Consider the following 133,543-nt stretch of genomic DNA (forward strand, 5'->3'; position numbering starts at 1 on the left):
AGCCTACACCGCAATGTTGTGACGTGAATATTCGCCCCAGTGGTAGCCATTAACTCGCGGGTTAAGTCGACAGCAGTTAGTCTAGGATTTAATTTACTTTTCCTGACAATTAAACGATCATCTGCAGGTGAAGGCTACCTTTTCCGGCCACAGTTTCCTTTTTTCTGGGGTGTGATGGATCCAGTCTTCCTGTATCGTTTTATGATTGAATTAACAGTAGCCAAACCGATGCGACAGTCTGCAGCAATTTGCCTCTGTGTCATAGAAGAATGCTCTGCTAATGTTATAATTTTAGACCGTTTTTGTGGAGTTGTACCCATTTGTGAAGACGACAGAATGTACAAAGGATTGCAGTATTAAGTCTTCAACACAACTGAAATGCTTATAAGTACAAAACGACAGGCAGCAAAATGTCACATATTATAAAATAATAATGACAGACCTTCAACAATGGAATTACACGTACTACAGATGTCAATTAAAGCGGTATGAGCAGCTGTGAGGCCAACAATGACAGTAAATGTAAAAATATGTCCTGTTCGGATTAATTTGCACGCTAGTGTACAACCCAAAAACCAAAACTCAACACACTAGAACAATACGAAATATACAGACACACTAAAACACACCCTAATCAAATTGTCAACACACAGATCAATTTTAGAACACACTCACTATTTGACTCCACTTTTCAACACGCAAACACACCCCTACAACAGGCAGCGATATCTAGATGACGCCATGATCTAATAGGCTCTGATGATGGTGTACAGTATACACCGAAACAGCTGTAATACACACGTGCTTATATAATTAACACTAGTAAGTTTGCCATTTTATCAATCATTTGTGTTTAAATGTTAAAAGTAGTGTAGGCAAGAATGAAGATGGAACATTCACTTGTAATTTTAATAGCCACTCGATCGTATACAGTGAGTAGGAGGTCTTCTAATGTATTTGAAACACACGAACAGAGACTGAGGGTTTTTTTTTTTCGAAAGTGACAGCTTATCGAGCAGGGAAGGTATTCTGGATGGATTGAGGATATCAGAAATTGGCAATGAACAGTTTATGTAATAGGAATTTACGAGTCATTTTGACGGTTATATTTATTTTGTATATTTTACTATACACAACGTTTATGTTTTCAATTTTCTTCCGTTCGAACCATTTCCAGTTCTCCATTACTCTCTTACTCCTTCTCAGAAGTTTATCTTGATACTCGGAAGTGTTGTTTCTCTCTTTTACAGCTTATTTCAGTATAAAACGAAGAACATTCCTCGAGAACAAGAAACGGGAAATGTTTTCATTTCTGTTTTGAAACGAATTTACATTCGCTGCATTTGTAGCTTTAACAATATCGAGGAAAAGTAGTCTGAAAATTAGTGGGCAACATTGCTTGTTTAGGTATAACTTGTTTGCTACTATATCATGCTTTCTTACTTGAAAGAATTTTCAATTCAATAGTGTTCATTGATATTCATTGAATAGATATTATTTTGTGGGAAAAATGCTGTCATGCGTTGCAATGTATTCGCATTTGTGAATAGTTATTTTGTACAACGGTCGATCATGAATATGGAATATGGTTGGAAGCTAGTGTACAAGTATTCTATGAAATATTGATTCGATAACCACTAGGGCAGTAGAAGATTATACTTTCGCTCTAGCGTATTGCACTACAGATCCTTTCCACGAAACGTGTTTCTATAGCAACTGATTTAGGCATTAATTTAAATAAAACGACAAATAAGTTTGGGTGTATGTAACATGCATTCTCGCAGATGACGAAATTTGGTGAGGGGAGAATGATAATACAGGATGCTATTTCGTGGTAATTTTGTCTTATTTAGAACAACACTATATTACAAACATATGTATTATGTAATGGGAAAGAACAACATAATATGTGTATAATGGAAGTCCAGTGATGACAACGTATTATTTTAGAGTGAGATTTCGGATAGAGAAATCTCTCATAATTTTAAATGATTTTGGGCATAGATATGTAAAATGGTTTTCGAAGATCACTAGAATGAAATTACATCTTACTCTTGATTAATTTCCGTGTTTATTGTTTTAATTCACCTTAAAAAATTTGACTAATTCCTTATTCCGAAGTTCAACTGCAATAAAATGTGATACATTCATATATTTCTAGGCTTGTTCTGTTGCGAAGTTTGAAGAATTCATATTGGATTCAGATGAATTGATATGGGCATGTTATGACTTATATAGATGGAATTATTGGGGATCATCAGTGTGGTTTCAGGCGTAATAGATCGACTATTGATCAGATTTTTTGTATTCGACAGATATTGGAGAAAAAATGGGAGTATAAGGGTACAGTACATCAGTTATTCATAGATTTCAAAAAGGCGTATGACTCGGTTAAGAGAGAAGTTTTATATAATATTCTTATCGAATTTGGTATTCCCAAGAAACTAGTTCGATTAATTACAATGTGTCTTAGTGAAACTTACAGCAGAGTCCGTATAGGCCAGTTTCTATCTGATGCTTTTCCAATTCACTGCGGGCTAAAGCAGGGAGAAGCACTATCACCTTTACTTTTTAACTTCGCTCTAGAATATGCCATTAGGAAATTTCAGGGTAACACAGAGGGTTTGGAATTGAACGGGTTACATCAGCTTATTGTCTATGCAGATCACGTGAATATGTTAGGAGAAAATCCACAAACGATTAGGGAAAACGCGGAAATTCTACTTGAAGCAAGTAAAGAGATAGGGTTGGAAGTAAATCCCAAAAAGAGTAAGTATATGATTGTCTCGTGATCAGAATATTGTACGAAATGGAACTATAAAAGTTGGAGATTTATACTTCGAAGAGGTGGAAAAATTAAAATATCTTGGAGCAACAGTAACAAATATAAATGATACTCGGGAGGAAATTAAACGCAGAATAAATATGGGAAATGCGTGTTATTATTCGGTTGAGAAGCTTTTGTCATCCAGTCTGCTGTCAAAAAATCTGAAAGTTATAATTTATAAAACAATTATATAACCGGTTGTTCTGTATGGCTGTGAAACTTGAACTCTCACTTTGAGAGAGGAACAGAGATAGAGGGTTTTCGAGAATAAGGTTCTTAGGAATATATTTGGGGGTGAAAGGGATGACGTTACAGGAGAATGGAGAAAGTTTCACATCGCAGAACTGCACGCATTGTATTCTTCACCTGATATAATTAGGAACATTAAATCCAGACGTTTGAGATGGGCAGGGTATGTAGCACGTATGGGCGAATCCAGAAATGCATATAGAGTGTTAGTTGGGAGGCCGGCGGGAAAAAGACGTTTAGGGAGGCCGAGACGTAGATGGGAAGATAATATTAAAATGGATTTGAGGGAGGTGGGATATGATGGTAGAGACTGGATTAATCTTGCTCAGGATAGGGATCAATGGCGGGCTTATGTGAGGGCGGCAATGAACCTCCGGGTCCCTTGAAAGCCAGTAAGTAAGTAAGTAAGTAATGGCGGTTCTCTATCTTTCACGTTTATTCTTTCTATGATGGCTGTAGAATATGAGATGCCATTCTTCTGTTTTCTCGAATTGTAAGATTTTTTTGACTCTCATTTGTCTTCTTTATTTGCTTGTAATGTGGTTATATAGCCGTGATATAATGGCTCGCTCAGTCCTGTGGGAACCAGTCTTATCTTTGTTCAACTGTTTAATTACTATTCTTCAGAATCGTAGAGAATAATTGTCTAGCTATTGGCCGAGGTTTTGAAGCAGTAGGCTTTACATTGGTACTACACTGTTCAGACTTAGGACTATTGAAATTATTCGTGATATCGAATATATTTTGTGCTGTACATTTCCATACCTTGGGTTACTGTAATATTTTTTATCAACTCTGTATATTAATTTATTATGTTGAATTGACAATATTCCTTTCAAATTCATTCTTCTTCACACGTTTTTCTAATTGTTTATTTTACGACACTTTATCAGCCGCTACGGTTATCTAGCGTCCGGGTGAGAAGAAGGTGATAATGCCTGCGAAATAATCCGGGAGGCTTGGTAAATTGCGCCAACCGGGATTTGAACCGAGACCCGCTCGTTTCACGGTCAGACATGTTATCCGTTACTCCACAGCGGTGGGCTACACTTTTTTAACAGTTATAAATCTGCATTATTGATTACACTCCCTTAACACTACATGATCACTGATGAACTGTTAAGGGGAGAGGATGGTATTTTTTAAAACTTTTTTCCTATTTGGTGTAAAATATTAATTTTTTTGTATGTGGAGAGCTCATAGCTGTGGCAATTCAACCAAATAAAAATATTTGAAAAAAAAAATTATTTGGGGGCCCGAATTTGAAAAAAATATACCCAATGCAGGATTGTACTAAAACCGATATATCTAAACCGTTTTTAAAGATAGTTCAAACAGTTTCTTGCAATGTATTTGGAAAAGCATGTTCTACAAACTGTCTGTAACAGAATTTTGATATTAGTCCCTACGTTTGTAGAATAAACAATTAAAATTTAATAACAATTTTCTGATTTCCTTTCTTGCAAACAAATGGACGTATTTTTTAAATGAAATCAATTAACAAAATTCTGTTACAGAGAAAAGTTTCCTAATAGTCTAAAGACTGTGTGTTCTAAATTTCATGCATGTATCTTTAATAGTTCAGAAATTATATCCATTTTGTCTGGCAATGTAGCAAAAAAAAAATGAAGTTGCTGGAAACCGATAAAAGCGGGCGTGTGATTTAAAAATCCATAGCGCAGGAAGTTTAAAAATGACGTCTCAACATCCGATAAGGGCACAAATACCCACAAAATGTTATCCAATGCATTGCACACAAATGTTATGTTTTATTTAACGACGCTCGCAACTGCAGAGGTTATATCAGCGTCACCGGATGTGCCGGAATTTTGTCCCGCAGGAGTTCTTTTACATGCCAGTAAATCTACTGACATGAGCCTGTCGCATTTAAGCACACTTAAATGCCATCGACCTGGCCCGGGATCGAACCCGCAACCTTGGGCATAGAAGGCCAGCGCTATACAAACTCGCCAACCAGGTCGACATTTGCACACATATCAAAGAGTATTTTAAAGAAAATTTTTTTTTTTGAAAATTTAATTCACCGGAAACAACAATAAAAGTGGGCGAGTGATTTAAAAATCCATAACGCAGTAAGTTTAAATGACGTCTCAACATCCGATAAGGGCACAAATACCTACAAAATATTATGCTATGCATTCCACTCATATCAAAGGGTATTTTAAAGAAAAAAAATTCTTTTTGAAAATTTGATTTACCGGAACAACAATAAAAGTGGGCGAGTGATTTAAAAATCCATAACGCAGGAAGTTTAAAAATGGCGACTCAACATCCGATAAGGGCACAAATAGCCACAAAATATTATGCTATGCATTTCACACATCACAGAGTATTTTAAAGATTTTTTTTAATTTTCTCATTTTTCACCAAAAAATACCATCCTCTCTCCTTAAGTTATTTAAATTAATAATAATTAATAATTTATTTATTTAATCTGGCAGTGCTAAGGCCAGTAGGCCTTCTCTTCCGCCCAGCCAGACTCTAATTCTAATTAAATACATCAGCTTACATAGTTATTACATTAATATCTAGATCATAAAACAACATGAAAGTAAATAATGAAAATTGTATAACTAATGTTAGTGTGACAATAATAAACACTGGCAAGAAATAGTTATAATAATAATGATAATAATAATAATGATAATAATAATAATAATAATAATAATAATAATAATAATAATAATAGTAGGGTAATAATAATAATAGTAATAATAATAATGAGATAATTTAGATATTTATCTGTGATATATATAACCATTAAACATTGAGAAACCTGAAACAGCTATTATTGTTAACAAGAATTGTTAGAAAAATATTTCGTTCGTCTATTCTTAAATTGGTTTGATGTCTGACAGTCCCTGACATTACTCGGTAGGGAATTCCAAAGCCGAGGAACAGCCACAGTGAAAGAAGATGAATATGAGGATGTTCGGTGGGAGGGAATGGATAATATTGAGGAGTGTTGTGATCGTGTGTCTAGGTTATGATGGGTGGATAAATTTTGAAAACGAGACGCAAGATAGACAGGAGTGGAGAAATTCAATAAGTGAAAGAGAAGGGAAAGAGAGTGGATTTTCCTACGATTAAATTAAGGAGTTGATCAGTAATTATACAGGTATTAAGAGAGTGTAGTCAATAATGGACAACTAAGACGATACAAGTTAACCATACAGGACCACGCGGATCAAAGCTATAACGGCCACAACATAAATTTGAACAGGGTGCACAAAACAACAGACAACAAGGACGACAAAATCTACATAAGAAATACATCATACCCAACACAGAAAATAAAAAATACTGCAGAAAATGCCTACATACAAAACAACATCAAATGTCTACAATACATAAGAACCAACTTAACATCAACGCATACAAACTACATTTACAATTAGCACAAACAGCACACCCTTCTCAACGTGAAGAGGTTACAATTTATATAAACAGAATAATAACACAAACAAGCTAGAGAATCAAAAGAAGGCATGGAAACAAACTGGCAATGCTAAAACAGAAACAAAAACATACTACGAGAAATGTAAATTCCACCCGAGAATATTGAATACAACCAACATTATAGTCAACTACAATGAAACCAAACTACTTGAAAAAAGGCTAAAACATAACCTAAGATCTAAGATATAAAAACAGGAAAAGAAACACAAAGAATCATAAACACAGGAAGAGTAATACAATGCAAACCACAATACGTAAGAGAAGATATAATAAGAAGCAAACAAAATAAACAATAAAGAAACATGAACATAAAATAATACAGACCTAGAAACTAAACAAGATCAAAACCGAAGTTTTGTTAAAGCAGACAAAGAAAACTGTACAGTAATTATGAATATACTAGAAGACATGCACAATAAAATCGAAACTTTCTTCGAAGATAAAATCAAAAAAGTTAAAAATCCCACAACGTAATATTACCACATAGCAAAGTACACAATAAATCAAAGAAGCACATAAAACCAAACAACAAAAATAACAACAAAAATAATTTAAAGACGAAGCATCAAACTAAACGCACTACCTAAAATAAACAAAGACAACATACCAGTCAGACACTAGTAAACCAATGAAATGCACCAGCACACAAGTTAGCAATACTCATCGAGAAGTCGATCTGGTTGGCAAGTTGGTATAGCGCTGGACTTCTATGCCCAAGGTTGCGGGTTCGATCCCGGGCCAGGTCGATGGCCTTTAAGTGTGCTTAAATGCGACAGGCTCATGTCAGTAGATTTACTGGCATGTAAAAGAACTCCTGCGGGACAAAATTCCGGCACACCGGCGACGCTGATATAACCTCTGTAGTTGCGAGCGTCGTTAAATAAAACATAACATTTTTTTAACACATCGAGAATATGATACGGAAATTAATGTTTTCAGAAAAGAACTAAGACAGCCCAGCCACTAGACTTTACAGAGGGGCGATCAGAAGCAGGTGGAGAAACAGGGATGCGATGTAGGCAAACGGACGACAGTACCTGTGCGAAAATATGATTCAATATTGAAAGCTCTTTCGTCACTGGAAAACGTGAACATATTTCTGGAACGTACTATACTCACTAATTCAGTACTGCATACGCGGCCTCGGTTCTGTTGGAGAACGGTTTGAAGTTTAGTAGTAGAGGGGGTAGGAGTGAAGTACATTCAAAAACTCAGGTACAATAAAAATTGAAGTAAAAATAAAATGATGTCCCTGTATATATTATTTTGTGCGAAGTGGCAACGAAATGAATCAAATTATTTACACCGAAATTTAAGATTTCTATTCACTGATATTCTGTAACCTACCCTTTGCTTCTCTCCTGCTCAGTGTTCCCTTCCTTACTGCCGGTCATGTTGTATGACAACTGTTCTGCCACACTCTTTCATGACCGTCATCCTCTGTTCTGCTTCTATCCTATTCAGAAATTCCGTACCCAGCTCTGTTTCCCCCGTTTTTTCAGTACTGTCTGCACTGTCCTCACTTATAGTCTCCCTCTCTCCTGCTCTCTCCTAACGTGCCCTGTTGAATATTTGTCTTTACCCTGACATAACCTGTCTTCTCCGTTCCACTTCTTTTGTTTATTCATTTCCATTATTTTGTCTTCAATCTGTGTTAACGTTGAAATAATTAGTCAAATAAGAAAACTCAACTATGAAAATCGTATTCGCAAGCTTCTTGCCAAAGCAATCAGTGTATCCTAATAGACATTAAGTGGAAAGCTACAGATATGTCTTTCGTTGAAGTATGTGGAGTTTCTACCGTTTTGAACTTGTTACTTTGTTAACCGCACAATAGTAGACTGGAACAGCTTACCTGCGGCAATCTTTCAGGGTGGTCCTCTCAAAATCAATACATTTAAGGAAAGGTTCAGAAGATTAGACTGAAAATCTAATTGTAGGTTGAGTGTAATTATCTAAGTTGTGTCATGTAGTTAATTAAGTTGATATGTAATTAATTAAGATATGTAATTTAGTTGATATGTAAATGAATTAAGGTGATATGTAATTAATTAAGATGATATGTAATTAAGTTGATTTGTAATTAATTAAGGTGATATGTAATTACTTAAATTGGTAATAGTTGGGTGAAATAGAAGTACTTATATGTTAGATTTACTTTTGATTATTGTAGGCGTTATTATAGAATAGTTTTTATTTAGGCATAATTTTCGATAATCATTTAAAATGCAACCAAGACATTAATTACCTTTGTAATAAATTACGTAAAATAGTATATTATTTTGTTTTATTGAGGAATTACTTGTCAATAAGTTTATTACGTACAATATACTTAACTTTATTTCAATCGGTAATTATGTATGGAATTATAGGATGGGGTAGCTCATTTAAATCCAATTTTAATCCACTTTATTTATTACAGAAGAAAATAATTAAAATATGTCTTCATAAACCTATTGATTTTCCGTCTCGAAATTTGTTTTTAGACTTTAATGTACTTAACGTAAGACAAATTTATTATATTGTATTAATAAAATTCATACATAAAAATCGATTTCTGTATATATTATATTTTATGTTACAATTGTTAGCAAAATAATAAATAAATAAATAAATAAATAAATAAATAAATAAATAAATAAATAAATAAATAAATAAATAAATAAATTTATAGTCCTAGGTTTATTGCAGCTATTTATTTATAGTTAGAAATAAATTTGGGTTTATTTTATTTTATTTTTTTTTTATTTTTCTTTTATTGCTGTACTATTGTAGAGTTATAATGGTATGATTGCATATTATATATCACTGCCACCGGGTGTATACCCAATTGTAGTGTCAATAAATACATACATACATACATACATACATACATACATACATGCATACATTTTAGTCACACAGCCGTCTAATCGTCCCTGAATGACCTGTCTCGTTGAAAAATATCGTTAAATGGAGGACTGAAATTGCTAGTTGGCAGTGCCGTACAGTAGCCTACATTCTCACTGTCACCATATAGTGGGTTTTGAAGTACCTGTTGCAGTATGTTGCAACACCGCTAAAAAAACGCGGACTGTTGATGTTCCAATGGCCTGTTAGTACAATTCAATGACTTCCGTTACATTCTCATCTTCATGTTGGTCCCGGCCGGCGGGATAGATTAGTGGAGTGAATTGCCAGGCCACTCTTTGAATCGCCGATCAGTCCTTGTTTAAACGTGTAGTATCCGTTGAACTTTCGGAGTTTACACAAAATATAGTTTACATTTATTACATTTTCACTATACTTCTTCCTTCGTTTCTTCCTATTATTACAAAAAAATAACGGATATTGAGAAAGATGCACTATTCATGAAAAAGAACACTCGCGTTCAGTACCAAACTCTCAGGTTTAAATATTGGTACGTTGAAGTGAAATTTGTTGTGAGTAGTTTTAAGACAGGATTATTGAAGTATTTTCACACTTGGACAAACCACACCTTGCGTGGTAAAGGGGTTATTGTTTATAGTGATCTCCCCAAGGCTAACTCATGGGTAAGGGCCTATCTTCCTCAGAATGGACCAATGCTTTAAAAATGTCAAGCAATATTTCGGCGGTTCGAGCAATACCGGGCAGAATTCTAAGCATAACCCGCTGCCGTCATCCAGACTGTAGTGAGCTTGAAACACTTGGACACGTGCTTGGACAATGCCCTAAAGGCGAGCTGCTGATCAATGCTAGACATCATCGTGTACGACATGCTTTGGCGACATCGTTAAAAACTTTAAATTGGGAGATTCATGAGGAAGTACATTGTGTATCATCAGATGGTTCTTTTAGACGGGCAGACATTATTGCTATCAACGGACGCTTAAAACGGGCTCTTGTTCTTGACCCTACTATCTGTTTCGAAGGAAACCTAAATCAGGCCACCGAAGTTGATATTGAGAAGAAGTCCATATATGAACCTTGTCTGCCGTATCTTTCTTAAAAGTACAACGCCCCTCTTAAACAATGGTCCGTCATTGGTTTGCTGTTTGGCAGTAGAGGTTCTATTACAATATTCGCATGGAATTATCTTAAGGAACTTCACATTCCTTTTGATTATGTAATGTCTATTCTTGTAAATATTATCAAGGATTCTTTTCAAATATTACATCATCATCATTATCATCATCATCATCATCATCTCTATTTCAATTAATCCATTTATACAGAGACATCATTTTATTTTTACTAACATGTTTAATATTAACCTGGCTATACCTTTAGAGAACCGGAAGCACCGTTCGCTACATCCTTCCACGACTGGAGTTCGATGATACCGGCGTAAAACACAAACAAATCACTTTACTAGGTATAGTAGGGAAGAAAACTACTTCATCCATTTACGTAAACTAGGAAATATCGCGATTTTGAGTTCGATAATTTTCATTAGGTTTTTGTTTAATCAAAATGCAGTACTGTATTAACAATGAGTGTTTTTTCTCACGAACTGAGCTATTCATGCGAACATATTCATTATGCAGTGTATATTATACTGTCTACAGTACATTAGCATACAATATAGAGAATGAAGTTAAATTGAAAAATAATCATAATATGGATATTTAAACACATTTTTTAAAATAGTGGCCATTCATTTCGATAAAGGCTTCAGTTCTTTTGTGCATATTATCGCACTATAGACTATTGCATCTAATTCCAATTGCCAGTTTCGTCCTTCGTACTAGTAACTCATGTTGAAATAATTCTGTACCTACTCTACATACTGTAAATTCAATCTTCACTTCTGCCCGACCCGAAAATATAAAATTACTCAGACATGCTATCTACTGTCCGTCCAAGTGGTTATGCCGCAGGGTCGTAGAAAGGGGAGAAATCACGTGACAGTTAATTACTTAACGAGGCCCTTTTATTTAAGTTATTTTAAACAGTTGTATAATATTACGTAAACGTCCAATTCCTAACAGAAATTAATGTTTTCAGAAAAGAGCTAAGACAGCCCAGCTTTTACAGAGGGGCGTGCAGAAGCAGGTGGGGGAAATCGGGATGCGACGTAGGCAAACGGACATACCTGTGCGAAAATATGATTCAATATTGAAAGCTCTTTCGTCACTGGAAAACGCGAACATATTTCTGGAACGTACTATACTCAATAACTCAGTGCTGTTTACTATATACGGCCTTGATTCTGTCTGGAGGACAGTTGAAACTTCATTTGGAGAAAGGGTGGGAGTGAAGTACATTCAAAAACTCAGATACAATAAAAATTGAAGTAAAAATAAAATGATATCCTTGTATTTGTCTTCAACAATTAACGTTATTTTTTCTTTAATGTATCACATGACATTATATTGTACATGTTTATTGTATTGAGGACCCTTGTGGTCACTCAAATTCTTTGAGCTGATGTCTTTAATGAATAAATAAAAATAAAAAACTTATGAACTTCTTAGTCCGGCATACCATTCACAGGGACATTCAGCAATATAGAGGACAATACTTTACGTTCTGTACTCAAAACATGTAGGTTCCAAAACGAAAAAAAAATGATGTTCTATATATGTCATATTTCCTCTATTCTAACATGAAACTGTTAAACTCCTAGGCTTTTAGCTAGATACAACACATACAGCTTATGCATGAAGAATGATCATCTACCTATATTACTAAGCGTGGTAGGTAGTGTTCACACATTTACTTGAGGCTAGCTCATTTTGCTATCTTTGAAAGTATACATACTGTAGATTTGGTCTGCTATTTTTACCTGTACAGACCTAGAAGATATACTATTGTTGTAAAGGAAGACATTGGCAGTAACATATTTTAAGCTAGTAAAACATCCTCTCGAACTCTTGGTTCAAGAAGAAATTACAACCATCTTTATTCTTTCAAATCTTCTTATACATTAATAAAAACAGTGAAACGTACGATATTAGAAGTTAAGTGTATAATTATAACATAAGAAGGTACAGGGACATAATTTTATTTTTACTAACATTTCTAGTATTAACCTGACTATACCTTTGGATTAACAGTTGAAAACCGGAAACACAGTTTGTTACTCCCTTCCACGACTGGAGTTCGATGATACTGGAGTAAAATACAAACAAATCACTTTATTAGGTATAGGAAGGAAGAAAATTAGTCCGTCCATTTACGTAAACTAGGAAATATCGCGATTTTGAGTTTGATAATTTTCATTAGGTCTTTGTTTAATCAAAATACAATACTGTATTAACAATGAGTGTCTTTACTCACGAACTGAGCTGTCCATGCGGACGTATTCATTATGCAGTGTATATTATACTGTCTACAGCACATTAGCGTACACTATAGAGAATGAAGTTAAGCTGAAAAATAATCATAATATGGATATTTAAACACATTTTTGAAAATGGTGGCCGTTCATTTCGATACAGGCTTCAGTTCTTTTGTGCATATTATCGCACTATAGACTAATTTACGTAATTCCAATTACCAGGTTCGTACTTCGTACCAGTAACTCATGTTGAAATAATTCTATACCTACTCTATAAAAGAGACCTTACGTACTGTAAATTCAATCTTCACTTCTGCGCGATCTGAAAAGATAAAATTCCTCAGACATGCTGTCTACTGTCCGTCCAAGTGGTTACGTCGCAGGGTCGTAGAAAGGGAGGAAATCACGTGACAGTTAATTACTTAACGAGGCCCTTTCATTTAAGTTGTTTTAAAAATTGTATGGGTATAATATTACGTAGACCTCCAATTCATAACAGAAATTAATGTTCCCAGAAAAGAACTAAGACAGCCCAGCCACTAGCCTTTACAGAGAGGCGAATAGAAGCAGGGGGGGGGAACGGGATGCGACGTAAGCAAATGGAAAATGATACAACATTGAAAAAAATCTTTCGTCACTGGAAAACGCGAACATATTTTTGGAACGAAATGTTTACTGTGACCCTATGGCTACTATGACTGTATATGCGGTCTTGGATCTGTGTGGAGGACTTCATTAGTAGAAGGGGTGGGAGTGAAGTACATTAAAAAACTCAGGTACAATTAAAATTTAAGTAAAAATAAAATGACGTCCCTGTATTTTAAGCTAATGAAACATCCTCTCGAACTCTTCTTTCAAGAAGGAATTACAACCATCTTTATTCTTTCAAATATTATTATAACTTAATAAAAACAGTGAAATGTATGATATTAGAAGTTAAGTGTTTATTATAACATAAGAAGGTACAAGAATATTAACACACACTTGCAAAGTACAATCATTATATCATATAGTTGCTTTCCTCCCCTTTCTTACCCTTTCTACCTGTGCGGTCACGGCGTTCTAGTTACGCTCGGCTGCATCAACATTCATTCTCGGGGCGGAAGTCGATCATCCCCAATAGAAATGGAGTGAGGCTGACGTCATAGTTCCCCTACTTGCGAGTTCTGCAGACCTGGTGTAGGAGGACTTATCAGTTACAGAGCTTCAGAACTCGTTACAAAGTAAACCCTTTCACACTATTCAAGAATACTTCAATTTCAATTTTAAGTTTTGGTTATTGCGTTTTTCTGACGGTGCATAATATATTTACATAATTCAAGGCCAATGAAATGATTTTGAATTTGAAATCTTCGTGGCGGTCTTTCAACTTCGAAATTCAAGGTAGGCGAGAGTGGTTGACTGATTTGTCTATCAGGGACATTGCACGGACATGTCTGTTTTTATTTCGTCCTGGAGAAGACCGTGCACAAGGTCTGATTTCTCCTCTACAGGATTTGAAATAGCAGCGAACAGCGTGCGTGGCAACTGCAAATCATTGAGAGTGTGACACACCTGTGGGGATGTATAGAAGCGCCACTGGTCATGGTACATTTTGTTCTGTGTAACAGGACCTCTTCTGTTTGATCTTCCTAATTGTAAAGCGTTGCTGTAAGAGAAATTGAAAACTAAGTAGCTAGGTCTACTCAAGGAGAATAAACTGTAGGAAGACAGCAAAGGTGGTCATTTTTAAGGAAAAAAATGCTAAACATAGAAAGAAACTTACGATAAGTTGTATATACAAAGTTAAGTGTGCACAGCCAGCGTCTATAACCCGCTACACAAGTATCTTCTGTCTCTGAAAAAGAGGCACGATAAAGTTACAAGACCTCCCCATCGCACAGAAAATCAAAATTATTGAGTGTTGGAAAATTTGTATTTCTGTTCCTTTGGCCTAGACCTATTTGCTGTATTCAGATATGGTCTTACCTTTATTATTCCTTATATATATTATTTTACTGTACCGAAGTACATATGATATTTCCATGCAGATATTCTGCGTCATCATACGATGAAAGAGTAATGGAACGGAGAAAAATTCTCTCCGGCGCCGAGATTTGAACCCGGGTTTTCAGCTCTACGTGCTGATGCTTTATCCACTAAGCCACACCGGATACCACCCCGGCGTCGGACAGAATCGTCTCAGTTTTAAGTTCCAACTCTTGGATTCCCTCTAGTGGCCGCCCTCTGCACTACGTCATAGATGTCTATGAACGTAGGACTGAAGTCTACACATGTGCTGAGGTGCACTCGTTATGAGTGACTAGTTGGCCGGGATCCGACGGAATAAGCGCCGTCTTAAATCACGAAGTGATTTACGCATATCATAGGCTATATATTATTTTAATGTACCGAAGTACATATGATATTTCCATGCAGATATTCTACGTCATCATACGATGAAAGAGTAATGGAACGGAGAAAAATTCTCTCCGGCGCCGAGATTTGAACCCGGGTTTTCAGCTCTACGTGCTGATGCTTTATCCGCTAAGCCACACCGGATACCACCCCGGCGTCGGACAGAATCGTCTCAGTTTTAAGTTCCAACTCTTGGATTCCCTCTAGTGGCGGCCCTCTGCACTACGTTATTGATGTCTATGAACGTAGGACTGAAGTGCACACATGTGCTGAGGTGCACTCGTTATGAGTGACTAGTTGGCCGGGATCCGACGGAATAAGCGCCGTCTTAAATTACGATGGTATTTATGAGGAGAGATTTTTTAAAGGGTGAGGTACAGCTTACAGCAGTAAATTTTTTTTGGAAATATTCAACATTTTTTTCCTCCATTACTGTATCTTGTACAATAATGAAAATTGATATGTGTAAAATACTGTCCTTCTGCTAGACGAAAAAAATATCTTTACGATTAAAAAAAAATATTTATATATTTTTTTAAAGTTCAAATTTCATAGTGCAGTGATGAAGCGTTTCCCTCATAACTCATAAACTTGTTAACTTTTTCATGTTCTCTCTCTTTTATTTTATTGCTGAAACTCATGTTTACGATATCATGCTCTTTCAACTACATTCCTTAATTAACAATATATATTTTTTATTTTGTGTTAGATATTTGACCATTTTTGAAATGAATTTATTTGTTATGAGACAACCTATCAAAGGTAGAGAAGTGATTTTGCATCATATTATAGATATGAGATGCATAAATATATGCAAAAAATTTCATTACAGAATATTGTATACTTTTTGAGTTATGAGGGGAAACGCTTCATCACTTCACAGTGAACTTTGAATTTTGAAAAAAAAAAAATATATATATATATATATATATAAATCATTTTTTTCAATCGTAAAAATATGTTTATCATATAGCAGAAGAACAGTGTTTCACACGTACTAATTTTCATTATTGTACAAGATAGACTAATGGAGGAAAAAAATGATGAATATTTCCAAAATTGTACTCTTTTAAGCTGTACCTAACCCATTAAATTTACTCTTAACTGAATATAAGCATATAATTATGAAATTTATGTATGTTGATCAAAGTAAGACCCTTTTCAATTTAACATGCAAGAAATTAGAAAAAATAAACAAATACAACTTAACAGGTTTATACAGGGGCATCATTTCATTTTTACTTCAATTTTTATTGTACCTGAGTTTTTGAATGTACTTCACTCCCACCCCTTCTACTAAGGAAGTTCCAACTCCACACAGAACCAAGACCGCAGATAGTAAGCAGTACTGAGTTACTGAGTATAGTACGTTCCAGAAATATGTTCGCGTTTTCCAGTGACGAAAGAGCTTTCAATATTGAATCATATTTTCGCACAGGTACTGTCCGTTTGCCTACGTCGCATCCCGATTTCCCCCACCTGCTTCTGCTCGCCCCTCTGTAATAGCTGGGCTCTCTTAGCTCTTTTCTGAAAAAATTAATTTCTCTTAGGAATTGGAAGTTTATGTAATATAATACAGCTGTTTAATTTAACTTAAATAAAAGGGCCTCGTTAAGTAATTAACTGTCACGTGATTTCCTCCCTTTCTACAATCCTGCGGCATAACCACTTGGACGGACAGCAGATAGCATGTCTGAGTAATTTTATATTTTCGGGTCGGACAGAAGTGAAGATTGAATTCACAGTACGTAGAGTAGGTAGAGAATTATTTCAACATGAGTTACTAGTACGAAGGACGAAACTGGCAATTGGAATTAGATGCAATAGTCTATAGTGCGATAATATGCACAAAAGAACTGAAGCCTGTATCGAAATGAACGGCCACCATTTTCAAAATTGTGTATAAATATTCATATTATGATTATTTTTCAATTTAACTTCTTTCTCTATATTGTACGCTAATGTGCTGTAGACAGTATAATATACATTGCATAATGAATACGTTCGCATGGATAACTCAGTTCGTGAGTAAAAACACTTATTATTAATACAGTACTGTACTTTGATTAAAGAAAAACCTAATGAAAATTATCAAACTCAAAATCGCGATATTTCCTAGTTTACGTAAATGGATGAACTACTTTTCTTCCTTCCTATACCTAATAAAGTGATATGTTTGTATTTTACGCCAGTATCATCGAACTCCTGTCTTGGAGGGGGGAGCAAGCGGTGTTTCTGCTTCTCTAAAAGTATAGACAGGTTAATGTTAAAAATGTTAGTAAAAATAAAATGATGTCCCTGTACAAACCATCATGCAATAATTGTTACTACTTCTACATTGGACAGACTGGAAGATCATTTCAAACACGTTACAAGAAACTTATCACAGCCATAACCAAACCACACAACAATTCAACCTACGCAGAACACATCACAAACTCCAATCACAACTACAGCAACATAGACACTGACAGGAAAATACTACACATCCAGCCAAAAAACGAGAAACTTAAGACTTTAGAACGATTTGAAATTTATAAAGATAGAAAGAAGGGACATCACATCCTGAACACTTAAGTGAATTTCAAGCAATACACCCTTTTCGACACAATCTTGAACACACCTCACCACAACAGGAAACCAGAAGTTAGCGCGGAATCTTCACTAGGCTTCACTTTTATATTGTTTTATCGTCTAGATATTAATGTAATAACTATGTATACAATTGTATTCAATTAGAATTAGAGTCTGGCTGGGCGGAAGAGAAGGCCTACTGGCCTTAGCTCTGCCAGATTAAATAAATAAATAAATTATTATTAAATTACAATTAAGGATATCACATCAAATGTAGTCAGCCAGGTAAATTGCATAAGTTAACACCGTAAAGATATCGATATTTTTTCAGCCAATTTTAAAATATATCGATTAACTCACCTGTCGCATTGCACTTCTCGAGTTCTTCTATCAAATCATCTTCAAGTACTTCGATGCCTATTTTATCAAGAGCGAATCCCAATCCTGCTGCTAGAATTACGGAATTTATTTTGAAATGTGAAAACTGTTGGAAAGAAATGAAATAGTGCATTATTAGTAATGTGAACATTATGACATCTCTTCGGAAAACAAGAGGTTCGTTCCAACAGCAGTCAGGAACCGTCCGTAACCATCGTGAGCATGCGCAGTACAAAAAAAGCATTCCAACACAATCCGAACCAGTCCTGAACCGGAAACATGTACTGCAGTCGGGCGTTGCAACAAACTTTTGACACGGGTTCGGAACGGTCAGAAATAGTCCGCGGATTGAGGCATGTACGGAAGAGTACGCGAGACGCGCATGCGCATAAGATCACCAACGTCTCCTGGATACTGAAGAAAGACATGATCGACTGTTCACATCAGTGAGGTTAAAGATGAAAAGTGACAGTGCAGACGAATAATAAAACTAGAGATTTAATTTAAAGTTTCGCCAAAAAGAAAAGGAATGGAAATTATTTGGGTATTGAAATAGTTAATTACAATTTCAACATGCAGCTTTGATTAAAAGTATAATAAATAACGCACATACATTAATAAAAAGAACTATTTTTAGATGAGAGTCCCCAAATACACGACTTTGAATTATCGGAATTCCTGCCTTCCATATTTTTTGTCATCTTTTTATAGAAAATGATCGAAATTCTATTTTCTGCAATTAGAATTAGCTGCGAAACGATGCTAATTAAGCATCCCGTTCTTAGCAAAGATGATCACAGTTATAGCATCTCTGGATTTAGTACATAACGATCCGCGAAAGCGTTCCAACAGCGTCCAGTCCAGTTTCAATCCCATAGCAGATGCCCAACTAGCGCATGCGCATAAGATGGTACAGGAACCGTACATGAACTGATCCATGAACCGCTTGTTGGAACGAACCTAAGTACTACGTGTTCTGAAATTGAAAGAAAAAGGATTATAATCGGTATGATATATGTTAAGGTGGGGATTTCTATGTACAATTTAATACTGGCATTCCGTTTTTTATTATATCTTTAGTTCATAAAAATTCCATTCCTATCATCATCAACATTGATATATATATATATATATATATATATATATATATATATATTTGGAATGTAACAATAACTTGCAGTGGAAATTTACTATGGAAGGATTGTATCAAATCAATTGTGAAGTTTGTTAAAAATTGTGGCATTCCAAGTAATGTTTACTTACATTTGAAAATGATTATGTTGTCAAGTAGGAAAGAGCATTCGATATTACTGTGTTCTGGATTGAATTCTATAATATAAAATTAGAATAATTTAATCATGTTTCTCTATCAAAATACTAACTCATTGTATCGTTTAAGCTCATATTTCTTCCATCATAATTTTGATTTAGGTTAGGAACTACGTAGTATGATATTGAAAATGTATTGTTTATCTTTACAATTTTACATTTACGGTTTTAACTCGTATGATTTTAATTCCATTGCTAATAATCAATATCAAAATGTAAGTAAGTATATTGTAATAATGTAGATACACCTGAAATTGTAATTGCATTAGTATTTATTAATTTACTTACGGGATAGCGATATATCGATAATCGTTTCCATATATCGTTATAATTTCTGCAAAAAAAAAAATATATATATACAGGGTGTTTAAAAAATACTGGGCATAATTTCAGGTGTGTATTTCCCACATGTAGACAATCAAAATAGTTCATTACAACATGTGTCCGGAAATGCTTCATTTCCGAGTTATGGCCTTCACAACATTGAAATTCACCGGAACGTTTTTCTTTCCGCAGGTCGTTGTCATTACAGAAGATGTTCATTTTTTTTAGTAGGTTATTTTACGACGCTTTATCAACAGCTCATCATAGAACGTCTCTATACTCATCCTCCTACACTGTAGAAATACCTCGTCTCTGGAATTCGCTACCTAATGATGTCAAGGACTGCCGGACTTTATCACAATTCAAAATTAAATTGGAAAATTTTGTCTTGTTTAATGCTTTTTAGATATTGCTAGAAGTGTTGATTTGTGTTTTTTTTTACTCCAGATTAAAATCGCAAGTTTCTTGTTTATGTTAGTTAATTAGGATACAATTAATGATACTTAATCACTCATTTAAAGTTTGTGTGACTGCAACCTGTGTATATTTTTGTGTGACTTTACTTCGTTTATAGTGTTTTTTTTCCCTTTTTATTTCTGTTATTGTATTTGTATTCCTGGTGTTGTGGAAGAGAAGGCCTGATGACCTTAACTACACCAGAATAAATAAATAAATAAATAAATAAATAAATAAATAAATTTAACGTCTGAATGAGATGAAGGTGACAATGCCGGTGAAATGAGTCCGGGGTCCAGCACCGAAAATTACCCAACATTTGCTCATCTTGGGTTGAGGGAAAACCCCGGAAAAAACCTCAACCAGGTAACTTGCCCCGACCGGGAATCGAACCCGGGCCACCTGGTTTCGCGGCCAGATGCGCTGACCGTTACTCCACAGGTGTGGACCAGAAGATGTTCAAAATGTCCACCTGCTTGAATACAGACCTCACATCGATGTGTCATTGACCTGCGAACACGATCCCAAAATCCAGGAGTATTGCGTATGTCCTCAGAACATGCCACAATTCGATTCCGAAGGGATTCCAAATCAGGAACCGGAGACGAATAAACCAATGATTTTAAATGGCCCCACAAGTAGAAATCGAGAGGGTTCAGATCAAGTGAGCGTGGAGGCCAAGCAATTGGGCCACCTCTACCTATCCAACGATCAGGAAACCTTCGATCCAAGTAACGGCGAGCCGTACGACTGAAGTGTGCAGGAGCGCCATCATGCAAGAAGTGAATGTGTTGACGATTGATCAGTGGAGTGTCTTCTAAAACATGAGGTATGGTGTTTTCCAGGAAGTTTGTGTACGCCTGCCCCGTAAGTCTGTTTGATTTGAATACATGTCGCACAGTCTAACGCCTACACAACACTGAATGTAACCTTCGCCTCGGAATGAACTGTCAGAGTGCCCTCTTAATGTCTCCTTTGACGGCAACGACCTGCGGAAAGAAAAACGTTCCGGTGAATTTCAATGTTGTGAAGGCCATAACTCTTAAATAAAGCATTTCCGGACACATGTTGTAATGAACTATTTTGATTGTCTACATGTGGGAAATACATACCTGAAATTATGCCCCGTATTTTTTAAACACCCTGTATATATATATATAGATAGATAGATAGATAGATAGATAGATAGATAGATAGATAGATAGATAGATAGATAGATAGATAGATAGATAGATAGATAGATAGATAGATAGATAGATAGATAGATAGATAGATAGATAGATAGATAGATAGATAGATAGATAGATAGATAGATAGATAGATAGATAGATAGATAGATAGATAGATAGATAGATAGATAGATAGATAGATAGATAGATAGATAGATAGATAGATAGATAGATAGATAGATAGATAGATAGATAGATAGATAGATAGATAGATAGATAGATAGATAGATAGATAGATAGATAGATAGATAGATAGATAGATAGATAATCGATATTGGGTTTGCAATATATTGCAATATCAATTTTTAAACCATTTCCTCCATCCCTAATTTTGAATATTTGAGCCCTACTACTTCTTGATCTCACCCAAAACTTTATTTGCAGGAATTATCCCATCAAAAATATGGTGGTAATAATGTATTGTTTGAATAATATATCCAAAAATCTGCTAAATAAAAATACATTTTTTTCAGTAAAGGAATTACTTACATTAGCAAGATGCTGTAGCATACAAACGATGAAGCACTGAAACGGTAGGGAAAGATAATCATAGTATTAGTACTACAAATATTTACGATTTCTGGAACATGGAGTAACATAATGATCATGAAATACTAATCAGGGCTGTTATTAGACCATAAAGATTTAATTTTATAACATTATTATTGGCTATACTGATGGGCCAAAATTATGAACAACTCTCAATTCAAATACATCAAATTCGCAGACGAAACGCAGTAGTGTGTGGAAAAAAAATCAGATCGAAGGCAGAATTTGAGCATACTCAATGATTCCAATTTGTAACAATCTTTCAATTAACATTGCACCGAATTACATTTATTTTCCTGTTTGAAACTGGAGAGAAAATTAAATTGACATTTTATAAGGCAGACTCGGCTAATTTCGTGATACTTCGGTTTTGGTACTAAAATATGGTTCAAATTAAAAAAGATTGTTTAATGTGTATACATTATCAGATTTCAGGAAGTTACATGCCAGCTTTTTTACCCGAAGTAAATTAATACAATATTTACAAACAAACAATACAAATAAACAAAAAAAATAGTATTCAAGAATGGTTGGTATAATTTCGTGATAGTACAAGGGATTATCGTGTTAGTTCTTAAATTCAAAATATTTAGCTATATTCAGTAAAATTTTAAATTCCTCAGTCAGATTCCTAGCTACAACCCAAACAATTAAAGTCCTTTCGGTATTTTCAAAGGCCTTGACATATTTCATGAAACCACTGATCACATCTGACGCATCTTTCATCATGCTTGCCGTCCTCGAAATTTCCTGAGCAAAATTCGCACAAATTATTCGGCTTTTCTTTAAGCGGAAGTCTTCTTTGTTTGGCTTCTGAAGATGATGCTGTTTCGTTGTCTACCTCTTTTGACTCACTTGAGAGGCTGCTTTGATCCTTCTGCTCCTCTTCGAATTTGTCAAAAAAAGATGAGTTTTCTCTGCGGAAATTTTCCTTTGTAAGACACAATCAATTGCCTCTTTCATATCATTTACAATGTATTTTTTTTCAGTTTGATTATCTGTCACGTGAAACAATCACGACATGCACAATATATCAGAGATGTTATGAATACACACAAATATTTTTAAGCATTTGATATTTCTTCCGCCAGAAAGTGTTATAGCATAGAAAATGTTTAAAGAGGAAAACATGGCCTCGTGGAATGAAAAAAAAAAAACGCTAAGAAAGTAACCTCCCAAGATAAGGGTCTGTTATACAGGGACGTCATTTTATTTTTACTTCAATTTTTATTGTACCTGAGTTTTTGAATGTACTTCACTCCCACCCCTTCTACTAATGAAGTTCCACCGTCCTCCACACAGATCAAAGATCACATATACAGTCATAGTAGCCTTACGGTCATAGTAAACAGTTTGTTCCAAAAATATGTTCGCGTTTTCCAGTGACGAAAGTGCCTTCAATATTGAATCATATTCTCGCATAGGTACTGTCGTCCATTTGCCTACGTCGCATACCGGTTTCCCCCACCAGCTTTTATTCGCCAGCTAGTGGCTGGGCTGTCTTAGCTCTTTTCTGAGAAATTAATTGCTGTTAGGAATTGGACGTATACGTAATATTATAAAACTCTTTAAAATAACTTAAATAAAAGGGCCTCGTTAGGTAATTAACTGTCACGTGATTTCCTCCATTTCTACGACCCTACGACATAACCACTTGGACGGACGGTAGATAGCATGTCTGAGTAATTTTATCTTTTCGGATCGGACAGAAGTGAAGATTGAATTTACACTATGTAAGGTAATCTTTTATAGAATAGGTACAGAATTATTTCAACATGAGTTACTGTTACGAAGGACGAAACTGGTAATTGGAATTAGATACAATAGTCTATAGTGCGATATTATGCACATTAGAACTGAAGCCTGTATCGAAATGTACATCCACCATTTGCAAAAATGTGTTTAAATATCCATATTATGATTATTTTTCAATTTAACTTCATTCTCTATAGTGTAAGCTAATGTGCTGTAGTCAGTATAATATACACTGCATAATGAATACGTCCACATGGACAGCTCAGTTCGTGAGTAAAACACTCATTGTTAATACTGTACTGCATTTTGATTAAATAAAAGCCTAATGAAAATGATCAAACTCAAAAGCGCGATATTTCCTAGTTTACGTAAATGGATGAACTACTTTTATTCCCTCCTATACCTAGTAAAGTGATTTGTTTGTATATTACGACTGTATCATCGAACTCCAGTCGTGGAAGGGGGTAGCAAACGGCGTTGATCCAGAGGTATAGGCAAGTTAACATTAAATATGTTAGTAAAAATAAAATGATGTCCTTGTATAATCAATGTATTGACAGGCATGTATTTTTCACCAAAAAGCATACAATGTCAGTACTTACCATTGAGAACAATTCGGACCACAAAACATAGCAAAAAAACTCTTCTTTTAACACAGGAAATCGGATAGTGTATTCATTCACAAATTCAAAGCTATAGACCTCACAACTCTTCAAGTTGTTTCCAAAAATACACCGCTAACGTCACTGCAAGAATACTGTGAGCAAATTCATGTTATAGTACGTCTTGTGCCATATATACTATGCCATCAAAATTATATTTGTCGCTGGTAGGCCTATATTTTAATGGTAAATGTAAAAATAAATATCACAAAATTAGCCAAGTTTGCCCTAACACTTAGCCTATAGGAATGAGAATTAGGTTATTAAGCTGCAGTTTATATAACTTAAAATGATATGATGAAAGAGTAATGTAACGGAGAAAAATTCTGTCCGGCGCCGGGAATTGAACCCGGGTTTTCGTATGATGACGCAGAACATCTGCATGGAAATATCATATGTACTTCGGTACATTAAAATAATATATGATATGCGCAAATCACTTCGTGATTTAAGACGGCGCTTATTCCGTCGGATCCCGGCCAACTAGTCACTCATATCGAGTGCACCTCAGCACATTTGTGGACTTCGGTCCTGCGTTCATAGACATCTATGACGTAGTGCAGAGGGCGGCCACTAGAGGGAACCCAAGAGTTGGAGCTTAATCTGAGACGATTCTGTCCGACGTCGGAGTTGTATCCGGTGTGGCTTAGTGGATAAAGCATCAGCACGTAGAGCTGAAAACCCGGGTTCAATTCCCGGCGCCGGACAGAATTTTTCTCCGTTCCATTACTCTTTCATCGTATGATGGCGCAGAATATCTGCATGGAAATATCATATGTACTTCGGTACATTAAAATAATATTAAAATGATATGCTTGAGAACTCTTCCATTTTATTATTCCTTGTAATGTTTTACTTAGCCTTTCACATGTGAAGAGTTCGCGGGAAAAACGATGAATGTCACAGTTTTGTTAAGGTTGATGTCATTATCTAATTCAATGGATTACTACGAAATTTAATGTTGTTCTTATGAAAACTGGTAAAAAGGAGTATTATCACCACGAATACAGTAACCCTTTCCTTTATTTTCTATAGAAACAGCACTACAACTTGCGGTTATAGACTCGATTAGGTCATTATCTAATCCTTAACAGAAATGTGACATTCATCGTTTTCCCGCGAACTCTTCATGTCGTATTCTTACCATCTGGGAGTTGCTCCTTTGAAGTATATATGAGTTTATATTCACCTCAAGTTCTTCTGCTTCTTCTGCAAATATAAATTTTTCTTTGGTTTATGTTGCGTAAAAGTATTTATATTATGTGTATCAACTGCACTATGAACTTTATACTTCTCAAATTTGAATTAGTTGTCAATTATTTCATTACATTCTTTGTACAGTGGAACAGTGTATATATAGATCCACATACATACACTAAGTTATATACACACTATGGACAGTCTCAAACCTATCGTAAATTTCAATCAACAGTCTCTAATCTGAAGTGATCACTTTGCCGTTCAACATCTGAAGGGCTTGTAAAGACAGTTACGTGTTTACGTTATATCGTTGACCAAAGATTATCGTTTGGAGTAGCTATCAATGTTAGTGCAATTTTCAATGCATTATACTACAATATAGTTCTTGCTAAGGAAGTTCGTAATACTAAGTTTTCTTTTAGAAATTTTATACATCTTGATTACACAACTTTTAACACTGTATCACTTCGGAATATGTATGATAAGAATTTCTTGTGTTAAATTCTAACGTACCTTGTTTACATGTTTCGACCTATTTATGGGTCATCCTCAGAACTGGTCGTTGTTGGTCTTGTCGCCTCTTGTTTTGTTTCCTGTGAGGGAGCGTTCGTGTGTTATAGTGTAGAGTCAAAGAGTGTGTGTTCTGAAATTGAGTTGTGTGTTGAGAATTTCGTTGGTGTGTGTTTTCGTGTGTCTGTATATTTCATATTGTTCTAGTGTGTTTAGTTTCTGGCTTTTTGATTGGATGTGTAATATTTCCATGTCTGTGTTGATGTCTCTGTGTGTGTGGTTAGCATTTGTAATGTGTTCTGCATATGTGGAGGTGTTTTGTAATTTTGTTATGGCTGTGATGTGTTCTTTGTAACGTGTTTGAAATGATCTGCCTGTCTGTCCTATGTAGAAGTTGTTGCAGGTGTTACATTTGAGTTTGTATACGCCTGTGTGGATGTATTTGTTTGTTTGTGTTGTTTGTGTGTTGAGATGTTTTTGTAGAGAGTTATTTGTTCTGTATTCGATATGGTAATTTAATTTCTTGAATGAGGTTGCAATTTTGTGTGTTTTTGTTTTCGAATGTTAGTGTGATGTATTTTTTGTGTTCTTGTGTTTGTGTTGTATTCTTATTTTTTTGTGACTATGTTTTGTCTTGCGTATTATGTTGTCTATTATGTTAGGGTTGTATCCGTTTTCTTGTGCTATGTATTTGATTGTGTTTAGCTCTTCCTTGTAATTCTGTTGGTTCAGAAACTAAACACACTAGAACAATATGAAATATACAGACACACGAAAACACACCCCAACGAAATTCTCAACACACAACTCAATTTCAGAACACACACAATCTTAGATTCTACACTATACCACACGAACTCACCCTCACAGGAAACAGAACAACAGGTGCCAAGACCAACAACGACCAGTTCTGAGGATGAGTCATAAATAGGTCGAAACATGTAAACAAGGTACGATAGAATTTAACACAAGAAAGTCTTATCGTACATATTCCGAAGAAATACAAACTTTAATTAACGTAATGACCCAAGTTATTCATTCGCTGAAAAAAAAAAAAAAATAGTAATAGGTGGATACATGTTTGCGGGGTCGGTGTTAAACAAAAAATGCCCACAAACAGGCAGTTTTAAAGGGACATTTCTTACAACAATTGATAAAAAAGTAGTTCAGCAGATTGGCGCGCCTGCATTCTTTCCAGATCTGTAGGCCTACTAGCGTAAAACTTTTGATAGTCCATTTTGAATCTTGCGTACACTACTTTTAACACTTGAATATAATTAATTGATTAACTAGTGGACTTACTCGTGTTAATTATGTGAGATTTCTGCGGCTTACAGCTGTTTCGGTGCTTCACGCACTATCCTCAGAGCCTACTAGATCTCGACGTCATCTCGAACTTCTCTGCCTGTTATGTGGGTGTGTTTGATTATTGAAAGGTGTTGAAGAGTGGAATCAAATAGTGTGTGTGTGTGTTCTGAAATTGATCTCTCTTTTGAGAATTTAATCGGGGTGTGTTTTAGTGTGTTTGTATATTTCGTATTGTTCTAGTGTGTTGAGTTTTTTGTTCTTGGGTTGTATGTGTAGGATTTCCATGTCCGCATTTATGTTATTGTAAGTGTGGTTAGCATTGGTTATGTGATCGGCGTATGTAGATGTATTGTGTCCTCTGGTTATTGCTTTAATGTGTTCTTTGTAGCGTGTTTGGAATGATCTGCCTGTCTGTCCTATGTAGAACTTATCGCAACTATTACATGTGAGTTTGTATACGCCTGTGTGGTTGTATTTATTTGTTTGTGTTGTTTGTGTATTGAGATGTCTTTGTAGTGTGTTTTCTGTTCTGTATGCTATGTTGTATTTCTGCTTTATGAATGAAGATGCGATCTTATGTGTTCTTTTGTTTTCATATGTTAGTGTGATGTATTTCTTGTGTTCTTGTGTTTGTGTTGTGTGTTTGCGTGTTTTTGTGTTTGTTAAGTTTTTGTCTTCCTTATGATGTCTATTATGTTTGGGTTATAACCATTTTCTTGTGCTATGTATTTGATTGTGTTCACTTCTTCATTGTAGTGTTGTTGGCTCATGGGTATGTTGAATAATCTGTGTACCATTGTCCTGAATGCAGCATGTTTGTGTTGTATGGGGTGGTTAGATGTGTTGTGTATGTGTGTGTGGTGGTGGTGGTGGTTGGTTTTCTGTATATTTTGTAGGTGTGTTTGTTGTCAATTTTGTTATGGTGATGTCTAGGAACAACTCCATAAATTTCCTAGACATCGCAAATCCGATCAAATCTTACATAATTAACACGAATATGTCCGCTAGTTAATTAATTACTTTTGATAGATTTTGAATATAATTTCTTATTAGAGTTCTCCCTCTTTGAGAAACGGAATTTAGGATGTTCAAATGAAGTAGGCCTATGTGCCTATCTTTCAGAGATTAAAATTTGCTAAAAGTTTTGAAACAAGTATCAAGAGATGTTAACTTAACTTTTGATCTAATATGTTGTTGACAGTGACTGAAGAAACAAAATTCTTGTCCAAGTCCGATGTTAAAATGCTACAAACTCTTAAGTGTTAAAATCTGTTGAAAAAGGTGTTATAGGTTATGTTTACACATTTACTTACTCTGAGGTATGTTAGTGATTCTCGCACAATACAGCAGAGCACTGGGTTCTTCAGCTGATTTCTAAATCAATCACATAACATATTTTCATTAGTGTCACTAGCGAAAGGAGTTAGGCCTATTCATTAATATTTATTTGTGAATGTCTTTACTAGAATTAAATAATATCAGAAGTACCTCATTATACCGAAGACAAGTTTCATGCTCTCTGTTATCAAAAATTAGTTTGTTGTCGCGGAATTATGAAGAACCGAGTGCGTGCAAGAAGCTGCATAAGTAGCATCGATTTTCACCATGTTTCTTAACTAACGAAAATGAGCTTAAATATGAATTTTCATTAAGGTATATGTACACCTTTACATACAAAAAATTTTGTTTTGTATAATTTTGCTCTGTAAAATTTTTATACAATTGAGAATCGTATCAGAAAGAGAACAAAGTGAACAGATCCCTTGAAATTATGTCTGAATTGTTTTTAAAAATTCTTTGTTTATAATTTTGACATGCAACTTGAAACATGATAGCTCATGCAGCTTTTAAGATAGAGCCACAGTTTCTTCACTGTTTTATAGCTAAAACTATTCTTTAGTGCCTGACATAGAGCTATTTTTTTATTTTTATTTACATTAATTAAACATTACCATATATGTAACTTACAATAATATTTTATGTTGCATAAATCATGTAAAAAATCCATAGATAATTATTAATTATATTAATGTTATTTTACTCATTGTCAGGCACTGGGGGATATTTCAAGCTTCAAAATGACACCAATATCTTCTTGGTATCACCATATTTGACTGAGATATCATGTTTGAAAGAATTAAATAATCTAAAATTACTATTTACAGGAAATGAGCCACAAACTTTCAGAGCCTAGAACACTCCATGATCATATGTCACCCCTTAAGCAGCTTCATGTCGGTCCAGTTTCAGCTTCTTTCTGCCTCTCAAATACCTCCGCCTTGTTTTAACTTCAGGTGTTTTTTTGTCCCTATTTCCCTTGATGCAACAAATCCTGCGATGGTGTTTGTCCCAGGGTTTATGCCCATCCTCCTCAGAATTGTAATTTCTACTTTTGGACTCTTATTAAAATGACGTACAACATCACTGACACACAAATTTACAGTTTTATGACTAACAGTAAAAGATTATAAATTACTTCATTATGTAAAAGAGCTTTTTCAATCTAATAATCATGCCCAGATATCTATGTATCTATTTCGGGACTAGAAAGAAGTTTATTTTACAAGCATTGCTGGACGAGGGGATTGACTGCTACGAGGATCACTCCAAAAGTAATGCACTCCAAAAGTAAGTGACCGTGGCTGATGACGCAGCATTTTGGAAGATGGGACTTATCTGAAAAACTATAAGGCATAAATCGAAAATTCTTATATCAAATTAAAGAGGAGAAAATTCTCTATTAAAATAGTTATATTTGGAAAATTATAATTTTTCATCATTTTTTGCGTTTTGTGGGTGTACATATACTACCTTAAATTCAAACACCATGACGTGGAACGATTCCTTTCTTAGTTATGTGACGTTATATGTATATATAATACTTACTGTTGGATTTATTACAAACGCTGAAGTTGACAATAGAAACAAGATATATGTTTTGATATTCATGCTCTCTGTTGTATCTGTAAATCTCTAAAGATCTGGATCGTATATCAAACAAACGGAAATTCTGCGAAATTTATATAATAATTCAGCTATCGATGTATATATTTTTTTCACAAACAATAATTACTGTACATTTCTTATTGCTCATTTCTCTTTATAATTTCCGTACAGAATGAATGTTAGTTTGTAATATGGATACGTCCACTATGAAAATGGCTTTTTATGGCATAAATTACTATAATTAAATGTTCATTACTTCATATTGCAATCTCCACACTATCGTTATTTACGTAGCTAATTCCATGTAATCACAAAGCAAAGATAAAAATGTAGGAACTTTTGCAATATACTGAGAGGAAATTAATGTTGCATTATCAACTTCATTGCAAAGTAATTACCATAATCAAATGAACGTCGCTAGTTTGTTCGGCTCCGATAGTTGAGTTATGGTCTGCTATAATGGTAACGCGAAATACATCAGAAACAAGTATACACTAAATTAATCTGTATTTCAAGACGAACTTCTCTCTCTCTCTCTCTCTCTCTCTCTCTCTCTCTCTCTCTCTCTCTCTCTCTCTCTCTCTCTCCCATATTTTTAGGTGACTATGCCATTTCTTACAGCAGGCATGTCAATTGATGCCCACAGGAGCAAGCGCGCGCTTTAGAGGCCAGGAGAGCCTGAGCGCTTTACAGCGGAAAGGAAAGAGACAGACGAAAGAGGTAGCCTAGTATATGACGCTTGGTCGAGCTATATTCAGGGATGGCCAGCACTGATTCAATAGATATTTTTTTTATTTTATTGGATTATTTTACGACGCTGTTACGGTTATTTAGCGTCTGAATGATATGGAAGTGATAATGCCGGTGAAATGAGTTCGGTGTCCAGCACAGAAAGTTAACCAGCATTTGCTCGTATTGGGTTGAGGGAAAACCCCGGAAAAAACCTCAACCAGGTAACTTGCCCCGACCGGGATTCTAACCCTGGCCACCTGGTTTCGCAGCCAGACGCGCTGACCGTTACTCCACAGGTGTGGACTCAATAGATAAAGGGAAGAGAACTTATTAAAACTGTGTCCATGTTAATTTTTAGATTTGCCTGAGAAGTATAAGTGCATTATAAGAATGTAAGTTTTAATTTTAATGCTCATTTTTCACAAGTTTGATTTTTTTCTTTTCAAAATAAATATTTTCTCAACTTTTCGTGTAGAAAAGTGAAATTTTCAGGTATACGCCTATTTATTTAATAGCCTTACAGAATCTTTTCGTAAATCTAATGTACCGTATATACGTATTACTGAAGATAGTGTATTGAAAATTTTGAAAATATTCGCATGGAAATTGTTTGTAAGGAAATTAAGTAACAAAGCAACTACTATTACATCATAAGCAAAAGATACGTCCCATGTGTTGTAAAAATGTCAGCTCTATAGCTTCAGCAGATTTCGAGAAAATAATTTAATATTCTGATGATAGGAAGTTGCTCACAAATATCACCTTAAAAGCATAATGCGATAAGAGTTTTGTTATGTAATATTAGTTACACTTAAAACAGATACAGTACCTAGGTAACTTTGCTTTGTAGTGTAATATTGTTTTGATTAGTTTATTGATTACTTTTATAGGGTTAAAGGTACCATCAATGTAAATTCCAATTTATCATGTCATACTCAATCTCTTTTTTTGGAATATCACTTTCTTTATGAATGATGTGTTTCATCCACTTAATACAGTATAATATTATACTACTATGGAATTTAAGTGAATATTCCTTCTTAACTCTCTATTATGTTATTAAGACTTAAAACACAAGTGCAATATTAAGAAATCAGTGTTAGTACTTTTGTTTTACAGACAATATAGATAATATTAAACAGAAAGAAGCCATATAAAAATAAGGACATAAAATTTCACGTTCCGTTTGAAGTTTGTGCACCACTGTTTTCTTAATCCAACAGGCTGCTTATTCATATACACAACCCTTCCCCTTTCCATACTTAGCGCTTGCTGCCCACGCACGACGTCAAGGTCAGAAAAATGCGCTTGCTTTGACATCACAGCCTTACAGAGTAGCACACTTTATCCAAAAATTATTTTTCCCGGCATGCTCGACACTAATGTGGACATCACACCGGCCTTAAGAACCTCTTTTCTATTGGTTGTACATTTGTCATTCTTCATTCTCAATTTCCAAAATTCACGTTTATAATAATAATAATAATAATAATAATAATAATAATAATAATAATAATAATTTATTTAATCTGGCAGAGCTAAGGCCAGTAGGCCTTCTCTTCCGCCAAGCCAGACTCTAATTCTAATTGAATACAATTGCTTACATAGTTATTACATTAATATCTAGACCATAAAACAACATGAAAGTAAATAATGAAAGTTGGATAAGTAATGTTAGTGTGACAATAATAAACACTGGTAAGTAATAGTTCTAATAATAATAATAATAATAATAATAATAATAATAATAATAATAATGAGATAATTTAGATATTTATCTGTGATATATATAACCATTAAACATTGAGAAACCTGAAACAGCTATTATTGTTGACAAGAATTGTTAGAAAAATATCTCGTTAGCCTATTCTTAAATTGATTTGATGTCTGACAGTCCCTGACATTACTCGGTAGGGAATTCCAAAGTCGAGGAACAGCCACAGTGAAAGAAGATGAATATGAGGATGTTCGGTGGGAGGGAATGGATAATATTGAGGAGTGTTGTCATCGTGTGTCTAGGTTATGATGGGTGGATAAATTTTGAAAACGAGACGCAAGATAGACAGGAGTGGAGAAATGCAATAAGTGAAAGAGAAGGGAAAGACAGTGGATTTTCCTACGATCTTCTAGACGGACCCAGGACAACATTTCGAGGGATGGTGTTACGTGATCAGCCCGGCGAATATTGCAGACGAAACGGACGCACATATTATGAACACGTTGCAGTCTCTGCGCCGAAGTAACGCTTAGGTCAGTAAGCAGAATATCACAGTAATCGAAGTGGGGCATCACGAGTGTTTCCACTAACATTTTTTTTATTGAAAAGGGTAGAAAATTCTTCAATCGTCTAAACGAGTGGATTAATGACAATACCTTTTTGCAGGTTTCTGCAACTTGAATGTTCCAATTTAAACTTTTATCCATATAAATACCTAGATTCTTTACTGATTCACTGAACGGAATTTCGGTGCCGTGTATTTTAATCGGGGACAAATTTGGTATGGTAATAGTGCTTAACAAACGTGAATGACCCACAATGTGTTTCTACGCGAAGTTTAAACAATTATTGTGTTATACAAGTGTATTAGAGTTGGGGAGGCCGAGACGGGGTGGGAGGATAATATTAAAATATATTTGAGGGAGGTGGGATATGATTGTAGGGACTAGATTAATCTTGCTCAGGATAGGGACCGATGGCGGGCTTATGTGAGGGCGGCGATGAATCTCCGGGCTCCGTAAAAGTAATTTGTAAGTAACAAAGGACTAGGAAGTGATTATTTGCAAAGTATTTAATTGTAATTTTTTCTTTAATAAGATCAGAACATTTTCTTAATAAGTATGGCCTCTGTATTGTTTTTTATTTCGGACATTTCAATGCTTAAAACTGAGGTTTTAAAGGTGAAGAACTGGCTGCAACATCCATTTCCATGTTTTTGTTTTCTGCTTTTCCCTGTAAATTGTGATTTTTCAACTTCAGGTGCACTTTTCTCATCTCTTGTCTTGTATATACTCGTATATTTACTAGCATAATAGTGTAAGGGGAATTAAGTAGACTTAATGATTGTAAACACAACTTCAAAACGTGACGGCATTAATGGAATGGATAGTACACTAACGTTCAAAGATATCTCACCCTATTGGTGTAACTGTAGCTTCTTTAGTTATTGCTTCTATGAATGGCTGGCGAAGATGATAATCAGTGTCGCCAATAGTACGTAAATATACCCAAATTATAGAATTCAATTGAAACCCTCTTCGTTCAGGACTTCCAGCACTAATTTAGATTTTCGGTTGTGTTTATATAATCTGCAGTTGAGATCTCCAGCTATAATTATGGTTTCGTTTTCTGTCACTCTGGATATGGCTTTTGTTATGATTTCTATCGCGACTCCTGTTGATTTGTTTGGAGCAATGTATATTGCTATAGTTGTTAGCAGTGTGGTTTTTGTTATAATCACATTTTCGTCTTTGTACACCTGGAGTGACTAGTCTTTATAGAACAGGAGGGGTAACATTAGTAGCAAAAGAACTAGCTAGATATAGAATAGACTTTGTGGGAGTACAAGAGGTTAGGTTAGATGGGAATGGCATATCACAAATAGGAGATTACTTGTTGTATTATGGGGAAGGAAACAATAATCACCAATTAGGAACAGGATTCTTTGTACATAAAAGAATAAAATCAGCAGTAAAAAAGGTCGAATTTATCAGTGACAGGTTATCATATTTAGTACTTAAGGGTAGATGGTGCGACATCATGGTTAAAATGGAGAAAGTTACACAACACAGAACTGCACGCATTGTATTCTTCACCTGACATAATTAGGAACTTGAAATCCAGACGTTTGAGATGGGCAGGGCATGTAGCACGTATGGGCGAATCCAGAAATGCATATAGAGTGTTAGTTGGGATACCGGAGGGAAAAAGACCTTTAGGGAGGCCGAGACGTAGTTGGGAGGATAATATTAAAATGGATTTGAGGGAGGTGGGATATGATGATAGAGACTGGCTTAATCTTGCACAGGATAGGGACCGATGGCGGGCTTATGTGAGGGCGGCAATGAACCTTCGGGTTCCTTAAAAGCCATTTGTAAGTATGTTTGTTGTAAGTAAGTACACCTGGAGTAGTTTACTTGTTTTTGGTTTGAAGAAGCAGGATACTCCGCCTTCTGGTCTACCTTATGGCCAGACAAACTTTCTACGTAGAAGACATCAGACTCCAAATACTACTGCAATCGACACAGCCCTACAAAGACCTCCTGGAGAGAAGAGAAGACAAACGCCGTACGATAGACCCCGACTTGTACGCCACAGGTGCTATGGTAGACAGGAACTGGACTAAAGAAAATCAGACTCAAAGACATGCAATAACCCGCTTCGCGATACATGGTTTTCACCATAAGTTGTGCAAGACACAAAGTTACCGCGAACCGTGTGAAAGTTGTGTGTGTGAGTTGTGCAATTTAAAATGTGAAAGATACCATCTAACAAAGTGCAATAATAACGATAAGACGCTAAATGAACACGCAAAGAACTGACCTAAAACAAGATCTCAAATGCCTTATTATTATTATTATTATTATTATTATTATTATTATTATTATTATTATTATTATTATTATTATTATTATTATTATTATTATTATAGAATTCAATTCTTCATCCACTCCACTGATTGTAAAACAACACTGGGTTTAGCTGGGAATCGCTGATATTGGCAATTATGAGAATAATTTATGCTTAATCTACATAATCATTTTCCCTGACGTCGCCCTCGGTGGCGCTGGCCTTCTATGCTCGAGATTGCGGGTTCGATCCTGGCCGAGGTCGATGGCATTTAAGTGTGTTTAAATGCGACAGTAGATTTACTGGCATGTAAAATAACTCGTGCGGGACAAAAATTACGGCACACCGGCGACGCTGATATAACCTCTGCAGTTGCGAGCGTCGTTAAATAAACCGTAATTTAAATTTTTTCCCTGACACTTTTTTTAATTGCCCCAGTAATAGTGCCATCTATTGAGAACTAGGAAAACAGTTTCAAAATTTGTCAGTTTTTTGTATCTTTGGTTTTGACTTAACACGTGGGCAGAAAGTTCGCTTAGACGATCATAAAATCGTAGGTCAGATATCTTTGAATGACAGTGTACATGCTTAACTTGGGTTTGTGAATGATATGAAGGTAATTTAAATATTGTTTATTGTTTATTGTTAATAAAATAACATGGACAAAAATACAATCTTAGTTCTTCCCTGAAGGAGTAAAAAAACTCGTGTTCAGGGAGATATCTAAACACAAAGATAAACACAAACAAAGATAAATTACTTGACACAAACTGGATCAACAAAAAAAAATTACAGGAATAAATTACATTTAAAAATGCAATTTCAATTTAAACAATTTAAGGCATACAAATACATATACATATTAAATCAATATATATTCTTTAAAAACTAAATTCCTAACGCTATTTTTGAAATTTCTGATACTAAAATTTTCCAAATTTGGGTATTTATCAATTATTTTTTTGTATAACCTTGGACCAAAGTAGGTACCATGGCTCAGAGCTGTGCTTGTGAAACACTTTGGTTCCTCTAGTCGTATAAAATCAGATCTTTTAGCTCCATATTTATGATGATACAATTTGAATTTATTACGATTTTTATGTATGAAGATTAATAAGGCAATATAATAAATCTGTTTAATTTTCAAAACATTAAAATCAGTAAACAAAAGCTCGGATGAGTAATCAATTGGTTTATTAAGGCATATTTTAATTATTCTTTTCTGAATAAGTATTAGTGGAGTGAGATTAGAAATACATGCATGTCCCTACCCTTAAATTCCATACTGGAGAATGGATTGAAATAAAGCTAAATAAATGAGACGTAAAATATTAACTGGTAAATATGACCGAAGTATAACAAAGATATAAATAATAATATAAGTAATAAGTGTAAATGTTTACAGTAAACAGTAGGAGACAGCGATAGACATGATTAAGCTCTTGGTTCTCGCCATAATCTAGTTTCCCAGACTCTAAATTCGCGAGCTCAGAACGTTCTGTAGTAAGGCTACCAGAAGTCCCCGTTTCCCCGAGACAGTCTCCGAATTTTGTTTTCTGTCCCAAGAATGTCCTCGTATTTAAAAATTAGCCCCCAAATATCTCCGGATTTTAATTGCAAATTAATCTAATATATAAAAGTGAATGTGGGTATGTATGTATGTATGTATGTATGTATGTATGTATGTATGTATGTATGTATGTATGTATGTATGTATGTATGTATGTATGTATGTATGTATGTATGTATGTATGTATGTATGTATTTATGTATGTATGTATGTTCCCTGTAAAAATCTACACGCTTTGACCAATATGTACCAAAGTTTGCACATTTAACCTTCATAACCAGGAGAAGAACATAGGCTATATTAAAATTGTTAAAATGGACGATAAATTAATTAAAACAGTAAAAAATAAAAATAAATACGATCAAACATTCATGCATAATACTAAATGCAATCTTCTAAAGTCAATTGTTCTTTATTATTGTCTGTTGTATTCAACATCGACTTTCATGAGGCCATGGAAAAAGCAAAACGATATAAAACAACATTGTAGATACATCATGAAGGCCAAAATGTAGACATTTCATGCAATAAGTATCCTTATGCAGTCCAGAACCGTATTATGTACACTGGTCAAAAAAAGTTAAGCATATTTCCAGTTTACCCAATAATACCTGATATTTATGTTTCTTTAGGTTTTATGTGGCACGTGTTATGTTTACCAATTCAAACTCTTTCATTTGTTTTAGTCTGCATCACTAGGTAACGTCCAAATCACGGCTAGTAAAGAAAAGCCTGTAATTCGAGCAAAGTTCAGTCAGTGTCATTTTGCTTTATAGTGCTTCATAGTGCAGTAAACAAAGTCTGTAATTCGAGCAAAGTTCAATCAGTGTCGTTTTGCTTCATAGTGCTTCATAGTGCAGTACAATGGCTCGGAACACCCTTACAATGGCAGACCGCATCAAAATCATCACTTTGATGGAACAAAACATGAGACAAGTTGATGTTGCTAACATCCTTCATGTGAATCAGAGTATTGTCTCCAAACTGTGGAGAAAGTTCCAGGAAACCCAGTCAATAGCAGATCGACCTCGCGAAGGCCGTCCACGCAAAACAACACCAGGTCAGGACCGGTATGTAAGGTTATCTGCACGTAGGAACCCTATAGCCTCAGCTACAACTCTGCGCCATGACCTGCGCGAAGCCACTGGTGTTGTTGTAAGTAGCCAAACTGTGCGCAATAGACTTCATGACATAGGGTTGTATGCTCGAAGACCACTCAAGACTCCAGCACTCCGTCCGCATCACAGGGGTGCTCGTGCAAGATGGGCTAGAGCACATGAGAATTGGACACGAGACCATTGGACCAGAACTTTATTCTCAGATGAAGTGAGAATGGGCCTACACCCTGACAACAACTCTATTCGCGTATGGAGACGAACAGGGGAACGAAATCATCCCTCAATGACCGTGGAACGTCACCAACAGTTTGGTGGTTCAATCTTGTTTTGGGCAGGTGTCATGTTTGACCGCCGCACACCACTGGTTTCAATAGAGGGAAACATGACTGCTGCCGTGTATGAGAACAACATCCTCCAACCCATAGTAAGTGGTTTTGCAGAGACTGTAGGAGAAGGGTTCACTCTACAGGACGATAATGCTCGGCCTCATCGTGCTCATAGTGTGCAGCGGTATCTGGTAGAACATGGGATCCGAAGAATGGATTGGCCAGCATGCTCACCGGAAATGAACTGCATAGAGCATGCGTGGAGCTTTCTCAGGAGAGCCATTTCCAATCGTCCACATCACCCATTAACGATTCAAGAACTCAGGAATGCTGCCTTGGAAGAATGGGACAATTTGCCTCAGGAGAGCTTAGATGCGTTGGTACTGAGTATGCCCCGTCGCATACAAGAGTGCCTCAGGGTTCGTGGAGGACCAACACGTTATTAAACAGAGTACTGAAAGCACCATTTCCTTTTCTTTGATGATGTACGAATTTCAACTTCCCTTATCTTTTCCGTTGTTTCCAAACAATGCAACTTTTTCATTTCACATTGAGTCCATTGTTAACAAATAGTGTATTTCTAGTTTTAAGTTTATTCTGTGGAACCAAGAAACCCAATTATAATTTATCTATTTCATTTTAATTAATAAAAACAGTTATATGCCTAATTATGCTTAACATTTTTGACCAGTGTATTTCTCGAGACAGTTGTAGATAGTGAGTAGACTATGTTTTATCAAACTGAATTCTTAAATTCTTTGAAATCACAAGAATTGCCAACAGATAATTTAATACTTGATAATGAATCACCAATAGTATTATTGCGAAATATTGATCCACAAGAATTATGCAATGGAATAGGAATTGGTGTGAAAAAACTCATGACAAACGTAATCTTACAATTATTTTTTCTCTTCCTCTGTACAATGTCACATTTTTGGCGGGGAGGAAAGGAGACGGCAGAAAAATTAATGGTATTTAATACACTGACAACCACGACTAAGATAAAGCACTTGAAATTTAGCGGTAACTGACGGACAGAGATAAATAAACAAAAATAAATATATAAACTGAAAAAAAAGTTGAACGTCTTGCACATGATGAAATATTTTCTTTTCGGTGCCTGAACTACAATTGTTTTAAATTTAGTTAAACCTGACAGGCGTTTGGCTAAGGAGTATTAATTCATGTAAGTGAAGTTAAGTAAAGATTCATCTTTATGTGCGAGGAAAGCTTAGTAAAACAATTCGTTTTGGTTGTCTATAGTTGGGTTTCCGAAATTTCCGAAAATTTAACAACCAGTTCATTTGAAAACAGAAGTAGAAAGGAAAACCCGGGCAACGCCGGGTACTTTCAGCTAGTTTATTTATTTATTTATTTATTTATTTAAATTCAAATATACAGAATAAAGAAATATAATTACAAAAACAAACAAAGATAAATACAAATAAAATAATACAAGCAATATAAAAAGAAGATACAGTAGTATTAACAAAATTTGAGACCGAATGAGCAGCGCTCGTGCTCGGTCGCAGTTCAGATATAATATTAAAAATAAAAAATAATAATAATATAAATAAATAAGTAAAATAAAATAGGAACTAAAATATAATTACAGCGGCAATGGAATTAAGTATATACTATAATATTAATATAATTTTATTATCCTTGGATATTGCTGTGATAAATTTTACTATTGCAAGTTTGCCGCTCTTTTTATGATGCCATAATCAAAACTGAAGGTGAGAACGAAACTGCAGTCGAGTCTTCCAATGTTATCGAAGTTAATGAAAAGAACAACCCCAAGAAAGAAGAAAAATGTATTACTTACTTACAAATGGCTTTTAAGGAACCCAGAGGTTCATTGCCGCCCTCACATAAGCCCGCCATCAATCCCTATCCCGAGGAAGATTAATTCAGTCTTTACCATCATATCCACCTCCCTCAAATCTATTTTATATTACCTTCCCATCTACGTCTCGGCCTCCCCAAAAGATCTTTTTTCCCTCCGGCCTTCCAACTAACACTCTATATGCATTTCTGGATTCGCCTATAGTGCTACATGCCCTGCCCATCTCAAACGTCTGGATTTAATGTTCCTAATTATGTCAGGTGAAGAATACAATGCGTGCAGTTCTGTGTTGTGTAATTTTGTCCATTCTTCTGTAATTTCATCCCTTTTAGCCCCAAATATTTTTGTAAGCACTTTATTCTGGGACACCTTTAACCTCTGTTCCTCTTTCAAAGTGAGAGTCCAAGTTTCACAACCCTACAGAACAATCGGTACTCTGTTTTATAAATTCTAAATTCAGGTTTTTTGAAGAAAGATGTATATCACCATCAATTAAGGAACTTTTGTGAATTGTTAGAAGAAGTGGTTCTTATTTCACAACAAAATTCTCAAAACGTTGAGATAGTGCCGAGATCTAGTAGGCTCTGAAGATGGTGGCAAGTAGCACCGAAACAGCTGTAAGCCACACATGCTTACATAATTAACACAAGATCGCCATTTAATCAATTATTTATATTCAAATGTTAAAAGTAGTGTACGAAAGATTCAACATGGACAAAATTGTCAGTATCTCTCATGAATTTAGTAAAAATGCTGTTGAATATTCCAATGCCTGCTTTGTTTATTCACAAGATAAGAAATTGTCTATGAAATGTACTTATATTGCTAAGATCTCTACAAAAAAAGACAACAATTTGAAAAGACGGGTCCAAAGATATGGTAACAAAATATAAGTTTTCTGGGGGAATGCATTCTAGGGTAGAAAGTATAGCAGAAAAAGAAGAAGAAGAAGAAAAGATGTTGTAATTACATAATAGATGGTTTTGTAAGTTAAGATATTACGACTACGTGTAATATTGTATTTACCGGTACTGCTATTTTTATTTTGTGATTTTCTTTATTTCAAAGCGAAATCAAAACAATTTTGTTGTTATTTAAAGTTTACTTTGTTCGTTCAAAGACAATTAAGAGTGACTGATGCAGACAAACAAATTTCCGTAAGCGGCTAATACAGCGCCAGGAGATATGCTTTTAAGAAGAGATTGAATTAAAGTAGACGGAAAGTATAAACAACTTTCACTCCATTCTCTGTAGTCAATCCCTAAAGTGGAATCCACTTTCATAAGAAGAAATTAACATTACCTCATTTCCTTTGGTTAGCAAACAAACTGCGAAACACTGAGAACAGAGGAAAACAGATTAAACTTGGAGGCTTTAATCCATACAGCAACTAACTGAACACAAAGACGTCTTAAAAATATACATGTTAAATTATATAACTCACTTTTTGATCGTTAATGAACCTTTCTTCGATCGATGTTGTGTTGATATCAAGGACACATTCTTCTGCACCGATATTAGAATGGTTCTGGATTAATCTCTAGTGAAATAGTGTCAACAAATATTCATTTAATAAATTCCAGATGTCAGATTACACCCATGTTCTTGAAAAGAGTTAATTGAGCATTTATTTGCTGTGTCATTCACAGGCCCACTAAATCCTCGCAGGCAAGATGGTAAATGTCTCGTGCTAATATTTCCAAAAAATGGATCGGAACTTTATTGCAGGATTGCTCACAAGTCATATTTAGAAGAAATCAGAGCAAATTCTGTGACGATATAATGACAACAATATGTCGATCTTCATTTGTGTAATTTTTTATAACGGTTCTATAATTGGTTATTAAAAACTTTTAAGACTTACTAAAAACAAGTCACTAATATACATATTAATGACATAGCCTATTGATGATATGTAACTCAGACCTTTAGGGATTATGTAAGTAGACGTAGAGAATATCTTAAATTAGATCTTCATTTCCATAATTTACTGAGTGACGGCTGTATAATATATGCAGTATATGTTACTGAAAACTACAAACCTTACGTAAGTTAAAATGATTCTTATTGAAAATGATATATTTTTATAGTTATTAATCAAGTGGTGTGGGACTTTTTCATATGTTTAATGGCGGTGTGGTGTGGATATTTATATCCGTCATTCTCTCCAGTATTGTCTGGAGAGAGTGCAAAAATTACAGTTCCTAAGGAAAGACCAAAAGTTACTACTTATTTAGGAAGATAAAATCTTTTAGCATGGTTTCGAATCGTGGATTTATCAACAGTAATCTCACTAGACATTTTGATTTATCTACAGAAAATCAAAACTCGAGTGGGATTTGACTATTACACGATTAGAAGAAAGTATATAAAGATTAGAAGTAACGAAGTACTCCAATACAATAAAATATTAATTGACTTACGAAAATACAACTGTCTTCAAATGTATTACTGTACCATCTCAACATTACAAATATTACGCTAGATGCATGCTAGATGGCAGTAGTGTCTCTATACAGACACTGTAATGATTACTATTCAATAAATCTTAATATTAAACAATCTCTGATACGTGACTATCCATAATATCATATAGCAGAAGTTCTTTTTATCCTCTCAGAGCAGAAGCTATAGCATAACCTAACTAATATACACAAGTGTTAGAAAAGTTTTAATTAACGACGATGACATAAAAATAAACATGAATAATTTTAAAAGGAATAATTATTGAATGTACAATTTTCAAATTTGAATGTGGTTGGTGGTTCAATTGATGTTATATTGGACGTGTGCGTAATAGAAGTGGAACTCGTTGATTTAGGCCTACATGGTGTATTCAACTTATTCAGGATTTCCGAATGGTGCTCTTCATTTATTTGTAAATCGGATTTCAGAAGATGCTTAGGTATGATCAGTGATTTTTATTCATTCTTGTTCTTGAATGCCAATGCGAGTCATATTTGAAACTGCTGTGCATCGACTGGAGTGGTTTGTAATTTTATATATATATATTTTTTGACGTCCAGACCAGCGCAGTTTCAAATGTTGGCAAACAAAGAAACAAATGCTAGGGACGCGATAAAATTAAACAAATGCTAGGGACGCGATAAAATTAAACAAATGCTAGGGACGCGATAAAATTAAACAAATGCTAGGGACGCGATAAAATTAAACAAATGCTAGGGACGTGATAAAATTGTGCTATAAGCAGCCATGATTGGTTGAAATACGTCCTTTCGTACCGTTTTATTGGTCAAAAGTAGTGTGACGTAGTAAGAGTGTAATAGTCACATTAAAAAAATCCTTGTATTTTTATCAGAATATGTCAGGTAAAAATATACCTAGTATTTCATATCCTCAAAACACTTAAACGATATAACTTGTCCGTAAAGTGGCCTAATGACAGTGTGTTTGTCTCCATAAAAAATTCTAAAAATTAAAGAAACACATTTATTGGCAAATATAGATTATGTTTATTTTATTACTTAAAAATTACAATGCCTTGAATTCAATTGAAAATAAATACACATTTATTGACAAATATAGATTAACTTTACTTTATGATTTAACCATTATTATAATATCTGTAATTGAATTGCAAAATTAACCGAATTTAGTAATTCATTGAAAATTATCTCTGAAATACAAAATACAATAAATAATTATAAATAAGTTTATAATAGGTATGCTTATATTGTTAGTCATTATTCAACAATGTTTTTAATTAAATCGTAAAAATGTACATGGTATTAAAATATTATAGTATTAAAACACTTGACAATATTACGTCTCTTTTAATCTATAATATTTTGATATTATGTACATTTTAAATAAATAAGTTTCCTTATCGCCCTGAGTCCTGAGAATATAGTACACTATACCATAATTCATACATGATTATGATATAAGATGTATTTGCAGAGACCCGCAGTATAGTACAATATACCTGCATTTGTGCCGTAACTGTAACCTGCAGAATTTATCAGCATTTCTCCTCATACCAGTAACTTTTTTTTTAGTGTAGAATTATATTGAATTTCAAAAATACAACAACAAATGTCTCAGGGCTCGGGAGCTTAACAAATTAATATTTGAGTTGTCTGCCATGCAGGTAAAGGTCTTGATGTTAGCCTCTGGTACTAAGAATCTGTGTTCACGAGTTCGTATTTACTCTTCCATCTGTAAAGAAACAATTCTCATTTAAGAAACACATAAATATTCTGTGATAATTTGCAAATTATTTTTCTATTTATTTAATGTTAAATTTTGCTCTAATAGTAATAATAATAATGATAATAATAATATATTTATTCTGGTAGGGTTAAGATCGTAAGGCCTTCTCTTCCACTCAAGCACAAGGTGAGAGGAAAATACATTAGAATGTGATGAAAGAGTGATGGAACGGAGAAAAATTCTCTCCGGCGCCGGGATTTGAACCCGGGTTTTCAGCTCTACGTGCTGATGCTTTATCCACTAAGCCACGCCGGATACAACCCCGACGCCGTTTAGAATCGTCTCAGATTAAGCTCCATCTCTTGGGTTCCCTCTAGTGGCCGCCCTCTGCACTACGTCATAGATGTCTATGAACGCAGGACCGAAGTCCATACATGTGTTGAGGTGCACTCGAGTGAGTGACTGGTTGGCCGGGATCCGACGGTATAGGCGCCGTCTTAAATCACAAGTGATTTATTACGCATATCATATATATTTTGATGTACCGAAGTACATATGATATTTCCATGCAGATATTCTGCGTCATCATATGATGGAACGGAGAAAAATTCTCTCCGGCGCCGGGATTTGAACCCGGGTTTTCAGCTCTACGTGCTGATGCTTTATCCACTAAGCCACGCCGGATATATATGATATGTGATTTAAGACGGCGCCCATACCGTCGGATCCCGGCCAACCAGTCACTCATTCGAGTGCACCTCAACACATGTATGGACTTCGGTCCTGCTTTCATAGACATCTATGACGTAGTGGAGAGGGCGGCCACTAGAGGGAACCCAAGAGATGGAGCTTAATCTGAGACGATTCTAAACGGCGTCGGGGTTGTATCCGGCGTGGCTAAGTGGATAAAGCATCAGCACGTAGAGCTGAAAACCCGGGTTCAAATCCCGGCGCCGGAGAGAATTTTTCTCCGTTCCATCACTCTTTCATCATATGATGACGCAGAATATCTGCATGGAAATATCATATGTACTTCGGTACATCAAAATATATACATTAGAATGTGTTAACAGGAAAGGAAATTGTTCACATAAGTCAAACTTGAAGCAGGAAAATAGGCAGGAATAGGCCAGGAGAATATCGAACTTAAACACCAGCTGAAATTTGGTTGCAAATTAAATTATATGATTACTTAATGAACTAGTTACAACTGTGAATTATAATATATAACCCTGGGGCGCTGTGCGATGAAAAATATAATTTTCCACAATGTACTTCAAAACATTTAAGGTCAGGAAGCCTCTAACGTCTGTAGGTAATGAATTCCAACAACATATGTACAGAGTGTCTCAGATAAATAAGTAAGGTCCCTTAGCCAAATAACGCCATGTATACCTTTAACGCCACCCTATTAAAATTTTGTTAACGACACAAGTTTTCGGTAGGGCACTACTGTAGCCTGCATTCGCTTGCAATCTAGTGATGAAATGAGTTACTAGCTGTCCGCTGACATTTACGAGTGACATTATATTCCATCATTTTCCTGTTGTGTGTTGATAGTGAATGGCTGTTCTTACATCAAGGTAAGAGGCAATATTTTATTTTGTGTGTTGAGCAAATAATAACTACATTAAACTATATATTTTCGTGATCCTTAAACTTTCTTCTATGTATAGAAAGTATTTGCTATCTATAAAATTTGAAAATGTTAGGGAAACAGACATGTCATGTTATCACCACGTGGCGTTAAAGGTCCTCTACAGAAAAAAATTCTAGGTTATGTTAGTACTAAGGCTGACAGTACAGCATCAGTGTGAAAACATCAGGAAAATCACTAAGCTTTCAACTTACAAATGTTGCAGTGATGATATTGGTTCAATTGCTTATCAAACTCTTATTTTTTTTACATAACTTCATTTTTTTTTTTTGTTTTACTTATTGGAAAACATTCATATTAAACTAAGGTAAATGCTTTTGTGTTTAATAACTTTCTACTGTGTCATATTATCTCTTTTTTTAAGTAAGGAGTCACTGGAAAACATTTTCCTAATCCATCTGGTGTTTGAGTTTCAGATCAAGAATCTTTCATTAGTATTGAGTGATTTTGTACCCTTTATTAACAGAAACTCAAATTTAGTCGCTTAGTTCAATTTGTGTTGCTTAGAAAAAATAATTCATTAACAATTATAAGTGTATAGGTTACTAGAAAATAGGTGGCGTTAATTGGACAACCTGTTCCTAATAACGCCAGTTTACAAAGTTTTCCTATTTGAGTTCTAATTCTTATTCGGTATATAATATATCCATTTTCATTGTGCTATTTTGTAAAGATAACATTACAGTTTCTATTTCATAATTTTCGTGTTTGTACATAACTTATTTCCAGAGCAAAAGTGACTGTTGTGTTAAGGTGGCGTTATTTGGTACGTGTACCTTACAGATATTTTTAGGGAAGTTTGGTTGATAGACTCAATCATTTTACTCCTAATGTTATGAAACCAGTTTAATTGATAAAGTCAAAACAAAACAATATGTTGTTAACAGAAAATGGTATTATAATTATCTCTGATATGTTCAAGTTATCTGAATTTCGCTTGTATTTTACTTACAGTTGACTGAAAAATAGTTGGCCGATTTAGATGAGTTTCGTTGAAAAATGTGTATTTCTTTTTTGCGTACGTCTTCTGTCACCAAATCCTATAATGTTCAGAATCTCAGTTCTCTTATTTTCTGTTCATAACACATTTTTTATGTCGATTTCAATAAAATTTCCTTTTATAAAACAAGGATTGACAAAATATATCAAAAATGAATTTGTTACCATAGTATTCCTAACCATATTTTAAAACAAAAGATAGATAATTATATAAAAAATATATTCTTTCAGAAGATACCAAAAACTGCAGGATGGCACTGGAAAATGTTATGAAAAACGTCATAACTGGCATAACAATAGTCATAAAAATTTTGTTTCGATAAAATTTTCCTTTTGTAAATACAAGCTTTGACGTGACTGAGTTTTTTGCCCCAAAAACCCCTCTTTAAATTTTAATTACAATAATGCATTACTTTTTAAAACTGTGTTTATAGGCTAGTCTATCCAAGAATAATTTATAATTTTTCCTCAATTTACGTACCAACTTAGTAGTCAATGTCATGTAACACATCCAAGCAGTGTAGCTCTTGTCACATTTTGTGTCGCTCTCTGAAACAATAATTACAGTAATTATAATAATATTAACTTACTTACAAATTTCTTTTAGAAAACCCGGAGGTTCATTGCCGCCCTCACATAAGTCTCCCATCAGTCCCTATTCTGAGCAAGATTAATCCAGTCTCTACAATCATATCCCACCTCTCTCAAAGTCATTTTAATATTATTCTCCCATCTATGTCTCGGCCTCCTCAAAGGTATTTTTCCCTCCGGCCTCCCAACTAACATTCTATATGTATTTTTGGATTCACCTCTACGTGCTACATGCCCTGCCCATCTCAAACGTCTGGATTTAATGTTCCTAAGTATGTCAGGTGAAGAATACAATGCGTGCAGTTCTGTGTTGTGTAACTTTCTCCATTCTCCTGTAACTTCATCCCTCTTAGCTCAAATATTTTCCTAAGCACCTTATTCTCTGACACCCTTAGCCTCTTTTCCTGTCTCAAAGTGAGAGTCCAAGTTTCACAGCCATACAGAAGAACTTGTAGTATAACTGTTTTATGAATTCTAACTTTCAGCTTATGTTTACAGTAATTCAATAAAATATGATCGTGCAAATAATGTATGCAATACACATGTGTTAAGTGCCTAACAGAATCTGGGAAGTAGAAAATGCTCGACTTCATCTAGCCTTTTCTAACTTTCATAATGCACTTACCACAATTCTATCGCAATAAAGTATATTCCACAAAATATATCCATACAATTTTGTATTTTTTTTGTAACGTTCCTTGTATTTCCAGACTATTATTCGTTACTTCGTAATATGTAAAACTTGTTAGTAATTTTTTGACACCTCGCTAATTAATATGAATATATTTTCAATTATTTCATCTTTTTGTGCAGCTCTAGTTTACCGTGTGTGTTGTCTTGGAATAACGTTCCTTTATCAGTTTAATTTTTATTTGAAATATTGATTGATTCACAGTGTCACAAAATTCTATTTGATCATCTACGTCAACATCACAATATCATTACTATCATTAGAATGTTACTTTGTGCGAGATCGTGCGTATTTGTTTCTTTTCCGCACAGAACCAATACGCGGTAAGTGTGAAATACCACATTCAGTATTCCCAACGTAACACACACAACAATTTCCCTCTTCTTACCGCTTAAGCGCGACATTCATTTTACTGCTTTAGGCTTTTAACATATTATTTTAGAGACGTTTAACATAGTAATAATTATAAATTGGAAACTTACCACTGCAATTTCACCTAAATTGCAATGTTAATTATTATTTTTAAATATTTGCAAAAATTAAGTAAAGTCTACTACTCCACGAAACTTATTGCATTCCTGATACAAGTAACATTAAGGAAGCAGTGAAAAAATCAACGAGATTCCAGATGCCGATGTTATTACTGCAATATGTTATATAAATAATATTGTTAAAATATTGAAATGAAAAATAAATCATTACATAACCTTACCGTTTGTTATAAGCTCGCATTTATAGACTGGGGGGGGGGGGGAAGACAGACGTGTATCACGGCCTGCTGGAGTATAGTAAACACAGAACACATTTTATAGAAACAATGTTGAAGAAAGATATTTTGGTTTTCCGAAGTTGCCGTCATTAAACAGAAACCAACATGGAGATTCCATTGCAACTAATTAGAAATTCGTCTTTCAGGTATGTAATAAACGATCTTCGCACAAAATAATGTACGATACACGAGCGGTATGTTTGTTTTCATGTTCTCGGAAATTAAAAAAGCTCAACTACGTTTCGTTTTTTCATTCTTTTCCTCGAACATGAAAACGTCAACATACCGCTCTTGTAACGTATATTACTATGTCACACTTGTCTTGCTAAAGTTTTGTATAGAAGTTATCATGTATACTTTTACATTAAAGAAGGCTTCAAGATGGTTCTAATGTATTATTCCCTTGGCTCTGTTGTAGTTAATAATTATCTGGCAGATGTACTTCTTCAGATTTTAAACATTATTAGTCTATTCAGTGAATAGATGAAAGACAAATCTAAAGAGAATAAAGGTACAGTTATAATAAAGTGTATATTACCTTCATTATTGCATTTAGTTATTCCCTTTTTCCACGCATTTTCATCCAGTTTCTTGCCGTTCCGTTTGAACACCTCTCGAGTAATGTGCAGAAGCACGTTTACCTTCAGCTTTCCACTTTCAATCTGAAACGAAACAATAATGTAGCTGCACTGGGATATAAATATAGAATTTAAATTGCTTTGCAGCTGTTTTCATATCTCCTGATAATAATATTTAATTACTACTCTACAAATATTTGTTGCAGCTTAGGTCTATTACACTTGATTTGAAATGCAGTAGGTTAAGAAAAGGATGTTCAGGAATATTTAGTAATTCGTCATGAAAATTGAACTGTTCAATTCTCTCAATATTCTTTTGTGTTTTATGTTATAAGTGAGCCAGAAATGTATGTAATTATTCTATTTCTATATATATATATATATATATATATATATATATATATGGTCCACACCTGTGGAGTCTGGCCGCGAAACCAGGTGGCCCGGGTTCGAATCCCGGTCGGGGCAAGTTACCTGGTTGAGGTTTTTTCCGGGGTTTTCCCTCAACCCAATACGAGCAAATGCTGGGTAACTTTCGGTGCTGGACCCCGGACTCATTTCACCGGCATTATCACCTTCATTTCATACAGACGCTAAATAACCTAGATGTTGATACAGCGTAGTAAAATAATCGAATAAAATAAAATAAATAACATTAAAACAAATGTCTGCGACTCATACTAAGGAGGTCCTTATTTCGAAGTTTTATGTTACATACTTTTACATATTTTTACATACTAGAATATTAAAAATATTTTACTTATCACTAATTACCTTTTAAATTTTGTTATATTAATAACTTTTTTAACTTTACTATGTTATTGAAAGTATTATTGTATTTCACTTCAATGACTATTACCCGTCCTTTGTAAATTAAGAGATGTTGATTCCACGCATTAGCAGAGTGCGTCATCCCTCTTCCAGAATGTTTTGATCCGCCTCAATGTCCCGCGCTCCGTAATCGCCAACGAAATTTTTTATACAGCGACAGTGGCGGTCATGTGACAATGATACGCGTAGTAGTTTCGGCGGCAACTTTACGCCATCTTTAAGATCATTAATGAGGTCTCGCAATTTCTTATGGTTTCTTCTTGCTTATGTCTTGCTAGGGTAGAGGTGTGGGTGTGATTGTGGTTGATAGTGTTGTGCCGAAAATAGTGTAAGTTCTAAAATTTAATTGAATGTTGGGAATGTGTTGTGCATGAGATTTTGTATGTCTATAAATTTTTTATTCTTCTAGTGTGTTTAGTTTCTAGTTTATCGTTTCCATGTCTGTTTCTTTATTTCTGTAGTTGTGGTTGAAGTCTGTGATGTGTTCTGCGTAAGTGGAAATATTATGTGATTTTATTATTTATGTATTTATTTATTTATCTATCCATTTTATTACTTTGTTTATTTCATTGTTCATTTCCTTATTTATTTAATGTTACAGGATTATGGACATAGGATATACTCTTCCACCTGGCAGAGAATACATACGCATACAAGAAATACAAACAATGATAGTAAATACTTCAAATTACATTAAATTCCGGACAGATCTTAAAAATGTAGGCCTAACAATCAATAGGTCTAAAAATGTGACAGTCAATAGATCTTAAAAATGTAGACCTAAAAATCAATAGGTCTAAAAATGTGACAGTCAATAGATCTTAAGAATGTAGGCCTAACAATCAATAGGTCTAAAAATGTGGAATCAGTAGACTTTAAAAATGTAGGCCTAACAATCAGTAGGTCTAAAATGTGACAGTCAGTAGATCTTAAAAATGTAGGCCTAAAAATCAATAGGTCTAAAATGTGGCAATCAATAGATCTTAAAAATGTAGGCCTAACAATCAATGGGTCTAAAAATGTGACAGTCAATAGATCTTAAGAATGTAGGCCTAAAATCAATAGGTCTAAAATGTGGCAATCAATATATCTTAAAAATGTAGGCCTAACAATCAATAGGTCTAAAATATGACAGTCAGTAGATCTTAAAAAATAGACCTAAAATCAATAGGTCTAAAAATGTGGCAATCAGTAGACTTTAAAAATGTAGGCCAAACAATCAATAGGTCTAAAAATGTGACAGTCAGTAGATATTAAAAATGTAGGCCTAAAAATCAGTAGGTCTAAAATGTGGCAATCAGTAGACTTTAAAAATGTAGGCCTAACAATCAATAGGTCTAAAAATGTGGCAATCAGTAGACTTTAAAAATGTAGGCCTAACAATCAATAGGTCTAAAAATGTGGCAATCAGTAGACTTTAAAAATGTAGGCCTAACGATCAATAGGTCTAAAAATGTGACAGTCAGTAGATCTTAAAAATGTAGGCCTAAAAATCAGTAGGTCTAAAATTGGCAATCAGTAGACTTTAAAAATGTAGGCCTAACAATCAATAGGTCTAAAAATGTGGCAATCAGTAGACTTTAAAAATGTAGGCCTAACAATCAATAGGTCTAAAAATGTGACAGTCAGTAGATCTTAAAAATGTAGGCCTAAAAATCAATAGGTCTAAAAATGTGGCAATCAGTAGACTTTAAAAATGTAGGCCTAACAATCAATAGGTCTAAAAATGTGACAGTCAGTAGATCTTAAAAATGTAGGCCTAAAAATCAATAGGTCTAAAAATGTGGCAATCAGTAGACTTTAAAAATGTAGGCCTAACAATCAATAGGTCTAAAAATGTGACAGTCAGTAGATCTTAAAAATGTAGGCCTAAAAATCAGTAGGTCTAAAATGTGGCAATCAGTAGACTTTAAAAATGTAGGCCTAACAATCAATAGGTCTAAAAATGTGGCAATCAGTAGACTTTAAAAATGTAGGCCTAACAATCAATAGGTCTAAAAATGTGACAGTCAGTAGATCTTAAAAATGTAGGCCTAAAAATCAATAGGTCTAAAAATGTGGCAATCAGTAGACTTTAAAAATGTAGGCCTAACAATCAATAGGTCTAAAAATGTGGCAATCAGTAGACTTTAAAAATGTAGGCCTAACAATCAATAGGTCTAAAAATGTGACAGTCAGTAGATCTTAAAAATGTAGGCCTAAAAATCAATAGGTCTAAAAATGTGGCAATCAGTAGACTTTAAAAATGTAGGCCTAACAATCAATAGGTCTAAAAATGTGACAGTCAGTAGATCTTAAAAATGTAGGCCTAAAAATCAATAGGTCTAAAAATGTGGCAATCAGTAGACTTTAAAAATGTAGGCCTAACAATCAATAGGTCTAAAAATGTGACAGTCAGTAGATCTTAAAAATGTAGGCCTAAAAATCAGTAGGTCTAAAATGTGGCAATCAGTAGACTTTAAAAATGTAGGCCTAACAATCAATAGGTCTAAAAATGTGGCAATCAGTAGACTTTAAAAATGTAGGCCTAACAATCAATAGGTCTAAAAATGTGACAGTCAGTAGATCTTAAAAATGTAGGCCTAAAAATCAATAGGTCTAAAAATGTGGCAATCAGTAGACTTTAAAAATGTAGGCCTAACAATCAATAGGTCTAAAAATGTGACAGTCAATAGATCTTAAAAATGTAGGCCTAAAAATCAATAGGTCTAAAAATGTGGCAATCAGTAGACTTAAAAAATGTAGGCCTAACAATCAATAGGTCTAAAAATGTGACAGTCAATAGATCTTAAAAATGTAGGCCTAAAAATCAGTAGGTCTAAAATGTGGCAATCAATAGATCTTTAAAACGTGACAATCAATAGGTGTAAAGAAAATTTGACAATCAATATGTCTGAAATGTTATTGTCAACAGATGTAAAATGTGACAATCAATAGGTCTCAAACAATTAAGACAGTCAGTAGTTGATCTTATAAAATGAAGTGTTTAAGCTCTTTTTTGTTACATCAGAATCAGTGTAAAATAAATAAATTGAATAAAGCTTGAAGATTTTACTTACGTCTACATATATTTTTTTTAATTTTATTACGTATATATCTATGCATGGGTTGTAAAAGGGTAGTGACGTGCAATCTTATAACCTCTCCTACCCAAAACCCATCCTCACCTTCCCGTGGTACAACCCGTTCTCACAAACGAGGCTCTGGGGACCGAATCTCTGCGGTATAACCGTTATATCAAATACAGAGTGCGGCAAAACATCCTCCCTAATTTAAAGTTTAAATAAAGAACAGATGTATCAAAATAAGGAAACTGTATTAATATGAACTGTATCTTAACAGTGGGAAATTTAGGTTTACATGCGTTGCCATAGCGATATCAAATGACATGCGCAAAACAATAAGAAATGAATAGGACATTGAATACATGGAGCTGTGTAAGTTAAGTGGAATATTCACACATCACTTTATGTCAATGTGAGAAATTTTCTCTATCGCACACACAATCAGAGATGGATAGGACGAAGAGGAAGTGCTGCGGAGTTCCCGCCTCGATCTCCGGATTTAACCCCTCCAGACTTGTACCTATGGGAGCTCTAAAGGTCACAGTGTAAGCCACAAAACCACAAACACTGGAGGAACTGACAGTTCAGATTGAACATGCCTGTAATGATACTCCATTAGCAGCAATCCAGTTGGTATGTCGCTCTGTTGTACGTCGTTGTTGGGAGTGTACTGTGGCGGAAGGGGGCCATTTTGAACATGTACGGACTTAAGGAATACAAAACCGCAAAAAAAATCGTATTTATGTCTCATCTCGTTGCTGAGAAAAGTGTTTCAAAATGTGTATACATCAATTTGGGACACTCTGTATATCTAAAAGGCATTGATAACATAAGACAAAAAGTGGAAAAAAAAAAGAAAAAAAAATGTTGTGGAAGTTAAGTGGAATATTCGCAAAGTAAGACACTAAATCTAATGTACAATGCAATGTTTTGTGTACTAAGTTGTACTTAATTTTCTGCATATGATAACAACGTATTTTCAAAGTCTTTGTTTAAAGTTTACTCTGTTCGTTTAAAGACAATTAAGAGAGACGATATTGACAAACAGATTTCTGTACGCGGCTAAAGCTGTTCCCTGAGATATGCTTTTAAGGGAGTGATTAAATTAAGTAGATGGGAGGTATAAATAACTTTCACTTTATTCTCTGTCTTGCGTCTGGAGTGGAATCCACTTTCATAAGAAGAAGAAGTTAACATTACCACATTTCCTTTCGTTAGCAAACAAACTGCGAAGCACTGAAAAGAGAAGAAAGCACATCATAGTACTCAGTCCACAAGATCAGTATCTTAATCTTAGTACCAAAATGTCTTCTTAAGAAAATACACAATCGATTATCCAACTCACTCTTTCATCTTCACTCAGCTCTTCCTCGATCGATGTGGTGTTGATAACAAGGGCAGCTTTATCTGCATCAAATGGACGTGATTATTATACTATGGTTATAGTACATAATGGTTCACAAATAATACTGCAAGCATCACGATATTATAGATACAGTAAAGTGCAATCAATAAAATTCCTGATTCAAATCACATGATAATTATACTATGAGTGACTACATAATGATTCACAAATAATACTGCAAGCATCACGATATTATAGATACAGTGAAGTGCAATCAATAAAATTCCTGATTCAAATTACATGATAATTATAGTATGAGTGACTACATAATGATTCACAAATAATACTGCAAGCATCACGATATTATAGATACAGTGAAGTGCAATCAATAAAATTCCTGATTCAAATCACATGATAATTATACTATGAGTGACTACATAATGATTCACAAATAATACTGCAAGCATCACGATATTATAGATACAGTGAAGTGCAATCAATAAAATTCCTGATTCAAATCACAAGATAATTATACTATGAGTGACTACATAATGGTTCACAAATAATACTGCAAGCATCACGATATTATAGATAGAGTAAAGTGCAATCAATAAAATTCCTGATTCAGATCACATGATAATTATACTATGAGTGACTACATAATGATTCACAAATAATACTGAATCAGGATACTATAGATACAGTAAAGTGCAATCAACAAAATTCCTGATTCAAATCATATGATAATTATACTATGAGTGACTACATAATGATTCACAAATAATACTGAATCAGGATACTATAGATACAGTAAAGTTCAATCAACAAAATTCCTGATTCAATCACATGATTATTATACTATGATTGACTACATAATGGTTCACAAATAATACTGTAAGCATCACGATATTATAGAAACAGTAAAGTGCAATCAATAAAATTCCTGATTCAAATCACATGATAATTATACTATGAGTGACTGCATATTGATTCACAAATAATACTGCATCAGGATACTATAGATACAGTAAAGTGCAATCAACAAAATTCCTGATTCAATCACATGATTATTATACTATGATTGACTACATAATGGTTCACAAATAATACTGTAAGCATCACGATATTATAGAAACAGTAAAGTGCAATCAATAAAATTCCTGATTCAAATCACATGATAATTATACTATGAGTGACTGCATATTGATTCACAAATAATACTGCATCAGGATACTATAGATACAGTAAAGTGCAATCAACAAAATTCCTGATTCAGTCACATGATTATTATACTATGATTGACTACATAATGATTCACAAATAATACTGCAAGCATCACGATATTATACAGGGGGTCTCCGAGGTGGTGTTACAAACTTTCAGGGATGATGGCGAAGGGCACATGTATCAATTTGAGATAAGGAACCCTGTCCCGGAAATGACCAAGTCGAAAGTTATAAGCAAAAATAGTTGTGTGGAAATGAAATTGTAATTTCCCACCACGTGCCCTTCGTCCCTTAACTTTTGGAACAGTCGTGGACAAATGATATGGGCCGGATGTCTCCTACGTGGGTACTTGTCCCGATACAATCTGTGAGCTTGTCTACTGTTCCCATTGGCTCATCCGTATTCGAAAATCAGGTCTGTTTATTCCACTCTCGTGTACTCCTCCATTTCACTAGGACTGATCGACTGGACACTGCAACTTGTACACATACACTGCTGTCTACAGATGTGCATATCAGGACCGACCATGTCCGTTACACATTACGCTATCTGCATTGCTTTAGTGTAGTTTCCTGTCCCCATCCCTCAGACAGCGCACTGAATGGAATACTGTAAGTAGACAACGTAAACAACGTCAGATGAATACAGTATGTGTAAGATGTACAGATAAATACACATAAATAAGGTGTACAGAGGAACAAAATTATTTCATTTCCACAGAACTATTTTTTCTTGTAATTTTGGACTCGGTCATTTTCGAACCAGGGTTCTTTATCTCAAATTGATATATGTGCCTTTCCCCATAATCCCTGAAAGTTTGTATCACCACCTCGGATACACTCTGTAGATACAGTAAAGTGCAATCAACAAACCTCCCGATTCAAATCACATGATTATTATTAATACTGTGAGTGACTACATAATGGTTCACAAATGAACCGTTCAGAGCAAAAGTGGTGTAAGTCAAAATTGAATAATGAGGTTTAAAGTAAAAGTTCTGTAAAATACAGCGCAAAGTAGCAATAATATGTCCTTCTTGCTATCCACTGGCTACTAATAGTTTAAATAAACTGAATATTAATTGCTACTTTGCGCTGTATTTTACAGAATGTTTACTTTAACCCTCATTACCCATTTTTGACTTACACCACTTCTTCTCTGTACGGCTCAAATAATACTGCAAGCATCAGGATATTATAGATGCAGTAAAGTGTAATCAACAAAATTCGCGTTTAAAATCACATAATGATTATACTATGAGTGACTACATGATAGTTCAGAAATAATACGATAAACACCAGGGTATTATAGATACAGTAAAATGTAGTCAACAAAATTCACGATTCAAATCGAAGCAAAGTTTACAAGCAATTAAGAAGATCAGAAATCATTCCTTTATTTACTGTACGGTCACAGGAACTGTTCTCAAGTACATTTGAAATGAATTGGCGTTTAGCTGTGAACTTAAGTTTTTGTAATTCAAAGTAAACAATTTTGAGAGGTTTGGACAAGCTATGCCTGAATTGTCTTACAATGAACACCAAGTCTACATCGACGTTTTCACTTGTTAATTATTCGTTATGAAATCCTTTAAGTTTACTCTCTCCACTTGCTCATAATTGAAGGAACCGTAAGCGATTTGCTACCAATTACATGAGTATTGTAGGTCAGAAAGCATGGGTAGACATAACGGCTCGGTTAGAGAAGCCAACGTACTATGGTAGGAACGATCATGATTTTAAAATAAAATGTAGGAAACAGAAAACGGATGTAGGTAAATTCTCATTTTTAAATAGAACTATAAATAATTAGAATGACCTACCTGGAGCGGTCTTTGAGGGCTGTCCTTCCTTAAGGAGATTCCAGAAGAACTTAAAAAGTTATGTATAAAGTGTAAACTAAAATTAAGGTGACATTTAACATTTAATTTTTTAAGCTGACATGTATTTATTTAGCCTGACGAGTTACTTCCTTGGTTTGAATTGTAAATTATTTAAAAATACCGTGTAAGAGGGCCTTAGACTAGAAATGTTTAGTTTAAATGTAGTTCTGTTTATAAGTATGCATAAGGGTGTAATTATTTGACTTATTTGAACTGTTGTATCAGTGAAGCGAGGTGAGTCAGTGAAGTTATGGTTTTACAGTGCAGCGAATAGTTCCGATCAGTGATAATTTATAGCGTCAATGAAATGTGTTCTATAGTGTCAGTGAAATGCGTTATATAGTGTCAATGAAATGTGTCCTAAAGTGTCAGTGAAATGCGTCATAGTGCCACTACAGTGAGTGAGATGAGAGTAAAGTGAAAGACTATTGAAACTTATGTAGGGCCTATACATATGTAGGTTGTATTGTAAAATTAGGTTATTTTATGTTTTATTATTAATTGTAATTATTGTGTTAAATTGTATTGTTTATATAATTGTATTGTGTATTGTATAATTGTATTGTGTATTCTAAATTTTATTGTGTTTTGTTTATCATTTTATTGTGTATTGTTTATCATTTTATTGTGTATTGTTTATCATTTTATTGTGTATTGTTTATCATTTTATTGTGTATTGTTTATCATTTTATTGTGTATTGTTCATCATTTTATTGTGTATCGTTTATAATTTTATTGTGTATTGTTTATAATTTTATTGTGTATTGTTTATAATTTTATTGTGTATCGTTTATCATTTTATTGTGTATTGTTTATCATTTTATTGTGTATTGTTTATCTTTTTATTGTGCATTGTTTATAATTTTATTGTGTATTGTTTATCATTTTATTGTGTATTGTTTATCATTTTATTGTGTATTTTTTATCATTTTATTGTGTATTGTTTATCATTTTATTGTGTATTTTTTATCATTTTATTGTGTATTGTTTATCATTTTATTGTGTATTTTTTATCATTTTATTGTGTATTGTTTATCATTTTATTGTGTATTGTTTATCATTTTATTGTGCATTGTTTATAATTTTATTGTGTTTTGTTTATCATTTTATTGTGTATTGTTTATCATTTTATTGTGTATTGTTTATCATTTTATTGTGTATTGTTTATCATTTTATTGTGTATTGTTTATCATTTTATTGTGTATTGTTCATCATTTTATTGTGTATCGTTTATAATTTTATTGTGTATTGTTTATAATTTTATTGTGTATTGTTTATAATTTTATTGTGTATCGTTTATCATTTTATTGTGTATTGTTTATCATTTTATTGTGTATTGTTTATCTTTTTATTGTGCATTGTTTATAATTTTATTGTGTATTGTTTATCATTTTATTGTGTATTGTTTATCATTTTATTGTGTATTTTTTATCATTTTATTGTGTATTGTTTATCATTTTATTGTGTATTGTTTATCATTTTATTGTGTATTGTTTATCATTTTATTGTGTATTTTTTATCATTTTATTGTGTATTGTTTATCATTTTATTGTGTATTGTTTATCATTTTATTGTGTATTGTTTATCATTTTATTGTGTATTGTTTATCATTTTATTGTGTATTGTTTATCATTTTATTGTGTATTGTTTATCATTTTATTATGTATTGTTTATCATTTTATAGTGTATTGTTTATAATTTTATTGTGTATTGTTTATAATTTTATTGTGTATTGTTTATCATTTTATTGTGTATTGTTTATCATTTTATTGTGTATTGTTTATAATTTTATTGTGTATTGTTTATCATTTTATTGTGTATTGTTTATCATTTTATTGTGTATTGTTTATCATTTTATTGTGTATTGTTTATCATTTTATTGTGTATTGTTTATCATTTTATTGTGTATTGTTTATCATTTTATTGTGTATTGTTTATCATTTTATTGTGTATTGTTTATCATTTTATTGTGTATTGTTTATCATTTTATTGTGTATTGTTTATCATTTTATTGTGTATTGTTTATCATTTTATTGTGTATTGTTTATCATTTTATTGTGTATTGTTTATCATTTTATTGTGTATTGTTTATCATTTTATTGTGTATTGTTTATCATTTTATTGTGTATTGTTTATCATTTTATTGTGTATTGTTTATCATTTTATTGTGTATTGTTTATCATTTTATTGTGTATTGTTTATCATTTTGTGTATTGTTTATCATTTTATTGTGTATTGTTTATCATTTTATTGTGTATTGTTTATCATTTTATTGTGTATTGTTTATCATTTTATTGTGTATTGTTTATCATTTTATTGTGTATTGTTTATGATTTTATTGTGTATTGTTTATCATTTTATTGTGTATTGTTTATCATTTTATTGTGTATTGTTTATCATTTTATTGTGTATTGTTTATCATTTTATTGTGTATTGCTTATCATTTTATTATGTATTGTTTATCATTTTATTGTGTATTGTTTATCATTTTATTATGTATTGTTTATCATTTTATTGTGTATTGCTTATCATTTTATTATGTATTGTTTATCATTTTATTGTGTATTGCTTATCATTTTATTGTGTATTGTTCATCATTTTATTGTGTATTGTTTATCATTTTATTGTGTATTGTTTATCATTTTATTGTGTATTGTTTATCATTTTATTATGTATTGTTTATCATTTTATTGTGTATTGTTTATCATTTTATTATGTATTGTTTATCATTTTATTGTGTATTGGTTATCATTTTATTGTGTATTGTTTATCATTTTATTGTGTATTGTTTATCATTTTATTGTGTATTGCTTATCATTTTATTGTGTATTGTTTATCATTTTATTATGTATTGTTTATCATTTTATTGTGTATTGGTTATCATTTTATTGTGTATTGTTTATCATTTTATTGTGTATTGTTTATCATTTTATTGTGTATTGCTTATCATTTTATTGTGTATTGTTTATCATTTTATTATGTATTGTTTATCATTTTATTGTGTATTGCTTATCATTTTATTGTGTATTGTTTATCATTTTATTGTGTATTGTTTATCATTTTATTGTGTATTGTTTATCATTTTATTGTGTATTGTTTATCATTTTATTGTGTATTGTTTATCATATTATTGTGTATTGTTTATATTGTATATACCACTGCCACCGGATGCTACCCACTTGCAGTGTAAATAAATTGATACATACAAAATGAATGAGTCAAGATTCCTGTCTCTAAGCTGTACTTTCGGACTTTATTATAAAATCTCAAAGAAATACTATAAGACACAGGCATACCACTTTCCATCACTTCACTTAAATATATTTCTCCAGAGTTTCTTTTACTTCTTCATACAGTTTTTGTGTCAGTGCATGGTATACAAGAGAGATAAACTTCGCTTCTCACCGTCAGGTACTCCAGTTTTTTCCTTGCATTCTTCCATCATTTTCTTCAGGTGATCATCTCCCGTCTGTAACAGATTATAAAAACTGATTGGAAAGGATTAATTAAAAGAAAGTACCAATTACTCCGATGAACATTTAAATAATACCGACTAATAACTGCTAACTTAATATAGTAGTTAAAAATCGATCATTTCCAGTTAATATAAATTATTACCAACTTAAAAGCAGTAAACTATTAATAATAGGAATCGCGCACTGTGTGCAAGGTTTTCTGTACTGATTGGCACAGCTATGTCAGTGTTTCTTGTGCATTGCCTGACTCTTTCACACTTTCGGTCGCATCGTTTACACACACACTCGGTACTTGGGTCATGAAAACCTACAGTTATGCACATTTATAATAAACGATTAATTATATTCGTATAATTCCTCGGTAAAGCTTGTTGCTCGTCTAGAATCTTTTTACACTCAGGTAAAATATTTCGGTGTCGTTCACTAACAGCCTATATTCATTCATTCATTCATTCATTCATTCATAGTTTTGTATCCAAGGGCAGGTCTTTCACTGCAAGCCCAGCATTCTCCAATCTTTCCTATTTTCTGCCTTCTCCTTAGTCTCTACATATGATCCATATATCTTAATGTCGTCTATCATATGATATCTTCTTCTGCCACGAACTCTTCTCCCGTTCAGTATTCCTTCTAGTACATCCTTCAGTAGACAGTTTCTTCTCACCCAGTGATCCAACCAATTTCTTTTTCTCTTCCTGATCAGTTTCAATAAAAATCTCTCTTCATCCCCTCTTTCCAGCACAGTTTCATTTCTTAATATGTCTGCCTATTTCCATATCCACATTTAAAATGTTTCCATTCGCTTCTCCTCACTTCGTCGTAATGTCCATCTTCCTACCCCATACAATGCTACACTCCACACAGAGCACTTCACTACAATCTTCCTCAGTTATTTTTCGGAAGGTCCGCAGAAGCCTCATGTCAGATTGGATAAGTCTAAATATTGCTTTGATTTTATGTGCTTTACTTTCTTTAATAAGCCGTCAGAAGAAGCGCAAAGTCTGTTAGAAATAAATACAGTAGTTAAAATCTTTTGTATCTGATTGCATAGGCTACTCATAAATCGGAAATCTGTAGCAATTGTTACTTAAATGACGGGATATGTAATGTGTTCAATGGTACAACAGGTTCATGTACCTTGTAACATATCCTCTTGTACCTTGGAACACATGGTACATAGGTGGGAAATAAAGCTGTAAAAACTCATAATCATATTTAAAAATGTATTTTCCATATAAACCAGTGCAGGTTTAAAAAATCATAGTTAAAATCTAAAATAATAATAATACCTTTTATAAAAAAAAATTTTTTTTAGTTTCAATAAACACATAGATTAATTACAGTCAAAATGTCTTCTTTCATGAAGAGTGGTACACACTGAGCATCATGGGGAGAGTAAGTAAGTATTGCTTTTCTTTGCAGTTTAAAAACTGTATATAGAGTAACAACTCTATTATCCTAAAGGGAGATTTCATATAGGCCTAATTAAAGTGATATGGTAAGAAATATAATATGGATTTTTAGACTTAGTTTGAAAATAATTGGACAATTTGGACTGGATACTTTTTTCAGTATATTACTGAACATAGATTAGACTCGGAGGAAGATTTGAAAGCAATCAGCTGTTGACAGATTTAAATTTCTGTTCGGCTTTTACTTGGAGGGACTAAGGAAATCGGAGACCTAACCTCAGACTTCCCAAAACAGAATCCTACTGCCAGCATATTCGATGAACATCACTTTCTATGTGTGTAATTATTTTTATAAACATCGTTTCCTTTTAATGCTGTAATATTATTGTCTTTAATTAATATAATGTCTTTAAAATGTGGTAGGTAATTGAGATGCAGTTAAATAAAATTTATCACCTTCTTAAAAAAAAAAAAGTAAATATAACAATATCTTAGCTGAGAAAAAAATAATGTGACTTACTGTAATTCATCATCATCATCATCATCATCATCCTTCACGAATTAGGACTCTGTAGACCTGTTTCGGCCCCATCTAGCAGTCTTCTTAAAGGTCTTCCTGGTCGACGATGTCCTCTAGGTTTATACTGCATCATAATTTTTGGGATTCTTGAATTTTCCATTCTTCTTACATGATCTAGCCAATTGAATTTGTATCTGCTGATTTTTTCTTCTACTGACTCTACTTCTAATTGTTCTAAAATTTCTTCATTCCTTTTTCGGTCTAAAAGAGTATATCCTGCTGTCCTCCTCAAAAATTTAATTTCCGTTGCTTTGATTCTGTTCACGTCTTTTTTCTTTAATGACCAAATCTCGCTTCCGTATAAAAGGGAGGGTAATGCTAGTGTATTATATATTTTTATTCTTGTAGATTTTTGTACTAATTTAGCTTTTAATGCATTGTTTATTATTCCTAGAATTTGTGTAAATTTGGTAATTTTCTTGTTCACATCTTTTTCATTTTGATAAGATATTTCACAACCCAGATAATTGAAATTTTGCACTTGTTCGAGGCATTGGTTATTGTGTATTATCTTACTTCTGACTGGGTCTTGTCCTAAAAATGCCATTACTTTTGATTTTTGTGCTGAAATTTCCATCCCAAAATCTTTTAATATTTTATTTAATGTATACAATACCATCCCATCGCACCTCCTCATACTCATCCTCTTTCACAATAGCCCTGCCAAGACTCTGGAATTCGTTACCTGCTAGCATCAGGGACTGTCGAAATAAAATTCAATTCAAACGCAAACTTACTAGGCACTTGGTCAGTAATTGAGACTCGTTCAGACATGGTTTCTTGTAAATAGTTCTTTTAATCTACCACAAAATATCTCAATATCCGGTAATTTCATCACTATAGAATTTTGTTATTGTAGGTTTAATTTGTAATTTAGTAAATACAAAAATATTCTTTGTTCTTAACTTCTATGATAAAATGTCTAGCTTTCATTAATCAGGTATTCTTGTCGTACTTTAATTTTTATTGTAATTGTAATTGTAAATTTAATATTAATTGTAATCTTATTGTTCATGTTATAGTTGTAATCCCCTGGTAGAGGGGCAGAGAAGGCCTGACGGCCTTATCTCTACCAGGTTAAATAAATAAATCTAATCTAATCTAATCTTTGTAAATTATCCTCTGAATTGGAAATTATGACTTGATCATCGGCATAGAGTAAGGTATTTAATGTTAGAGCACTGGTTATTTTTATTACTGTAATTCAATAAAAATATTAATCCTGATGTTCATTTTTTTCTAATATCGACTGTTTACAAGAATAAAAATAGATTCTTAGCTGCGTTGTCATATATTAAACTCACGAACCTCGGTTTCGTCTCAAACAGCGTCTCGACTTCATTTCAGAAATCTCATAAGGATGCAGACCTCGATCGCGGTTTGAAAGCCGAGGTTTGGAAGCACGGTTTCGTCTCTTTAAAAAAAAAATATGAGTAACGAAAATGAATAATATTCATGCGACAATAAAGAATATCATTATCTACAAATAAAATTGTTAATGTATATTAATTTTGCAGCGAATGATTTATTCCTCCTACAGTAATCGCTGTGCTAAACTGACAAATAATATAATATTTTATTGTAGAGGATGTTATTTCTGAAAATTAACTCTGTTACATGAGCGATTTTAGAAATGTTGAAATTGTATGTCTGTTTTCGATCTACATTAGTTCTGTTTTTATTGTTATTTACTAAGTTACTTGTGTTATTTTAGATGTGACAAGATTGCATACTTCAGTCTTCACAGTACATTTTGTTTCTCACTAAGCGTTTAACAACTTACCGGTACAACAACATAACAACAGCAGGCCAGAGTGAAGAATATAGTCCAGTACTTCTTTCCCATCTTCTTCCCAGAGGAAGTGGCAGCCTTCACTGCAATGACTGTTATCTCTCCATACAAAATTTAAACTTCGCACTAAAATTTTCTACATGTTATAATATATTTGTTTCTGGATCACATCAATCATGGAGTCCGGCGGTTTCCGGCAGATGTGTACAACAGGCAATGAAAAACTGTAGCAGCCTACAGAAAACAATCACTAGCGTGACCATTAACACAATAAATACACGTGTGTGTGTGTGAACAGCTAACAGAATTCACTGTAGCGTAACTGCAACAATGGGTCGGGCCATCCCATCAGTTTGACCTGCTTTAACTGAATTCGAAGGTCCTTAACTCGTACCTAAACAGTTCATTGTCCTTCCCTCGTATGGCGATTACGAAACTAAACGAGGTGTTCTAACTGTACTCGATTATGTGAACGTTCTCCTTCGAAAGTTGTCAGTTGCGAGGTATATAGGGATCAACTGACCATAAAAAATGTAATAATTTTTTTAGATAAATGCGAAATATCAAACTGAAATCAATGAAATGTTTTCTACTCTTATACTGTTCAGCTTAGCTACCTAAACTCTCTCTATCTGTGGGCAAAAAGGTTTGGACTGAAGTTAAACCCAGGAAAATCGCAGGCAATAATAATGGAACATCAGCGCTTACTCAGTACAATTGACAACAAAACCATACCAAGACTGTCAATAAATGGGTCGTTTATTAAGTATAGCGACACTGTAATAGTAATATGCGTTACAAGAGCGGTATGTTGAAGTTTTCATGTTCGAGGAAAAGTTTGAAAAAGCGAAAGGTAGTTGAGCTTTTTTAATTTCCGAGAATTGAAAGAAAACATACCGTTCGTGTATCGTACATTATTTTGTGCGAATATCGTTTATTACATACCTGAAAGAGGAATTTCTGATTAGTTGCAATGAAATCTCCATCTTGGTTTCTGTTCAATGACGGCAAATTTGCAAAACAAAAATGTCTATCTTCAACATTGTTGCTTTAAAATGTTTTCTGTGTTTACTATACTCCAGCAGGCCGTGATATACGTCTGTCTTTTTTTCCCCCCAGTCTATGATGAGTCTGGAATCTTGTTGATTTTTTCACGGCTTCCTTAATGTTACTTGCATCACGAATGCAGTAACTTTAGTGGAGTTGTAGAGTTTATTTAATTTTTGCAAATATTTAAAAATAATAATTAACAGTGCAATTTAGGTGAAATTGCAGTGGTAAGTTTCCAATTTATAATTATTACTATATTGAACGTCTCTAAAAATAATATGTTAAAAGCCTAAAGCAGTAAAATCAATATGTCACTTAAGCGGTAAGAAGAGGGAAATTGTTATGTGTGTTAGGTTGGGAATACTGAATGTGGAATTTTAGACTTTCCGCGGATTGGTTTTGTGCGGAAACCAAGCAGATACGCACGATCTCGCACAAAAAATCTTAGACTGTTAATGGACAGAAATCTAAATTGGAATAGTCAAGTTACTCACATCTGTGACAGAACATTTTCATTGCTTCACTCTCTAAATCACTTACGAAACTCTCTGCCTCTTTCCATAAAAAGAAACATTATTCAATCGCTGGAGATGCCCCATTTTCATTACTGCGATTCTCTCTTGACAAATATAACTGTCATATATTTACTTGAAAGACTACAACGTGTTCATAATGTGTGTGTCAGCTTCATCTGCAAAACTCGTAAATTTGCGTAAATTTGACCATATATCGCCATCTTTTGAAGTTAATTCTTTTGTCCGCCTAAAGGAACGTAGAACAGCACATACTTTATCTGTTCTGTTTAGAATATTGTTCACTTCTACTCCAAAATATCTGAGAACTCGCTTTGAATATCTTACAACGTTATTGAATCAACATCAGTCCTTATTATCAATTCCTCGTCACCGCACCTCTTTCTATACATCCTCTTTCACAGTGTCAGTTTGTCGCCTATGGAACTCCTTACCTCGTCATGCCAGGGATTGCCGAACGGTTAATCAATTTAAATTAAGAAATACTTATCTTTACATGAAATTGATTTGTGTTAGACGATTTTTTATAGGTTATTCTGCGTGTATATAAATTGTCATTTAGGCATATCATAAAGTAGAATTAGAATATGAATTGTAAATAACTTAATTATGTATCATGTTCAGTTAATATTTCATTATAGCCCGTGTAAGCTTATTAATGTGCATGAAAATTATTTTTATATTTAAGTATAACTTTACTATTTCTGTCATTGTTTCATTATGTATTCCACTTCTGGTAGTGTGGAAGAGAAGGCCTCATGTCCTTAACTCTACCAGAATAAATAAATAAATAGTAACTATCTATGGATACATATTTATTACGTATTGAGCTTCGTGACTGTATATTCTACTGGGTGTTCAGTTCAAAATGTGTCTTGGCTCGCTGTATGCCGTCATGTGGCTAGCTGATGAGCCTAGAGAATTCAATCTTCCTACACTTCCGCAGCTCAGGTGTATAATCTAAGAGGCAGAGAAGTTGGCTAGCAAGTACGGCGTTCATTCTGAAGAGTACGTGCCGATACGTACGGTAACGCCGGTAGTGGCAGGAATGTGAACTGTTTGGAAATACGTACTGTCGGGATATGGGGAGAGGGTTAAGACGATTACTTACGTATTTGTTGACATTAACTTCGACGGTCAACATGGACACGGAGCATTTGATTTGTGTTGTGGAATGTTACCGTACGCAACCGATGATAACAAATACCCTGCGTACGACTTGCCGGCGCAAAACACAGTTCGAAAGAGGTTATGGTAGCACACAGACCGTACAGACCGCCATCTGTTGCTACGACGTTCAAGTTATACCGTACACGTTCTGAAGTTCAGATTGAAGAACGCCTTAAATAATAGGCAACTTCTCTAACATATAAACTGAAACTCGCTTCAAATCGGTGACACAACAACAGTGACGTCATGACACACTTTGAAATGAACACCCAGTAGACTGTGGTATTATTATGACTAGTAGTAGTAGTAGTAGCAGTAGCAGTAGCAGAAACAGCAGCAGCAGCAGCAGCAGCAGCGCTGTGGATTAACTATTAGTATACCTTACCGTGAAATAAGTGGACCCGGATTCAAATCGTGGTTGGGAAAAGTTACCGGACTTGAGGTCTTTCCGGGATTTTCCCTCAAACCATTAAGCTAAGAGCAAATGCTGTCTAACATTCGGCACTGAACTCTGGACTCATTTCGTTATCAATACCACCTTATTTTCTCTCATCCATCGCTGTGGAATAACGGTTAGCATGCTACACTGTGAAACAAGCGCGCCTGGGTTCAAATTCTGCTTAGGACAAGTTATCTGGTTTAGGTTATTTCCGGGGGTTTCCCTTAACCCAGTAAGAACAAATACTGCTTAACTTCAGATTCTGGACCGTGGACTCATTTCGCTAGCATTATCATCTTCATCTCATTCAGACGTTAGATAAATCATAGCGGTTGATAAAGCGTCGTAAAATAACCAATTAAATAAAGTTCATCTCGCTCAGACGCTAGATAAACATAGCAGTTGGTAAAACTTCGTAAAATAACGAATACAAAATTATTAGTAAATAAATTATTTTGTTTCATTGTCTGCTTTCATTTTGGACGCCCAGTAGGCCTATATTTATCACTGATTTACACACTTTCAAGGTAAAGGAACGTGCCGACAACGGAAATAAAGATAGGCGTAAAACCTAACATTTTATACCTCTTGATCATGTAATCTTCTGCTCATTCTTCGTGACAAATAAAAAGGAACATTAAAATCACAATTGTAGCAAAGACAGGGAGGGACATATCTAAACATATTTTGTAACACATTTGTTACACATACCAACAACACTTTACCTTCGAGCTGTTGGATGATCGTTCACCTCCACGGAAGCATGCGGACGTGAGGTCAGCACTCGACTGGTCGACTTTGACTCTAAATGGCCTATGTGCCACGGATTTATTATTTTATTTTGTTGCACATGAAATGATTAACAACTCTTCATGAACCATGCTTCAAAAAATCAGATTTCGAAAATAATACCAAGAAGTGAATATTACATCAATTTATTCAGTTAAATATTTCTTTATTTCAATATCTTATGTATTGTACTAAATAATTTATAAAATTAACCTACTCGGAATGCATAGAATACTTCACAAACTCATGCTCTTATCGTAATCTTCATTCAGAGAGAGATGAAGGTTTTTGATGAAATTGGAAAGTTTTCGGGGTTGTAAGTAACAGATGTTCATGATTGCAATTGTACTGATGATAATGATTCTGATGATTATAGTGATTATGACATTAAAGTTGAACTGCTGAAGAATTTGTGTTGACAACTAAATTTTAGATCAAATTTAAAGAATTTAAAGACTTGAAACTGGAAGACAAAATTTTATTAGGGATGTCATATTTATGCTTCTGTTTAATTTATACAGGGTGTAAACAATAAAACTGCCAACATTATACAGGAAGTACATATCTGTCTACTGAACAAAATATCTAGTGAAATTTAATTATTTCTTATAATTTTATTTTTAATTTGTAAAATACCATATTTTTAAGACTGATAATAGTTTAATATTTGTTTACATATTTTTGACTGAGTATAAATGTTATTGCGAATGACTTTACACCAAAACCCAACACATATCAATACAAATCAGAGTAACAAACGACTGCTTCAGCGTACATAGCAGGCTGAGTAAATAATGTTTGTCTATTCTCTTTTCCAAAAACGTTATATTCGCTGAATATATTTTTTCTGACAAAACCTTGACAGTTACACAAAATCAATATTTGAATTTTTCTTCAGTTATTTCTGGTCTACGGCCAGTATATTTTGGCAGTATATATTCTTTACACCCTGTATTGAATGGAATAATAGGAATTGGAGCTTTTAACTCACTGTGAGTGTTTTTAAAGGTTAATGTGAATTATATTATTAATAACTAATAACAGAAGTCACTCAATTTTAAAAGTATATTTTTAAACATTATAACAATGATTATATTATCATTACTACAGCTTCCCTTCGTCCAATGAGATGCAGGATATCTGGACTTCATTTAAGAACTGGGTTCGGTATTGTCTGGTATGTTAGCAAACTGCAAACAAGAAACAGAATAAAAATAATTAACTATCATTAATTCTCCATAATTATTACAATGCATAAAATGACAATTTTGAACATTAGAAGCCTACATTATTTGTATAAAGTATTCGCAATATGCAATGGAAACACACAGACATGGTTCGTATGGACAGACTATACAGGGTGTTTAAAAATACGGGGCATAATTTCAGGTATGTATTTCCCACATGTAGACAATCAAAATAGTTTATTACAACATGTGTCCGGAAATGCTTTATTTCCGAGTTATGGCCTTCACAACATTGAAATTCACCGGAACGTTTTTCTTTCCGCTGGTCGTTGCCGTCAAAGGAGACATTAAGAGGGCACTCTGACAGTTCATTCCGAGGCGAAGGTTACATTCAGTGTTGTGTAGGCGTTAGACTGTGCGACATGTATTCAAATCAAGAGCTGGCAGAGATACACTTCATGTACGGTAAGGCGGACGGCAATGCTGCGCTGGCTCGTCGTTTGTACCAGGAGAGGTACCCACAGCGACAATGTCCAGATCGGAAGACATTTGTACGTCTCCATTACCGTCTGTGCGAGTATGGAAAATTTAACTCTCCTGGTTTGGGAAGGGGACGACCAAGATCCACAACTCCAAAAGTACATGAGGAGATTCTGGAGGCTGTGAACATGACTCCTTCTATCAGCACACGAAGGGTAGCGTTGCAAGTCAATGTTCCTCATACGACTGTCTGGAGACTGTTGAAAGAGTGAGTGTCAATTGTATCCTTATCATTTGCAACGTGTACAGGCCCTGTCACCAGCAGATTATCCTGCACGAGTTAGGTACTGTCAGTGGTTCTTGCAGCAGTATGGTGTAAATCCGAACTTTCCTGCCTTAGTATTATTTACAGATGAAGCACAGTTCACACGAGATGGCATAACAAATTTCCACAATCAGCATGTATGGGCGTATGAAAACCCACGTGCAACTGTTCCATCTCATCACCAGGTGCGGTTCTCCCTCAACTTGTGGGCCGGTATCATTGGTGATCGATTAGTTGGACCCCATGTACTTGTAAACAGACTTACGGGGCAGGCGTACACAAACTTCCTGGAAAACACCATACCTCATGTTTTAGAAGACACTCCACTGATCAATCGTCAACACATTCACTTCTTGCATGATGACACACTTTAGTCGTACGGCTCGCCGGTACTTGGATCGAAGGTTTCCTGATCGATGGATAGGTAGAGGTGGCCCAATTGCTTAGCCTCCACGCTCACCTGATCTGAACCCTCTCGATTTCTACTTGTGGGGCCATTTAAAATCATTGGTTTATTCGTCTCCAGTGCCTGATTTGGAATCCCTTCGTAATCGAATTGTGGCATGTTCTGAGGACATACGCAATACTCCTGGAGTTTGGGATCGTGTTCGCAGGTCAATGAGACATCGATGTGAGGTCTGTATTCAAGCAGGAGGTGGACATTTTGAACATCTTCTGTAATGACAACGACGTGCGGAAAGAAAAACGTTCCGGTGAATTTCAATGTTGTGAAGGCCATAACTCGGAAATGAAGCATTTCCAGACACATGTTGTAATGAACACATTTTAAATTGTCTATATGTGGGAAATACATACCTGAAATTATGCCCCGTATTTTTGAAACACTCTGTATAGATGGAGTATCGATAATTCTCTTCTTTTAAATCTTAATAAATGTTGCTTTATGACATATCTATACTAATAATAAATCTGTAGCCGAAATTTGTCTGGTAATTTTCGATTTTCCAAAAATAATTGGTCCTAACATATATAATTAACCACCCTGAAACCGAAAATCGCTTCTTTGAAATTTTTGTTTGTATGTCTGTCTGTCTGTCTCTCTGTCTGTCTGTCTGTATGTTTGTTACATTTTCACGCGTTAATAAGTGAACGGATTTCGATGAAAATTGGAATATAAATTACGTTCGTTGTAACTTAGATTTTAGGCTATATGACATTCAAAATACATTATTTAAAAGGGGGGTTATAAGGGGGCCTGAATTAGATAAATCAAAATATCTCGCTTATTATTGATTTTTGTGAAAAATGTTGCATAGCAAAAGTTTCTTTAAAAGTTATTTCCGATAAGTTTTATTGCATGAAAAAGTTTGATAGGACTGATATTTAATGAGATAAATGAGTTTTAAAATTAAAATAACTGCCATCTAAGACCGTTTAATGAATTAAAAAACAAATAACTTCGTCTATAAGGGGCCTTGGACAACAACAATCGAAAGCTATGAAAGATAGTCTACAGATAATGTTTCTGTGTTTGTATGAAGTAATATCGGAAGCTAAGTTAACCGATTTGTATAATTAATTATTAATTCACCATTGGAAAGTGTAGTTTCTCTAGATGGACATAATGCTATAATGTTAATACATAACTTCTGAGTCAATCGAGGACAGGTAAGATTGAAATAGCTTCTTATGCACAGAAAACTTGATAGGCTATTCTGTACATTCGTTTCCTGTATTTCCTAAAATAATTTTTATGACCAAATGAGTGGTCTCTGGATCAAAATGATAGCATTTTAATTATGCAAATACAATTTAAATTAAGTAACATAATAAACGATTTTTCCTTATATCAAACACGAATGTTCCCTGGATCAAATGTCCTATTTTAATTATGTAATTACTTTAATTTATTTTTAACGGGTGCAGCGGGGCGCACGGGTACGGCTAGTTTAAGGAATATTTTTCTCTAAAAGGAATGTGAAATTATTTAAGGCCTTATGCCCTAGTTGCAGAAATACTCATTTCACCAAAATCGACTGTAACGTTTATTTTCTTCATTTTATTACAAATTTACTAATAAAAAATGAAGTAGTGCAGAGCTTCGTTTCTAATAAAATATTCATAGAAAATTGATCCTTCAGTCTTAGCAGCCCATACCAAAAATTTCAAGCAGACTATCATTCATTCCACATATTGTTATGTTTTGGATATTTACTATTAACAAAGTTAACCTAATTGTGACATATCAGAAATTTCTGTCGCAGAATACTGCAGAAATACGTACCGCCATTTTTATAGACACCATGAAGAGGCACTTCCAGGCACTATAGCCACCCATGCACTTTCCTTCAGTGGCGTCACCTGTAAAAACAGTATTATTGTTATTACACTATTATTATTATTATTACTATTATTATTATTCCTTACTTACTTACTTACAAATGGCTTTTAAGGAACCCGAAGGTTCATTGCAGCCCTCACACAAGCCCGCCATCGGTCCCTATCCTGTGCAAGATTAATCCAGTCTCTATCATCACACCCACCTCCCTCAAATCCATTTTAATATTATCCTCCCATCTAAGTCTCGGCCTCCCTAAAGGTCTTTTTACCTCCAGTCTCCCAACTAACACTCTATATGCATTTCTCGATTCGCCCATACGTGCTACATGCCCTGCTCATCTCAAACGTCTGGATTTTAAGTTCCTAATTATGTTAGGTGAAGAATACAATGCGTGCAGTTCTGCGTTGTGTAACTTTCTCCATTCTCCTGTAACTTCATCCCGCTTAGCCCCAAATATTTTCCTAAGCACCTTATTCTCAAACACCCTTAACCTATGTTCCTCTCTCAGAGTGAGAGTCCAAGTTTCACAACCATACAGAAGAACCGGTAATATAACTGTTTTATAAATTCTAACTTTCAGATTTTTGGACAGCAAACTGGATGATAAGGGCTTCTCAACAGAATAATAACACGCATTTCCCATATTTATTCTGCTTTTAATTTCCTCCCGAGTGTCATTTATATTTGTTACTGTTGCTCCAAGATATTTGAATTTTTCCACTTCTTCGAAGAATAAATCTCCAATTTTTATATTTCCATTTCGTACAATATTCTGGTCACGAGACATAATCATATACTTTGTCTTTTCGGGATTTACTTCCAAACCGAGCGCTTTACTTGCGTGAAGTAAAAATTATTATTATTATTATTATTATTATTATTATTATTATTATTGTTATTATTATTTGAATATTTTTAAATTCCTCATATTATTTGGGGATTGGCCGTCAAAACATGACTAAAATAATTTAGTTACACTTTTGTTGGTAAAAACGTTCTTGATTTGCGGCCTTTGGATTCCAGAAATTTAATTTAAAATTCCAAAGTTCTTTCTTCATATTTATAGTAATATATTTGTAATTATTGGTATTATAGATATGGGACAAAAAACATAACATTTTTATGGCATTACTGGTAGTATTTTATTTAACGACGTTTTAACTGTAGCGTCAAAATTGAACGCGGATTAAAAATGGCTGACAATTTTTATTTTATTTCTATTTTTTTTATTGGGTTATTTTACGACGCTGTATCAACAACTAGGTTATTTAGCGTCTGAATGAAATGAAGTTGATAATGCCGGTGAAATGAGTCCGGAGTTCAGCACCGAAAGTTACCCAGCATGTGCTCGTATTGGGTTGAAGGAAAACCTCGGAAAAGACCTCAACCAGGTAACTTGCCCCGACCAGGATTCGAACCCGGACCACCTGGTTTCGCGGCCAGACGCGCTGACCGTTACTCCACAGGTGTGGGTCAATGGCTGACAAATATTGATCATCATATGCAGGATTTTTCACGTGCGGTAACTCTACGACATAATATGTTCTCCATATTTATTTTCTCCGGAATTTTATCGTCCTCCGAAATCCATCGGACTTGGTAGAGTTTGAAGACACGAACTTCGGAGTTTTCTAGCAGTTGTTAGCAATACTTGTTCTTTTATCCATCTTGATTACAGAACTTTTAACACTGTATCGCTTCGGAATTTATATGATAAGAACTTTCTTGTGTTAAATATAACGTACCTTGTTAAGATGTTTCGACCTATTTTCGGTCATCTTCGGAACTGGTCGTTGTTGGTCTTGGCGCCTCTTGTTTCCTGTGTGGGTGCGTTCGTAGTGTAGAGTCAAAGAGTGTATGTGTTTTGAAATTGAGTTGTGTGTTGAGAATATCGTTGGGGTGTGTTTTCGTGTGTCTGTATATTTCATATTGTTCTAGTGTGTTGAGTTTCTGGCATTTTGGTTGGATGTGCAGTATTTCCATGTCTGTGTTGATGTCTCTGTAGGTGTGGTTGGCATTTGTGATGTGTTCTGCATATATGGAGGTATTTTGTAATTTTGTTATGGCTGTGATGTGTTAACGTGTTTGAAACGATCTGCCTGTCTGTCGTATGTAGAAGTTGTTGCAGGTATTACATTTAAGTTTGTATACGCCTGTGTGGTTGTATTTGTTTGTTTGTGTTGTTTGTGTGTTGAGATGTTTTTGTAGAGTGTTATTTGTTCTGTATGCGATGTTGTAATTTAATTTCTTGAATGAGGTTGCAATTTTGTGTGTTTTTGTTTTCTTATGTTAGTGTGATGTATTTTTTGTGTTCTTTTGTTTGTGTTGTATTCTTCTGTTTGTTTGTGGTTTTGTTTTGTCTTACGTATTATGTTGTGTATTATGTTGGGGTTGTATCCGTTTTCTTGTACTATGTATTTGATTGTGTTTAGCTCTTCGTTGTAATCCTGTTGGTTCATTGGTATGTTGAGTGGTCTGTGTACCATTGTTCGGAATGCACCAGTTCCGAAGATGACCGAAAATAGGTCGTACATGTTAACAAGGTATGTTGAAATTTAACACAAGAAAGTTATCATACATATTCCGAAGTTCTTCTATCGTTTAAGGGAATCACTTATATTATTTTCAAGAGAGGAGTAATGGCATAGTGAGGCAACAAATGTGCAGTAATTAAAACAGAATACGGTCATTAAGTGAGTACAAAGAAATTAACATCGGATGGGATCAGGAAGAACACATGAGAATTAATACCAGGTAACAACGGGTAGATCTAGTAAGGTGGAAGTTAGGAATTTGTAGGTTAAAAAAGAGAAGAGATGATGTTGAAAAATATGTATACCTGTTCTGCAATAAAAAGAAGACGTTATATTATAATATCATACTACCTTGCCAGCAAAATGAGAGAATAAGGTAAATATTTATTCAAAAATCAATAATATAACGTAATGTAGGAATAACTTATAGAGAAGAATGTAGAACACTAAACGAAAAAATGTGAATAAATAGGAAGATATTTTAAAATACATTTTTAAGAAATTGCAAGAGGAATCTAAGCTGTCCCGTATATTAATGACAAGTTAATACGGGAAAAGGCATTATTTATAAGAACTAACTAAGATAAATAATATAAAATAAATAGATTATAATAATTGTAATAGTAGGATGTGGTATACATTTGGTTAAGATTGCTACGTGGAAGCGTGAATTTAACATGACCAACATTAACGGATGATATAAGAATGTCTTTAATTTTATAACAATAAACATACATACATACATACATACATGCATGCATACATTCATACATACATACCTACCACATACATACATACATGCATGCATGCATGCATACATACATACATACATACATACATACATACATACATGCATGCATACATTCATACATACATACCTACTACATACATACATACATGCATACATACATACATACCTACCTACCTACCACATACATACATACATACCACATACATACATACCTACCACATATATACATACATACCAAATACATACATACATGCATGCATACATACATACATACATACCAAATACATACATACATACCAAATACATACATACATACCACATGCAAACATACATACATACATACCAAATACATACATACATACCACATGCATACATACATACATACATACATGCATACCACATACATACATGCATACGTACATACATACATAAATACATGCATGCATGCATACATACATACCTACCATATACATACATACATACCTAGCACATACATACATACATGCATGCCTACCACATACATACATGCATACATACATATATACATACATACATACATACATACATACATACATACATACATACATACATACATACATGCATGCATACATACATACATACCTACCACATACATACATGCATGCATACATACATACATACATACATACCACATACATACCTACCACATACATACATACCACATACATCCATACATACATGCATGCATGCATGCATGCATGCATACATACATACATACATACATACCACATACATACATACCTACCACATACATACATACATACCAAGTACATACATACATACATGCATGCATAGATACATACCTAATACATACATACATACATACATACCAACCACATAGATACATACCAAATACATATATACATACATGCATGCATACATACATACCAAATACATACATACATACATGCATGCGTACATACATACGTACCAAATACATACATACATACATGCATGCATGCATACATACATACATACATCATACATACATACATACATACATACATACATACATACATACCACATACATACATACATACCACATACATACATACATACATCATACATACATACATACATACATACATACCTACCTACCACATACATACATACATGCATACATACATACCTACCACATACATACATACATACCACATACATACATCATACATACATACCACATACATACCACATACATACATACATACATACATACATACATACCACATACATACATACATACCACATACATACATACATACATCATACATACATACATACATACATACATACCTACCTACCACATACATACATACATGCATACATACATACCTACCACATACATACATACATACCACATACATACATCATACATACATACCACATACATACCACATACATACATACATACCACATACATACATGCATACCACATACATGCATACACACATACATACCAAATACATACATACCAAATACATACATACATAATACATACATGCATGCATACATACATACGAGTATATACATACAGTCCTTGTGGAGTAGGAGTAACGGTTAGCGCGTCTGGCCGCGAAACAAGGTGGCCCTGGTTCGATTCCCGGATGGGGCAAGTTCCTGGTTGAGGTTTTTTCCGGGGTTTTCCCTCAACCCAATATGAGCAAATGCTGGGTAACTTTCGGTGCTGGACCCCGGACTCATTTCGCCTTCATCTCATTCAGACGCTAAATAACCTAAGATGTTGATACAGCGTCGTAAAATAACCTACTAAAATAAAAGAAAAATACATACTGTCGGCCTTGGTAGCGTAGTTAGTATAACGCTGGCCTTCTGTGTTCGAGGTTGCGGGTTCGATCCCGGCCCAGGTCATGGCATTTAAGTGTGTTTAAATGCGATAGGCTCATGTCAGTAGAATTACTGGCTTGTAAAAGAACTTCTGTGGGACAAAATTCCGGCACACCGGCGATGCTGATATAACCTCTGGAGTTGCGAGCGTCGTTAAATAAAACATAATTTATTATTTACACGCACGCACGCTCACATACATATTTTTTCAATCAATAAACATTGTACAGTTAATAAAAATAAATAACCAATGAAGCATTCTAAAACGAAGGTGAACATTAACGAAATAATAATTAATAATAAAGGGAGGTGTAAAATTAAATTCAGGATTATCCTGTGCATATTAACATCTGTGATGATTTAATGTTTTGCCAGAATAAGGTGGCATCTATAATTTTTATATGTGAAGTTAATTATGTTTGTAAAGCCCTTTACACGTTGGAATCAGTGTTATATAACTAAGGGATTTCATTATACTTCACTCTACCCTAGTTTGTATATTACAATAGGCCTATGTACTTTAAGTGTTTACTAAAGCATGTTTATTGACCGTGTTTATTGATTTACCAAAGAAAAGTTTGCTGGTTGCAACCTTGTTGTAGCTAAACATTTAATTACACTTACGTAAGCTTGGAAATGTGATGGAAAATACCTAATTTGTTGCAGTCCTTGATGTCTTTTCTGAAAAACTTTTCTTTCTTTTCGCCAAACTTCTTATTTTCTTGCTCATAGGACGTCTTTGTGATTTTTATTATAAGTTCCTCGTCTAATTTTTCATTGCTCATCTGTGAAAAAAATAATAATTGAATGTACTTTACAATCCATTGTACCCTTTAATTGTTTAATCCTAGTGGTTACAGTAGTGGTGGTGTGAATTCTAATTCCCTGGCACATGATATTCTCCATTACCCTTCTCGCCTTTGATATAATAATGGTTCTTACTTAACTTTCTACATACTGTAGGCTGACAAGTCTGTAAAATACCGGGTGATCCAGACCACCTGTAACAGTAATTTATTTCGGAAACTGGTGCATTACAATTTTCGATAAAAATATTTATTACTAAACCACATGTGAACTTTCACTTGAGCTTGATTTCATTAATCAGCTCTAACAGGAAGTAGGGTCAGTGGCGTATCACTTTAAAATTTCAAATGGGAGTCCTGGTCAAGTAAGGTACAATTTGATAGAGCTCTACAAAACAAACAACTTTCATAGGAAACGTTTTTACCAATTCCTACTCTGTCAATGAGAAAACGTACAAAACGATAATACCATCAATATTGAGAAATGTTAAAAGACGAAAATGTAAACTAGATTCCGAAATAAATGACTTACGGGTGGTCTGAATCACCCATTGCTTTTTTGTACGTTTTCTCATTGAACGAATAGGAATTAATAAAAACGTTTCCTATGAAAGTTGTTTGTTTTGAAGAGCTCTATCAAATCTTATCATATTTGAACCATACTTCCATTTGAAATGTATAGTGATACGCCGCTGACCCTACTTCCTGTTAAGGCTGATTGATGAAATCAAGCTCAAGTGAAAGTTCACATGTGGTTTAGTAATAAATATTTTTTTCTCGAAAATTTTAATGCATTAGTTTCCGAAATAAGTGACTGTTACGGGTGGTCTGAATCACCCTGTATATTGGAAGCTTTCGTGTTCAAAATGAGTTATTTTAGTGGTCCATAAAAGGCAATTTATGTAAGTGAGCTATTCAAGATAAGAGCATGTATGAAAGTACAATTATCACCATTGATAAAGTTGTAAGTAAGCTGTAGAACTAACTTCGCCCCTCTTCTGAATTCAAGGGTTGCGGGTTCAAACCCGTCTGGGGTCGATGGATTTTATAGGACGGAAAGATCGGAGCGCAAGTCCTCCGGGAGGAAGTTTGAAGGTTGGTTCACAATGAACCGGGAACGAGAACCAGAATGAAAACGAGAAGCAGAGGACGTGAATATGATAATTTTTGATTCACAATAAACCGAGAACATAGACGACTATACATATCGATATGTATGTCAATAACGATATGTAAAGTCGATATTATGCATTCTGATGTTATTTGTCTATAATTGACCAATGGCGTTCTCTCATGAGTACAAAGCAGCCAACATAAACACAGGTTAACCAACTTCGAAATTTCAACTGAAACATTTCATTAGGTACGGTACTATAAATATGCCCATGCATCTTTATTGTCACAACCTATTTTAAGTCTACCATAACGTAAAATAATTAGAGAAGAAACATTTGTAATAGAACAAAAATGAACACAACAGTAGTTATTGAATTGAAGCATGAATATGTAGTGTGTAATACAACCAATACAGTAATAAAATATGATTCGCTTCCGATCGGTGTTCAAAGATGCAGCTATTGAAAGCCACGTATTCTCCTTCATTTTCTCATCTTTATACGAGGCGCGCCGCTTATCGTAAACGTGAGGATTTTCCTCAACACTCAATATTAGAATCTCATCAAATAAAACTTGCTCCATGATGCACAGCACAGAACAAAATAATGCATAGGTTATGTCACGGTCTTCTTGCTACAAAATATACGACGACAAAATAGCTTTTAGATGGCAATAGAATGAATCTATTGGGCTGTTATCGGAAACGTGAACGCCAAAGTTGAAACTTGGCCAACTCTCCGTTCCCGATCCCGGGCTCCGGCAAGCTTTTCGTTAATTGTGAATGCTCACATTTAAATGTACACATTTTAATAATTTTACCGTTTTTGTTTTCGTTCCGATTCTCGTTTCCGGTTTATTGTGAACCAGCCTTAACCCGTGTGTCCCATATCGGAGATTTCCGGTACTTTAAAGACCTCCAAGCATAAGTTAGAGCCACTGGACCACATTTATCCTCTCTCGCGTTGTAGTAGTATCTTAGTTACTTACTAGTGGGCGTTTGTCCCTCTTCCTCCGTCAGCAAATAAGTGTAACTAAACTCGTTTACGTACTGAAGATCCATCAGGGTGTACCTACGTTGCAGCATCGAAATGATTAAGAAATACATACATATGTAAAAGGGAAGTAAGACAAGTGTGTGCAATAACATTGTAAGAATGTCAAGCTGGGCTGAAGAAAAATTTTAAAATTAAGTGATCGGTTTCGAATACAATTTCATTTGCCGATGGCCAATTTATATTTTAAGAAAGTGAAGACATGTTACTAATTGCAAAATTTCAACTAGATAATATTTTTTTTTATTTAAATTTTTAACTGCCTCCCATTGGAGGTAGCCCAGAAGGACTCAGTATACTTTCCTACATGAATTTTACAATATTAAATGTTTACATAAATTTGTTGACAGAAAATTAAAATAAACAAACATGAATTATAAAGTGAAGAAAGAGAAATTAAACAGAGTGAATATGATGACCCAGAATTTGGCAAGAGCGTTTCAAAACTGAAGTTATGATGGCAGTAGTCCAAAAGTCTTCCTGAAGCATTCAAAGAAGTTGGGAATCACACCACGAGCTCCAATAAGAAGACCAATCACCTCAATGTCTTCAAGCTTGTATTTTGCTTTGAAGTAATCAACTGTTGGCACATAAATGTTGATCTTTTCTTGATTGACATTCTCCGGCTGGCTACTCCCCGTTTCAATCCTTATGGAAGGATCAATTATATATCCTTTCTTGGTAGTCTGGGAATACGCTAGGATGTCAATACGTCTAGAGGAGCCATTAGTAGCAAGGCAAAAAACTTCCTCTTCTACTATCCAAGACTTTTTTCTTAAAGCGGTTGCAATTAAGGATCGAACATGATGGTGTCTGGCATTTCGGAGGAGTAAACCTCTGTTACACTGACCTTGGACGTGGGCAAGGGTTTCAGTAAAACTCTAGTGCTAAAACATAAAATTACAGAACAATATACTGTTCCTAGAACACAAGCTTTGTTCTTTCGGGGTACTTTCTTGTAATGTCTCATGTTTGATAAATTATTATTAAGAGTTCATAATTGTGATAAAAAATAGAACGATTCTCTGTATTTCAAAGAATTTGTGAGATACTCGTAGTAAAACGAAATTTAAAGTGTAAAATAGTAAAGAAACTATCCTAGAATTCTGTAAAACGATGGCTATACATGTCCTTATGTTTGGTTCTTAAAACTAGTTGATGAATTGATCTGACAGGAGAATAATAGAAACAGTGAAGATTAATTTTCTGAGTTATGTTGCTGGATGATAAAATCAAGGAACATAAGAAGTAACACCACAATTGAGAACTTTAATACTAACAATTTAAATAATGTCATGCCAGATTATAAAAATAGTCGGAGAGAACATAATATTATTCTAACAATGCCCGAAGAATTTTAAAGCTCGGGAAGAAAAGACTACATCTCTCTCACAAAAAAAAAAAAAAACTCTTGGCAATACATATATACAGGGACATCATTTTATTTTTACTAACATTTTTAATATTAACCTGTCTATGCCTTTAGAGAACCGGAAACACCGCTTGCTCCCCCCTCCAAGACTGGAGTTCGATGTTACTGGCGTAAAACACAAATCACTCTACTAGGTATAGGAAGGAAGAAAAGTAGTTCATCCATTTACGTAAACTAGGAAATATCGCGATTTTGAGTTTGATACTTTTCATTAGCTTTTCTTTAATCAAAGTACAGTACTGTATTAAGAATAAGTGCTTTTACTCACGAAGTGAGTTATCCATGCGAACGTATTCATTATGCAGTGTATACTGTCTACAGCACATTAGCGTACAATATAGAGAAAGAAGTGGCCGTTCATTTCGATACAGGCTTCAGTTCTTTTGTGCATATTATCGCACTATAGACTATTGCATCTAATTCCAATTGCCAGTTTCGTCCTTCGTACTAGTAACTCATGTTGAAATAATTCTGTACCTACTCTACGTACTGTAAATTCAATCTTCACTTCTGCCCGACCCGAAAATATAAAATTACTCAGACATGCTATCTACTGTCCGTCCAAGTGGTTATGCCGCAGGATTGTAGAAAGGGAGGAAATCACGTGACAGTTAATTACTTAACGAGGCCCTTTTATTTAAGTTAAATTAAACAGCTGTATAATATTACGTAAACTTCCAATTCCTAAGAGAAATTAATGTTTTCAGAAAAGAGCTAAGACAGCCCAGCTATTACAGAGGGGCGAGCAGAAGCAGGTGGGGGAAATCGGGATGCGACGTAGTCAAACGGACAGTACCTGTGCGAAAATATAATTCAAAGCTCTTTCGTCACTGGAAAACGCGAACATATTTCTGGAACGTACTCTACTCATTCAGTACTGCTTACTATCTGCGGTCTTGGTTCTGTGTGGATTTGGAACTTCCTTAGTAGAAGGGGTGGGAGTGAAGTACATTAAAAAACTCAGGTACAATAAAAATTGAAGTAAAAATAAAATGATGTCCCTGTATAAACACTTTATAATAGTAGGCCTACAATTTAAACGTGTTTTGAAAATAAAAATAATAATTTATAATCGTAACAGTGTAATTTTGAAAAAGAATTATTATTCAAAGTTATGAATATTTGCCGCCCTTAAGATACTGTAGAATCCCTGTCTCGCGTTTGTGTCTCTGCAGGACAGTTTTATGAACTGTACTGATATAGAGTGGAAGTAACATGGGATCTTAATTAAGAATTCCTTGAAGTGAATACGATAAAATATATTACAGACTGCAGAAAGGAAAGTAAAGTCTTCTTAAAAATTGTATAAATATTTATTAGTGTATTTCATAATAATGTTGATGTGTATGGGCCTAATTTTCACACAAATAAATAGAGGAATTGCAGTAGAACAACTTTTTCCTTTAGAATTTTGCGAACCTGTAGTCCGTTTTAGCAAAAATTGAATGAAAAGAGACGAAATTAAACGTTTATGATTACTTTCGCGTAAGGAGGTTTAGCGTACAATAAAGTTTTCAGGGTCGGATGTGAGATGTAGCGTGGGGGATGGTTTGAGAGTCAGGAGTTCAGTTGCCTGGACACAGCTCGTCCACAAAAGACGTACCTCTTCAGTGGAGCAAGCAAATCATTTGAATATGTCCAGATTTAAAAATGAAGAGTGTTTAGTTAGGACTCTAATTTGTAGTGAAACTAAATGCAACGCGCGTAAAACTTAAGTTCTGTATAGCGAAACGTTTCCAGAGAACATTTATTTCAGCACGACAGCGAGTTCCTGTATACCAGAGTTCGGTAACCATGGTAACAGGCAATACCAAGCAAAACTGGTTGAGACTATCTGCATCATGCATGGAAGCTAATGGTACCGATCTTCAACATTTTCTTTGAAGATTGTTTACTGCCTGATGTCTCGGTAAGTTGAAATCACATGAAATATAAAGATAATATTAACCCGTTAGTACTCGGAACTATTTTCGTTTTAATTTTTTACATTTTTTCACATAAACCTATATCTGATTTATGCATAACTCATGTAATGGAAAAAAAAATACTAAACAAATGTTATAAGCATGACAAGATGCTAAAATTACATGGCAGCTTCGTTGTCACAGAGCACTAAAGAGATCATTTTTATGGAGTTTAATATCTGGCTCACAATAAATAAATTATCCGACATATGGAACGAAATGCGCGCACTTTTGCATATTGTAGTCCTCACATGATTTCAAAACACTGTAGGATATATCTTCAATAAAACCATTTCATAAAGTAGCTTTATTTATTTATTGTATTTACTTAATTTATTTAATTAATTATTTAATTTCTTTATCTCATTTATTTATTTCATTTATTTGCTTAATTTAATTAATTAATTAATTATTTAATACAATTATTCTTTCATTTATTCAATTTATTTATTTAATTATTTAATACATTTAACTAATTAATTAATTTATTTTATTTTATCAATTTACTTTATTTATTTAATAATCTATTTATTTCAATTTTTAATTATTTATTTAATATATTTATTTATGTAATATGTTTATTTATTTAATGTAATTTATTTATTTTATTTATTTACTTATTTATTTCTTTGACATATTTATTTATTTATTTTAATTCTTCTATTTATTTTACTTATTTATCAGTGGCGTATACTGGTTAAAGGGTTTGGGCTACCGCTGACCCTATTATTACACAAAATATATCTAACAATTACTTTAATTTTAATTACTATGGTAAAACTAATAATACAAAATTATTACATTATGTTATATTATAAACTTTTTCTTTTGTAATTTCCATGGGCTACCGCCGGTAGCCCCGGTAGCCCGCAAAATACGCCCCTGTTATTTATATAATTATTTACTTAATATTTATTTAATTTATTTCTTTAATTAATTAATTGATTTATCCATTATCAAAATTTACAAAAACCAAAATACAAAGCACTGCAGCATGCCGATAGCATGTGAATCACTAATGGGTTAAATTACGTAAAAAGTCTTGAAAAGAAATTAATTTGATGCTAATTTTCAATCTTTGTTAGTGTAGTTTAACTTGTAATGAAGGTTAATTACAAAGGATACTTAACCTATTCTATCCCTCGCTGTTAAAGTATGTTTTATATCAATTCTCGTTGTTGAATGTAACAGATTCTGTATGAAAGTGCGTACTCAATTCAACTCCGTACTCTTTTGTTTATGCTCGCGTTCGACTGTTCCATTCCAATACAGCCCGGGAGGTAATTTCACGAGAGGTTCTGCTGATCTGTTTTTTCCAGGTGAAGCGTGCATTATACATATTTAGACTGAAATTATTGCTTAATCATTTACCATAGAGAAAAATATTTATTAGGTATGTGTGGTTTTGGTTCGACTCTTTATATATACGCACGTAAATCCGTATTACTTCCACTCTGTAGACAATATGACAAAATATTTCTGTTACTTTTACGAAGTATACCTGGTCACATTCTGATGACGTCGTTAAACTCATACTTGGCATAACGTATTAATTATTTCACATTTAGAATTTTACGAAATTTCGTATCTTCACGCAAGAATAAGATTGCTTCTATATTATATAATTATATGCCTGCATGTATTTATTTATTTAATTAATGTATTTAATTAATTCATTTATTTCTTTACTTACGTATTTATTTATTATTTACTAGTTTTTGTTTATTTATTAATATCTTATTTAGTTATTTTTACATGTTTATTTACGTATTCATTAACCTATTTATTTGTATATGTATTTGTTTAAGTTTTCGCTTATTTATTACTTTATTTATTTATTTACTTACTTATTTACTTATTTATTTACTTACTTATATATATTTATTTACTTATTTATTTATATATTTATTTACTTACTTATGTATTTATTTGTTTATATTTTCGCTTCTTATTTATTACTTTATTTGTTTATTTATTTATTTAATAACTTATTTACTTATTTATTTATTTACTTACTTATTTATTTATTTATTATTTATTTATTTATTTGTTTATGTTTTCGCTTCTTATTTATTGCTTTATTTGTTTATTTATTTAGTTACTTATTTATTTATTTATTTACTTACTTATATATTTATTTATTAATTTTTTATTTATTTGTTTATGTTTTCGCTTCTTATTAATTACTTTATTTGTTTATTTATTTACTTACTTATTTATTTATTTACTTACTTATGTATTTATTTATTTATTTTTTATTTCTTCATTTGTTTTTGTTTTCGCTTCTCATTTATTACTTTATTTGTTTATTTATTTATTTATTTACTTATTTACTTACTTACTCACTTATGTATTAATTAATTAATTTTTTATTTATTTATTTGTTCATGTTTTCGCTTCTTATTAATTAGTTTATTTATTTCTTTACTTATTTATTTATTTACTTATTTATTTACTTATTTAGTTACTTATTTATTTGTATATTTACTTATTTATTAATTTATTTACTTATTCATTTTTATTTATTTACTTATGTATTTATTTACTTATTTATTTATTTATTCATTTATTCATTTATTTATTCATTTATTTATTTATTTATTTATTTATTTACTTATTTAGTTACTTATTTATTTGTATATTTACTTATTTATTAATTTATTTACTTATTTATTTTTATTTATTTACTTATGTATTTATTTACTTATTTATTTATTTATTCATTTATTCATTTATTTATTTATTCATTTATTCATTTATTTATTTATTTACTTACTTATTTAGTTACTTATTTATTTGTATATTTACTTATTTATTGATTTATTTACTTATTTATTTTTATTTATTTACTTATGTATTTATTTACTTATTTATTTATTAATTTATTCATTTATTTATTTATTTATTCATTTATTTATTTATATTTAGTCACTTCCTTACGCCACACAATGAGACTTACGACATTCACATTATTTCGTACTTTGTGGTGCTTCGTTATTTATTTCATTTCATTAGCTATGGAGCTCCATCGATTATTTATTTCCACTGCTTTTGTCGAATTAAAGTTATGCGATTTATCTTCCGTTTGCTGCCATACGTTTCTTGTTAATATTAATACGTCAAATTTGTAGATCGCTTCGTGGAATTAAACGTTGCGCAGCTATGAATACAGGGTGGAAGTGAGATAGCATTACAGATTTTCAGAGCGAGTAGCTCATTTATTTTTGTTTGTAACAGGAAAGTGTAATACTTATAAGTGAAAAGTCCATAGTTTTCTAAGACCAAAGATTTTTTTTTTCTTCAAATGTTTGACACTCTTTTATTCAGTAACTATTGCGAATGTGATCGTAATTTTTGTTCATATCGATAGATAATCTAATAAAAAATAATTTAACTCTTTGGCGTATTTCAATAGCATGGACGGTTTATGTGTAAATTCAATTAAAAATCACTAATTTGAAGACGCTGAACGATGCAACAAGCTTGAAACATTTGTAACCAGATATGAAGATAGGAGATTGTTTGCTGAGACAGACCTGGGTTCGTTCACCTCTTACATCTGTATTATGAGAATAAAGAGCAGTGTGTTAGCGGCAATGTTGCTGAAATTACCAACTCAATTTTCTAATTAAATGTATATTTAGTCACAAAACACACTGTAGGTGCGCTGGCCTTCTATGCCCAAGGTTGCGGGTTCGATCCCGGGCCAGGTCGATGGCATTTAAGTGTGCTTAAATGCGACAGGCTCATGTCAGTAGATTTACTGGCATGTAAAAGAACTCCTGCGGGACAAAATTCCGGCACATCCGGCGACGCTGATATAACCTCTGCAGTTGCGAGCGTCGTTAACTAAACCATAACATTAACACACTGTAGGATTTCTTTTCATTTAAATGTACGCTATCGCCCCTTTCAATCTGGAGCAGTATTTTATTTCCACCCTGTACAGTACTGACAAAGAAATTGTGAGGCGATGACAAGTGTTCGCTAATTTTTCCATGACAAGCCCATTTGGACTAGCAAAGTTTTGAATCTAGAAGTCTATATTTCAGGCAGTACCGCGTATTTGAATTTCGGTAACAAAAAGTCCGTCAATTCTTTTTCGGATTTTTCTGGGGAGAGGTAACAATATTCTTTCCGATGCGGAAATTCTTATAAAGTTGTTATTTTTTAAAATTGATTTTAGTATGTAGTCGATTCTGTAGGAATCTGATTATAGTGATACAATGAGAAATATAGCCTAAATTACATTATTATCCCAAATTTCAATATAGAGCCTAGGAGTATTCTTCTATCTCTTTGGTTAATTTATTTTTATTTAATTCTTATTTCCAAAAATAGGTATATCACATTTTGTAATTTCATTAAAGATAAGGCCACTTTGGCAATTGTGGCTGCACGATTTCTTGTCTATCCATTTTCCATATAAATTCCGCACTTTATTCTTTAAGTTTTGAGCAGGACTTTCCGCACCACTTTTCCAAATATAGATATAAAAAATGTAATATTTGAACACTGGATATTATTTCTTTATACACAATGTTTACTAGCAGTAGGCCCAATTACAGATTAATTGTTTTAGATTCGTTCCGAGTTTATGACGGAAGAACCTCTTTGATTCATTGTCCCATTGGTCAGTGTATCTATCTTTCATTTAGCTTATGGTTTATATGTTTATGGTTGCTATGATACCCAATTTTCTGCTTGTCTCTTTTTATTTTCACGCTTCTATTGTTTTTGTCGATAGCGCTTTGTTTTATTTGTTAGTTTAAATATTGATTATTCTATTGTGATGTTTTTCCTGAAGCTTTCAGTCCAGTTTGTACAGATAAATGTACTACAAATATAAAACAAAATGTTTACTTTCTGGATAATGCTTACCAGTCCGTACTTCTGGATGATACAGACGATGAAACACTGAAAAAAAAATCATTATCATTTCGACAAAATAAAAAGTGTATGGAAGTAAATATCATGACACGTTTAGAATCATTTCGTAGTAAGAATAATGTACAAGTTTACATTCCTTCACAAGGTGAATTCAATTTGTTATGCATGTTAAACTGACAACACACACTTGTGTACGTTCAGATTAGGCAAGGTTACTATGAATGCATCCAGAGACCCGTTTTACGATGTTTACAATATTGATAAAATGTAAATTTTTTTCCTAAATTTTAAACTTCTGTTTCACAATCTTACTTTGTAATGTTACAAAGGAAATCAAAAATTTAAAAATGAAATTTTGAGCAGTTTACAAGCGTTTTGTTTCACAATCAATGAGTAATTTTACAAATATGTAAACTTTACTTGTAAATAAGGCACATTTACTACAACAAATCTTTGATATGAAAAGTTAAATATTGCAAAAATTGCTGAAAAAACTAATTAAAGATAATGTTCTTAATTTTTTTTAGTAATTGGATCCCATTATGAATTAAGCTAAACCAATTCTGATGTTGATTAGCACTTCTAGTGACCAAATGTGCATACATACCGAGGCACAGGTTTTTATGCTGTTCCTGGGTTCCTTAATGTTTGTGTGGTTGTGGATTGAACATTTACTAGCCTAAATATTGATGCACCAACACAAAACGAAGTTTAATCATTTTCCATGGTTTAAACTATGAAACTTTGGGCCGTATTCATAGACATTCTTAGCGCGGGCTTTCGGTGGATGATCAGCAAACTAACGTTTTTCGTATTCATAAACCAGTGTTAGCGATATGATATGATATGATATGATATGATATGATATGATATGATATGAATTCTGTTTAGCACGCTCGTAGCCCAGGCTAGCGAAATGTCTATAAATAGCACCCTTAGTGCTTTAATCTAAACTAGTGTTTAAAGCAAGAAAGCCAGCTAAAGTGAACTTGATTAGGTTAGGTTACGGTGGTCTTTAAGGTCTCCTGGACGTCGACCTAAAAGGCTTATTGTGCATCCACATTGGAATGGACAATAGTACTGTTTTCCAAATATGTTCCTTGGACCAGCAACAGTATTTTGGCTCCAACATTAGTGTCCATTACTAAGGGTCGTATTCATAGACAAGACTTTGGACCAAACTTGACTTTGGAAAGTACAAAGTCACCATTTTTCTATTCACAGTCGACACTTTGACGAAAGTAAACTTCAATCGTTACTTTACTTCGAAGTCGCCGAAAATCTAGACTTTGACTTTCGCTCGTGGACATCAGAAAAATGGCTGATATTTCGAAATTTGTTGAATTTTCCGAGAATATTAAGGACATCTTGGGGATTATTAAAGCTTCTCATGTTCCTTGGTGTATTATTAGATATAGATAATGCATTCAAATCAAGGTACAGATTTGACAAACAGACAGTATTAGATATCCTCGTCATGTTTCAGCATTCATTGATGAATAATGAATAATAATCAAAGAGGATTATCTGTTCCACCAATAATTGAATTTCTTATTTAATCGCGATTTTACGCTACAGGTAATTGATGGCGTAATATTGTTTGACTGTTTAATTCTATAGAGAATAATTATGTTATACAATTGGATATGCAGTTAATTTTTAATCCTGCGGTCGTCATAATAATGTTTTCCGAATATTGATTTCAATTAATTTTTAAGTAGTCTATCATTAGTCGCATCTTCTTATCTTCCATATTTTCAGAATAAAATTATTTTATAATTAAATAATTCGAGGGCTTAACGTGAATCTAACGCAATTACAATCGATGTTTTATTCACAACATAATTCTTAGCAGGCAATACTATTTCAGATTAACTCTACCATCATGTTTTGTAGTTACGAATTTTATTGTATTATATACGAGTTAGGAACTGATTTACGATTTTTTTGATCAAGTAGAAGAACGAATTATTATCTATTGGTGTAAAGATCTAAAAATATCAATTATTTTATTTACGTTAGTTTCAAACTAAGCCCACGAATTTATTATTCTTATGTAATGCTCCAAGAACCGCTAACAATCGCTTAACATGTACCGATGTTCAATTGTTCATTGATTTGTGTCTCAAAAGATGGCTTTGATTGTGGCAATGCCTACTCTATTTCAACTGTATGCTAATTTAATTAGTTTAGAAGGCAGTGATTGTGATTGCCAACATTAGAACAAAATCGTCAAAGTCAAAGTCTCAGAAGTGTTGTCTATGAATAGGACTTTTAACAAAGTTAAACTTTACTACGAAAGTCGACTTTGCAGAGTCTTCATCCAAAGTCTTGTTTATGAATACGGCCCTAAATCTTTCCTTGTTATGGAAAGGGAAAATCTTTGCCTTTCTGGGAATGGAAAGTCAAACAGGATATGGGAGGCAATCTCTTCCTTCTGTTTGCACATTCGACAGATGGATCCCTCTTTATAGAGCCCCACTGTGCGTAGTTCTTTCCTGAAGTGACCATGACCAGTAGTTATGCAACTACACTTCTCACTCCTCTTCTGTCCAATTTGAACAGAGATGAGGAGAGAGAGTTGTTTGGACCTACGACCAGTTTCCTGACCAGTTTTTGTCAAGGATAGGATAGCCAGCTGCTTTGGTGTCTTTCCTTAAGTGAACTTGATAATAAGGTTTTAGTTTAAAGCACAGTTTAAACCAGTCATGTCAATTGATGCCCATAGGAGCAAGCGCGCGCTTTAGAGCTCAGGAGAGCCTGACGCTTTCCAGCGGAAAGAAAAGAGACAGACGAAAGAGGTGGTATATGCCGCTTGGTCGAGCTATATTCAGGAATGGCCAGCACTGATTCAATAGATAAAGGGAAGAGAACTTATTAAAACTGTATCCATGTTAATTTTTAGATTTGTCTGAGAACTATAAGTGTATTATAAGAAATTAAATTTTAATTTTAATGCTCCTTTTTCACAAGTTTGATTTTTTTATACAAAATAAATATTTTCTCAGTTTTTTTAATAGAAATGTGAAATTTTCAGATATAGGCCTATTTATTTAGTAACCTTATAGGATGTTTTCGTAAATCTAATATACCGTAAATACGTATTACTGGAGATAGTGTATTGAAAATTTTGAAAATATTCGCATGGAAATTGTTTGTAAGGAAATGAATTAACAAAGCAACTACTGTTACATCATAAGCAGAAGATACGTGCCCATGTATTGTAAAAATGTCAGCTCTATAGCTTCTGCACATTTCGAGAAAATAATTCAATATTTTGATGATAGGAAGTTGCTCACCAATATCACCTTAAAAGCATAATGCGATAAGAGTTTTGTTATGTAATATTAGTTACACTTAAAACAGATACAGCACCTAGGTAACTTTGCTTTGTACTGTAATATTGTTTTGATTAGTTTATTGATTACTTTTATAAGGCTAAAGATACCATCAATATCAATTCCAACTCAACATGTCACACTTAATCTCTCTCTCTCTCTCTCTCTTTTTTTTTTTTTTTTTTTTTTTTTTGAATATCAGTTTCTTTATGAATGATGTGTTTCATCCATTTAGTACAGTATAGTTGTACTATTATGGAATTTATGTGAACATTCCTTTTTAACTCTTTATTATGTTATTAAGATTTAAAACACAAGTGCAATATTAAGAAATCAGTGTTAGTACTTTTGTTTTACAGACAATATAGATAATATCAAACAGAAAGAAGCCATATAAAAATAACGACATAAAATTTCACGTTCCGTTTGAAGTTTGTGCACCACTGTTTTCTTAATCCAACAGGCTGCTTATTAATATACACAACCCTTCCTCTTTCCTTACTTAGCGCTTGATGCCCGCGCACGACGTCAAGGTGAGGAAAATGCGCTTGCTTTGACATCACTGGTTTAAACTATCATTGAGAATATGGCCCTAAGTGTACGGACCTATCCCATGTCCAGCCACGTAAAGCCAAGCCAGACAGACAAGGGGGATTTTGAAACGTTGTAGCCATTATGTATCTGAGGAAAACTATATTAATAAGTTTAAATGGATTTGGACTTGACATACTCTGTGCGATTCATTCGATTCGTCTTGAATCAGCTTGCTGGTACTAAGTTTTTGTGCTTCCTCTGCAACAAAACAACACAAAACATCACTATAATACAGTGTAATATTTTTGTAACATCTGTAGCATGCCCCAATAGGATGTATCGCAAATTAATATGACACTTCTCCCTGCCATATCACACAGCATGATTAAGCATTTAAATACACCATGCGTTGGTGTATTTTTATCATTAGGGACCGGATTTTTATGTAATATCAAGGTGTGAAATATGTACAGAACTTAAATTAGTGTAGTGAGAAGAGATTTTTATCATATAATATTAATTAAATAATACATTTCATAAATTATTTATTAGATGCAATTAGACTGCTACGAACAGTCGGTGAAAGATACCTAGAGAAGAATACAGAAGAGTATGTAATATTTGTGGACCTAGAAAAGGCGTTTCACAGAGTGGATTGGAATAACCTGATGGGGATCCTGAAGAAAATAGCTGTGGATTGGAAAGAGAGGAGGCTGTGAAGTAATTTTTAATGAAACAATTAGTCAGAGTCAGGATAGGAGAAGAAATGTAAGAGGGAAGTGAAATAGGAAGAGGAGTACATCAAGCATGTCCTTTACCACCTGTTCAATATCTACTTTGAGGTTTTATTGAAGAATTGTTTTCATAACATGGGAGAGGTGATAGTAGGAGGAAGAAGAATAAAGTGAATAAGATTTGTACATGATATGGAGTTTTTAGCAAAAGAGATGTTACTAAGGGATATGCTACTGGAACTAAATGACAGCTGTGAGGAGTATGGGATGAAGATAAATTCAAACAAGATAAAAACCATGGTCATAGAAAGAAAATAAAGCAGGTAAACTTGCGAATTCTAAATGAGGCAGTAGAGCAAGTGGACAGCTTCAAATATTTGGGGTGTACTATAAGCAGTAACATGAGCTGCTGCCAGGAAGTCAAAGGGAGGATAGCAATGGGCAAGGAAATTTTAATAGAAAAAGGAGCATCTTATGAAGGCCTCTGGAAAAAAGAACTAAAGAAGAGAGTAGTGAAGTGCTTTGTGTGCAGTGTGACGTATGGGACGGAAACAAGGACATTACTACGAAGTGAAGAGAAACGAATAGAAGGATTTTAATTGTGAATATGAAGAAGAATGGACCGTGTGAAATGGCCAGATAGAATAAGAAATGAAGCTGTGTTCGAAAGAGTGAGTGAAGAAAGTATGATGTTGAAACTGATCAGAAAGAGAAAAAGGAATTGGTTGGGTCACTGGCTGAGAAGAAACTGCCTACTGAAGGATGTACTGGAAGGAATGGTGAACGGGAGAAGAGTTCGGGCCTGAAGAAGATATCAGATGATAGACGACATTGAGATACAGGGACATTATTTTATTTTTACTTCAATTTTTATTGTACCTCAGTTTCTGAATGTACTTCACTCCCACCCCTTCTACTAATGAAGTTCCAACTGTCCTCCACATAGAACCAAGGCCGCATATAATAAACAGTACTGAGTTAGTGAGTATAGTACGTTCCAGAATATGTTCGCGTTTTCCAGCGACGAAAGAGCTTTTAATATTAAATAATAATTTTGCACAGGTACTGTCGTCCGTTTGCCTACGTCGCATCCCGATTTCCTCCACCTGCTTCTACTCGCCCCTCTGTAAAGGCTATTGACTGGGCTGTCTTAGCTCTTTTCTGAAAACATTAATTTCTGTTAGGAATTGGACGTCTACGTAATATTATACAACTGCTTAAAATAACTTAAATAAAAGGGCCTCGTTAATTAATTGTCACGTGATTTCCCTCTTTTCTACGATCCTGCGACATAACCACTTGGACGGACAGTAGATAGCATGTCTGAGTAATTTTATCTGTGCGGGTCGGGCAGAAGTGAAGATTGAATTTACAGTACGTAAGGTACTCTTTTATAGAGAAGGTACAGAATTATTTCAACATGAGTTATTAGTACGAAGGACGAAACTGATAATTGGAATTAGATGCAATAGTCTATAGTGCGATAATATGCACAAAAGAACTGAAGTCTGTATCGAAATGAACGGCGACCATTTTTAAAAATGTGTTTAAATATCCATATTATGATTATTTTTCAATTTAACTTCCTTCTCTATATTGTACGCTAAAGTGCTGTAGACAGTATAATATACATTGCATAATGAATACGTCTGCATGGCCAGCTCAGTTCGTGAGTAAAAACACTCACTGTTAATACGGTACTGTATTTTGATTAAACAAAAACCTAATGAAAATTATCAAACTCAAAATCGCGATATTTCCCTGTTTACGTAAATGGATGAACTACTTTTCTTCCCTCCTATACAAAGTAAAGTGATTTGTTTGTATTTTACCCCAGTATCATCGAACTCCAGTCGTGGAAGTGGGTAGCAAACGGTGTTTCCGGGTCTCAACCATTAATCCAAAGGTATAGCCAGGTTAATATTAAAAATGTTAGTAAAAAAGAAATTATGTCCCTGTATATGGATGGTACGAGGAGACTAAGAGCAAGGCTGAAAATAGGAAAGATTAGAGAATGCTGGGTGTGCAGTGAAAGACCTCGCATTAAGCAGAACACTGTGAATGAATGAATATTACTAGTGTAGCGACATTCATAGGCCTATATTAAATTTGTAACTGTATCGGGTAGTATCAATTGAAAACTTGTGGTGTGGTCGAATTCCAAAGGTCGGCCAATTTCTTTGTGTTAGTACAGAAAGAGAATGCTGTGAACCGTACTTCAGCATGCTCTACTTTGAGTGTAATGTTGCACATGTCCGTGTAGTTTAATATTCAAGGAAAATTGAATTAAATAGAAATCTTCATACAATCACAAATTATTTTATGCTCGACCATGCCGAAATGTAGTAATTATACACCTGGTAGCAGCCCTTTAATGGGCCTCATTAAAGTACACCTATTCATTAAAGTTCAGGTGTTCCACCAATCAGAAAATAGCATTGTAGCAATATGAAATCGCAAGTATCGATTATTCTCGAATATGCAATCGAAAGACAACTAACGCGAGTTTAGACAATATTAAACTCAGTCGAAAAAAAAACAACACACAAATTAACATCAATTCACCGTAATCTTACAGCCTTTCACAAAGCACATTCCCGCAAATTCATTTCACCAATTGCCGGAAAAAATCAATATGGTCGAGCATAAAAAGTCGTATGAAACTCGACTATAATGGTAATTAAGAAGCTCGTATGAAAGTTATGAAACTCGCTTGCGCTCGTTTCATAAACATACTCGCGTTTTAATTACTACCATTATAGGCTCGTTGCATAATGTAGTATCTGTAGCTTTCATCTGGGGCTTTAAGAAGAGATACAATTATTAGTAAGACTATTATGAAATAATTTGGAGGAAGTAACAGTGTAGACAATTTGGGAGTGTAACACCATTTTCCCGTGTATTAACAGCCATGGAGTAACGGTTAGCATGCGTGACAGTGAAACGAGCGGTCTCGGGTTCATATTCTGAATGGGAAAAGTTCCTCGATAAGGTTTTTTGTGGGGTTTTCCCTCAACCCATTAAGAGGAATTGCTGGGTAACTTTCTGCGCTGGACCCTGGACCATTTCGCCGGCATTATCACCTTCATATTATTCAGACGCTGGATAACCAGAGCATTTGATAAAGCGTCGTAACATCCCACTAACCTATGTATTAAGGAAGTCATCTTTTAATTTTCCAAGTTGTATAGCAGTATAACAAAATAAGTAACAGTGCAGATGACAACAAAGAAGGTACCTTTTCATATTAAAGAAGAATTTAGTTCAAAACATAATGCTTGATTTTTTCATTAGAATTCATCTTAATAGCATCGGTGCATGGACCTATATTGATAAGATTGGATAAGTAAAGGTTGCATCAAGGTTATGAACAACTGTTCGGTAATGGGAATTAAATTAGATCAAAAAGAGTGCAACCCTGTTCTCACCGGAGCTGATACCGGTTTCTTTCTGGCATTCTTCGATGTCTGCCTTTGAAATTTCGTCCTCGTCCTCGACCTCGTCCTGGAAAAAAAATGTATTATATTATATTATATTATATTGTATTGTATTGTATTATATTATATTGTATTATATTATATTATATTGTAATGTATTGTACTGTATTGTATTATATTATATTATATTATATTATATTATATTATATTATATTATATTATATTATATTATATTATATTATATTATATTATATTATATTATATTATACAGATACATCATTTTATTTTTACTAACATTTCTAATATTAACCTGGCTATACCTTTGCTACCCTCTTCCACGATTGGAGTTCGATGATACTGGCGTAAAATACAAACAGATCAATTTACTAGGTATAGGAGGGAAGAAAAGTAGTTCATCCATTTACGTAAACTAGGAAATATCGCGATTTTGAGTTTGATAATTTTCATTAGGTTTTTGTTTAATCTAAATACAGTACAGTATTAACAATAAGTATTTTTACTCACGAACTGAGCTGTCCATGTGGACGTATTCATTATGCAGTGTATATTATACTGTCTACAGCACATTAGCGTACAATTTAGAGAATAAAGTTAAATTGAAAAATAATCATAATATGGATATTTAAACACATTTTTTAAAATGGTGGCCGTTCATTTCGATACAGGCTTCAGTTCTTTTTTTGCATATTATCGCACTATACACTGTTCTACCTAATTCCAAGTGCCAGTTTCGTCCTTCGTACTAGTAACTCATGTTGAAATAATTCTGTACCTACTCTATAAAAGAGTACCTTACGTACTGTAAATTCAATCTTCACTTCTGCCCGATCCGAAAAGATAAAATTACATAGACATGCTAGTTACTTTCCATTCAACTAGTTACGTCGCAGGGTCGTAGAAAGCAAGGAGGTCCTTTTATTTAAGTTATTTTAAACAGTTGTATAATATTACGTAGACGTCCAATTCCTAACAGAAATTAATGTTTTCAGAAAAGAGCTAAGACAGCCCAGCCACTAGCCTTTACAGTTAGGCGAGCAGAAGTAGTTGGTGAAAATCGGGATGCGACGTAAGCAAATTGACGACAGTACCTGTGCGAAAATATGATTTAATATTGAAAGGTCTTTCGTCACTGAAAAACGTGAATATATTTCTGGAACGTACTATACTCACTAACTCAGTACTGTTTAGTATCACCGTAAGGCACTTTGACTGCATACGCGGCCTCGGTTCTGTGTGTAGGACGGTTAGAAGTTTACTAGTAGAGGGGATGGGAGTGAAGTACATTCAAAAACTCAGGTATAATAAAAATTGAAGTAAAAATAAAATGATGTTCCTGTATTATATTATATTGCATTACTACCTCTGATTGAGAAAATGTTTTGTCGTACAGATACTTTATAAGTGCCAGAAAGGAGGCAGTGCGCATGATCAGGCATACAACGAAACAAATCTAATTTTATTACCTCAACTAGTCCTTCCCTTGTGAACCAGGTCGCTCGTCCTCTGATCATGCGCACTGCCTCCTTTCTGGGACTTATAAAGTATCTATGCGACAAAGCTTTATTCTAGGACTGCACAGCTATTATCAGGTAATACATCTCACTTGACGATATGTGTCAGAGGAAGAACAATTGTTTGTATGCATCTAAGTTTGATTAGTGTTATATGTAGCTAATCGGTGATGTATGCAATGGAGGGGAAAAGGAACTGGTCACCCTACCCCATTATCTTCTGGCCTAGTTGCCTCATAAGTGGTGCCTTGTTGGTATCACTTATGAGGTTCTTCGGACAGTTGACTAAACGACATTATATTATATAAAAAAATGAAAATGCAAAAAAAAAGACATTATATTATATTATACTAGTGGCTTGTGCAGCAAATGCTGCAAACTAAGTTCATTAGACGTTCAAATAAACATTTTTCAGATTTATTTTCAATGAAGAATACCAGACATTCGGAAAGTTATTTGCTTCCATAACAATGAAAGATACTCTCTCTCGAGCCAATACTGAAGAGAACCACGCATATAAATATCTACACCACACCGCCATTAAATATATGAAAAAGACCCAACCCCACTTGATTAGTAACTACAAACATATTTGATTTTTAATAATATTATTATCTTACGTAAGTTTTATAGCTTTCAGTAACATATACTATATCAAGAAATGGATTCGGAACACCTCAAAATCTGTGCTTCAGTGGCTGGCCATGATAATATCTTTGAAAAATATTGAAGTGGATGAGGTCAAATGACTTTATTGTCAAACGCCTGGCATTAGAAAACAACAACGACAACAACAACATATACTATATATATAAAAATATAGTAAAATATAGAAATCAAAATATAATTTAAGTTATTCTCTACATCTACTTATATAACCCCAAAACGTTTCACTTTCTTATCATCAATATAGCATTAATATGTATAATTAATGAAAAATAGTCACATCATGGTATTAACTACAATAATATTTCATTTATAATAGTAATAATGTCATCAAACCGCCTCAAGTTTTGTAGTTTTTAATATCCAATACACAGCTGTACCCAGAAAATTACACACCACAGAATCGAAGCTGTAAATTATTTTTAGTAAGTTAAGTTTTTAATAACCAATTTAATTTGAGCTCTAAATATGTCAGCATTCTTGCAGATCATGGCCTTCGTGTAATATTCTTTACTGTAGTGTGTATTTTGTTTTATTCTCAAATCCAACACGGCCGACTTGATGCTCGCTTCGCTTCTCCTGAATGCAATTAGCTAGTTCTCAAAACTGACGACAGATGGATTTTGGAAAATAGGAAAATTATGTAGGAAAATTGACATTTCACTGAAGACTACTATTTTTCCGAAAAACTTTGGGTTCCAAGCTTCAAAATGAGGGGCCATTTATTAAAATCCGTTCAGCCGTTTTCTCGTAATTTCCATTACCAGTTCAAATTATATATATAGATTATATTATATTATGTTATATTATATTATATTATGTTATGTTATATTATATTATATTATATTATATTATATTATATTATATTATATAATGACGTGACGGAAAACAAAAGTGGATATTGTAAATGAATTATGTAAACTACAGTAATTAACAGCAAGTATAATAAATAAATACGTCATCATTTTTACGTACAAGTCCGCGTGGTACACGCACCATACATTGATTGTCACTGTTATAATGCATTGCACCTGTACTTTACATTTAAAGCTTTATATTATATTACAGATTATGTCGTGTTGTATTTCACTACTTAACGTTACCATAACAACATGCATTTTTATGATACTTAAAAACTTACCACTTCAGCAAGTGAATAGCAGGTGAGGAGGCTAACCACAGTCACAAATAACAATTTAGTCTTCATTACTGCATATACCTTTCAACCTGTCTATAGTATTTAGTCACTGATATTTCGTTTATATTAAATACTGTGACACGACAAAGCTCCGAGTCATGCAGTCGGTCTACATATTATGAGTCACTAAAAAAACAGATTCTGAAATAAAGGAAGAATACACAAAGAGAGAGATAAATCACGAAGCATGATGGCCTTGGTTTTGTATAGAAGCAAACTATTCAAAAAGAAGAGTGGGTTTAATTTACTGATGGGTTACATAATTCAAAGCTACATTAGTATTTTTTATTCTTACAGAACACAATATGTAATATCTGTGGGTAATGTAACATTTCACTTAATTATTGAAGGCTGGAATATTAATTAATAGAAAGATTACGAACAGTGGTAAATAATAGCGCGCAAATTAATTTCCTTGTATTTCAACATTTGAATTACATATCCCTTTCGATGTTTTAATTATGAATTGTCTATGTTTCAATTTTTCTTCAGTGATGACTATGACTACTTATTTACTTACTTACTTACTTACTGGCTTTTCAGGAACCCGAAGGTTCATTGCCGTCCTCACACAAGCCCGCCAGCGGTCCCTAATCTGAGCAAGATTAATCCATTCTCTATCATCATATCCCACCTCCCTCAAATCCATTTTAATATTATTTTCCCATCTACGTCTCGGCCAACCTAAAGGTACTTTTCCCTCCGGCCTCCCAACTAACACTATATGCATTTCTGGATTCGACCATACGTGCTACATACCCTGCCCATCTCAAACGTCTGGATTTAATGTTCCTAATTATTTCAGATGAAGAATACGATGTGTGCAGTTCTGTGTTGTGCAACTTTCTCCATTCTCCTGTAACTTCATCCCTCTTAGCCCCAAATATTTTACTAAGCACCTTATTCTCAAACACTCTTAACCAATGTTCCTCTCTCAAAGTGAGAGTCCAAGTTTCACATCCATAAAGAACAACCGGTAATATAACTGTTTTATAAATTCTAATTTTCAGATTTTTTGACAGTGGAATTTATGTTTCTGAACATTTCTAACAGTACGTATAAACAGGTTTTTACATTGACTTCCTTTAATATTTGACATTCATATTTTTGTTACGTGATAATTGCTAATGTACCGTGGATGTGGGTAAAGTCAATCAGTGTGTGTGAAATCGATCATTTGCAATTTTTATTGAAGATTATATATTTTCTCAGTTACTTGTTAAAATTTTGTTTTGCTGACTTCATTGCCTGACATTGCAAATGTAAGCGAGAGGGACAACAAAAAGCCTGCGAATGCCAACAAAGGGAACACTATGTAATTACCGTTGAAGTGAAAATTGTTATTTTCAACTTTTTCTCTTAAATGAAAACAAAGTCTTACAAACTTTAAATTACAGTCAGCAATGAAAGGAGACAGGAAGTATACGTAAGTACTTTTCGTTGCGATTGTATCCTGAAATAATAGTTTTGCAGTTCGTAAATGTTAGTATCGAAACTTATTATTTTAAGAAAACTTGTACCTTTGTAGGGTTAAGTCGATCATGCCATAGACCTACTCGAAACAGATAGAACCAGCACTTATAAACAGAAAAGTGTCATAGTATAGCTTATATTGATGGGATAGTGGGGAAAGAGGAAGACGAAATTATGGTGAATTTCTTGCGTAAGAGAAGCACTGCCAAAGGAACATATTTTGTATACCCCTCTGTACCTGACTATGGGAACAACGTAGTTTCTAAAGTGACATGAGGAAGGGAAGATTTCAAATAACATCTGATATAAACCTAAGCAATGTTGAATTGCATTTTAGATTATAATTGAAGCGTGGTATTTCTATGTAAATTTTGAATTCTTGAATCTTTGTTTGTTGGTATGTGAAGTATTAAAATATGTTTTTATGTTTTATAAGTTGGCAATCATAGTCACGATTGTACAGTGGAGACCTAAAGGCCTAATTGTATCGAATAGTATGGTCACAGTAACAAAAGATACACAAAATAATGCTATAGGCGTATATTGAAGATTATTATTGTTTTTACACCCCTTATAATGAATAAAATATATGTAATTCACTTAATTTGTTTTTTTTTTTAAACATAAACAGTGAACGATTTTACTCCGCAATATTTTAAAATCGATCTTAAACTAAAAATTCAATGGTGATCGACTTTACCCTATTTAAGCAGGTAACTTCGATCACAAGTGAAATAAAAAAACAGTATATTATAGATTGTAATTCAATTCTTGTAACGTGTCTTCATAAGTGAAGGATATGACGACAAAATGCTATTTTCTGAGGAACTTCGCTCCATTGCATAACTTCAATATCATTAAAAAATTGCAAAATTTTGATCGACTTTACCCTTTTCTACGGTAATGAATATGATACAGCCAATTGGTTACTTCCTTAACAAGCCTTGTTTGCTGGATTTCACGAGTCTCTGTTGTGCAATGTCGCTCTCGCTTCCTTCAGAGTAAGCGATGTCCCGAAGCTCTCTCTCGTGGCGCTGTATGATTAGACTTGTCCATTAGTACAGTGGGTGGAGATTATTTTGATCTCTCCTGTTGAATTGTGAGACGTCACTCTCTCGTGTCGTATTAGAATGCCATCTCTATAAGACTGAAATGTTTACAGTAATTAAGTTCAGTTGAAATCCAAATGAAGCGCTGTATTGTTGCCCACATCGATGTAGGCGTATAATGCGAAAAGCGCGTATTGCTGTTGGTAGCAGTGATTCTTTATTTAAAGTCCTTTTTTCAAATGTCATGCTTTCAATGACAGAATGATGACGTCGTAACTGTAATGAAGCTCGTGGCTATAGAGAATGGCTGGGAAATCTATCCGTAGAAAAAGTCCTACTCTATAATAGTTTTCCTGTCTTTCGTTCTTTGTTTGTTTTCTCCTCTTACTAGCTTGTTCTGTCTGTGTTTCATTTTCGTCGTCGGTAGATCTGAGGTAATCATATCATTGCATACGATTTCGTGCTTTAAAACCCGACCAAGAAAGACGGAATAAAAAAGGGTAATACAATAATGCGTAGCAGGACTTCCTCCGAGAAGGAAGTGAAGGAAGTGAGTTCTATGTCGCAGATTTACAGCATGGGAAGTAAAGGGAAGAGTTATTAATTAGTGTTGTAATGATGAAGTAATTAGGAGATAATGTTCTTTTTGTATTTATTGTGTCTTTTTTTTTTCTACTTGTATTTTAATGCGTGTGTATGTTTTTTATGTATTACCTTTATATTTATTAGTTGGATTATTTCGTGCAGTCTCAATAAGGAATTGACTGTTTTTATCTCTCTTTCTCTTTTCATATCTTACATTTATTTTATTTTTATTATTTTTGTGAAATTTGGTTTGAAGTTTGATTATTTGTAATTATGATAATTAATGATAACGGTAGTAATAATAATTATTGTTGTTTTACTATTTTATTATTAGTAGTATTATTTCCGTTTTGAAGATTCAAACTGTGCATAGTTATAGCACGAATGGCCGTACGGGCTCGTGCGAAGGATCTTGTGTACATGAGTTTGTATAATTTATTATGCATCAATAAATGCACTTATCTATCTATAAATAAGAAAGTAAAATAAAAGTTCTTGGGACAGTGCGCCAGAGAAATTCCTCTGCCACGTAGAGTTGCAATGCTGATTAAGCTTTGCGTTTGAAAGCGTAGTAATCTCTCCTCTCCTCTCCTCTCCTCTCCTCTCCTCTCCTCTCCTCTCCTCTCCTCTCCTCTCCTCTCCTCTCCTCTCCTCTCCTCTCCTCTCCTCTCCTCTCCTCTCCTCTCCTCTCCTCTCCTCTCCTCTCCTCTCCTCTCCTCTCCTCTCCTCTTTTATCAGTGCCTATTTCAATTCTTAACCCTGATGGGCAGGAGGGATTTTAGGTTTAGTCCACAAACACCATAAACAGGTTCAGTGAGAATCAGTTGAAACCGAATACCGGGTGAAACTAAACATCAACATATTGTCATAATGCTTAGTTCTATGACTATTAGGCTTAGAAGTAGGGCGGATTGGTGTGACTTATGAGGTTCCAACCAGTCTTCGCACTGTTGACTAAAAGAAAAATAAGTATTTAAGGGAGATGTACAGGGACATCATTTTTAACTCTAAATTAATTAACAATTACATCTCTCCCCCCTCTTCGCAATTGAGCCATCATATAGCCAAATGGCTGGTCTCGGAATTGAGACAAATCAACAAGGCTCATGACAACAATCACCTCCTACATAATAGCCAAATTGGCTAGTCTCTTATATGAGACAACTCATCCTGCCTAAGGTATTCCGTGGTTTTCCTCAGGCGTAAGACAAATGTCGGGATGAGCCCTATAAGAAATGGGCCACGGACCTATATGGCCTTCCCCATATATATTCCCCTTTATTATAAACGACGTATGCCCTAGTTCAGAACCTAAATTGTCTATTAAATATACGAGGTCACTCAATTAGTCGCAAATTGAAAGGACAGGGACCTCTCAAATTGCAGATTTAGATTTCACGGCGCTTCTTCCGACGGCCTTCACATGCTTTGTCATCGAACAACAGATGACAGCATCTTGCATCCTAACGGCAAACACCAGCCAGCTCTTCCTCTTCCCGTTCCGTGATCACTTGATCAAATCTCAGTCCCCCTCGCGTATGTGGTACCTAAGAGGTTACGTCCAATTTCGGCTTCCCCTTCAAAATTTTCTAGAGTTCCTTCAGTGGAGCAGCGTAACCCGGAGTGAGACTAGTGGCCAACAGGCTTGGAGCTCACTTATTTAGTTTTGTACAGCCCCCAACCCCTTGCAAGGACGCGTTTTGCGTACCTTTTAAAATTTTTCCTCCCAAATCTCTTTCGATTTTTTCGATTTTTCGACATCATTTTATTTTTAATTCAATTTTTATTGTACCTGAGTTTGTTAATGTACTTCACTTTCACCCCATCTACTAATGAAGTTCCAACTGTCCTCCACACACAACCAAGGCCGCATATAGTAAACACTACTGAGTTAGTGAGTATAGTACGTTCCAAAAATATGTTCGCGTTTTCCAGTGACGATAGAGCTTTCAATATTTAATCATATGTACTGTCGTCCGCTTGCCTACGTCACATCCCGATTTCACCCACCAGCTTCTATTCGCCTCTCTGTAAAGGCTAGTGGCTGGGCTGTCTTAGCTCTTTTCTGGGAACATTAATTTCTGTTAGGAATTGGACGTCTACGTAATATTATACAACTGCTTAAAACAACTAAAATAAAAGGGCCTCGTTAAGTAATTAACTGTCACGTGATTTCCTCCCTTTCTACAACCCTACGACATAACCACTTGGACGGACAGTAGATAGTATGTCTGAGTAATTTTATCTTTTCGGATCGGGCAGAAGTGAAGATTGAATTTACAGTACGTAAGGTATTCTTTTATAGAGTAGGTACAGAATTATTTCAACATGAGTTACTAGTTACGAAGGACGAAACTGCTAATTGGGATTAGGTACAATAGTCTATAGTGCGATGATATGTATATTAGAACTGAAGCCTGTATCGAAATGAACGGCCACCATTTCCAAAAATGTGTTTAAATATCCATATTATGATTATTTTTCAATTTAACTTCATTCTCTATATTGTTCGCTAATGTGCTGTAGACAGTATAATATACACTGCATAATGAATACGTCCGCATGGACAGCTCAGTTCGTGAGTAAAACACTCATTGTTAATACAGTACTGTATTTTGATTAAACAAAAACCTAATGAAAATAATAAAACTCAAAATAGCGATATTTCCTAGTTTACGTAAATGGATGAACTACTTTTCTTCCCTCGTGCACCTAGTAAACTAATTTGTTTCTATATTACGCCAGTATCATCCAACTCCAGTCGTGGAAGGGGGTAACAAACGGTGTTTCCGGTTCTTAACCGTTGATCCAAAGGTATAGCCAGGTTAATATTAGAAATGTTAGTAAAAATAAAATGATGTCCCTGTAATTAGTTCATTGACTCTGTCAGCCTTAGAAGTAGACCGGATTGGTGTGACTTAAGAGGTTTCAACCAGTCTTCGTACTGTTGACTAAAAGAAAAGTTGTATTTAAGGCAGATGTACAAATAAGGAAAACAACAATTATTCACAAAATGGATGAATGTATGAAATAGACGTATTTTACTTTGTGCCATGGCCCGACTGGTAGCGTGCTTGCCTGTTCCGGAATTGCGTTCGTGCGTGGGTTCGATTCCCGCTTGGGCTGATTACCTGATTGGTTTTATTCCCACGTTTTCATAAAATACTAGATGAATATCAGGTGATCGTTTGGCGAATACATTGCCTCATATTCTATCACCAGTTCTATCGACGATATAATATAGTAGTTGATACAGTGTTATTAAATAGCAGAGAAGTCAAATAAAATGTAGAGATAAACAACTTTGTGGCTCTAAACTGTTCAACAACTTAATTTTAAAGTCATCCTTGCATTTAAGAATCACTCACGCTTTTGAAGTTACTCCTTGCGTAACAACACATTAAATATTTATAGGCCTATATACAGGGACATCACTTTATTTTTACCAACATTTTTAACATTAACCTGGCTATACTCGGAAACACTGTTGCCCCCTTCCATTACAGGAGTTTGGTGTTACTAGTGCAATATGTAAACAAATCATTTTACTAGGTATAGGAGGAGAGAAAAGTAGTTAATCCATTTATGTTGTAGGGAAATACGATATTACGATTTTCAGTTTGATCATCACTTTTACGGAATTTATCAAAATACAGTAGAGTAGTAACATTTTTTTTTTCGAAAACTCAACTTTTCAGGCGGCTATGTTCGTTATGTAATGTCTACTTTATTTAGCATATTAATTATTGATGTTATCATACAATATAGAGAGTGAATTTAAATTGAGGGGGTCATAAGTAAAGGGCTGTAAGTGCACTTAAGTTACTTTTGAGAAAATGGGGTTTAAATATTTAAGCTTTCATATAATCGGTGAAATTTTTTATTTAAATTTTAATGTGTGATGCGATTAAAATAACCCTTTGCCACTAAAATTTTAGATACTTTAGCTTACACTGGATGCACTTAACTCATGTTATTACAAATGTCACTAGCATTCCTTTGCTTCTAGCGACCTCAATTCAAAATAAGCTAATCTGAATTTTTAAACAAGTTGCTGAAAATGGTTGCCGTTCATTACAATGCAGGCTTCAATTCAGTACGCATATTATTAAAAACATTTTGAAGCATATTCTCTGAAATTGAATTTATCGTTTCTTGAATATAATTTTTTGGTACGATATTATTAATATAGGTTCTTTCTTCTATAGAAAACGCAACCATATTTCTGAAACACACTATACACTGCAGTGTTTACTTCACTGCTTGAAGACTTCGAATGCAACAGCGGCCGTAAGTTTGTGTGTCTGACGGGAGCAAGGACATTAGTGAAGGGGTGAGAGTGAAGTACATTCAGAAATGCAGGTACAATAAAAATGCAAGTAAAAATAAAATGATTTCCCTGTACATAGATCTCTATGCTTATCTGATAGTTTCCTTATGGTGGTGGATATGGAGTAACTCTATGGGAAGTCCCAGTACATGGTCATTAATGTCCGGAAGTCGGGACAAAATATTACATTTTGGTACAACGTCATATTAGCGTCCTACACGACATCTTATGTACACGAGTTGAATTCTTAAATGCGAAGTTATGGAATAAACTAAAAAAAAAGCAGCTTCATGGGCTTAGTGAAGTAATCGACTTGTATTTTAAGTGTACTATAATTTAATGTTGAATTTTAAGGATATATTCTCATAGACATACCGACTTAAATATCTTCTACGCTGTAATTTAAGCCTTTACCTCCTTTAGCTCCACAAGACGCTGCTGTAAATGCCGTTGCTGTTCTCGCAAAGCACAATTCCTAGTAAATAATAAAATTATTTCGAAAACACTTCAAAATATTTTGTACATCCGCGTCACCATTATGTATTACAATTTCAAACAACTCATTGGCGTCAAATAGATATGTGAATCGTTTCGACTATCAATCACAGTCTAGCCTATACAGTCACGAAGTTCAATACGTAGTAAATATTCATCCATAGATACAAATCAAGATTTCAGGTATAACTCCCTGTAAAGTTGATTTGAATAATTTCGAGGGAAAAATTGTTCCGGTGCCGGGTATCGAACCCGGGACCTTTGGTTTAACGTACCAACGCTCTACCACTGAGCTACCCGGGAACTCTAACCGACACCGATCCATATATATTATACCTGAAATCTTGATTTGCATAATACACGTCACTGTTCGTTAACAGAAAACCACAATTTAAGTCACACGGAGTTAGTGTGCACTCGAAGTTGGTTTCTTGACGGTTGTCAGCCCACTGTGAGGTCTGTGGATATAGAGGGAAAAATTGGATCGGTGTCGGTTAGAGTTCCCGGGTAGCTCAGTGGTAGAGCGTTGGTACGTTAAACCAAAGGTCCCGGATTCGATACCCGGCTCCGGAACAATTTTTCCCTCGAAATTATTCATCCATAGATAGTTGCTAACCACTAGGATCGCTACTATCGCCTCATTACAGACAATACGAAGTAGTACCGACACAGTCTATTGTTCCCAGCACCCTCACAACTCGACTTCGTGGCTGTATATACTAAAATACTGTATAAATGGAACTCTTGGATGAACTCTTTCTCTTGTAAAATTTATTTAGTATAGATAGATATTTTTATAAGTATTTAATTTTTCATTCCAACAATAAAATAATAAATGAATAACGTATTTTGATACTTTATTATTTCAGTGATACAAATCTTTATACAAGGACGCGTGTTAAAAACAGACGTAAGTCTGTGGTGATTTCCGTATATGATCGACTTGAAGACTTACTTGAAACGTTTACGTGTTAAACCTTAACAGAATGTTAAACTTAATTTAAATTTAATCAAAACTTATTATTCGCACACAAAAGAAGTTAATTAATTAATGCGGAGAGTATGCAGAGAGAAGTATTTATATAACATTGTGTAATAATTAAAAATAAATTATCTGTAATATTAATATCTAAATGAAACCAATTCCCTGTAATGATATTAATTTTCTTTATAGTTTCAAACAACTCATTGGGGCCATATTGATGTGTGAATCGTTTCGACTATCTATTGCATTGTTGCCTGAAGACTAGGCCGCATGGAATGAGGAAGTGATTATGTAGTTAACGAGAAGGCTCCGCCTTGTTAAAGGTAGAAACATCTTTACAATTCTAGCCATGTTCATTATAACAATTACGAACAAACCGCAGTTATAGGTATAATATGATCACTTTTTCACCTCAAGACGAAGATAGTGAATTTTCAAGACTTCATGAATTCCATTTTATTATCATCAATTGAAAATATCCATTCTATGTATCTTCTAAACATAAAAATTATGAATCAAAATGATTTCGGTTACAACTTTACATAACTTTGTAATTTTTAGTTCCATGAAGTAGATATCAAATTTTGTTAAACACTATTCAAATAACTATGAAGATTTAGGAGTCAACCACTTCTTTCAGTATTTCGTAATGCACGTTTTTCCACGTAAAATCTTCCTAATAAGTCATGAAATTGACTATCTGCAGTAAATGTAACTCTCTTTATCGTGATAATATCCATTCTTGTGAATTATGGAGACATTTTAAAGATATCTCAGGAAATCTGAAGTATCTCCAGAAAATCTGCCTGAACATCGTCTTACTGCGATAAAACTTTTATTAAGGTTCTAAATCGAAATACCAGCTTGGACCCCAATGCTGTAAATATAGAGGGAGTTTATAAAATGTTATCTGAAATGAACAGTTTGCAATAGAAGTCAAGTTACGTAAATTCAGTAGTTGAAATTATTACCTAAATTTCAATCTTATTCCCTAGACAAACGGGGTAAAACATGTTTAAACTAATTATTGTACAGCCTTAGACAGCTAAAAATGATCGCTCTCTTGTAGCGTAAGTTTTGTTTAACTCCGCTTGACTAGGGAAAGGATGTTTATTTAGTACCTAATTTACTCCTTGAATATATCTTTGTTACAGATTATTCGTAACACTAGACCTATAAATATACAGAAAATGCAATAAACAAACAAACAGAACAAAGGAAAAAATCTTTCATGTGTAAACCTAAGCTCTTACGGAATCAACCGAAGGCTTCCGAAGGGAATTTAGCGTATGGTAGCGGTAATTTTTTTTGCCTAAGACTGACATAACATTGGTTAAGAAGTGATACCTCGTATCTACAAAAATTGTCATTTAGTTTAACTACATTTTCATTAATATTAACTACATTGTTATTATATTTATAAAATTGGACAGTTAAATAATTTGTCCTCGAGTAGATCTTGCAAAGCAGAAACCAGTGGCGTGCCGTACATGGAAGGCAAGCTAAAAAGAAGAAATTTATTGCAGAAATTATCTTTCAATCGTGAGAACTGAATTCTCTATCTTAAAATGGCACAACATTCTTTCTCTGAGAGTCTATCCTTGTCGAGGCGGGTTCGTTAGATTAGATTAGACTGTCTTCTGCAAACCATTCGCAGTAATGAGTACTTCTATGCTCACGTAATTGATGTTTTTTCTGCTAAAGTGAGGGAAATTGCTTTGGTCTTCAAATATATTTACGTGAGTTGGCTGCTACCAGTTTTGTACTATACATATAAGAATTTGTATTATTGGTTCCCTCACATAAAACCGCACGGCTTGCCACTGGCAAAAACATTACTTAAATTAGAGGAAATGTTCTTGTTTTCAATTCAACTTTATGTTCTTACAACATGGTGTTCTTTTCACATTGCATTTTAGAAACTCTGTACATAAGATAGGCCTGTACATTATGTACACATATAATCAAAATCACATAATATAAAATGCACAGACGCTGTAGAATTTTGTTTGAGCGTGTAATTTAAACAACGTAATTGACATACAGTAATATTTACTACATATCAGTTGATCAGTTTGAAAACAACTTACAGTGAAAATGTATGTCATACTAATGGGGATAGAAACATTTCTTGTTTTAAAGCAGAAGATAGGAGTGAATTAATAGTGTAGATTGTTGGTGCTTGTAGTTCATAATAGAGATAAAAACAAATGTAGCTTCTGATGGGATAGAAGAACTTCTTCACTTCACAGTCCTCCAGCCTCTGAAGAAAGGAATTCGCAAGGAATTACTCCGTCTTCTTTGCAGAACTCATCTGTTGAACAAAATAAAAATGATCAAATTATGAATTTCTTGTAGACATCTACCAGGGTCATTTCATAAATAATGCACAGATTGATAGAATTGTGAAGTGGTTGACGAAACACCAATGAAAATTGTCAGTTGCATTTGAGGAAGAAGAAGCACGTGTGTTCGATTCGTCTGTGTTTAGGTTACGAGAGTTAGAAATGGAGTCTACAAGTGTCTCGAGTACTGTGACGATTGAAGATCAAAGCTCGAATCTTTATGTGGCAAAACTTCACAGAAATCCAGAGCGGAGAGGAGTTTGTGGTGAGCTTACAGTGGACCGTAGTACAGTTTTTCGTTGGGCTACTCGTTTTCCTGTCAGCATTAGATGATAATGCAAGACCAGGAAGGCCGAAATCGTTAACAAATGAACAAAGTGTGAAACTTATGGCGGATGCTCTTGAAGAAGATCGTCGAGGGACAAGTGAAGAAATTTTAGATTGTACGACGATTTAACCAAATTCTGTATTCCGTATTTTGAGAAAGAATTTGAAGAAGAGAAACATTTCTGAACGCGATGGGTCCCTCACTGCTTGACTGCTGAACAGATGCAGAAACGTGTGGACATTGCAGACTTGCTAACACTATCGTCATGAAAACTATTAGCTCAAGAGAAATTGTCTTATGGTCCACTGTAAGTTCACCACAAACTCAACCCAAAGCACTGTGGAAGTGTGGATTTCTGTGGTGGGTTCGAACTTCAATAATTGTCACAGTACTCGAGACACGTGTAGGCTCCATGTCAGCTCTCTTGACATAAACACAGAGTAAGGTATGAACTAAATGAAGCACACGCGCTTCTTCCTAAAGTCTTCAACTGCAACAGATGTAATTTTCATTGTTGTTGCGTCATCCATTTCAAAGTTCTGCCAACCTGTACATTATTTATGAAATGAATCTCGTAAATGCAAGAATAGACTCCAAGAATTTAAGTTAGATAAAAGAGCTTATAATTTCTTATAAGTTTTTTCTCACTTTACCGCTCCAACAACAATTAGGGCCTAGTGTATCTGTTAATTTTTCAGTCTATCGCACGGTCCAGTCAGTTCCTTTGTCAGTCTATGCATCCCTTAGTAAGCGCATCTGTTCGTTTCTCCATTTTTCCTGTAGTCGATGAGTCGGTCTGTTTTCACTGATCAGAGTCATTTTCCAGTCATAAGATCCGTTTGTTGACAGGTCTGTTCCTTCGTCAGTCTAAGCTTGCCTGCCAGTCAATCCGTTTTTTCGGCAGGTATATTATCCGTTTTTCGACTATTCACTTCCTTCATCTTCTGGTCCGTCCATTTCTCGGTCGGTCGGTTTATTCGTTTGTCAGACATTTGTCTCATATGTGGTTCAATTTTCGATTAATTCACTCGTCAACCAGTCGATATTCGTTAATCGATCAGTAGATGTGAACTCTCTTCGATTATTCAGTTTATCTTTTTTTCGACAAGTCAGTCTATTTTTGAGCCATCTGACCTGTCCATTGGTCTCCAATTTGATCTATTTTTCGTCGGGCCATTCGATATATTTCTCCATCTTTTAGTCGACAAATCTCTTAGGCTTCTTTCTCACTTTCATCGAACGATCAATGCATTTGTAAAACAAATTTTAACATAGAATTAGCCACTTGCAGTTGACGAACTGGTCAACAATCGCTTGCAGTTGCTCACTACCGCAACTAATTGTCCAGACTGTAGTCGCATCTACACGAGTTGGTGCATTATAATATTTGGCCTGCGGGAAAATGCACATAAGTAAAAAAAAGTTGATTTTTCTGTTGTAGGCCTACCTAATCACATAAGTCTAATATTTTTTCTAATATTTGAAATAATAAATTTTCTTGTATTTTAAATTGAAACATAACATACATGAATTTCATTATTATACTTATATTCAGTTAAGAGTAAATGAAAAAGAAAGTCTCTCCTGAAAAATTATTATTTTTTTACTTATGTGCCATTTCCCGCCGACTAAACTATTTTTAATTGCGTCATTCATACTAGGCAATCGATCGTCACGACTATCAACGTTCTGCAGTCAGTCATGCTTTAAAACAGCATGCAGGAAGTCGTTTCAGTATTGTCCTCTTGTGAAAATGTATCGATTGTGATTGTGGATCATCAAATGACTTTTTTAACATTTGGAAACAATTTAAAAATTCCTTCTAGCTTCCTATAAGTCGTCATAACAATCCATTTTCAAGTCGAGCACTAACATTAGGAAGATCGTGATATTTTCTTCCTTTCTTTGTTTCCTATTTCTCAGTAGCAGCATTACCTCTCCATTCTTCGGCGCCATAACGAAAGACACAGAAGAAAATGTGTCATCAAAGAGATTATTATTTCTTGCAGTGATCACATCAACAACTAATCGCCGCCATCGATCTTCTAGTGAGAAAGAGTACTTAGTTGCTCATGGAGGGCGTTACACTTTGTGATGAGGGTACTAAGGAAAGGTTCTGATAAATCCAAAGAGATTGCATATAAATCACTAGTTCGTCCAGTAATGGAATATGATGCTTCATGCATCCTTACAGATTGGAACATATTAAGACACTGGAAAATATTAAAAAACGGGCTCTCAAGTGTTGTAATAATTCACCATTAAAATGGGACACACTCACGGACCGAAGAACGCGAATTCGATTATGCGCACTGTTCAAAACATACAGAGGTGAGCCTGCCTGGAGATAAATAAAAAATAGGTTGCAGCCGCCAAATTACTCTTCAAGGAACGACCACTCATATAAATTGAGGGAAAGAAGGCAGAGGACGGACACTGGAAAGATTTCTTTTCTCAATCGTACTATCAGGGACTGGAATGCTTTACTTGCAGACTTACTAAAGACTTTACCAATAACCAAAAAAGTATTTAAAAATAGGCTTAAGGACTTTACTAATAGACGGTATTATATTATACACACTAGTTAAAGGGTGTAATAGATATCTTGTTATTTGAAGTGTTCTATTAGTGAGAAAGTGTGTTGTGTCAGTGAAGTGTGTAGTGTGAGTGAAGTCTATTGTGTAAGTGAAGTGTGTTGGTGTCAGTGAAGTGGCTGTGCAAAGTATTTGAACAGTGAAATGGTTAGAAGTGTTAGTGAAATCAGGTAGAATCAGTGCAGTGAGTGAGTTGACAGCGAAATAAGTGTAGTGCCGAAAGGTACTTGTGCAGATTTGAACCTGTCAGAGTCGTGGGTCTTAGTTCGAGCTTAGGGTTAAGATGCAAATTAGATTTACTTTAAATGTTATTTTAAGTGACCATGCATCGTTTTAATTTTAGGATGCTCCTTGTTATTATTATTATTATTATTATTATTAGTATTATTATTATGAATTATTGTTTTTATTAGTTGTGTTTATTATTAATTGTCATTATTGAGTGTAATTAGTTACCACTGCCACCGGGTATATACCCATTTGCAGTGTGAATAAATACATACACATACATAATTTTTCGGTACTTAGTCGACGTATTTCTTTGTCGATCTGTCGATGCGTTCGCTAGTTAATCCATTTTGCACGTCTGTCAGTGAATCTATCTGTTCAGCAATCAACTAACATGTGCAGTGGAAGTCTCTTCGTTTATTTCATCATTTAGTATTTACATTAGGTTGTATAAATAGTACAGGACGCCCTGAGGAGATGTGTCGAGGTGATTTTTGTAATTGCCGCATGCTAAATTACTCATGTAATGGACTCTAAATTAGTTTCATAGTCACTACATATAAAATGTCAAAAGAGGCGTTAAATAGGCGAGTTTTTCTGCTATGCGTGTAGTTACACTTTGATACTCACCAGAGTCTTCATTGAGAATGTCAAGAAACACTTCCATGTCTTGTAACTCTTCATGCATTTTCCTTCACTAGCTGAAATATATAAAAAGAAACAAACAGAAAATACAGTAAAAGAAAAAAGTGCATATTCGTAATACGCCCAATGAAATAAGAAAGAAACTAATGTGTGTAAAGAAATTACCACACTATTAAGTGGTGATATACATCGGTTCAACACAAAATGTAATAATAAAAGTGGAGTAGAAATACTAATCAGCCACAAATTGAAATAATAATTTAGTTTTCCTTTACACTTCCGAAGAAGGCAACAAAAAGAAAAGAAACCGAATATTTTATGTAAAAAATCAAAAGTAAATATTTTTCGTTAAATGACGATGTTAACACAAGAATCATGAATATACACCAATTCTAATATTAGTAGGAAAATTTGGAGCGAAACACTTAAATACTGACTGACAAGAAAATAACGGACGCAACTGGGTTCTGGTAGATCCCAAATGTACTGTAATTATGCTGCGATTTACGTAAAGCTTGGAGAAGTCTTTATGTGATATAAAGTACACAAATACTTTCAAGTGATATTTAAATATCACATCAACTTTAACCAGAAATTACATATTTTCAGTCGTCTCTTAATTCTGAGAGCAATGATGTACCTTTAAAATGCCCAGGTTTTAATCGATGAACAAATTATTACATAATTATTAAACAAATACTTCGTGATGTCATGTTCCTAATGCATTCACATAACGTGTTTTAAAGCATTAACTCAGGTTCAAAATGGCATGTTTTCAAAAGGGTCCTGAATTAGTTATTAAAAAAGTAAATGTGCCAACATTTATGTATTAACCAAAAAATACTTTTCACATAGTTTTCTTGAATCATACATATAACACAATGGCACTTACCACAAATTTTATGGTGTCAATGACATTTATATACAGGATAATTTAACCATAATCGGGGTCTTTTCTTTTACTACATGTAAATTTAGGACATGTGAGACTTACCTATTGAATTACATTCAGTCACACCTTTCTTGTATGTCCCTTCGTCGAAACTGCGTCCATCTTCTTCAAACGCTTTTTTAGCAACCTGAACTACGTAATCAACTTTCAAGTCTCCATGTTTCATCTGGAAAAAAAATGTAACACTTTTGCCAGCGTAAATTACTTACACCGTATATGCTTCTAATATTTCCGATTATATTCTAATTATAACTTACATGTATATATGTGCACATTTTAAGAGCTTAATCGTTGGTTAGAGTACAAGCAAATAATCTGATACCATACTAATCCCACATGAATATATTTCTTAGAAAAAATTCCCTAAACTTTAACACAGTTTTGCTCGATAATTACTATCCCAGCGACTCTGAGTTTTACTCTCTGCAGTTTTCAAATGAAGTTTACAGTTTCCTTGAAAATTAAATAAAAAATTAACACGTATCGTTATTTCATACCATTAGGAAGTCTGTCAGCCCTGCTGCAGTTATTCTGACCGAGTGTGTGTGTGTTTTCGTAGGTGACTCGGAGTTGCGCTGTTGCCAAACTACACAGAATTGGCTTAACTTCTTAATTAAACATGCACTTAGCTATATATTGTGACAGCTGCACCGGGGATCGAACCCGTGTCCGACAGGGCGCGCGGCAGGCGAAACGCTGGTACGGGGAGCATCTGCATGCTGAGAGGGCAGAGTGGCGGTGTACTACTGTAACGCGCGAGGGGAGGTTGCGCGCGCATCTGGTGCTTGCCTAGAATGGAAGGAAGCAAACTGCTACGTGCGGAGTGAAGGGGGGGACGGACTCTCCCGAACGTCCAGAAGTCCGTCGAAGTGGAAATCCAGATTATTCGAGAGTGGAATCTTTGGCGAACTCTCCAGAAACTATAGTTTGGTTATAAAAGTCAGTCAGTAAGCGATTCAGTCTTGTGTAGCAGTGAAGCCAGCTTCGAGACCAGAGCGCGACTTGAGTTGTGTCCGTAACTGTGAAGCCTGAAGCCCGGAGTTCGAGTGCAGTGGACCGCAGTTGGGGGACCTGAGTTCGAAGTTCAGCGGATCGTCTCTGAAGGTCTGGGGTTCGAGATTCTGTGAACGCGAGTGACTGAGCTAGAAGAACTAGCCAAGACAAACGAGCTGTGAACTGAGAACTGACAGTTCTGCGTTGTAAATAGTGCTTTGTGAATATTAGTTAAGATTAACAGTTCATTGTTGTTCGTAATAGTCCAAGTAAATTGTCATTGTCGTCTGTGGAGTGCAATAACGAATACTGTGTTACTGTGTAGAAAGTGAAGAGTTATTGTTGAGATAATAAAATTACATTGTTGTTCAGTAATAAAAAGTTACAATATGTTATATATAAATAAGGAGCTTGCGTCCAAAACAAAACAAGTCCATAATTTTACGAAAATAAGTTTATGATGTCCAAAAATAACTCGATAAATTTAATGTTAACACATCTGATTTCCAATATTAATTTGTAGGTAGCCCCTCGGTGACCTCATAAAATATTACATTCATAGTATTAATGTCAGGATCGATTTCAGTTTTTTTCACTTCCTGAAAAATTTGCATTCTTGGACGCAAGCCCCTCCAATTCGTGTAAGGAAATGGGCAAATGACGCAATTGTAACAACCTTTCAAATCCTGACATTGATTCCATTAGTTTCAATATCTATACTAATAATAAATCTGTAGCCAAAATTTGTCTGGTAATTTTTTAATTTTGGTGTTAACATGTATGATTAACAATCCTGAAACCGGAAATCGCTTTTTTCATAGTTTTGTTTGTATGTCTGTCTGTCTGCCTGGATGTTTGTTACTTTTTCACGCGATAATGGCTGAACCGATTTATATGAAAATTGAAATTTAAATTAAGTTCGTCGTAACTTAGACTTTAGACTATATTGCATTCAAAATACTTTATTTAAAAGGGGAGTTATAAGCGGGCTTGAATGAAATACATCGAAATATCTCCCTTATTATTAATTTCCATGAAAAATATTAAATAACAAAAGTTTCTTTAAAAATGATTTCCGATACGTTTTATTCCGAGCAAAATTTTTATGGGACCAAATTGCACCAAAAACGGATGTTCTCTGAACCAAATGATCATATTTTAGTTATCTGCATGTAATAACAATTAAGAAACATGTTAAAGGAATTATCATTGCACTAAATGAGTGCTCTCTGGACAAAAATGATCGCATTTTAATTATTTAAATACAATTTAAATTAAGTGCCATATTAAACGATTTACCCTTCTATCAAACACGAATGTTCCCTGGACCAGATGTCCTATTTTAATTATGTAATTACTTCATATTTATTTCTAACAAGTGCAGCGGAGTGCACGGGTACAGCTACTTTTAAATAAATCTCAATGTACAGATGGCAGTGATAGCAACAAAGATGAAGGTGAATAGGAAGAAAGAAAAACAAGATGATTATGGTGATGATGATTATGATTATAGTTATGGTATTAGTGAACGTAAGAAAAATAAAAATTGTGAATAGAAATAGTTAGAAAATTTGAAGATGTGTTGAAAATATTCTGGAAGGTGATGGCAAAAAAAGAATGTAATAAAAATATCGGGAAGACATTAATTGATATGTGGAGATGTGGACATAGGTATCAACTTAAATATAGAAATAATATAACATATTAATATTAGAATACATTTGATTGCAAAAAATAACTTACCACCCCTGCTTTGCTGAGGAGACAGGCAACAAAACACTGAAAATAGAAATTCAGCAGGCTTAGTTACGTCATTAGAGTAAGAGATCATTATACAATATCAGTAAAACATAATCTTTACCCTTTGGCTTTCATTTTCTTCGTCTTTAGCGATTTTACTTCTCTGCATTTCTTCAGCGTCTTCTGAAATATGAATTAATATTGAAGGTTTAGGTTTTTTCCTCATATGTTAAACCTAATCGTTAAGAAAATCTTGATAATTGTTAAACCCACTTAATATCTCTATACAGAGTATAAATATAGAGTGTTAGTTGGAAGGCCGGAGGGAAAAAGACCTTTGGGGACGCGGAGACGTAAATGAGAGGATAATATTAAAATGGATTTGGGGGAGGTGGGATAAGATTGTAGAGACTGGATTAATCTTGCCCAGGATAGGAACCCATGGCGGGCTTATGTAAGGGCGGCAATGAACCTCGGTTCCTTAAAAGCCATAAGTACGTAGTATAACTTGTTAGTGTCTAGATACTCACGGTCACTAATTCCGGTAGCTTCCTTGCATACCGGAATGTATTTTTCCGGTAAAGCATGAAACTGAAAGAGATTTTAAATTATATATTATTTGCATTTATGGAAACAGTTACAGAGGGACAATATTTTACTTTTTTTCTATTTCCAGTCCTACGTTGAGAGATCACGACGCTTTTAACAGAGAAAATATTAAGTTAACATCTAGACCTACTCGCAAACTGTCCACATACACCACCACTGTAGACAGACAAGTATAGAGAATCAGCAATCCACATTAAGCATAAGGTTGCGAATTTCGAGTCTGAAAAAAAATTAGCAGCTTCGGTCTTCAGTTGTACAGGCACTTGTGCTGTAGTACTCAGTGCCGAAGGGATTATCCCTTTTGTAAAGTTTTTATTGATGCTTGAATTCCGTAATTAATTTATATATTAATTGTTTACATGGTGCAGAGTCTATGTGGGTAATTAGAAGTGAGGCTTCCATGTGACCTGACTAAAAGTTTCTTTGTAATCTAAGTAATAAATTGATAGAGTAATTTGAAAAAGGCCCTTAATTGACAAATTGGCTGCGTAAATTTTGAAAAAATAAGCCTAGCATCGCATACAATGCTTAAGATGTGAACACTGGTAACACATTAGATGCAGAATTTATATGGAAGTCAGTGTTTTGCTAGTTATACAGGGACATCATTTTATTTTTACTAACATTTCTAATATTAACCTGGTTATACCTTTGGGTCAAAGATTAAGAACCGGAAACACCCCCTTCCACGACTGGAGTTCGATGATACTGGTGTAAAATACAAACAAATCACTTCACTAGGTGGAGGAGGGAAGAAAAGTAGTTAATCTATTTACGTAAACTAGGAAATATCGCGATTTTGAATTCGATACTTTTCATTAGTTTTTTTTGTTTAATCAAAATGCAGTACAGTATTAACAATGAGTGTTTTTACTCACGAACTGAGCTGTCCATGCGGACGTATTCATTATGCAGTGTATATTATACTGTCTACAGCACATTAGCGTACAATATAGAAAATAAAGTTAAATTCAAGAATAATCATAATATGGATATTTAAACACATTTTTGAAAATGGTGGCCGTTAAATTCGATACAGGCTTCAGTTCTTTTGTGCATATTATCGCACTATAGACTATTGCATCTAATTCCAATTGCCAGTTTCGTCCTTCGTACTAGTAACTCATGTTGAAATAATTCTGTACCTACTCTATAAAAGAGTATCTTACGTACTGTAAATTCAATCTTCACTTCTGCCTGATCCGAAAAGATAAAATTACTCAGACATGCTATCTACTGTCCGTCCAAGTGGTTATGTCGCAACGTCGTAGAAAGGGAGGAAATCACGTGACAGTTAATTACTTAACGAGGCCCTTTTATTTAAGTTATTTTAAACAATTGTATGGATATAATATTACGTAAACGTCCAATTCCTAACAGAAATTAATGTCCTCAGAAAAGAGCTAAGACAGCCCAGCCACTAGCCTTTACAGAGAGGCGAATAGAAGCAGGTGGGGGGAAACCGGGATGCGACGTAGGAAAATAGAAAATGATGCAATATTGAAAGCCCTTTCGTCACTGGAAAACGCGAACATATTTTTGGAACGTACTGTTTACTATGACCGTAAGGCTACTATGACTGTATATGCGGTCTTGGATCTGTGTGGAGGACAGTTGAACTTCATTAGTAGAAGGGGTGGGAGTGAAGTACATTCAAAAACTCAGGGACAATAAAAATTTAAGTAAAAATAAAATGATATCCTTGTATAAGAAAATTAAGAAGTACTCATACCGCATAATTGGACTTCCTAACACCTTTCGCTTTTATCAGTACCTTATACACAAATTAGAATGTTTAATGACTCGATTTATTCTGGACATCTATTTTTCTCACACGAATAGTAATGTTGTAATATGGGACAATACTGTCCCGTAATACCACCAGTCATACTGTACGAATGATGTAATTTTTAGTTAAAAATTGAAAAACTAAATCTGTACAAAGGAATTAACAACACATTTTTTGGCTAATTAAAGAAATACTTCTGAATAGTTCATTGTCTATTTGTAATCTTTTTTTTTACCCTTAAAATTAAATAAGAAAGGTATTTCACTAACAACTTCTGCCAGGCACACCAATGTATTTGCGGAGGAATTGCTGATATTTACGGTCATCATGCACTCAGCTGTGCGAGGAGCAAGGGTCGCATTCCCAGACATACATCACTCAATGATATCATTAAAAGATCTCTGACTTCTTGTGGCATCCCGTCTCTTTTGGAACCACCAGATATTAGTCGCGCGGATGGTAAACAACCCGATGGTCTGACCTTGATTCCATGGTCTAGAGGAAAATCTTTAATTTGGGACTCCACTTGCGTTGACACTCTAGCTCCATCTTACTTGCCGAATACCTCCAGACGCACAACATCTGCTGCTGAATTAGCCGTGAAGAAGAAAGTCAATAAATATGCTCATCTTTTAGACAATCATATCTTTGTCCCATTTGCTGTGGAGACCTTCGGTCCTTGGAGTCATGACGCTAAAGTTTTGGTATCTCAAATCGGCCAAATTTTGATCTCCATTACTGGTGATCGCCGTTGCACTACTTATTTGCGTCAACGCTTAAGTATTGCTATTCAACGCGGAAATGCAATGAGCGTTTTGGGTACTCTTCCAGAGTCCAGCCCTTTGGACGAACTTTTTCTCCTGTAAATTTTTTTATCTCTATGTAAATGTTTATATTTAGTTTTTATTTAGACAAAATGATCAAGTGAAGGAAGTTAAAATGGGAACATATAAGTTTGAAAAAGTAAAAGAATTTACATATCTCGGATCAATATTGACAGCAAATAATGACCTAAGGAATGAGGTACAAAGAAGAATAAATCTGGCTAACAGGGCATATTATTCACTTTTACCAATTGTTAAAAATAAAATAATATCTAGAGAAATCAAAATCAAGATTTACAAAACCCTAATAAGACCCATTATAACATATGGTACAGAAACATGGGTTCTGAATAAAAATACATGCAAACAACTAGCAGTATTTGAGAGGAAAATCTTAAGAAGGATGTTCGGAGCAATTGAAACAGTGGATGGATGGAGAGCCAGATATAATAATGAGATATACGAACTGTACAAGGAATCGGATTTGGAGGCGCACATAAGATGTCAAAGACTGAGATGGTTGGGACACGTCATAAGGATGGAAACAACAAGGAAAGTGAAGATTGTCTTCAATAACAACCCAGATGGAACCAGATTAAGAGGAAGACCGAGAACAAGATGGTGGAACTGTGTACGAGTGGATGTGAATAGATTAGGAATAAGGAATTGGAGGGAGTTGGCGATGGATAGAGAAGGATGGAAGAGAGCCATAGAGGAGGTTAAGGCCCACCTGGGCTGTAATACCAAATAATAAGAAGAAGAAGATATGTGTAATTGTAACGGTGAAAATATTGTTGATGAAATAATTTTTTATTTATTTATTTTTCATAAGTGTATATTATTTTTGGGAGTGTTTTTGTAAGTAATTTTATGAGGTTGTTATTGATATGCTGATAAATTATTTGTACGAGTAATAAAGAAATTCACAACTTCGAATTAACTCTGAAAATATTGAGATTGGGACACATATATGATATTTTTTGCTGAGAATGTCTTCGGAAATAAACTTCGTAATGGACGGTAAATCCTTGTGAATCACCCCATATGTTGTATTATATTATGTTATATGTTATCTAACGTTGTGCTATGTTATATGACGTAATGTTATCTTAGTTATGTCACGTTATACGTAAATTACACATGTTTAACTTTACCTTAAGTTATAAAGTAAAAAAATCCACACTTACAGCCAGTATAGTTGAAGAAAAGCAAGTTACACTGAAAATTATAATGAGTAGTTTCATGGTTTATCTAGCTTTTTCACAGCAGCACACTACTGTTTATTACCACTCTCGTTGTCGAAGTGATGTAGTTCGTTTTGTTTGACCTTTGCAAGTGACGGTATCGTGATGTCACATCCGCAGTGTGAGAAAAAAAAAGTAGATTGAATCTGAAACACACTACAGTGAAAGATCAGCAGAGATAAAATACGGGGAATTAAGTCGTGTACTAGGATGTTGGCTTCTTTCCTGCGTACAACCGTAACAGTGCGCGCCTCTTGATGTTGGTTCTCAGCATCTCCTTTCTCTTGATCTGCAGTGTATATTGTTCCCTACTAGAGACTGATCGTCACGTCCTGGACACGTGACTGTGAAGGTCCTTCAGTCTTGTTTGTTTGCCTCATTTCCGTTCTCTGTTTATTTTGTGGGATCACAGGTGGCAGAGATTTTTTTTTCGATACTCAGGCTAGCTGGTCCATCATTTCCTCAGGACACGTGTACTTTATCTCGTACATGGGGAACGTTCCTTTACTAGTCTTTCCATGAGTTTAATGTATGTATGTATGTATGTATGTATGTATGTATGTATGTATGTATGTATGTATGTATGTATGTACTTATTTTATTTATTTATTTATTTAACCTGGTACAGATAAGGCCATCAGGCCTTCTCTTCCCCTCTACCAGGGGATTACAACTACAACATTACATGTATGTATTTATTCACACTGCAATGGGTATATACCCGGTGGCAGTGGTAACTAATTACACTCAATAATGACAATAATAAACTTATGAATTAAAAATACAATTAATGATAATACTAATAATTAATACTAATAATAATAATAATAATAATAATAATAATAATAATAATAACAACAACAACAGGGAATGTACTAAATTAAATGAAACAATAACTTAAAATAACATTTGAAATATTCTAATTTGTATCTTAAAACTAAGATCGAACTAAAACCCACGAGTATGATATGTTCATATCTGCACAAGTACCTTTCAACATTACACTCATTTCGCTGTCAACTCACTCACTGCACTGGAACTACGACACATTTCACTGATTCTATCCTGATTTCACTAACACTTCAAAAACATTTCACTGTTCAAATAATTTGCACTGCCACTATAACCTATAAAGCTTCAATGACAGGAACACGTTTCACTTACACAGCACACTTCACTGACACGACATACTTCTTCACTGATACAACACACTTCACTGACACAACATAATTCTTCACTGATACAACACTTCAATAACAACATATCATTTACACCCTTTAAGTACTGTGTATAATTACCGTCTATTAGTAAGGTCCTTAAGCCTATTTTTAAATGCATTTTTGGTTGTTGGTAAAGCCTTTAGTAAGTCTGCAGGTAAAGCATTCCAGTCCCTGATAGTACGATTGAGAAAAGAAAACTTTCCAGTGTCCGTCCTCTGTCTTCTTTCCCTCAATTTATATGAGTGGTCGTTCCTTGAAGAGTAATTTGGCGGCTGCAACCTATTTTTTATTTCTCTCCAGGCAGGCTCACCTCTGTATGTATGTATGTATTTATTTACACTGCAAGTGGGCAAGCACCCGGTGGCAGTGGTATATACAATATTAACAATACACAGTTAAAATGATAAGCTATACACAATAAAATTTACAATACATAATACAATTTACAACACATATACAATTTTATACACAATACAATAAGAATACACAATACAATTTAACACAATAATAATAAAACATAAAATAAAACACCTAATTTTACAACACAACCTACATAATTATGTATAGGTCCTACATAAGTTTTAATAGTCTTTCACTTTACTCTCATCTCATTCCCTGTAGTGGCACTATGACGCATTTCACTGACACTTTAGCACACATTTCACTGACACTCTGTAACACATTTCACTGACACTATAGAACACATTTCATTGACGCTATAAATTATCACTGATCGGAACTGTTCACTGCACTGTAAAACCATAACTTCACTGACTCACCTCGCTTCACTGATACAACAGTTCAAATAAGTCAAATAATTGCATTCTTATGCATACTTATAAACAGAACTACATTTAAACTAAACATTTCTAGTCTAAGGCCCTCTTACACGCTATTTTTAAATAATTTACAATTCAAACCAAGGAAGTAAACTCGTCAGGCTAGATAAATACATGTCACCTTAAAAAATTAAATGTTGAATGTCACCTTAATTTTAATTTTCACTTTATACACAACTCTTTAAATTATTCTTGAGTCTCCTTAAGGAAGGACAGCCCTCAAAGACCGCTGCAGGTAGGTCATTCCAGTCATTTATAGTTCTATTTAAAAATGTGAATTTACCTACATCCGTTTTCTGTTTCCTACATTTGATTTTAAAATCATGATCGTTCCTACCATAGTACGTTGGCTTTTCTAACCGAGCCGTTATGTCTACCCATGCTTTCTGACCTAGATGTGCTCTATACAATGATGTTATTCTAGTTTTCCTACGTATGTTTTGAACAGTGTGCATAATCGAATTCGCGTTCTCCTGTCCGTGAGTGGACTACAATTACAATTATAATTACAATTAATATTGAATTTACAAATACAATAAAAATCAAAGTACTAAAAGAATTAACAGACTAATAAAAGCTAGACAGTTTATTGTAAAAATTAAGAAGAGAGAAAAAAAATATATTAACTAAGTAAAAATTAAACCTACTCTACGCAGTAAGAAAATGCTTAATAAGCTTGCTTTTGAACGCTACTAAATTCCGACAGTCTCTGATGTCACTGGGTAGGGTATTCGACAAGCGCGAAAGCGAGATTGTGTATGATGATGAATACGATGATGTCTTATGTGTTGGTATGGCTAGTATGAGGCTATTTTACGTGCGTGTGAAGAGATTGTGATATGATGACAGGTAACTGAAACGGGAGGCAAGGTAGGTAGGTGTAGACTTGGAAAAGGAGAACAAGAGAATGAAAATTTCTACGTTTCGTTAAGCCGTAGCCAATTTAGAGTTTGGAAGGATGGGGTAATGTGGTCAGCGCGACGGACATCGCAGACGAAGCGAACACAAGAATTATGAACACGTTGTAATCTTTGCGACTGGTTGACATTGAGATCGGTCAGTATGTATGTATGTATGTATGTATGTATGTATGTATGTATGTATGTATGTATGTATGTATGTATGTATGTATGTATGTATGTATGTATGTATTTACACTGCAAGTGGGCAAGCACCCGGTGGCAGTGGTATACACAATATAAACAATACACAATAAAATTACAATACAATACACAATACAATTACGTACACAATACAATAAGAATACACAATACAATTTAACACAATAATTACAATTAATAGAGAGAAATAAATCGTCCGGGCTTAATTAAGGATGACCACGAGGATCCGGAAAATTATAGCAAATAAAAATATAATTAATTAAATATGAATATTGTTATAAAAATAAAATGTAATAATTAAGCACCACTGATTATCAATTATAAAATAAAATCTTACAAATTGACTTTAAAATTATACTTATAACTAAAAGATTTTATTTATAATTAGCATATCCTTAATTAAGGCGTTCTGAGTGGTTTAAATGAAACTTTATAATCTGCAGGGAATCTTTAAGAATTTGCGAGATGATTTTTTTGAATTTCAAAAGATGATATTGATAATTGTTTTAAAAAATATATGTAAATTTTGGTAAAGAACTCCGAGCACCAAAAAATAAACCTGTCACTGACCAATTGAAGAGAGGGATGTTATACTTGGCACTAAGGTAGAGAATACAAGGTTCATAAATGGCCCTCTTTTCATGATCAACCTGATGAGCTTGGTTTAGATCTCTCTCCATGCGTCTAGTTGGATCTATGATAATAGCCTTTTGTTGTTGCCTGTTTATTGCTATTATATCCGCTCTTCTGTGAAAGTCGTCTTCAGAAATGCAGTGGACCTCTTCATGACCTTCCCAACCCTTGTTCCGAAGAAACAATAAAATAACCTAATTAATAAATGAATCTAATTGAACAATACAACCTATATATGTATAGGCCCTACATAAGTTTCACATTGATACTGATAATAATCTTTCACTTTACTCTCATCTCACTCACTGTAGTGGCACTATGACGCATTTCACTGACACTTTAGGACACATTTCACTGACACTATAGAACACATTTCATTGACGCTATAAATTATCACTGATCGGAACTGTTCACTGCACTGTAAAACCATAACTTCACTGACTCACCTCGCTTCACTGATACAAAAGGTCAAATAAGACAAATACTTACACCCTTATGCATACTTATAAGCAGAAAAGCTAAACATTTCTAGTCTGAGACCCTCGTCAGGCTAAATAATTACATGTAACTAATAGTGTAGACGTTGAACAAATACTATTTAGCTTGCATTTGTTTTAATATAGGTACGGTGTGAGTAAAAAGTACGGAACAATTCTTGTAACTTTATTTCTAATTTTGTGAAGAAACTATTTATACAAAAGGTGTAATTTTCAAGTGCTGTGCTTTTCGTTTATAAAGAGTGTGCCAATGACTGTTTTTTTTAATGGCACCATGTACTTATTTCCACATTTCTGCATTCTGCAGGGCTCAGTACGTACAAAATCACATTTTTTGCCTTTTATAAACTATTTTTTTTGTAAAAATTACCTCCTTTGATGGCAATGTATGTGTACTGAATAAAGGGAAATTTTAATATTTCAGTACATCGATTTGAGGAGGCTTTGGATTAAACAATTGCAGACAAAATCTAATAGAAACAAGTGAATGAAGCTAATAGTCTTGTTCCATGGTGTCAACACGTTATTAGCGTCCGCATAAGACAACACATGACATCATATTGATCACCAGCAAAATAATATCCTTGCTGTTCGCGGGATTCTAACCCAGAAACTGTTACCTCTACTCAGCGACACTACTCAATATTTCAGTTCTAGTGCTGTTAAGGGTGATATCAGTGTCTAATTACATAGAATGCTACAGACTTTAGTGCTCCTCTTGTGAAAACCAGACAAAAAGGAGAATTATGTCAATGGATAGTCGTCCTTTCCTTAATTTTCAATAATGCTCTTTGACATTAACTTCGCGCTTGTCATTCGAGATCAACTTGGCCGAAGTTTCGGAGAAAAATGGATAGGCCAAGGTGTTCGCCTACATGATATATAAAACGACAGAATAAATCTCAATCTTGTAACTATTTCTTCGAATATAAAAGCTTCATAATGCTTATAAATAGACATAACTTAATAGTTTATATTTCCAATAAATGAATAAGTATTAATAATAATAATAATAATAATAATAATAATAATAATAACAATAATGGTTTATTTTAACTGGCAGAGTTAAGGCCATTCGGCCTTCTCTTCCACTCAACCAGTATGATAGAAAATTACTACAATGCTATGAATATAACATAATTAATACAATACAATACAATTCAATTCAATACAATACTACAATACAAGACTATATAATACATAATTAATATAATACAATGATAATCCTTTTCATCTTCACAACACCAACAAAATAATTATGTAATAATAATAATAATAATAATAATAATAATAATAATAATAATAATAATAATAATAATAGTAATAGTAATGATAGTCATACCTAAATTAAATTAAATTATTAAACTCGATCACAATTATAACTTCAAATTTGACTGCGCCCATAAGAAATCGTTTAGCCTTTTCTTGAAAGTGGTTATTGTCTGGCAGCCCCTAATCTTCTGAGGTAGAGAATTCCATTCACGGGGGACTGGGACAGTAAAAGAGGATGAATAGTGGGATGTTCTATGGGCAGGAATTGCTAGAATTTGGCTCTTCTGTGACCTGGTGTTTAGATTGTGATTGGAGGATAAGTAGTTAAACCGGGAACGAAGATAATTTGGAGTAGAAGTGTGGAGAACTCGAAACAGAAGAGACAGCGAATGAAGTGTTCTACGGTTACTAAGTTGCAGCCAGGATAAAGATTTGAACGAGGGTGTAATGTGGTCAAATTTGTGAGCATTGCTGATGAATCTGACACTCATATTGTGCACACGCTGCAGCTTGTTCGAAAGGTCAGTTGTCAAGTCTGTAAGTATTACGTCGCAATAGTCAAACAGTGGTGTACGAGGGTTTGCACTAAAGTCTGTTTTAATTCTGGCGGGAGGAAGTTTCTGAATGGGTTAAGAGAATGCATGGTATAGCACACTCTCTTGGATATTTCCTTTATTTGGCATTCCCAATTTAAATTTTCGTCCAAGAAAATGCCGAGGTTTCTGACGACGGAATAGTACGGAATAGTGGCATTATTTACTTAATAATTGGGATATGTCTGACTTCTGTTATTTATATACGTTAGAAAATAAGTAAATAACTTATTTTAGTTAATTATAAAGAGGGAGATGTCCGCTAAAAAGACGTCTATAACCAATGGTATTTTCTAAACTGCGAACACTGTATAGTTTTCTATATATAACAGAGCAAACGTAACTAATTAGCAACTATCATCGTGGTTTGCCATCCATTATTCATTGGTTTCAACAATAGTGAATTATTTGCATACCGTAGCTATTTTCGGTGCTGCATTTATTGAGCGAGATGACATATCTGTAACATTTCCTGAGGTTTGCTAAAAATATAAGCTTCGCTGGAAAAGTATTTCGACCCACTCACACACACACACACACCGATGGTGTCTGTACCTTTCTCGCTTCGACATCCTACTGTAACTTAGTTCTAGGAATTTCTGGAATGTTGGCATGGCAATTTCATCCATATTAAATGTCCTAGTGCCATCCAAACTATATCTCTCATTCGTCTTTCCAGGAATTTTGAAGGTAACAACAAAAGTTCTCTGCTGAAACATTGAATTCTATGTTCGGTCTGCCGCAGTGTAATTTATAGATGGTGTGATATGATACCAGCTATCTGCAGCTTTATATTTCACTCGTTAAAATATTTAATGTGTTACTTATTTCGGAAGACCAAAGTAATAGGCTGTTTAAAAAGTTTAGAGTTAAAATATTCTTTTTTTTTTCTCGGAAGAATTACATGCTACCTACGAGAGTCCTTGCAAGGGTTCTTGGAACTCCCGCATGGCTCAGTGTTGTCTGTCTTTGCTGTCCATCCACAAAGAATGAGAAACAAATGGAATATTGTTAAACCGAACCTGAGACACTCCGTGAGACGGAAAAGCTTTGTATAGAGCTATAGAGCCAGGCGTTCAATAGCAATATACAGGGTGAGTTAGGAGGAAAGGTACATGGTTTGAGGGGCTATAATATTGGTGATTCTGAACAAGAAAGTTTATATGAACATATGTCCTAGTCTTAACGGTTTCGGAGAAAACTAAAAAAGATTTATTGAGTAATATTATACATACAAATTTTATATTATCATAATTTTGTCTAATCCAATGCACGGGTCTTCTGACCGTTCGTGATTTGTACCATAAACAAGTCCTCCTTTGTAGGTTCCCCCCCCCCACCTATGATTACATCCAACTACTCTCTACAAGAACACACATATTAAAATGGAAATGACACAATAAAACATATTATATAATATATTCTAACCTAAAAGACATAAAAGTGTACAGTTGGGTGTATACTATTATCGCTTCCTCAGTTCGCGTCACAAACTTCAACATCTGAAGTTCTAATCTTTCTCACCTTCAAGAGGAACAAGCCAATCTTTTGTTCCCATTCTAATGGAAACATTTTTATTTATTTTTTATTTTATTGGCTTATTTTACGACGCTGTATCAACATCTAGGGTTATTTAGCGTCTGAATGATATGAAGGTGATAATCCGGTGAAATGAGTCCGGGGTCCACCACCGAAAGTTACCTAGCATTTGCTCGTATTGGGTTGAGGGAAAATCCCGGAAAAAACCTCAACCAGGTAACTTGCCCCGACCGGGATTCGAACCCGGGCCACCTGGTTTCGCAGCCAGACGCGCTGACCGTTACTCCACAGGTGTGGACTAATGGAAACAAAGAGGAACGGGTAAAGTGCAGGTGGTAGTAAATTAAAACACTGTTACCTTATGTTATGTTTAATTGTGTACTTTTCTTTACACAGCGTGTTCAAAAAGTGTACCATCAACTTCAATGCACTTTGCAGCTCTTGTATACAGCTGCTGTGTTGCTGATCTGAGCTGATTCGAACATTCCTTTACTAGAGCTCAAGCATGTAAAATGCGAGCAATCTTGTTTCCAATTTGCGCTTGTAGATTTCGCTCTTATGCCAACCCTACACACAGTAATCCAGTGGAGTAAAGTCGGGTGATCTCGGTGGCCAAGAAATGACTCCACCGCGACCGATTCAACGCCCAGGATACGTTTCATTGATCCTATTACAGCCTAATGTCGTTTTGGTTGTGTCAGCATGTGAGTGCTGATGAAGGACATGAGACTGACGCCCGTGATTTTCAAACAGCTGTATGTCAGATACTGTTAAGAACAAGGGCATGTGTTCATATAAACGTTTTTTTTTCAGAATCACTAATATTAT

At 34.1% G+C, this 133,543-nt stretch overlaps 3 protein-coding genes across 3 annotated transcripts; all 3 read right to left on the bottom strand.

Moving 5' to 3' along the window:
* Nucleotides 1-44,066: 44,066 nt before the first annotated feature.
* LOC138709862 (general odorant-binding protein 56a-like) lies at nucleotides 44,067-65,850 on the bottom strand. The gene is made up of 7 exons (XM_069840619.1): nucleotides 65,642-65,850; nucleotides 61,796-61,859; nucleotides 55,282-55,343; nucleotides 55,137-55,172; nucleotides 50,001-50,124; nucleotides 47,893-47,960; nucleotides 44,067-44,761 (listed from the first exon to the last, which is right to left on the bottom strand). Exons 1-7 carry the CDS (start codon nucleotides 65,702-65,704, stop codon nucleotides 44,750-44,752), a joined length of 429 nt encoding a protein of 142 aa, XP_069696720.1. The 5' UTR covers nucleotides 65,705-65,850; the 3' UTR covers nucleotides 44,067-44,749.
* A 4,832-nt stretch (nucleotides 65,851-70,682) lies between these two features.
* LOC138708685 (general odorant-binding protein 56d-like) lies at nucleotides 70,683-101,907 on the bottom strand. The gene is made up of 7 exons (XM_069838777.1): nucleotides 101,737-101,907; nucleotides 98,389-98,464; nucleotides 94,423-94,484; nucleotides 90,346-90,381; nucleotides 79,747-79,879; nucleotides 73,869-73,945; nucleotides 70,683-70,821 (listed from the first exon to the last, which is right to left on the bottom strand). The coding sequence occupies exons 1-7, from the start codon at nucleotides 101,800-101,802 to the stop codon at nucleotides 70,783-70,785; spliced, it is 489 nt and encodes a 162-aa protein (XP_069694878.1). The 5' UTR covers nucleotides 101,803-101,907; the 3' UTR covers nucleotides 70,683-70,782.
* Nucleotides 101,908-117,809: 15,902 nt separating this feature from the next.
* Nucleotides 117,810-125,113, bottom strand: LOC138708691 (uncharacterized). The gene is made up of 5 exons (XM_069838790.1): nucleotides 124,945-125,113; nucleotides 121,066-121,126; nucleotides 120,657-120,718; nucleotides 120,539-120,574; nucleotides 117,810-117,968 (listed from the first exon to the last, which is right to left on the bottom strand). Exons 1-5 carry the CDS (start codon nucleotides 124,999-125,001, stop codon nucleotides 117,825-117,827), a joined length of 360 nt encoding a protein of 119 aa, XP_069694891.1. The 5' UTR covers nucleotides 125,002-125,113; the 3' UTR covers nucleotides 117,810-117,824.
* Between the last annotated feature and the right edge of the window lie 8,430 nt (nucleotides 125,114-133,543).

This window comes from Periplaneta americana, chromosome 1, assembly GCF_040183065.1.
Source record: "Periplaneta americana isolate PAMFEO1 chromosome 1, P.americana_PAMFEO1_priV1, whole genome shotgun sequence".
In the NCBI taxonomy this organism is placed as follows: domain Eukaryota; kingdom Metazoa; phylum Arthropoda; class Insecta; order Blattodea; family Blattidae; genus Periplaneta; species Periplaneta americana.

Excerpts from the sequence above, each read along its gene's own strand:
- LOC138709862 (XM_069840619.1), bottom strand. The coding sequence starts at position 65,704 with ATGGGAAAGAAGTACTGGACTATATTCTTCACTCTGGCCTGCTGTTGT. Across the intron at positions 50,125-55,136 it reads TGCTAACGAAAGGAAATGTG|ATTGAAAGTGGAAAGCTGAA; the intron begins GTAATGTTAACT and ends GTTTCGTTTCAG. Across the intron at positions 47,961-50,000 it reads AACTAAATGCAATAATGAAG|AGAGCGACACAAAATGTGAC; the intron begins GTAATATACACT and ends TTATTGTTTCAG.
- LOC138708685 (XM_069838777.1), bottom strand. The coding sequence starts at position 101,802 with ATGAAGACTAAATTGTTATTTGTGACTGTGGTTAGCCTCCTCACCTGC. Across the intron at positions 98,465-101,736 it reads GCTATTCACTTGCTGAAGTG|GACGAGGTCGAGGACGAGGA; the intron begins GTAAGTTTTTAA and ends TTTTTTTTCCAG. Across the intron at positions 70,822-73,868 it reads TGGTGTCTATAAAAATGGCG|TTTGCTAACATACCAGACAA; the intron begins GTACGTATTTCT and ends TCTTGTTTGCAG.
- LOC138708691 (XM_069838790.1), bottom strand. The coding sequence starts at position 125,001 with ATGAAACTACTCATTATAATTTTCAGTGTAACTTGCTTTTCTTCAACT. Across the intron at positions 120,719-121,065 it reads AGCTACCGGAATTAGTGACC|AAGACGCTGAAGAAATGCAG; the intron begins GTGAGTATCTAG and ends TTCATATTTCAG. Across the intron at positions 120,575-120,656 it reads AAGAAAATGAAAGCCAAAGG|TGTTTTGTTGCCTGTCTCCT; the intron begins GTAAAGATTATG and ends TTCTATTTTCAG.